General features: G+C 42.3%; 2 protein-coding genes across 5 annotated transcripts; one reads left to right on the top strand and one right to left on the bottom strand.

Annotated features, from left to right (window-relative positions):
- Positions 1–46,321: 46,321 nt before the first annotated feature.
- On the bottom strand, positions 46,322–74,363 carry LOC124140256 (replication factor C subunit 5-like). The gene is made up of 11 exons (XM_046507762.2): positions 74,250–74,363; positions 73,054–73,118; positions 72,464–72,600; positions 70,910–70,989; positions 67,855–67,928; positions 67,452–67,611; positions 57,382–57,463; positions 54,103–54,232; positions 52,216–52,293; positions 50,989–51,043; positions 46,322–46,710 (listed from the first exon to the last, which is right to left on the bottom strand). Exons 1-11 carry the CDS (start codon positions 74,291–74,293, stop codon positions 46,611–46,613), a joined length of 1,005 nt encoding a protein of 334 aa, XP_046363718.2. The 5' UTR covers positions 74,294–74,363; the 3' UTR covers positions 46,322–46,610.
- A 27-nt stretch (positions 74,364–74,390) lies between these two features.
- Positions 74,391–142,543, top strand: LOC124140250 (kinase suppressor of Ras 2-like). 4 transcript variants are annotated; one of them, XM_046507706.2, is made up of 19 exons: positions 74,391–74,700; positions 79,511–79,651; positions 85,578–85,722; positions 86,812–87,241; positions 88,896–88,987; positions 99,847–99,922; positions 107,852–107,932; positions 110,413–110,501; positions 111,675–111,821; positions 114,895–114,964; positions 121,454–121,505; positions 122,286–122,381; positions 126,054–126,145; positions 127,714–127,804; positions 128,790–128,878; positions 131,539–131,635; positions 134,469–134,602; positions 135,810–136,074; positions 138,322–142,543. In XM_046507706.2, exons 1-19 carry the CDS (start codon positions 74,539–74,541, stop codon positions 138,478–138,480), a joined length of 2,508 nt encoding a protein of 835 aa, XP_046363662.1. In that variant the 5' UTR covers positions 74,391–74,538; the 3' UTR covers positions 138,481–142,543. The 4 variants fall into 4 exon arrangements, with proteins under 4 accessions (XP_046363662.1, XP_046363663.1, XP_046363660.1 ...); XM_046507707.2 differs by lacking the exon at positions 107,852–107,932 and adding an exon at positions 104,942–105,022; XM_046507704.2 differs by having other exon boundaries at positions 88,896–89,104.
- The last annotated feature ends 1,636 nt before the right edge of the window (positions 142,544–144,179 follow it).

Raw genomic sequence — 144,179 nt, 5'->3', positions numbered from 1 at the left:
GCTTGGAAAGCCAATCGAAAGTCATGGAATGTGCCTTGTGGATTAAAAACAGCACTGCTTTCGATATGTTGGCCAACTCTGCATGACAATCATCGGGTACTCTCTGTCGAATTCAGCATATTGCACCACAGCAGCATGGGTAGGTGAGTTGACACACAGCCAGACTTGTGTTGGAGCAGGTAATAGGTCGGTATTGACTTGAGCAGCGAGGACGAGTGACCTATCAGAAGGTGAAGAGACTCCAGAAGCTGTCTCGGCGTGGTGCACTGCAATGGACGAATACCTAATCTACCTCGACTTGCTGCACATTAATGTGTTGGATCCTCCACAAACAAACAATTACAGAATAGTTTATGAGTCGCAGTACGACAGCTGACTCTTCCCCAGTGAAATTAGTTGAACATAACCGCCGAGCCAAGTGATGGCCATGGATGCGTTTATTGCAACCCTTGCGGTGTTGATGAAGAAATGTTTTATGAAACGTCGAGTTAATCAATTAGATGTTCGCCATCCCTCAATGTCCACACCGAAGGAACTCTGGCAGTATTCACACCACATAAACCATTCAATGAACATATAATACATAGACGTTGGGAAATTGTCTCTAATCAATATTAAATGGTTGTGGAGTTGTGATCTGTAAACGTAATGGTTCCAGACGGACAAATATGGCGATAAAGGTGGGGTCGTCCTTTCTGAGTTCTGTTTGTCATGTCGTGGCCTGAATGGACGAGCGCATTCAGCAGTTGTTATCATAGTCATTAGCAAAATCCGGCTGACACGTATTGAGTTCTTAAATATTGCTTTTTTGTTCGTCTGTTACACGTGCATATCCGCATAATGTTTTTGCCCTTAAGGAGTTTGGTGCAGGATAGGTCGCGGCGGAAATGAGGATCAAATTGTCAAAGAAATCAATGTGTAAATCTACTTGTAAATCAACTTGTTAATCAACTTGTAAATCAACGTGTAAATTAACGTGTAAATCACCTGCAGACGAACTTGTACTTCTTGTAAATCTACTTGTAAATCTGCATGTCATCAATATGTAAATCTGCTTATGATTGAAATTTTGTATCAGCTTGTACAAGTGAATGAATAAATGTTTTGTATCGACATCGTGGTCTGCACTTTTCACCACACATTCACACATTCACTTAAACCCCATTTACACACTTAAACCCAATTTACACTCTTACAAACCATTTACACACTTAAACCCCATTTTCACACTCATTCCTGCAATCCACTTCAGATGAGATGGCACTGATGGACATAAACGTGGTCATCAGCGAAATAAAAATGTCCCTGAAGTGTTTTATTTAGAAAACGTAAAGTATTGTTTTTCTAATAGCACTCTGTTTTGTAATCTTTCCTTTTCCCCAAACTAAGTTCCGTCTCTAGGTCGGCCTCTAGACTGGTTCTGTGGTTCCACTCCCCTGTCATGGCAAATCAATGTGCAGACCATGGGTGAAACCCGACCCGTCTCACATTGATCATAATAAAGTTCTTCTCCCACAAATCTGCTTGCAGACATAAAACTTTATTTTCGAGCTCTGGGAATAAAAGGCTGGCACGCAGAGTACGTTTTTGTTCTAAAGAAACAAAACACAGCTGAAAAACACACCCATACGGGTCAACATGGAGAAGGTGTATATCACGTGTAAAGCAGGCCCGGGTGATCTGCGAGACACATATATGATGACTCCCGCATCGACTGCTGTAATGGGTGTACGCTTCAGTCTGGCTGCGGAAGGGCATTATCTATCTATCTAATTGATATGTGTGAAGCATATGGATTCAGAGCACGTTTATGTGTTCGATAAAAACTAAACTTGATTCCTTTTAATTCTGTTGTGTCGTCAAATAAACTGCTTCTCCCTGCTCATATCAACAATGATTTCATCGTATTCAAACAACCTCGTCTGGAAATGTGCTGCAAGTCGTAGACTAATTCTCCACACAGTCTTTCCACATGGGGCGGTGAAGTAGCCAAGGAGTTATAGTGTTCGCTCGTCACGCAGTAGAACCTGGTTCGATTACATACAGCCCAATATGTGTGTCCCCAGCATATGACTGGAAATGTTTTAACACCTCACTCACTCACTCACTCACTCACTCACTCACTCCTTTACTCACTCACTCACTACCTCACTTACTCACTCATGCTCAGCGTTTATTTTAACAATTTGATCCTCATTTCCGCCGCGACCTATCCTGCACCAAACCGCCAAAGGGCATAAACATTATGCGGATATGGACGTGTAATAGACGAACAAAAAAACAATATTCAAACACTCAATACTGTCAGTCGGATCTTGCTAATGACTACGACATCAACAGCTGAAGCCGCGTCGTCCATTCAGGCCACGACATGATAAACAGAACACACAAAGGACGACCCCACCTTCATCGGCATGTGTGTCTGTCTAGAGGCAGTACGTTTATAGATTACAGAGTCAATATTACGTTAAGCATTCAGTCGGAAACCATGTATTGGTCTTAGCTGCACCAAACATGTTGATAGCAAATGTAACACATCACAGTATAGCTTTGCTACATCACTGTATATCATCGTAACATCCCAGTATATCATTTCTACATCACAGTATATCTTTTCTACATCACAGTATATCATCATAACATCCCAGTATATCATTGGTACATCACAGTATATCATCGTAACATCACAGTGTATCATTGGTACATCACAGTATATCATCATAACATCCCAGTATATCATTGGTACATCACAGTATATCTTTTCTACATCACAGTATACAATCGTTACATCACAGTATATCATTTCTACATCACAGAATATTATCGTTACATCACAGTATATCATCGTTACATCACAGTGTATCATTGGTACATCACAGTATATCATCGTAACATCACAGTATATCATTGGTACATCACAGTATATCATCGTTACATCACAGTATATGATCGTAACATCACAGTATATCATCGTTACATCACAGTATATCATCGTAACATCACAGTATATCATTTCTACATCACAGTATATCATCGTTACATCACAGTATATCATATCTACATCACAGTATATCATTGCTACATCACAGTACATCATTGAATTTAGCTATCTCGTTCGGTTTTTGTCCCAAGTGTGTAGCATCATCTGACGTCATTTGGGTCACAAGACCTATATCTGTTCCCTTAATATTGTCGGGACATTCTACAACGAATCAACAAAACACTCGTTTTGATGTGATGATCTGGAAATGTTTATCTAGCACAAGAAGTTGTTTACTTTACGTCTCTAGTATAACAAAATAAACATCGAATGTTGCTTCCAAGTCATGCTTAAATCGTTGTGTAAACACCGCTTGGATCTGACTCTCAAACATCGCATAATGATATTATCAATTAAACGATATTTGCACCTTGGCAGAAGTCCACGTTTAGGGACACCGTATTCAGGTAAACCTGGTGCTGGTCGATGATTAAGGCCACATGTTGGCGTATGAGGGAAAGAGGACGACACAGGGACACCTGTGTCAACACGCAGCCACACTGGAGGGTGTGGTGAGTAGCTTAGTGGTGAAAGCGTTCGCTCGTCGCATCGAAGGATCGGGTTCGTTTCCTTACATGGGTTCAACGTGTGAAGCCCATTTCTGTTGTTGCTCGAATATTGCTAAGAGCAATAGGAGAGTCCGAAGTGATGCAGGTCTTCGACGTTTAAAACATTGCTAAAATCATCGAGCACGCGTGTGGAGCTGACAAAAAACAAGAATCATAATCAAGGCGAATTTTGGATTTTAATCACGATTACAGAATCCTGATACGCCTAGGGTACGCAACTCTACACAGCGATTTCGACATCTTGGACACCCTTGTTCCCGTAACACTTATAATTGGGACAAATAGCAGAATGCATGCAACATTCGCAAGTTAATAATTACTATTTAGTACAACTAAAGTTAAATACTAGATGCTATTTTGAGAATTTTAATACAACTAGATTTCAACCTGCATTAAGTTTACTGGTTCGTGCAACAGTAACGAGCATGAACATCTAGATGAGGTGGGTTCGCTGGTGTTCTATTTTGGGGCGACTTGGAGGTGAGGTGAAATGGGGTTTAACGTCGCGTCCAAAATTATTGCACTTATATAGCGACGTGCATGCGTGTATGTGTGTGTGTGGCTGCTTGTACTAGTCCGGACTGATGCCGATTTATAGTGCTAGCACACTGAGAAACCATGCCGCGGTTGAACATGAATACCCCACTCAGACGCAGTATACTGACTCCGAGCCGACCAGTCCTTGTAACAACAAGTACCATCTTTTAACGTCTTTTGGTATGACGCGGCCGGGGATCAAACCCCGGACCTTCCGCTCTCCGGTCGGACGCTTTACCACTAGACCACGGAGGCGGTCCGGGGCGACTTGGACTATACAAAGGGTCTTTCTACGCCCAACACTTCAACTGGTTTTAAACGAGAACAATGAATTTCATGAAGATGTGATGATTAACAAATATGCTTCATGAGTCAGTAAATAATTTAAGACCGCAAGTAAGCACTACATTATTCTGAACAATGAATACTTAGTCCATTCAAAAGGCAGATCAAGTAAATGAGAAAGTTTGTAGTTTAAAACCACTTCACAACATACTATACTATACTATACTATACTATACTATACTATACTGTACTGTACTGTACTGTACTGTACTGTACTGTACTGTACTGTACTGTACTGTACTATACTTGTCACAGTGACATTCCACTGTCGACTGTTTTTTGTTGTTTGTTGTTTAACGCCACATTCAGCAATATTCAAACTATATGACGGCGGTCTTTAAAAATCGAGTCTGTTCCAGACAATCTAGTGACTGATATCATGAGCATAGATCTACGCAACTGAGATACGATGACATGCATCAACCAAGTCAGCGAGCCTGACCAACCGATCCCGTCAGTCGCCTCTTACGACAAGCATAGTCGCCTTTTACGGCAAACATGGGTTGCTGAAGACCTATTCTACCCCGGATCTTCACGGGTCTCACAACATATGAATGTACTGGTCTTCTAAATTACATCACAATTGTCCGATTCAGACAAAGTCAGTACGTGCCCGCTTAATTGAACCATAAAAGATGTCAGGGCCCCAAGGTGTATCCAGAAAGAATATGTTCTCTTTTTTAAGATTTGCGCTTCTTAAATTCAGCCTGATGTGATTGTGGCCTAGGCATTCAATTGAATAATATTTAACCGTCTCGGGAGTATCTTCATTGCAGTGATTGTATATCTCTTTTCAATAACACTTCGATACACGTTTAAACCACAGTGTCCAAGAAGAAGTCTTGTAATTATGACTTCCTCACGTTTCATTTGTCAACGAATTACATTTTTAGATTTAACAGAAGGAAAACCTGAGAACGAATGTCGACAGGACGATCCACGTCCAATCACTGAGGCCATCTTGTGGTTAAAGAATTTGTCAGAATAAATTCAAGTTTGGTTTTTTGGGGGTCTGAATTCGAATATTGTTCCTTGATGATTTGGCAATTCTGATTTGACAAGTTGATCTGCAATTTCATTTCCGTGTTGTCCAACATGAGCTGGAATCCACACAATATCCCATGTAATATATTTTGAGTTCAGATATATGTCCAGCTTCAATATTCCGTTAGCAATGTCGCTTCTTGATCTATGGACCCCGTACAAGATTCTGCTGCTTTAACAGCTGGCAATGAATCAGTAAATAGAGCTGCCTCATGGCCATATTCACTTCCCCACTTCGACCGCCTCCGTGGTCTAGTGGTAGAGCGTCCGCCCGGAGAGCGAAAGGTCAGGGGTTCGATCCCCGACCGCGTCATACCAAAAGACGTTAAAAGATGGTAGTTGTTGTTACCCTGTCTGGGTAAGGGGCTAAAACAAAGAATGGTCGGCTCGGGGTCAGTATACTGTGTCTGAGTTGGGTATTCATTTTAAACTGTGCCATGGTATCTCAGTGAGCTAGCACTATAAATCGGCATCAGTCCGGACTAGTACAAGCAGCCACACAAACACACACACACACACGTACATGCACGTCGCTATTTAAGTGCAACAAGTTTGGACGCGACGTTAAACCCCTTTTCACCTCACCTCACTTCCCCACTTCAAAGGTTGCCGAATGGCAATACGTTCAGCTGCATATACTGAGATGTAGTCATTAAGCCTGAACACATATGAGATAGAAAACTCTGAAATCCGATATTCCCCAGCAGTACTGACCATGGCCCAATCCCCGGGGACTTGAGTGAAACTATGCGAGTGAAGATGTCACAACGCTCAGAATCGTGAGAAACAACTTTTATGATATTTGGACTCAAGATTAGAAAAAGTCCAGGTTTCAGAAGTCAAGGAGCATACCTGAAGAAGTATCAAGTGGGTTGGTCTTTGCAACTCCCTGCTGTGAAGCAAGTTCCTAATCACCTCGACTAAAATGGACTTGCCATGAGACGAATCACAAAGAGCGCATTCAACACAATCATTGAATGAGTGAGTGGGTATTGTTTTATAGCCGCTTTTAGCAATATTCAAGCAATATTGGAAAACCAGAAATGGGCTCCAAACATTGTATCCATAGGGGGAATCGAACCCGGATCTACTTTGTGACGAGCGAACACATTAACCACTAGGCTACCCCACCGCCCCTAACACAATCATTAACATCAATAGCTGAACTACGTTTGCTTTTTAGCTTTCATTTTGAAATAATTTTTGAGAGATATGTTCATGGTTTAGATTCAGAGGCATTTCTGAATATTCAACTTGGAGAACAGGAACTGAGGTAGTTACACAGCCATCCGTCCATTTTCGCTGACTTGTCCCACTAGCTTGAAGGTAATGGCCTCAGTGTTCTATGATACCAAGGGTGTCCCCATGGTGGACTTTTTGCAAAAGGCTAGACAAAAAACGGAGAATATTATGCTACACTTTTTAGTCAAATACGGGATACATTTAACACTAAGAGACTTGGAAGCAAAGAAAATGTGTGCTCTTCCACCACGACAATGCGCCAGATCATAAACAGTCATTGTCATGGCTACAATACAACAGCGTGGCTTTGAACTCATTCAGCACCCACCATACTCTCCTGGTCGGGCTCTGTCAGAGTGAGTGAGTGAGTTGGGTTTAACGCCGCTTTTAACAGTATTCCAGCTATATCACGGCGTGTCAGCTTAATGTGGGAGGAAAGCCCGATGTGATGCAGGTCTCGGACGTTTCCCACTTCGGTGAAACCCACGAGCACGGGTATGGTGCTGACAAACCTGGAAACATAATCGGGGCGAACCGGGATTCGAACCCACAATCATAGCTTTCTGGCGTGTCCAAGGGACGCAACTCTGCACAGCGAATAGCGCGGCCTTAGACGACTGGGCCACCCGTGCCCCAGGCTCTGTCGACTTCATGAAGAAAGCTCTACCCGAAACCCATGTCGGGTCTGACGATAGCGCCATAGCAGCTGTGGAGACATTTTGGAACAGCCAGGGGAAGGACGCACAAAAATTGGGAATAAATCCCTCCAGCATCGTTGGCAAAAGCGTGCCAATGTTGAATAAGTATGTTGATAAAAACATCGTTTTAGTATCTTTAGCTCTAGTCTTTCTATGTGAGCCTTCAAACTTATCAATCAACCCTCGTTAATCAATACAACAGAAGCACCCCTAAAGCAACAAGGCTGATCTATCTGGAAGTAATTAATCCATTGAGGTTGAGCAATTCCAAGTACCGGTAACTAATATTATTTTATATACGAGGGGTGTTCATTAAAGATTTCCACTAAACCACTTAGGGTTATCATATTTGGTTGACATTTCACATGTGTAATGATACATGTATCTATGGGTTATGTCTGAATTTGCAGCACGGAACTATTAATCTTACCACTTTTACAGGTGTTATGATCGAGTAGGGTGTGACAATGGAGCCAGTAGAATACCGAGCAGTGATTAGGTTCTTATATTTGAAAGGTCGCACACCAAAAGAAACTTTCGATGAAATGAAAGCAACTTATGGGGAAGATGCCCCATCATATGACGTTGTTAAACAGCTGGCATTCCTGGTCGCCCCCATTCAGCCATTGATGAGGACACTATCCATCAAGTGGAGACCGCCATTTTGGCAGACCGACGTATAACTGTTCGCCAGTTAAGCACAAGATGTCAAGATCAGTGTAGGGTCTGTGGAAAAAATCAGCCATGACAATTTGAACATGCATAAGGTGTCTGCACGATGGATTTCAAGGTTGCTCACACCTTTCCAAAAGCAGGAACGAGTCAATTGCTCAAAGGATCTTTTGGACATGTGCAAAAAAAAACAGGCAAACTTTTTTGACAGACTTATCACACGGGATGAAACATGGGGCCATCACTATGATCCTGAGACTAAAGTTCAGTCGATGCAATGGAAGCATGTGGAGCCACCACCCCCAAAGAAGGCACGTGTCCAACCCTCTGCCGGCAAGGTCATGCTCACGGTGTTTGGGACCAGCACGGAGTAGTGATGATGGATTTCTTGGCATAGGGTACCACAATTACAGGAGCTTATTATGCTTGACTGCTGCGGAAATTGCATAAGAGGCGTGGCATGCTGACCAAGGGTGTCCGTCTCCTGCAAGACACTGCTCCAGTACACAACTCTCATGTTGCCCAGACAGAATGGCGGTCCTGTGGCTATGAAATCCTTCCACATCCTCCTTAATCTCCTGACCTTGCACCATCTGACTTCCGCCTCTTTCCAACCATGAAGTCATTTTTGAAGGGAAACGTTTCTAAGATGATGAAACACTGATTTCTGAAGTCAAGGTCTGGTTTGAGACGCAAAATGAGGGCTTTTACAAGCGAGGTCTCCATAGTTGCATAAAACGATGGGAGAAGTGTGTAACTCTTGGTCGTTCCTGTGTGGAGAAAGACTAATACCTATGCCAAGTTTCATTCCACTAGGTCCATCGGGAGTGGGTCAGGGGAAATATTTAATGAACACCCCTCGTACCAACCCTCTACCTCAACGTGTTAGTGGTGGGAATGAAAAACTGTCAAATCTACTTTAAACCGTCCTCAAGTTGTTCAACCCTCTGTTGCCTCTGGAAGGGGGAAATTAAATTAAACGATCTCGGACTGGTGTCGAATTTTGACGATCATCTCAAGGGGCCGATGGAGAAGCAAAAAGGGGAAATTGAATTCCAAAAAAGAGCCCCGCGACTCCCACAACCTAGTTGAGTATGAGTTAGAACAAGAAACGAGTCATTCCATCTCCTAATATTAACCTCACTACCCAGATGAGAGGACTCGAATTGATCTCCAAGGGCACAGCTTACGTCGGTTTTATTGTCCGGCGATGTTTTAGTGCTTCAAGCGTGATTATGTTTAATATAAGCCTGCACCATCTTCATTGAAGCGGCGATATCAGATAGTCGTATTTCCAGTGGCTTGATTACAAGTTTAATCAAGATCGATGGATGGACAAACCACTGAGGTTATGATGAAGGTTAGATAATGCAGTGGATGAAGACGGAATTATTCATGAATAGCGTTTTATTTACCAACATAAAAGGTAGCTACAATACACTGTTAATTGAAGCGAAAGCATTCACTGAGAGTACATTACATTTCAGCTATGCTTACCGTATCCAATAAATTATTCTGTAAAAGATGAAAACGTTTTTGGAAAAAAGCGATGGTGATGTTTGGCTGAAATATATTAGAAGCCACTGTTTCTCGTGACTTTATGTAGAGTGAGACAGATCAAAATAGGGTTGAGTTGTTTTCCACTTTAAGACCTGTGATCTACATGCTCTCCTAACACGAGTGCCCCTTGGGTATCCCTGGCCACGTCAGACCCTCCATGCAATCGTCGTTAGGGTCGACTAAATGGGGGTGCGCTGTTACTGCTGATGCTGATTGTATATAATGAGTGTATGGGGTTCACCTTCCAATGTGATGGAGTGGGCTATTTGTGTTTGACAACGCAGTCGGGCTGGCGTCAGAACTATCATACTAGGCTATAAGCGAGTGAATATGTTTTTACGCCGCTTTTATAAATATTTCCAGCAACATCACGGAAGGGGCACCTGAAATTGGTGAGTGAGTATGGTTTTCCACCGCTTTTAGAAATATTCCGGTAATATCACGTCGAGGGACGTATCGGCGTCACAAAGAAACCTTTAACCACTTGGCTTGTCCGACCCTACTGGGCTATGAAATGAAATAGTCTGGACAAACCATTGTAGATTGTGTGAGGAGATCAGGATACCTTAACGTACAATCAATCAGGACACAGGTTCACGAAGCGATCGTAACGCTAAGATTGCCGTAAGCCTATGTTAAAGTATTAGACTAAAGTCAGTCTAAGCGTTAAGAATATTTTGACCATCTGATTTTCTTTTTGGTAGTCTGTTGGGTACCTTAATTGATCATCTTTCTGTGAGGTTATAATATGGGATAACCCGGGTTTCGAACCCAAGGTCAAAATCAACTTGTGTGGAGGTGAGGTGAGATTAAATGGGGTTTAACGTTGCGTCCAAGATAATTGCACTTATACAGCGACGTGCATGCACTTATGTGTGTGCGTGTGTGTGTGTGACTAGTCGGGACTAATGCCGATTTTATAGTGCTAGCCCACTGAGTTACCATGCCGCAGTTTAACATGAATACCCCACTCAGACACAGTATACTGTCTCCGAGCCGACCAGTCCTTGTTTTATTTTTAGACCCTTAATGCCGAGCGCCTGGCAGGGTAACAGCAAGTACCATCTTTTAATGTCTTTGGTATGACACGGCCGGGCTTCGAATCCCGGGCCTTTCGCTCTTCGGGCGGATGCTCTATCACTAGACCACGGAGGTGGTCAGCTTGATTGGAGACCATCCAGATATGATTGTCTGTCCTGGTAATTAGACTGGACTGCTTTTGTCTGAAATAGATGTATCCATAGATGTACTGCTGCCCACCTCATAGCTGAATTCTCAATCACTGGTCCTTTGTAATTCCACGCAGTCCGATTTTAAGGCGAGGTGAAATGGGGTTTAACGTCCTGTTCAAGATAGTAAATCCAGCATGTCGCAGTTTAACATATGCGTTATCGGTTTGATTATTGACAGGTTAAACATAATGGAACGTGGTCTGTTAGTTGTAATATTCCCTTATGTTTTCGATTCTTAATGTGGTATGTAACGTGATAATTTCTTTTGTAAAACTTTGTCCATTTTCCCCATGTTAATATTACCAAGAGTATCTTGTTGTACCAGCATGTTGTAGCTTTCTTCGGTTAATTGTGCTCAGGCATTATTATTATTTTACACTAATATTTCAAACAACGAGTCTCCCGCATTCTCCATGGACCATATTACTACGTGCTGACATACCAACATTCAAAAACATTTTACAAGCGAGGAAATTAACCTTTTCAATCATATAAAACTCTTTAAAACAACATATCTCAAACCCATATCGTAAAATAGGTTGTATTTGAGAATCAAATAATTTTTGGGTGAAATAACTGCAAGCTTTGGGATAACAGAGAAGAGTTGTAGTAGAGCTTTCTTTGTTCTGGTGTAGTGAGATTAGTCACAGACGTATTCAGATTCAGTGTGTGAGTTGAAATGGGTTCCGGTTAGAGTTTTTTATGTTTGGGAACAGATGAAAGTCCGACGGTCTCAGATCAGGAGAATAAGGTGGGTACTGAAGGAGTTCAAAGTCACACTCGTGGAATGTAGCCTTGGCAATGACTGATTTGTGCAAAGGCGTATTGTCCTCAGTACACCCTTCCTCGGCTTACCACGTCTCCTAGTCCTAATGTCATCCCGTAATTGCCTTAAACGTGCAGCATATATATGCTCCGTTTATTTTTTGTCCATTTGAAAGATGGTCCACCATGATGACACCCCCGGCATCCCAGGACACGGAGGCCATAACCTTTCCAGCTGATAGAACAATCTTCACCTTCTTTGGTGGGGATGATGTCCAATGCTTCCACTGTTTTGCTCGTTGTTAAGACTTGAAGAGGTTAACCCATGTTTCATCCATTCGTACAAAGCGTTGCAAGAACGTTTCTGGATCAGCTTCAAACAGAGCTAGATTATCACGAGACATGTGATGCCTGGTGCGTTTTTTATCAGATGTCAGAAACTTTCCTTGCCAAAGATTCTGTAACAATGGAATGTACTCTCTCCTACGAAATACCTACTGAACTAGAAATATGACACTCAGTCATTTGCCAGTCGGTCATTACTACATCGTGAATCATTTCCGGTGTTGTTGACGTCACAGGCCTTCCGGGAAGGGGGTCGTTTCAAAGCTCTCCCTGCCACCTTTAACTCTCCTGCGCATCCCTTAACGGTGTCATGGGAAGAGGCTGTTGTGTTGTACTCAAATGTTGATGACTGACTTTTGCTGTAATTCCTTTTTCTGCAACGACGTTCCCTAAATTTGTCCATCCATTTTCCAAAGGTCACAGATCCCTGGTTATTTACTGACTTGTCACAGCAAATCAGTTTGCTCAGTTGACTCAGTGCCATCATGTAAAGTCCACTACAAAAGGTTTCACAATTACGCAATTCCTTCCATGCGAGAACTCATCAGTCAACCGTCGTATAACGTTCCTCCCTGAATGTCAGACTTGATAAGTCGACTGATGCGCTAGTACGTCAGCTAAATCGTAAAGCGCTCATCTCCTCGTTGACTTCACCTGATGATTAAGCTATTTGGGTATGATTCCTCTGTCAGGGATATGGTTCAAATCGGCGATTCGAATAAGGAAAAACAAATAGATTTCTGCTGAAAAAAAAAGTAATTGCTTTGGAAATAAAGAACATTAAAAGCGACATTTTCGGACACGAAATCTGGCCATTTATATGTAATGCATACTCTCATGCCAACCGTGTTTTATGTCAAGTTTCTTTTAGGAACTTTCTTCATTGATCACTTTCAGAGGCAAGGATCACAAGCTCATTGGGTGCCGCGCGTCTTGATTATGCGAAAATTGTTTCAGTCTCCTCCAATTAGACCGTCAGTGAGTGAGTGAGTTTGGTTAACACCGCTTTGAACATTATTTCAGTTATATCGTGGGAGGAAAGCATGAAGTGATGCAGGTCTCAGACTATTACCACTTTGGTAAATCCCACAAGCACCGGCTTGGTGTTGACAAACCTAGAAACATAACCAGGAAGAACCAGGATCCGAATTCAAGATCATAGGTTTCTGGCACACACAAGTGACGTATCCCTGCACAGTTAATTGAGGCTCCTTTGACATCTGGTGTAATGATTTATTATTATGATTATTATTTACCTTCCCGACTTAACCATGTAAATAAATGCAAACCACAAAACAACCCATGTTTATCAATGCCGTTTTTGTCAACCGAAGAACCTTTAACATTGTACTTTTGTTGAATTATTGACAGCGTGTGGCATACAGGCGCTGTTTCAATCCTATAGATTTATCGAACAGAGAACCCACCATAATTAATAGGCTGTGACATCAAAATATACCAATGTCATTACGTAAGGTAGTTAGAGTCTCGCACATCATCAATAGCAGTTATATTCTCCACACAACTAATCACTGAAGGAAGGGAAGCATTACACCCTCAAACGTACTCAAAATAGCAGAGTAAAGATGCGGAGTGTTTTCAAGGAGCGGCTCTGTCAACAATTAAAGGCCTGATTTCTCCGACACTCGTTCGAAAAGAGAAGTTCTTGCCAAGAAATTGACAAATTAAGCTGACATTGATAAACTGTGTTTTTCGATCCGGATCCTCATTCCGGGCACAAAAAGTCTCTTACATGGGCAATAAAAGACAAATTTACCTTGAGTGGGGGTAATCATCTTGTGTTGACTGTCGATCTGACGGGGGACGCTGAGGAAACAGGCTATCAACTGGAGTTCCTACGTCGGTTCCTACGGGGAAAACTTCAAAAAGTATTTTTTTCTTTTTAAATTACCGAATGTGTGCAGCGCGTGATTGCGAGTTATCTCCCTTTGAAAAATGTTGTCATCTGCCCAAAATAACAACTGCCAAATTTACAAAAAGTTAAGCCAACTATACAACTGTGACTTGTCAGTGTGACATTCCACTATCGACTGGTTTAGGGTGTTGTAGTGTTGAGTGTGACATTCCACTGTCTACTGGTTTGTGTTTGTGTTTTGGTTTGTTTGTTTGTTTGTTTGTTTGTTTGTTTGTTTGTTTGTGTGTTGTTGTTGTTGCTGTTGTTGTTGTTGTTGTGTGTGGTGTTTGTGTCGTTGTTGTTGTTTGTGTGGTGTTGTTTTTTGGGGGGGGGTTTACGCCACACTCAGCAATATTCCAGCTCTATGGCGGCGGTCTGTAAACAATCGAATGTGCACCAGACATTCCAGTGATTGACATCATGAGCATCGATCTAGGCATCATCCAGGACAGCCAACCTGACCCCGTTAGTCGCCTCTAACGACAACCATGGATTGCTGAAGACCAATTCTAACTCGGAATCTTCACGAGTCTGTCGACTGGTTTAGGGTGTGTTGTTGTGTTGTGTATGCGACATTTCACTGTCGACTGGTATAGGTTGTATTGGGTATGAAACATTCGTCATTAGATAGTTTGTAGTGTCGTGTGCGACATTCGACTGGCAGTCGTCCAGCCCTGTAAGCACCTGCCGTTCGAGAAAACATATGCCTGTTCTATTAAACAAGTCTTGTGTTACAATTAAGAACGAAAGTCCGTAATGCGTGGTCCCTCCAGCTGGTGCCCTCAGTTGTCCCGAGACGCTGTGGGGAGCTTCTGCTCGAAAGAGTCAATTGAGCGCTGCATATTGCCTTTGTGACGGACCTCCCCGTGGTGGAACGGACCCAAAAGCCGACCTGAGACCATCCTGCGTCAGGGCGATATAGTCAGAAAGGATGATTGCGCCATCTCGCGCGGGGACCATCCCTAAAGAAACCGAGATAATTATTGGCGTGTGGCTCTTGATTGAAGGATTGAGTGAATACGATGGATTATCACGTAATGAATAGCAAAGAAAAAATATATTGGTATTTAGATTTCAAGTGGTTTCTTTTTTTTGCAAGTAATAGTGGTAAAATATATGTTGCATTGTTCGTTTTGCCATTTATTTGGAAACGCCCCCCTCGGCGAATGAACTCGACAGCCGCTCGTAACGAGTTAATTGTCCTGTATTTACAGTAAATTGACGCCCTCTTGACTTTTAAATTCTAGACAAAGCAAATACCCCCAGAGGAGATGTTTCGTGATGGAGAAAGTCCCCATAGGTCTGGCACCGTTAGGCCGGCTGACAACAGCTCCAAGACAGAGACGGTCTTTTAGTGTTCTGCATTATCCGTGGAGATTCCAGGACAAAACGTTCAAGGTCGGTAGGTTTGTGTGCGCTGCGGCCATTACGGCGTTTTGTTGGCAATTCTGGAACGGACATGTTAATAGTGCGTGTATGACCGTGTGTGTGTGTGTGTGTGTGTGTGTGTGTGTGTGTGTGTGTGTGTGTGTGTGTACAAAAAGGTTCAATTTCAAGTTACAAATTGACATGGGTGTGTCGTCGCTTTTCAGTTAAAATGACAGCGTTCCTTCTGCGCCTCAAAGTCCAAAGACGAGTTTAACGCCGTATTTTAAAAGTATTCCAATTATATCACGGCTGTCAGCTTGATGTGGGAGGAAGGCCAGAAGTGATATAGTTCTCAGACCTTTACCACTTTAGTGAAACCCACGAGCATGGGCGTCGTGCTGACAAACCTAGAAACATAATTGGCGCGAACCGGGATTCGAAGCCATAATAATAGGTTTCTTGTGAGCCCAAGAGACGTAACTCTGCACAGCGAATTGCGGCGCCACTGACGACAGGGACACTTCATCGTCAATATTTCCTCCATCACCCGAAGTTGATTTACGCAAATTGTTGACACCGGTTTTACCTTTATGCTTCGTCAAACGAAAACAATTATCAAAATAAATTCTTATCAATAAATAATCTTATACGACTGTAGGGACTTTGAAAATGTATAGGTAGTAATTGTCAGTGGCAGCAAGTGATTGAAGTGCTCGTAAAATGTTTAGTGGGATTTAGAGGTTTAGCCCTTTGATGTTTGCAAACAGGGCAAACTTGTTGGTTCGGGAAGTTTCGAGGACGAGTGACCTATATCAGAAGGTGAAGAGACCCCGGAGGCTGTCTCGGCGCGGTGCACTGCAATGGACGGATACCTAATTTACCTCGACGTGCTGCACATTAATGTGTTGGACGCAGATTTACAAGTTGATTTACAATGGGTCAACAATTACAGAAAAGGTCATGTGTCGCAGTACGACAGCTGAATCCTCCCCAGTGAAATTAGTTGAACATAACCGCCGAGCCAAGTGATGGCCATGGATGAGTTTATTGTTGCTGCAACCCTTGCGATGTTGATGAAGAAATGTTCTATGAAACATCGAGTTAATCAATTAGATGCTCGCCATCCCCCAATGTCCACACCGAAGACACTCTGGCAGTATTCACACCGCAGACACCATTCCACGAACATATCATACATAGACCATGGGAATATATCTCTGATCAATATTAAATGGTTTTGGAGTTGTGATCTGTAAACGTAATGGTTCCAGACAGACAAATGTGTTTTTGTTTGTCTATTACGCGTGCATATCCGCATAATGTTTATGCCCTTTGGGAGTTTGGTAATGATAGGAAAATGAGGATCAAATTGTCAAAAAAGTAAATATGTAAATATACTTGTAAATCGACTTGTAAATCAGCGTGTACATCTACCCGCAGACAAATTTGTAAATCTAGTTGTAAATCAGCGTATAAATCGACTTGTAAATCAATCCACTTGTAAATCAACTTGTAAATCTGCGTGTAAATATGCGTGTAATAAATGGGTAAATCTACCTGTAACTCTACTTGTAGATCAACTTGTAAATCTTCTAGTAAATCCACTTGTAAATCTGCGTGTAATCAATATGTAAATCTACTTATGATTGAAATTATGTATCAGCTTGTACACAAAGTGAAAGAATATGTTGGTTTGTTTTTATTTTTTTGGGGGGGGAACGTAATGTACTGTTTTTATAAAAGCACTCTGTTTTGTGATCTTTCCTTTGTCGCCATCATAGTCAGCACTTTTCACCACACAGCAACCATTTATGCATTTAAACCCCATTTACACTCTTACATTCCATTTACACACTTCAACACACACACTTCACACACCACACACTTTTGTTCTAAAGAAACAAAACACAGCTGAAAAACACACCGATATGGGTCAACATGGAGTAGGTGTATGTCACGTGTAAAGCAGGCCCGGGGGATCTGTGAGACACATATCTGATGACTCCCGCATCGACTGCTGTAATGGGTGTACGCTTCAGTCTGGTCTCGGAAGGGCATTATCTATCTGTCTAATTGATATGTGTGAAGCATATAGATACCTGCATAGCCCAGTAGTTATAGTGTTCGCTCGTCACGCAGTAGAACCGGGTTCGATTACATACAGCCCAATATGTGTGTCCCCGGCATATGGCTGGAAATGTTTAAACACCTCACTCGCTCGCTCACTCACTGACTCACTCACTCACTCACTCACTCACTCACTCACTCACTCACTCACTCACTCACTCACAGCGGTCTTTTACCAATTTGGTGAAACCCACGAGCACGGCAAACCTGACAAACATAGAAACATAACTGGCGCGAACCGGGATTCGAAGCAATAATCATAGGTGTTTGGTGGTCCAAACGACGGAACTCTGCACAGCGAATTGTGGCTCCACTGACGACTGCGACACTTCAATATTTCGGAAGTTGATTTACGGAAATTGTGCACTCTGGTTTTACGTTTATACCTCTTTAAACGAAAAAAATTATTAAAATCAATTCTTATCAATGAATAATCTTATGTGGATGTAGGGACTTTGTAAAGTTATTTGTAGTAATTGTCAGTGGCAGCAAGTGATTGAAGTACTCATAAAATGTCGAATGGGATTAAGAGGTTTAACCCCTGGTTGTTTGCAAACAGGGCAGGTTTGTTCGTTCGGGAAGTTTCGGGATGGGTCAATTTTCTACAAGGATGGCTGTACCTAAGATGGACAATAGGGCGATTCGAGGCCTTTTCGACTTGACTCCTCTTGTTTACTTGCCATGTGCGGATTGGATACCGGTCCTTAAACACCGAATTCCTGCAAGCTTCCAATTCTATTTTCAAGAACAGAGACAGGACTGTTTCTAAACATTCGCGATTGTACTTGTAAACATTAATACTAGGGCTTGTTGCTTTTTGCTGCTGCCACGTATTGGGCCCATTGTATTGTCTTTTTTATTGTAAACCTGAGTCTATCTATTGATCTCGTGTGGTCATTTACTGATTTCACAATCTATTTCTCTATGTATCGATTTCTTTGTTAATCTTTGCGTTTCAATAACTTAACAATAATACCTTCATAAAAATAGACATCGAAACGAATTTTTTGTCAACGTTCAACACGACACTCAATAATGTTACTGTTGTATGACGTCGGCATGCAAATATTCGAGTCTGGATCAGACAATCCTGTGATCGATATTATGAGCAGCGATCCACACCGTCGCGGTACAAAGACACCCTATTAATCAAGTCACTGAGCCAGACCACCCGTTACATTTGCCCGCCTCCTCTCACGATCAGTACAGTGTGCTGGGGACTTTAACCGGAATCCCCGCTGGGGCGGTGAAATAGTAAATGAAACATATAGACATCAATCAGTCCAGTAACTAACGATAGCAGTCCTTTAGTCAGCCTGGCCTATGACTTAAGGTTAACGGAACAACGACGAAAAAACCCTTGCTTGGTAAGCCAATCGAAAGTCATGGAATGTGCCTTGTGGATTCAACAATGCACTGCTTTTGATATGTTGGCCCACTCGGAATGACAATCATCAGGTACTCTCTGTCGAATTCAGCATATTGCACCACAGCAGCATGGGTAGGTGAGTTGACACACAGCCAGGCTTGTGTTGGAGCAGGTAATAGGTCGGTATTGACATGAGCAGCGAGGACGAGTGACCTATCAGAAGGTGAAGAGACTCCAGAGGCTGTCTCGGCGCGGTGCACTGCAATGGACGGATACCTAATCTACCTCGACTTGCTGCACATTAATGTGTTGGATCCTCCACAAACAAACAATTCCAGAATAGGTTATGAGTCGCAGTACGACAGCTGACTCTTCCCCAGTGAAATTAGTTGAACATAACCGCCGAGCCAAGTGATGGCCATGGATGCGTTTATTGCAACCCTTGCGGTGTTGATGAAGAAATGTTTTATGAAACGTCGAGTTAATCAATTAGATGCTCGACATCCCTCAATGTTCACACCGAAGGAACTCTGGCAGTATTCACACCACATAAACCATTCAATGAACATATCATACATAGACGTTGGGAAAATATCTCTGATCAATATTAAATGGTTTTGGAGTTGTGATCTGTAAACGTAATGGTTCCAGACAGACAAATATGGCGATAAAGGTGGGGTCGTCCTTTCTGAGTTCTGTTTGTCGTGTCGTGGCCTGAATGGACGAGCGCATTCAGCTGTTGTTATCATAGTCATTAGCAAAATCCGGCTGACACGTATTGAGTTCTTAAATATTGCTTTTTTGTTCGTCTGTTACACGTGCATATCCGCATAATGTTTATGCCCTTTGGGAGTTTGGTGCAGGATAGGTCGCGGCGGAAATGCGGATCAAATTGTCAAAAAAAATCAACATGTCAATCTACTTGTAAATCAACTTGTAAATATACTTGTAAATTAATTTGTAAATCTACCTGTAACTCTACGTGTTACTCTTCTTGTAAATCTATTTGTAATTTTCTACTTACAAAAATAAACTTTAAATCTACTTATGATGCGTGTAATTAATGTGTAAATCTACCTCAAAATCAACTCGTAAATCAACTTGTAAATGAACATTTAAATCAACGTGTAAATTAACGTGTAAATCACCTGCAGACCAACTTGTAAATCTGCTTGTAAATCTGCATGTAATCAATATGTAAATCTACTTGTGATTGAAATTATGTATCAGCTTGTACAACAAGTGAATAAATATATGTTTTTTATCGCCATCGTTGTCTGCACTTTTCACCACATATCCACCATTTACACACTTAAACCCCATTTACACACTTAAACCCCATTTACACTCTTACAAACCATTTACACACTTAAACCCCATTTTCACACTCATTCCTGCAATGCATTCTAGATAAAGATGGCACTGATGGACATAAACGTGGTCATCAGCGAAATAAAAATGTCCCTGAAGTGTTTTATTTGGAAAACGTAAAGTACTGTTTTTCTAAAAGCACTCTGTTTTGTAATCTTTCCTTATCCCCAAACTAAGTTCCGGCTCTAGGTCAGCTTTAGACTGGTTCTGTGGTTCCACTCCCCTGACGTCGCAAATCAATGTTCAGACCATGGGTGAAACCTGACCCGTCTCACATTGATCATAATGAAGTTCCTCTCCCACAAATCTGCTTGCAGACATCAAACTTTATTTTCGAGCTCTGGGAATGAAAGGCTGGCACGCAGAGTACGTTTTTGTTGTAAAGAAACAAAACACAACTGAAAAACACACCCATTCGGGTCAACATGGAGTAGGTTTATATCACGTGTAAAGCAGGCTCGGGTGATCTGTGAGACACATATATGATGACTCCCGCATCGACTGCTGTAATGGGTTTTCGCTTCAGTCTGGCTGCGGAAGAGCATTATCTTTCTATCTAATTGATATGTGTGAAGCATATGGATTCAGAGCACGTTTATGTGTTCGATAAAAACTAAACTTGATTCCTTTTAATTCTGTTGTGTCGTCAAATAAACTGCTTCTCGCTGCTTATATCAACATTAATTTCATCCTATTCAAACAACCTGGTCTGGGAATAAAACAGTGCTGCAAATGGTAGACTAATTCTCCACACAGTCTTTCAACATGGGGCGGTGAAGTAGCCCAGTAGTTATAGTGTTCGCTCGTCACGCAGTAGAACCCGGATCGATTACATACAGCCCAATATGGGTGTCCCCGGCATATGACTGGAAATGTTTTAGCACCTCACTCACTCACTCACTCACTCACTCACTCACTCACTCACTCACTCACTCACTCACTCACTTACTACCTCACTCAGTCACTCATGCTCAGCGTTTATTTTAACAATTTGATCCTCATTTCCGCCGCGACCTATCCTGCACCAAACCACCAAAGGGCATAAACATTATGCGGATATGGACGTGTAATAGACGAACAAAAAAACAATATTCAAACACTCAATACTGTCAGTCGGATCTTGTTAATGACTACGACATCAACAGCTGAAGCCGCGTCGTCCATTCAGGCCACGACATGATAAACAGAACACACAAGGGACGACCCCACCTTCATCGGCATATGTGTCTGTCTAGAGGCAGTACGTTTATAGATTACAGAGTCAATATTACGTTAAGCATTCAGTCGGAAACCATGTATTGGTCTTAGCTGCACCAAACATGTTGATAGCAAATGTAACACATCACAGTATAGCTTTGCTACATCACAGTATATCATTTCTACACCACAGTATATCATCGTTACATCACAGTATATCATCGTAACGTCACAGTGTATCATTGGTACATCACAGTATATCATCGTAACATCACAGTATATCATTTCTACATCACAGTATATCATCGTAACATCCCAGTATATCATTGGTACATCACAGTATATCTTTTCTACATCACAGCATATCATCGTAACATCCCAGTATATCATTGGTACATCACAGTATATCTTTTCTACATCACAGTATATCATCGTAACATAACAGTATATCATTGGTACATCACAGTATATCATCGTAACATCACAGTATATCATCGTAACATCACAGTATATCATCGTAACATCACAGTTCATCATCGTTACATCACAGTATATCATTGCTACATCACAGTATATCATTGCTACATCGAAGTATATCATTGAATTTAGCTATCTCGTTCGGTTTTTGTCCAAAGTGTGTAGCATCATCTGACGTCATTTGGGTCACATGACATATATCTGTTCCCTTAATATTGTCGGGACATTCTACAACGAATCAACAAAACACTCGTTTTGATGGGATGATCTGGAAATGTTTATCTAGCACAAGAAGTTGTTTACTTTACGTCTCTTGTATAAGAGCTGGATAACAAAATAAACATCGAATGTTGCTTCCAAGTCTTGCTTTAATCGTTGTGCAAACACCGCTTGGATCTGACTCTCAAACATCGCATAATGATATTATCAATTAAACGATATTTGCACCTTGGCAGAAGTCCACGATTAGGGACACTGTATTCAGGTATACCTGGTGCTGGTCGATGATTAAGGCCACATGTTGGCGTATGAGGGAAAGAGGACGACACAGGGACACCTGTATCAACACGCTGCCACACTGGAGGGTGTGGTGAGTAGCTTAGTGGTGAAAGCGTTCGCTCGTCACATCGAAGGATCGGGTTCGTTTCCTTACATGGGTACAACGTGTGAAGCCCATTTCTCTTGTTGCTCGAATATTGCTAAGGGCAATAGGAGAGTCCTAAGTGATGCAGGTCTTCGACGTTTAACACATTGCTGAAATCATCGAGCACGCGTGTGGAGCTGACAAAAAACAAGAATCATAATCAAGGCGAATTTTGGATTTGAATCACGATTACAGAATCCTGATACGCCTAGGAGACGCAACTCTACACAGCGATTTCGACATCTTGGACACCCTTGCTCCCGTAACACCTATAATTGGGACAAATAGCGGAATGCATGCAACATTCGCAAGTAAATAATCAATATTAAGTACAACTAATGTTAAATACTAGATGCTATTTTGAGAGTGTTAATAATCTAGATTTCAACCTGCATTAAGTTTACTGGTTCGTGCAACAGTAACGAGCGTGAACATCTAGATGAGGTAGGTTCGCTGGTGTTCTATTTTGGGGCGACTTGGAGGTGAGGTGAGATGGGGTTTAACGTCGCGTCCAAGATTATTGCACTTCATGCGCGCGTGTGTGTGTGTGGGTGTGCGGGCGGACGCTCTACCACTAGACCACGGAGGCGGTCCGGGGCAACTTGGACCATACAAAGGGTCTTTCTACGCCCAACACATCAACTGGTTGTAAACGAGAACAATGAATTTCATGAAGATGTGATGATTAACAAATCTGCTTCATGAGTCAGTAAATAATTTAAGACCGCAAGTAAGCACTACATTATTCTGAACAGTGAATACTCAGGCCATTCAAAAGGCAGATCAGGTAAAAGAGAAAGTTTTAAGTTTAAAATCACTTCACAACATACTGTACTATACTGTACTGTACTGTACTGTACTATACTATACTATACTTGTCACAGTGACATTCCACTGTCGACTGGTTTTTGTTGTTTGTTTGTTCTTTAACGCCGCACTCAGCAATATTCCAACTATATGACGGCGGTCTTTAAATAATCGAGTCTGTTCCAGACAATCCAGTGACTGATATCATGAGCATAGATCTACGCAACTTGGAAACGATGACATGCATCAACCAAGTCAGCGATCCTGACCAACCGATCCCGTTAGTCGCCTCTTACGACAAGCATAGTCGCCTTTTACGGCAAACATTGGTTGCTGAAGACCTATTCTACCCCGGATCTTCACGGGTCTCACAACATATGAATGTACTGGTCTTCTAAATTACATCACATTTGTCCGATTCAGACAAATTCATTACGTGCCCGCTTAATTGAACCATAAAAGATGTCAGGGCCCAAAGGTGTATCCAGAAAGAACATGTTCTCTTTCTTAAGAATTGCACTTCTTAAAATCAGCCTGATGTGATTGTGGCCTAGGCATTCAATTAATTAATATTTAACCGTCTCGGGAGTATCTTTATTGCAGTGATTGTATATCTCTTTCAATAACACTGCGATGCACGTTTAAACCACAGTGTCCAAGAAGAAGTCTTGTAATTATGACTTCCTCACGTTTCATTTGTCAACGAATTACATTTTTAGATTTAACTGAAGGAAAACCTGAGAACGAATGTCGACAGGACGATCCACGTCCAATCACTGAGGCCATCTTGTGGTTAAAGAATTTGTCAGAATAAATTCAAGTTTGTTTTTGTTTGGGTCTGAATTCGAATATTGTTCCTTGAGGATTTGGCAATTCTGATTTGACAAGTTGATCTGCAATTTCATTTCCGTGTTGTCCAACAAGAGCTGGAATCCACACAGTATCCCATGATATATAGTTTGAGTTCAGAGATATGTCCAGCTTCAGTATTCCGTTAGCAATGTCGCTTCTTGATCCATGGGTACCAGATTCTGTTGTTTTAACAGCTGGCATTGAATCAGTAAATAGTACTGCCTCATGGCCATATTCACTTCCGCACTTCGACGCCTCCGTGGTCTAGTGGTAGAGAGTCCGCCTGGAGAGCGGAAGGTCCGGGGTTCGATCCCCAAACGCGTCATACCAAAAGACGTTAAAAGATGATACTCGTTGTTACCTGTCTCGATCGGCATTAAGGAGCTAAAACAAGGACTGGTCGGCTCGGAGTCAGTATACTGTGTCTGAGTGGGGCATTCATGTTAAACTGCGCTATGGTATCTCAGTGAGCTAGCACTATAAATCGGCATCAGTCCGGACTAGTACAAGCAGCCACACAAACACACACACGTTTATGCACGTCGCTATATAACTGCAATAATCTTGGACGCGACGTTAAACCTCATTTCACCTCACCTCACCTCACCTCACCTCACCTCACCTCACCTCACCTCACCTCACCTCACCTTAACGTATAAATGGTAGGAATGAAAAAACTGTCAAATCTACTTTAAACCGCTCTCATGTTGTTCAACCCTCTGTTACCTCTGGAAGGGGAAAATTAAATTAAACGATCTCGGACTGGTGTCGAATTTTTACGATCATCTCGAGGGGCCGATGGAGAAGCAAAAAGGGGAAATTGAATTCCAAAAAAAGAGCCCCGCGACTCCCACAACCTAGTTGAGTATGAGTTAGAACAAGAAACGAGTCATTCCATCTCCTAATATTAACCTCACTACGCAGATGAGAGGACTCGAATTGATCTCCAAGGGCACAGCTTACGTCGGTTTTATTGTCCGGCGATGTTTTAGTGCTTCAAGCATGATTATGTTTAATATAGGCCTGCAAAATCTCCATTGAAGCGGCGATATCAGATAGTCGTATTTCCAGTAGCTTGATTACGAGTTTAATCAAGATGGATGGATGGACAAACCACTAATGTTATGATGAAGGTTAGATAATTCAGTGGATGAAGACGGAATTATTCATGAATAGCGTTTTATTTACCAACATAAAGGGTAGCTACAATACACTGTTAATTGAAGCGAAAGCATGCACTGAGAGTACATTACACTTCAGCTATGCTTACCGTATCCAATAAAATATTCTGTAAAAGATAAAAACGTTTTTGGAAAAAAGCGATGGTGATGTTTGGCTGAAATATATTAGAAGCCACTGTTTCTCGTGACTTTATGTAGAGTGAGACAGATCTATATAGAGTTGAGTTGTTTTCCACTTTAAGACCTTTGATCGTCATGCTCTCCTAACACGAGTGCCCCTTGGGTATCCCTGGCCACGTCAGGCCCTCCATGCAATCGTCGTTAGGGTCGACTAAATGGGGGTGCGCTGTTACTGCTGATGCTGATTGTATATAATGAGTGTATGGGGTTCACCTCCCAATGTGATGGAGTGGGCTATTTGTGTTTGACAACGCAGTCGGGCTGGCGTCAGAACTATCATACTGGGCTATTAACGAGTGAATGTGGTTTAACGCCGCGTTAAGCAATATTCCAGCAACATCACGGAAGGGGCATTGAAATGGGTGAGTGACTATGGTTTTCCGCCGCTTTTAGAAATATTCCGGTATTATCACGACGAGGGGCGCATTCGGTGCCACAGAGAACGTTTTAACCACTTGGCTACTCCGAACCTACTGGGCTATCAAATGAAATAGCCAGGACAAACCATTGTCGATTGTGTGAGGAGATCGGGCTAAGTTAACGGGCGATCAATCAGGACCCAGGTTCAAGAAGTGATCGTCACGCTAATATAGCCGTAAGCCTATGTTAAAGTATCGATCCATCTCAACCCAGATATGTTCTTTTGAGTGGACTAAAGACTAAAGTCAGTCTAAGCGTTAAAAATATTTTGACCATCTGATTTTCTTATTCGTAGTCTGTTGGGCACCTTAACTGAATACCCCACTCAGGCTGTTGTGTTGTACTCGACTGACTTTTGCTTTAATTCCTTTTTCTGCAACGACTTGGTCACTGCACGTTCCCTAAATTTGTCCATCCATTTTCCAAAGGTCACAGATCCCTGGTTATTTACTGACTTGTCACAGCAAATCAGTTTGCTCAGTTGACTCAGTGGCATCATGTAATGTCCACTACAAAAGGTTTCACTATTACGCAATTCCTTCCATGCGAGAAGTCATCAGTCAACCGTCGTATAACGTTCCTCCGTGAATGTCAGACTTAATAAGTCGACTGATGCGCTCATACGTCAGCTAAATCGTAAAGAGCTCATCTCCTCGTTGACTTCACCTGATGATTAAGCTATTTGGGTATGATTCCTCTGTCAGGGATATGGTTCAAATCGGCGATTCGATTAATGGAAAAACAAATAGATTTCTGCTGAAAGAAAATGTAAAGGCTTTGGAAATAAAGAACATTAAAAGCGACATTTTCGGACACGAAATCTGGCAATTTATATGTAATGCATACTCTAATGCCAACCGTATTTTATGTAAAGTTTCATTTAGGAACTTTCTTCATTTATCACTTTCAGAGGCAAGGATCACAAGCTCATTGGGTGCCGCGCGTCTTGATTATGCGAAAATTGTTTCAGTCTCCTCCAATTAGACCGTCAGTGAGTGAGTGAGTTTGGTTAACGCCACTTTGAACATTATTTCATTTATATCGTGGGAGGAAAGCACGAAGTGATGCAGGTCTCAGGCGTTTACCACCTTGGTGAATCCCACAAGCACCGGTTTGGTGCTGACAAACCTAGAAACATAACCAGGAAGAACCAGGATCCGAACCCTCGACTATAAGTTCCTGGCACACACAAGTGACGTATCCCTGCACAGTTAATTGAGGCGCCTTTGACGACTTGACCACCCGTGCCCCCGATATGCAATAATTTTAAATAGCGTTATTGTGCATTCATTATTTAATTTAACATGAGGTAACACAACTGGTGTAATGATTTATTATTATGATTATTATTTTCCTTCCCGACTTTACCATGTAAATAAATGCAAACCACAAAACAACCCATTAATGCCATTAATGTCAACCAAAGAACCTTCAACAGTGTACTTGAACTGTTGAATTATTGACAGCGTGTGGCATGCAGGCCCTGTTTCAATCCTATAGCTTTATCGAACAGAGAACCGACCATAATTAATAGGCTGTGACATCAAAATATACCAATGTCATTACGTAAGGTAGTTAGAGTCTCGCACATCATCAATAGCAGTTATATTCTCCACACAACTAATCACTGAAGGAAGGGAAGCATTACACACTCGAACGTACTCAAAATAGCAGAGTAAAGATGCGGAGTGTTTTCAAGGAGCGGCTCTGTCAACAATTAAAGGCCTGATTTCTCCGACACTCGTTCGAAAAGAGGAGTTCTTGCCAAGAAATTGACAAATTAAGCTGACATTGATAAACTGTGTTTTTCGACCCGGATCTTCATTCCGGGCACAAAAGGTCTCTTACATGGGCAATAAAAGACAAATTTGCCTTGAGTGGGGGTAATCATCTTGTGTTGACTGTCGATCTGACGGGGGACGCTGAGGAAACAGGCTATCAACTGGAGCTCCTACGTCGGTTCCTACGGGGAAAACTTCAAAAAGTGTTTTTTTTCTTTTTAAATTACCGAATGTGTGCAGCGCGTGATTGCGAGTTATCTCCCTTTGACAAATGTTGTCATCTGTCCAAAATAACAACTGCCAAAATTACAAAAAGTTGGGCCAACTATTCTAACTGTGACTTGTCAGTGTGACATTCCACTATCGACTGGTTTAGGGTGTTGTAGTGTTGAGTGTGACATTCCACTGTCGACTGGTTTGTGTTTTGTTTTTTTGTTTGTTTTTTAACGCCACACTCAGCAATATTCCAGCTCTATGGCGGCGGTCTGTAAACAATCGAATCTGTACCAGACATTCCAGTGATTGACATCATGAGCATCGATCTAGGCATCATCCAGGACAGCCAACCTGACCCCATTAGTCGCCTCTAACGACAAACATGGATTCCTGAAGACCAATTCTAACTCGGAATCTTCTCGGGACTGTCGACTGGTTTAGGGTGTGTTGTTGTGTTGTGTATGTGACATTTCACTGTCGACTGGTATAGGTTGTATTGGGTATGAAACATTCGTCATTAGATAGTTTGTAGTGTCGTGCGCGCCATTCGACTGGCAGTCTTCCATCCCTGTAAGCACCTGCCATTCGAGAAAAAATATGCCTGTTCTATCAAACCAGTCTAGTGTTACAATTAAGAACGAAAGTCCGTAATGCGTGGTCCCTCCAGCTGGTGCGCTCAGTTGTCCCGAGACGCTGTGGGGAGCTTCTGCTCGAAAGAGTCAATTTAGCGCTGCCTATTGCCCTTGCGAAGGACCTCCCCGTGATGGAGCGGACTCAAAAGCCGACCTGAGACCTTCCTGCGTCAGGGCGATATAGTCAGAAAGGATGATAGCGCCATCTCGCGCGGGGACCATCCCGAAAGAAACCCAGATAATTATTGGTGTGTGGCTCTTGATTGAAGGATTGAGTGATTACGATGGATTATCACGTAATGAATAGCAGAGAAAAAATATATTGGTATTTAGATTTCAAGTGGTTCCTTTTTTTTTGCAAGTAATAGTGGTAAAATATATGTTGCATTGTTCGTTTTGCCATTTATTTGGAAACGCCCCCCTCGGCGAATGAACTCGACAGCCGCTCGTAACGAGTTAATTGTCCTGTATTTACCGTAAATTGACGCCCTCTTGACTTTTAAATTCTAGACAAAGCAAATACCCCAAGAGGAGATGTTTCGTGAAGGAGAAAGTCCCCATAGATCTGGCACCGTTAGGCCGGCTGACAAAAGCTCCAAGACAGAGACGATCTTTTAGTGTTCTGCATTATCCGTGGAGATTCCAGGACAAAACGTTCAAGGTCGGCAGGTATGTGTGCGCTGTGGCCATTACGCCGTCGTGTTGGCAATTCTGGAACGGACATGTTAATAGTGCCTGTGTGTGTGTGTGTGTGTGTGTGTGTATGTGCGTGTGTGTGTGTGTGTGTGTGTGTGTGTGTGTGTGGCTGCTTGTACTAGACCGGACTTATGCCGATTTATAGTGCTAGCCAACTGAGATACCAGCTAGGATAACAACAAGTACCATCTTTTAACGTCGTTTTGTTCGGGATCGAACCCCGGACCTTCCGCTCTCCGGGCGGCCTCTCTAACACTAGATTACGGAGGCGTCTTATATCCGGTACAAAAAGGTTCAATTTCAAGTTACAAATTGACACGGGTGTGTCGTCACTTTTTCAGCTTAAATGACAGCGTTCCTTCTGCGCCTCAAAGGCCAAAGACGAGTTTAACGCCGTATTTTAACAGTATTCCAGTTATATCACGGCTGTCAGCTTGATGTGGGAAGAAAGCCAGAAGTGATATAGTTCTCAGACGTTTACCACTTTGGTGAAACCCACGAGCACGGGCGTGGTGCTGACAAACCTAGAAACATAATTGGCGCGAACCGGGATTCGAAGCAATATTCATAGGTTTCTGGTGTGCCCAAGAGACGAAACTCTGCACAGCGAATTGCGGCGCTACTGACGACTGCGACACATTATCGCCACTGACGACAGCGACACTTCAATACTTCCTCCATCACCCGTAGTTGATTTACGCAAATTGTGCACACCGGTTTTACTTTTATACCTCTTTAAACGAAAACAGTTATTAAAATCAATTCTTATTAATAAATAATTTTATACGGGTGTAGGGACTTTGTAAATTTATATGTAGTAATTGTCAGTGGCAGCAAGTGATTGAAGTGCTCGTATAATGTCCAGTGGGATTAGAGGTTTAGCCCCTGGTTGTTTGCAAACAGGGCAAGCTTGTTCATTCGGGAAGTTTCGGGATGGGTCAATTTCTACAATGATGGCTGTACCTCAGAGAGACAAGAGGGCGATACGAGGCCTTTTCGACTTGAAGTGTTCTTGTCTACTTGCCAAGTGCGGATTGAATACCGGTCTGAAAACACCGAATTCCTGCCAGCTTCCAATTCTATTTTCAAGAACGGATACAGGGCTGTTTCAAGACATTCGCAATTGTACGTGTAAACATTAATAATAGGGCTTGTTATTTATTGCTCCTGTCACGTATTTGACCCATTGTTTCTCTTTTTGTTATTGAAAACCTGAAACGATGTGTGTAAATATAATTTAATAATAATATTATGAGCTTGTGTGGTCATTTACTGATTTAACAATGTATTTCTGTATATATCGATTTATTTGTTAATCTTTGCCTTTCAATTTGGAAATCACCTCGTAACAATAAGTCAACAATAATACCTTCACGGACTGCCTATTTCATCATTAACACAAAAACTTAGACAACGATACAAAATCATTGCAAACGTTTAACGCCGCACTCTATAATATTCCAGTTCCATGACGGGGCATGTAATGATCGAATCTGGACCAGACAATCCCGTGATCGATATCGTGATCAACGATCCACACCGTCGCTGTACAAAGGCACGCTATTAATCAAGTCACTGGGTCTGACCACCCGTTACATTTGCCCGCCTCCTCTCACGATCAGTACAGTGTGCTGGGGACTTTAACCGGAATCCCCGCTGGGGCGGGGAATTAGTAAATGAAACATATAGACATCAATCAGTCCAGTAACTAACGAGAGCCGTCTTATAGTGAGCGTGGCCTATGTTTAAGGTTCGGGGACAACAACGCAAAAACCTTTGCTTGGAAAGCCAATCAAAAGTCATGGAATGTGCCTTGTGGATTCAACAATGCACTGCTTTCGATATATTGGCCCACTCTGCATGACAATCATCAGGTGCTCTCTGTCGAATTCAGCATATTGCAGCACAGCAGCATGGGTAGGTCAGTTGACAAACAGCCAGACTTGTGTTGGAGCAGGTAATAGGTCGGTATTGACATGAGCAGCGAGGACGAGTGACCTATCAGAAGGTGAAGAGACTCCAGAGGCTGTCTCGGCGCGGTGCACTGCAATGGACGGATACCTAATCTACCTCGACTTGCTGCACATTAATGTGTTGGATCCTCCACAAACAAACAATTACAGAATAGGTTATGAGTCGCAGTACGACAGCTGACTCTTCCCCAGTGAAATTAGTTGAACATAACCGCCGAGCCAAGTGATGGCCATGGATGCGTTTATTGCAACCCTTGCGGTGTTGATGAAGAAATGTTTTATGAAACGTCGAGTTAATCAATTAGATGCTCGCCATCCCTCAATGTTCACACCGAAGGAACTCTGGCAGTATTCACACCACAGACACCATTCAATGAACATATCATACATAGACGTTGGGAAAATATCTCTGATCAATATTAAATGGTTTTGGAGTTGTGATCTGTAAACGTAATGGTTCTAGACAGACAAATATGGCGATAAAGGTGGGGTCGTCCTTTCTGAGTTCTGTTTGTCGTGTCGTGGCCTGAATGGACGAGCGCATTCAGCTGTTGTTATGATAGTCATTAGCAAAATCCGGCTGACACGTATTAAGTTTTTAAATATTGTCCTTTTGTTCGTCTGTTACACGTCCATATCCGCATAATGTTTATGCCCTTTGGGAGTTTGGTGCAGGATAGGTCGCGGCGGAAATGAGGATCAAATTGTCAAAAAAAAGTCAATATGTAAATCTACTTGTAAATCAACTTGTAAATTAACGTGTAACTCTACGTGTTACTCTTCTTGTTAATCTATTTGTAATTTTCTACTTACAAAAATAACCTTTAAATCTACTTATGATGCGTGTAGTCAATGTGTTAATCTACCTGTAAATCAACTCGTAAATCAACTTGTAAATCTGTCAAATTGTCAAAAAGGATCAGTATGTAAATCTACATGTAAATCAACTTGTAAATCAACTTGTAAATCTGCGTGTAATGAATGTGTAAATCTACATGTAAATCAACTCGTAAATCAACCTGTAAATCAACGTGTAAATCACCTGCAGACCAACTTGTAAATCAGCTTGTAAATCTGCATGTAGTCAATATGTAAATCTACTTATGATTGAAATTTTGTATCAGCTTGTACAACAAGTGAATGAATATTTGTTTTGTATCGCCATCGTTGTCTGCACTTTTCACCACTAATTCACACATTCACTTAAACCCCATTTACACACTAATCCCCATTTACATTCTAACAAACCACTTACACACTTAAACACCATCTTCACACTCATTCCTGCAAACCATTCCAGATAAGATGGCACTGATGGACATAAACGTGGTCATCAGCGAAATAAAAATGTCCCAGAAGTGTTTTATTTAGAAAACGTAAAGTACTGTTTTTCTAAAAGCTCTCTGTTTTGTAATCTTTCCTTTTCCCCAAACTAAGTTCCGTCTCTAGGTCGGCCTGTAGACTGGTTCTGTGGTTCCGCTCCCCTGACGTCGCAAATCAATGTGCAGACCATGGGTGAAACCCGACCCGTCTCACATTGATCATAATAAAGTTCTCCCACAAATCTACTTGCAGACATAAAACTTTATTTTCGAGCTCTGGGAATGAAAGGCTGGCACGCAGAGTACGTTTTTGTTCTAAAGAAACAAAACACAGCTGAAAAACACACCCATACGGGTCAACATGGAGTAGGTGTATATCACGTGTAAAGCAGGCTCGGGTGATCTGTGAGACACATATATGATGACTCCCGCATCGACTGCTGTAATGGGTGTACGCTTCAGTCTGGCTGCGGAAGGGCATTATCTATCTATCTAATTGATATGTGAGAAGCATATGGATTCAGAGCACGTTTATGTGTTCGATAAAAACTAAACTTGATTCCTTTTAATTCTGTTGTGTCGTCAAATAAACTGCTTCTCCCTGCTTATATCAACATTAATTTCATCCTATTCAAACAACCACGTCTTGGAATAAAACAGTGCTGCAAATGGTAGACTAATACTCCACACAGTCTTTCCACATGGGGCAGTGAAGTAGCCCAGTAGTTATAGTGTTCGCTCGTCACGCAGTAGAACCTGGTTCGATTACATACAGCCCAATATGGGTGTCCCCGGCATATGACTGGAAGTGTTTTAACACCTCACTCACTCACTACCTCACTCACTACCTCACTCACTACCTCACTCACTTCCTCACGCACTCACACACTACCTCACTCAGTCACTCATGCTCAGCGTTTATTTTAACAATTTGATCCTCATTTCCGCCGCGACCTATCCTGCACCAAACCACCAAAGGGCATAAACATTATGCGGATTTGGACGTGTAATAGACGAACAAAAAAAAAATATTTAAACACTCAATACTGTCAGTCGGACTTTGCTAATGACTACGATACCAACAGCTGAAGCCGCGTCGTCCATTCAGGCCACGACATGATAAACAGAACACACAAAGGACGACCCACCTTCATCGGCATATGTGTCTGTCTAGAGGCAGTACGTTTATAGATTACAGAGTCAATATTACGTTAAGCATTCAGTCGGAAACCATGTATTGGTCTTAGCTGCACCAAACATGTTGATAGCAAATGTAACACATCACAGTATAGCTTTGCTACACCACTGTATATCATTTCTACATCACAGTATATCATTTCTACATCCCAGTATATCATCGTACCATCACAGTATATCATCGTAAAATCCCAGTATATCATTGGTACATCACAGTATATCTTTTCTACATCACAGTATATCAACGTAAAATCCCAGTATATCATTGGTACATCCCAGTATATCTTTTCTACATCACAGTATATCATCGTAACATCCCTGTATATCATTGGTACATCACAGTATATCTTTTCTACATCACAGTATATCATCATAACATCCCAGTATATCATTGGTACATCACAGTATATCATTTCTACACCACAGTATATCATCGTTACATCACAGTATATCATCGTAACATTACAGTGTATCATTCGTACATCACAGTATATCATCGTAACATCACAGTATATCATTTCTACATTACAGTATATCATCGTTACATCACAGTATATCATTGCTACTTCACAGTACATCATTGAATTTAGCTATCTCGTTCGTTTTTTGTCCCAAGTGTGTAGCATCATCTGACGTCATTTGGGTCACATGACCTATATCTGTTCCCTTAATATTGTCGGGACATTCTACAACGAATCAACAAAACACTCGTTTTGCTGTGATGATCTGGAAATGTTGATCTAGCACAAGAAGTTGTTTACTTTACGTCTCTAGTATAACAAAATAAACATCGAATGATGCTTCCAAGTCATGCTTTAATCGTTGTGCAAACACCGCTTGGATCTGACTCTCAAACATCGCATAATGATATTATCAATTAAACGATATTTGCACCTTGGCAGAAGTCCACGTTTAGGGACACATTATTCAGGTATACCTGGTGCTGGTCGATGATTAAGGCCACGTGTTGGCGTATGAGGAAAGAGGACGACACAGTGACACCTGTATCAACACGCTGCCACACTGGAGGGTGTGGTGAGTAGCTTAGTGGTGAAAGCGTTCGCTCGTCACATCGAAGGATCGGGTTCGTTTCCTTACATGGGTACAACGTGTGAAGCCCATTTCTCTTGTTGATCAATATTGCTAAGAGCAATAGGAGAGTTCTAAGTGATGCAGGTCTTCGACGTTTTACACATTGTTGAAATCATCGAGCACGCGTGTGGAGCTGACCAAAAAATTTTGGATTTTAATCACGATTACAGAATCCTGACACGCCTAGGGGACGCAACTCTACACAGCGATTTCGTCATCTTGGACACCCTTGCTCCCGTAACACTTATAATTGGGACAAATAGCGGAATGCATGCAACACTCGCAAGTTAATATTCAATATTTAGTACAACTAATGTTAAATACTAGATGTTATTTTGAGAGTGTTAATACAACTAGATTTCAACCTGCATTAAGTTTACTGGTTCGTACAACAGTAACGAGCATGAACATCTAGATGAGATGGGTTCGCTGGTGTTCTATTTTGGGGCGACTTGGACCATACAAAGGGTCTTTCTACGCCCAACACTTCAACTGCTTTTAAACGAGAACAATGAATTTCATGAAGATGTGATGATTAACAAATCTGCTCCATGAGTCAGTAAATAATTTAAGACCGCAAGTAAGCACTACATTATTCTGAACAGTAAAATACTCAGTCCATTCAAAAGGCAGATCAGGTAAAAGAGAAAAGTTTGAAGTTTAAAATCACTTCACAACATACTGTACTGTACTGTACTTGCCACAGTGACATTCCACTGTCGACTGGTCTTTGTTGTTTGTTTGATATTTAACGCCACATTAAGCAATATTCCAACTATATGAAAGCGGTCTTTAAATAATCGAGTCTGTTCCAGACAATCCAGTGACTGATATCATGAGCATAGATCTACGCAACTTGGATACGATGAATGCATCAACCAAGTCAGCGATCCTGACCAACCGATCCCGTTAGTCGCCTCTTACGACAAGCATAGTCGCCTTTTACGGCAAACATCGGTTGCTGAAGACCTATTCTACCACGATCTTCACGGGTCTCACAACATACTAGTCTTCTAAATTACATCAAATTTATCCGATTCAGACAAAGCCATTGAACCATAATCGATGTCAGGGCCCAAAAGTGTATCCAGAAAGAATATGTTCTCTTTCTTAACATTTGCACTTCTTAAATTCAGCCTGATGTGATTGTGGCCTGGGCATTCAATTAAATAATATTTAACCGTCTCGGGAGTATCTTCATTGCAGTGATTGCTTATCTCTTTTCAATAACACTGCGATACGCGATTTAACCACACTGTCCAAGAAGAAGTCTTGTAATTATGACTTCCTCACGTTTCATTTGTCAACGAATTACATTTTTAGATTTAACAGAAGGAAAACCTGAGAACGAATGTCGACAGGACGATCCACGTCCAATCACTGAGGCCATCTTGTGGTTGAAGAATTTGTCAGAATAAATTCAAGGTTTTTTTTGTTTGGGTCTGAATTCGAATATTGTTCCTTGAGGATTTGGCAATTCTGATTTGACAAGTTGATCTTCAATTTCATTTCCGTGCTTTCCAACATGAGCTGGAATCCACACAATGTCCCATGTGATATAGTTTGAGTTCAGATATATGTCCAGCTTCAGTATTCCGTTAGCAATGTCGCTTCTTGATCTATGGGTACCAGGTTCTATTGCTTTAACAGCTGGCATTGAATCAGTAAATAGTGCTGCCTCATGGCCATTTTCACTTCCCCACTTCGACCGCCTCCGTGGTCTAGTGGTAGAGCGTCCGCCCGGAGAGCGGAAGATCCGGGGTTCGATCCCCGACCGCGTCATACCAAAAGACGTTAAAAGATGATACTCATTGTTACCCTGTCTCGATCGGCATTAAGGAGCTAAAACAAGGACTGGTCGGCTCGGAGTCAGTATACTGTGTCTGAGTGGGGTATTCATGTTAAACTGCGGCATGGTATCTCAGTGAGCTAGCACTATAAATCGGCATCAGTCCGGACTAGTACAAGCAGCCACACAAACACACACACGTATATGCACGTCGCTATATAAGTGCAATAATCTTGGACGCGACGTTAAACCTCATTTCACCTCACCTCACCTCAGCTCAACGTATAAATGGTAGGAATGAAAAAACTGTCAAATCTACTTTAAACCGCTCTCATGTTGTTCAACCCTCTGTTACCTCTGGAAGGGGAAAATTAAATTAAACGATTTCGGACTGGTGTCCAGTTTTTACGATCATCTCGAGGGGCCGATGGAGAAGCAAAAAGGGGAAATTGAATTCCAAAAAAGAGCCCCGCGACTCCCACAACCTAGTTGAGTATGAGTTAGAACAAGAAACGACTCATTCCATCTCCTAATATTAACCTCACTACGCAGATGAGAGGACTCGAATTGATCTCCAAGGGAACAGCTTACGTCGGTTTTATTGTCCGGCGATGTTTTAGTGCTTCAAGCGTGATTATGTTTAATATAGGCCTGCAAAATCTCCATTGAAGCGGCGATATCAGATAGTCGTATTTCCAGTGGCTTGATTACAAGTTTAATCAAGATCGATGGATGGACAAACCACTAAGGTTATGATGAAGGTTAGATAATGCAGTGGGTGAAGACGGAATTATTCATGAATAGCGTTTATTTACCAACATAAAAGGTAGCTACAATACACTGTTAATTGAAGCGAAAGCATGCACTGAGAGTACATTACATTTCAGCTATGCTTACCGTATCCAATAAAATATTCTGTAAAAGATAAAAACGTTTTGGGAAAAAAGCGATGGTATGGAAGGAAGCCTTTTAGGGCCATTTGTTTCTTTTTTAAATAATCGATACTAAGTTGAAATTTCAAGATACAGAAGTTGAAATTTCAAGATACTAAGTTAATATCTTAAGATGTAAAAATACGTGAATAAAAGAATAATCTTGAAATATCAAGATCCTACAGAAACGTTTTAGGGCCATTTGTTTTTTTCTATTTTTTTCGATACTATCTTAAGATTTCAAGATACTAACTTGAAATTTCAAGAAACTATGTTGAAATTTCAAGATAGAATCTTGAAATTTCAACTTAGTGTCTTGAAATTTCAACTTCTATATCTTGAAATTTCAACTTAGTATCTTGAAATTTCAACTCCTACATCTTGAAATTTCAACTTAGTATCTTGAAATTTCAACTTAATATGTAGAAATTTCAAGATATTGTTGAAAAAAACAAAAATAAATGGCCCTAAAAGACTTCCGTACGATGGTGATGTTTGGCTGAATATATTAGAAGTTATTGTTTCTCGTGACTTTATGTAGAGTGAGACAGATCAAAATAGGGTTGAGTTGTTTTCCACTTTAAGACCTTTGATCGTCATGCTCTCCTAACACGAGTGCCCCTTGGGTATCCCTGGCCACGTCAGGCCCTCCATGCAATCGCCGTAAGGGTCGACTAAATGGGGGTGCGCTGTTACTGCTGATGCTGATTGTATATAATGAGTGTATGGGGTTCACCTTCCAATGTGATGGAGTGGGCTATTTGTGTTTGACAACGCAGTCGGGCTGGCGTCAGAACTATCATACTGGGCTATTAACGAGTGAATGTGGTTTAACGCCGCGTTAAGCAATATTCCAGCTAGTGGTGTAACGATACGGCGATACAGTATTGTATCCCGATGCACAGCTCACGATACGATGCATCGATTTGGAAAGCATGTATCGCGATACATACGATATTTTCATGACACAGTTTTACTTAATGAGTTTTGATGTTTTTTCCCCATGGAAAGACATTACCGTGCACGTAACACCGGAAATACCATGTCAACAAATCCATACTGAAGTTCGCAAATTATTCATGTAATTACACTGTCTGGCTAAAAAAGTGTTCTTTGTATATCTGGACTTATGTTTGTAACTTATTTCATTAATATTATTCAAAATTCCTTTAATATTGTTTTTATTAATTTCGGCGAAATCGTGTGTGAAGCGATCGGAAGATCGCACAACTCACCGTTATTAACAGCAACCACGGTCAGATTACCGCTATTGACGCCTTGAAACGAACTTTAGTTGACAGAGAATGGACACATATATCATAAATGCCATACTTTGATTCGTTAAAAGTCATATTTGTTTTTGTTGGACGATTCTATGTCAACACGTAATTCTCGCGATCACGTGCACGGGAGCCTTGACGGGGACTGGTCAGACTGGCTCCATGTAAAAAATAATACCCGGCAATAGCGATCAGCTGCTTCGCTTAGGGTTATTATCATTTTAAATATGTTTAGTAAAAGCTGCACCTAAATTAACAAGATATTGGAATATATTATTCCTGATAAAAAAATAGTTTCAGATACAACTTTTGCCGATCCTTGCATTAAAATCCTGTAAAGTTATATCATTGGGTGTGTCTTGACCGAATCACCGGAAGAGTTCCAAGAAAACGTGTGTACAGCTGATTGCTGTGTCCGGCTTAGTTTACGAGAAAATACACAAGGTAATCTTAATCCCTGGATATAAAACAATGCCTAGCTGAACAAAAAATACAATTTAAACGGTAAATCAACATGTCTGGTGATTTTTAATCTCAAATTTCGAATTTGTACTGACGACGTTTCTCATCACCCGTTCGTTTGCCGGACTTCGCTGAAGGGGTACGGTGTAAATTTTTTCTGCGCATAATATTCAAAAAAAAAATTTTTCCAAAATATTGAACCCGCTAGAGGGGGTGCGCATTATACATAGGTGCGCACTATACTCAAGCAAATACGGTACTTTTAAACATGAAATACGTTTAACAATTTCAAAGCCAGTTTGTTGTTTCAGTAAAACATACTGTATTGCTGACAATTTGCTATAACAGTAAATAAACACCTTATATCTTCTTCAACTGTACTTGTCACATCTTTTAGAGAGCAGAAAGACATCAACTTGGCTTAGCTTGTACCAGTAAACACTGTATCGTGATACGTATCGTATCGCGACCCCTGTATCGCGATACGTATCGTATCGCGACCCTCCCGTATCGTTACACCTCTAATTCCAGCAACATCACGGAAGGGGCATTGAAATGGGTGAGTGACTATGGTTTTCCGCCGCTTTTAGAAATATCCCGGCAATATCACGACGAGGGACGCATTCGGCGTCACAGAGAACGCTTTAACCACTTCGCTACTCCGACCCTACTGGGCTATGAAATGAAATAGCCTAGACAAACCATTGTCGATTGTGAGAGAAGATCGGGCTACCTTAACGTACAATCAATACGGACCCAGGTTCACGAAGCGATCGTAACGCTAAGATTGCCTATGTTACAGTATCGATCCATCTCAACCCAGATATGTTCTTTTGAGTGGAGGTCTAGAGAAACAGCCGTCCATGGCAGTACAGTTATAGTATAGTGCCTAATAAAGGCTGTTGTCCTGCTGCATCGAACCCGTGAAGATTCAGGGGTAGAATAGGTCTTCAGCAACCCATGCTTGCCGTAAAAGGCGACTATGCTTGTCGTAAAAGGCGACTAACGGGATCAGGTGGTCAGGCTCGCTGACTTGGTTGATGCATGTGATCGATCCCAATTACGTGGATCGATGCTCATGATGTCAATCACTTGGTTATCTGGTCCAGACTCGATTATTTACAGACCGCCGTCATATAGCTGGAATATTGCTGAGTGCGGCGTTAAACAACAAACCAGACCAAAACCAACCTGCTGCATCGTGACGTGACGTCCCTGCATTTGTACAATGGGCAGAACATGATCTCGTCCCGGTAGCGTACGCCAATCAAACTGCCATTTACCTTGATGAGTTGTGCTCTACCATGAGTTGTGATGCCACTCCATACCATTACACTAACACTGACGACGTTGAGTAACACAAAAGTCGCTAAAGCCTTCTTCTGGACGCCTGAAGACCCTTGCACGACCATCAGAGCTGTTCAGATGAAAGCTGGACTCACCTGAGAACAGTATACTGCCCAAGTCTTGTCATCTGAATGGGGCACGGATGGCCCAGTCGTCTAAGGCGCCGCGATTCGCTGTGCAGAGTTGCGTCCCCTGGGCACGCCAGAAACCTCTGAGTGTGGGTTCGAATCCCGGTTCGCCCCGATTATGTTTCTAGGTTTGTCAGCACCATACCCGTGCTCGTGGGTTTTACCGAAGTGGTAAACGTCTGAGACCTGCATCACCTCGGGCTTCCCCCCTACATTAAGCTCTTGCGTGAATAGCACTGTCCACTTACTCGAGCATGGTTTCCTCTGTGCTCCATTGATTGGCTGAGTGTGTCACGTGCCAATCAGCCGGTCAACTTTCCGGCCAACTCAGATTAACTAGCTTCGGAGAGAAGCTGTCTATTGTTTGGTAATCGAGGGGTCATCTCAACACGGCAACTCGCAAAAATATCACGTCGCGATATTGTCTTTGGTGTGGTATTCGCAATATTTTAACGGCGCAGAAAAAAGCTGTTAACAGTAACTGGAATACTGTTAAAAGTGGCGTTAAACCAAACTCACTCACTCACTTGTCTTCTGAACGTCAGATGCTGTCCACACCGAGCTAGGCGTGCCTGGGGGTGACGCGGAAGCACAATTAGGCCTATTGTTTTACGTCAGGGCCGGATGTTGTGTTCCCTCAACCGGTTGATTACGGTTCTGCCACAAAGTGGTCTCAACCCAGAATTGTCCAAGCTGTTAATGTGGCTGTCTCGTATGGATTCCGTAGATGCACCAGCCAAATATGGTTGTCTTGTTGACGTTGCAAGTGTTGCTCTGCAGTAGATAACATCTCGAAAGAGATATTGTGTTTCGATGAAAATGTCTGGCAACTTCGTTTTGCACCACTCCTGTTTGCAGCATACCCACGGCGCGTACACGTTGATTTTCAGTATCGGCTTCCCGTAAACGTTTCTTACGGTAAAGGGGGCACGGGTTGCCCAATCGTCTAAGGCGCCGCAATTTACTATGCAGAGTTGCGTCCCTTAGGCACGCAGGGAACCTATGATTGTGGGTTCGAATCCCGGTTCGCCCCGATTATGTTGCTAGGTTTGTCAGCACCATACCCGTGCTCGTGGGTTTCACCGAAGTGGTAAACGTCCGAGACCTGCATCACTTCGGGCTTTCCTCCCACATGAATTAAACTGACACGACGTGACATAACTGAAATACTGTTAAAAGCGGCGTTAACCCCAACTCACTCATAATTTACGGTAAAACAAAAGTGTTTAAAATGAGTACGTGAAAGCCGAACGATCATTGTGTGCTCTTCACATTTAAAAAAACACGTGCGTATCATGTTCCCAACAAACACGCAAACATCCCAATTGTGCGCCGTGCACGAACATGCACGAGCGAATTATGAATCACGACCTTACGCTTGGTTGGTTGGTTGGTTTGTTGTTTTACGCCGCACTTAGCAATATTCCAGCTATATGACGGCGGTCTGTAAATAATCGAGTCTGGACCAGACAATCCAGTGATTGATATCATGAATATCGATCCACGCAATTGGAATCGATGACATGCATCAACCAGGTGAGCGAGCCTGACCACCCGATCCCGTTAGTCGCCTTTTACGACAAGCATAGTCACCTTTTACGGCAAGAATGGGTTGCTGAAGACCTATTCTATCCCGGATCTTCGCGGGTTCTTACGCTCGGTGTCTTAGTTGAATGTGTCTTCGTACCCCGAAGGTGTGGAACCGATTGCCACGTTCAACAAAAAATCAAACCATACATTCACACCATCAATGACCATCACTTTTCGAACATTTACCTCAATTCGAAGTAATCAAAATGCAAGCCAACATTTATTTTAAATAGAACAGAAAACCATTTCACGAACAACCGGTGTCCACTTCATCGCCAGTGATAGTTGTTCCGTGTTCGTGCGTGGTACGAGGGTGGGTGTCCCAGAGGCTCGCGGTTTCCAATCCAGTGAAGACGATGGAGATTTTACAGCAGCTTCTAATACTTCTGGGAATAATGACCTGGGTGTTTGCTATGGGAATGAATGAATGAATGAGTTGGGTTTAACGCCGCTTTAAACAGTATTCCAGTTACATCGCGGCGTGTCAGCTTAATGTGGGAGGAAAGCCCGAAGGGATGCATGTATCAGACGTTTACCACTTCGGTGAAACCCACGAGCACAAGTATGGTGCTGACAAACCTGGAAACATAATTGGGGCGAACCGGGATTCGAACCCACAATCATAGGTTTCTGGCGTGTTCAAAGGACGCAACTCTGCACAGCGAATCGCAGCGCCTTAGACGACTGGGCCACCCGTACCCCCGTTTGCTATCGGACGTTTCCAAGTGTTAGTGTATAAATGGATTATCAATGCGGGGTTTCGTTTGCTTATTTGCTTGCACATTGACTTACTTTTATCTAGAATAGTGGTTTGTTTTGTTTGTTTGTTGTTTAACGCCGCACTCAGCAATATGCCAGCTATATGACGACAGTCTGTAAACACTCGAGTCTGTACCAGACAATCCAGTGATTGATATCATGAACATCGATCTACACAATTTGGATACGATGACATGCATCAACCAAGTCAGCCAGCCTGACCACCCGATCCCGTTAGTCGCCTCTTAAAGCATTATCGCCTTTTACGGTAAGCATGGGTACAAAAGATATATTCTAAACAGAATCTTCACGGGTATGAAATAGTTGTTGTATAATAATTTCATTAAGTTTTTATTGGACATTGCTTTATATTGACTGTGAAAAGTGTGTCTAGGTAACATAATTGAACTACACTCTTCAAACAAGTGATCATGAACTGTTTATACCAATTATTAGGACAAAGATACAAGGGGCGTTCAATACGTTTTGCAACTTCAATATCAGACCAAGTCACAGAATATCTTTTGCACTTTTATTTTTCAATATAATCTCCATTCACCTCAATACGCTTATTCCATTTATCCTTCAAGCTTTTAATACCACTTTTATAGAAATCCGCAGATTGGCCCTCTAACCACGCCTCTGTGGCAGCCTTTATGTCCTCGTCATCCTGTAAGTGTCTTCCACGTAGGGCAGATTTCTTTTGCCGGAACAGGAAATAGTCACTGGGGGCTAAGTCTTGGGTTGTAGGGTGGGTGATTTAACTGTTCGAATCCACATTAACATATGGCGGCCTGTGCAATTCTCGACTTGTGAACCGGAGCGTTGTCATGCAAAAATAGAATACCACGTGTTAACATCCAACGGCGTTTCTGGCGAATAGATTTTCGCAATTCTTTCATTACATTAGCATAATACTGTCTATTGATTGTAGTTTTTGGTGGCATGCAATCAATCAGTAATATGCCTCTTGCATCCCAAAATATGGTGGCCATTACCTTACCAGCCGATGGTTGAGTGCGACACTTCCTCGGAGACGGAGAATTGGGGTGCCTCCATTGCATGGATTCCAATTTAGTTTCTGGGTCCCAGTTTTGGATCCATGTTTCATCACCTGTCACAGGACGAGAAAGAAATCCGGCTTCATCAGCAGTATAGAGATTCAGGAGGTCTGACAACTTTCAGCTCTCTGATGGCGATCTTGAGCTCTGAGGTTTCTAGGTACCCATCTTGCAGATACTTTGGAGATACCAAGATATTCATGAATAATGGGTCCAACAGTTCCAACTGATATTTGGAATTTCCTAGAAAGTTCAGATACTTTCACTCGTCGGTCAGACAAAATTCTTCTTTCTATTGCAGCAATGGTTTCCCGTTGGGTGGCATCTGAAGGCCTGCCCCTTATATACTGTAGAGACCAATGGCAAACTGTGGAATAGTCAGGAGCATCCTTACCCATCACTTTACACATGCGGTCATGGACTTCTTTTGCTCTGTCCTCCTTGGTAAGGAACTTTATTACAGCGCGTTTTTCATGTTTGAGAGAATCCATGATTGTGACCACCCTTAGGTGAATGAAGCCATCACATCTAACTTATTGTTGTGTCTGGAACTTGTTATAACATGTGTCAACTTGATGTTATGACTAGTGTCACACCTGCCACAAGTTGACAATATTTGTGTAAACACAAATGCCCAAGTTACAAACTTATTGAACGCCCTCGTAAGTGTTGAGCCCAAACGTCCAATGCAAGAACGTTAATACCAAAACACATCCTATAGTGTGCACATGCTGCACGCAGTAGCACCACATGTGTGCGTAGGGTGACATTCCTAATTTTGACACTTTCAAGGAAGATCGATTAATCTCTGTGGACCATTATTTCTGTGAATCTTAATGATTCTGCTTATCATACAGGTGTGATTTACTTGATATCATTCATTGTTTGTATATGAACTTGCGATGTGGCGTCTGAAACGTGGAGCGTCTATAGGCTATTGGCGTGCTGGAAACTGTCAGAAGTCAGTGTGCAATGAGCCCAGAACTTTCCCCCTTTGAACATGTCTTTGGGGGAAACATGTGGAGCGTCTATAGGCTATTGGCATGCTGGAAACTGGCAGAAGTCAGTGTGCAATGAGCCCAGAACTTTCCCCCTTTGAACATGTCTTTGGGGGAAACATGTGGAGCGTCTATAGGCTATTGGCATGCTGGAAACTGGCAGAAGTCAGTGTGCAATGAGCCCAGAACTTTCCCCCTTTGAACATGTCTGGGGGGAAACATGTGGAGTGTCTATAGGCTATTGGCATGCTAGAAACTGGCAGAAGTCAGTGTGCAATGAGCCCAGAACTTTCCCCCTTTGAACATGTCTGGGGTATGATAGGGACAATTGTGCCTCGACGTCATACAGCCGCTAACCACGTTGGCTGAATTTGGTCTGGAGCTGCAAGACGGGTGGGACAGACTCCCTCAAATCACCATTGGGAGACTCATACACAGTATGTCTCGTCTAGTGAATGAATGTCTGACAAATTGTGGCCGTATTACTGACTACTGATCCAAAAATGTCAACTTTTAAGTTTCCCATATTACCCCCATATTTCTTCGATCACTGGCAGTCGTTCATTATTACTATACAACTATTACCTGTAACAAACATTTCTTACAATTCTGGAGGGGGGTGGGATAGCCTAGTGGTTAAAGCATTCGCTCATCACACCAAATACCTGGGTTCAATTCCCCTCCCCTCATTGGTACAATGTGTGAAGCCAGTTTCTGGTGTCCCCCGCCATGATATTGCTTGAATATTGGCAAAAAGTGGTGTAAAACTAAACTCTTCCAATTTTGGATTTTGGAAATTTTATTTCCGAGGACCTCTGCCCCCCCCCCCGTTATAAAAGTTATCTGGTGGTCCTTACCTGTCTGTGCCATCCTCCCCCCCCTGTTTTAATAGTTATCTTGTGGTCCTTACCTGTCTGTGCCAACCCCCCCCTACCATTTGGCCCCAGCACAGTGGGCTTAACACATGTTCCCATGTAGGTGTGGTCGAACCTGGGTCTTAAGCATGAAAGGCTCTGCTGTAATCACTCGACTGCCCTACCCCTTCATGTAGGCAGAATAATAATCACCAGTTGTCTTCCCAGATGACTTAATGACAACACGGACACAATGCAAGATGTCTCACTTTCTGATTTATATATACAGTATATACAATGTAGCAATGTGGCTGCAGTCACTTGGTAATACTGCCAAGCACCTGCCATGGAGTGTGAAAGGCAGTGGTGACTTGGCCTTGCTGACCACCTCCCACACTGTGAAAGGCAGTGATCACTTGGTCTCACTGACCACCTCCCAGACTGAAAGGCAGTGGTCACTTGGCCTCGCTGACCACCTCCCACACTGTGAAAGGCTGTGGTTATTTAGCCTCGCTGATCACCTCCGATTGTGTGAAACGCAGTTGTCACTTGGCCTGGCTGACCAGTAGGTCCCGTGCGGTCTGGAAGGCAGCAATCATGGAGCTCAGCTGGATTTTCTCACTGGTCCCAGACGCCAGGCGATACCTGAAATATACCACCATGTCGTGACCTGAAATATACCACCATGTCGTGACCTGAAATATACCACCATGTAGTGACCTGAAATATACCACAATGTCGTGACCTGAAATATACCACCATGTCGGTCGTGACCTGAAATATACCACCATGTCATGACCTGAAAGATACCACCATGTCGTGACCTGAAATATACCTCCATGTTGTGACCTGAAATATACAACCATGTCATGACCTGAAATATACCACCATGTAGTGACCTGAAATATACCACCATGTCGTGACCTGAAATATACCACCCTGGTTTTTTTGTTCCGAATTGAGATGGCAAAGAATTCAAGCCAAACTGTTTTAGAAAACTGATGTCTGATTGGCTCAAGAACACACATACTTCATTTAGATTAGGCAATCCGAGTTTGATGAGAGTTGACCTGATGTGACCTTCTATGGAGATATTACCCAGAGAGGTACTGTATCGGAGCAACAGATTTGACTGACATTGAGCCACCGACATACCAGATGCACTGATACCAGCATGGGAGTGACGTACATCTTGTCAATGACAATTCATCAGTGACATGACTTTTAGGAACCTTCACCACACCTGGAGGGAACATAGTACCAGGGCTCCAGAGAAGTTTTGGAGCCACTGTTTGTTTGTTTGTTTGTAGTGAGAATAATGACCTGGTAGTTTGCTATCGGTCGTTTCCAAGTGTTAGTGTATAAATGGATTACTAATGCAGGGTTTCGTTTGATTATTTGCTAGGACGTTGTCTTACTGTTATCTAAAATAGTAGTTTGTTTCGTTTGTTAGTTGTTTAACAGCGCACTCATCCATATTTCAGTTATATGAGGGTGGTCTGTAAATAATCGGGTCTGGACCAGACAATCCAGTGATTGATCTCATGAGCGATTTGGATAAAGTTTTGGAGCCACTGAGTAGGGCAAGCATGGGTTGCTGAAGACTTATTCTAATGCGTGGAGCCACTGAGTAGGGCAAGCATGGGTTGCCGAAGACATATTCTAATGCATGGAGCCACTGAGTAGGGCAAGCATGGGTTGCTGAAGACTTATTCTAACGCGTGGAGCCACTGAGTGGGGCAAGCATGGGTTGCTGAAGACTTATTCTAATGTGTGGAGCCACTGAGTAGGGCAAGCATGGGTTGCCGAAGACATATTCTAATGCATGGAGCCACTGAGTAGGGCAAGCATGGGTTGCTGAAGACTTATTCTAATGCGTGGAGCCACTGAGTAGGGCAAGCATGGGTTGCTGAAGACATATTCTAATGTGTGGAGCCACTGTGTAGGGCAAGCATGGGTTGCTGAAGACTTATTCTAATGTGTGGAGCCACTGAGTAGGGCAAGCATGGGTTGCTGAAGACATATTCTAATGCGTGGAGCCACTGTGTAGGGCAAGCATGGGTTGCTGAAGACTTATTCTAATGTGTGGAGCCACTGAGTAGGGCAAGCATGGGTTGCTGAAGACATATTCTAATGCGTGGAGCCACTGTGTAGGGCAAGCATGGGTTGCTGAAGACTTATTCTAATGTGTGGAGCCACTGAGTAGGGCAAGCATGGGTTGCTGAAGACTTATTCTAATGCGTGGAGCCACTGAGTAGGGCAAGCATGGTTTGCTGAAGACTTATTCTAATGTGTGGAGCCACTGAGTAGAGCAAGCATGGGTTGCTGAAGACTTATTCTAATCCGTGGAGCCACTGAGTGGGGCAAGTATGGGTTGCTGAAGACTTATTCTAATGTGTGGAGCCACTGAGTAGGGCAAGCATCGGTTGCTGAAGACTTATTCTAATGTGTGGAGCCACTGAGTAGGGCAAGCATGGGTTGCTGAAGACTTATTCTAATGCGTGGAGCCACTGAGTAGAGCAAGCATGGGTTGCTGAAGACTTATTCTAATGCATGGAGCCACTGAGTAGGGCAAGCATGGTTTGCTGAAGACTTATTCTAATGTGTGGAGCCACTGAGTGGGGCAAGCATGGGTTGCTGAAGACTTATTCTAATGTGTGGAGCCACTGAGTAGGGCAAGCATGGGTTGCTGAAGACTTATTCTAATGCGTGGAGCCACTGAGTAGGGCAAGCATGGTTTGCTGAAGACTTATTCTAATGTGTGGAGCCACTGAGTAGGGCAAGCATGGGTTGCTGAAGACTTATTCTAATGTGTGGAGCCACTGAGTAGGGCAAGCATGGGTTGCTGAAGACTTATTCTAATGCGTGGAGCCACTGAGTAGGGCAAGCATGGGTTGCTGAAGACTTATTCTAATGTGTGGAGCCACTGAGTGGGGCAAGCATGGGTTGCTGAAGACTTATTCTAATGTGTGGAGCCACTGAGTAGGGCAAGCATGGGTTGCTGAAGACTTATTCTAATGCGTGGAGCCACTGTGTAGGGCAAGCATGGGTTGCTGAAGACTTATTCTAATGCGTGGAGCCACTGAGTAGGGCAAGCATGGGTTGCTGAAGACTTATTCTAATGCGTGGAGCCACTGAGTAGGGCAAGCATGGGCTGCTGAAGACTTTTTCTAATGCGTGGAGCCACTGTGTAGGGCAAGCATGGGTTGCTGAAGACTTAATCTAATGTGTGGAGCCACTGAGTAGGGCAAGCATGGGTTGCTGAAGACTTAATCTAATGTGTGGAGCCACTGAGTGGGGCAAGCATGGGTTGCTGAAGACTTATTCTAATGCGTGGAGCCACTGTGTAGGGCAAGCATGGGTTGCTGAAGACTTAATCTAATGTGTGGAGCCACTGAGTGGGGCAAGCATGGGTCGCTGAAGACTTATTCTAATGTGTGGAGCCACTGTGTAGGGCAAGCATGGGTTGCTGAAGACTTATTCTAATGCGTGGAGCCACTGAGTAGGGCAAGCATGGGTTGCTGAAGACTTATTCTAATGTGTGGAGCCACTGTGTAGGGCAAGCATGGGTTGCTGAAGACTTATTCTAATGTGTGGAGCCACTGAGTGGGGCAAGCATGGGTTGCTGAAGACTTATTCTAATGTGTGGAGCCACTGAGTGGGGCAAGCATGGGTTGCTGAAGACTTATTCTAATGCGTGGAGCCACTGAGTAGGGCAAGCATGGGTTGCTGAAGACTTATTCTAATGTGTGGAGCCACTGAGTAGGGCAAGCATGGGTTGCTGAAGACATATTCTAATGTGTGGAGCCACTGAGTGGGGCAAGCATGGGTTGCTGAAGACTTAATCTAATGTGTGGAGCCACTGAGTGGGGCAAGCATGGGTTGCTGAAGACTTATTCTAATGTGTGGAGCCACTGAGTAGGGCAAGCATGGGTTGCTGAAGACATATTCTAATGCGTGGAGCCACCGAGTAGGGCAAGCATGGGTTGCTGAAGACTTAATCTAATGTGTGGAGCCACTGTGTAGGGCAAGCATGGGTTGCTGAAGACATATTCTAATGCGTGGAGCCACTGAGTGGGGCAAGCATGGGTTGCTGAAGACTTAATCTAATCCATGGAGCCACTGCGTATTGACAGTTTTCTTTGGGCATTCAAGTCCAAGAACACCCAATTTTGTCACTAAAGTTAATCTGTCATGAACAACTCAGGTGTTCTATAACATCCTGGTACATTATCATATACTTGTCCAAGTAAAAGTAAGCGAGACCTATCACTTTTGTGCCTTATCCACTGCTGTAACGTAAATGTATGGTGATGCCTGCTTCTAATCAGTAAATAAATATCTGTAAACAACTACTGGTACGCACGTTGAAAAGACTACATCGGGTAATACTGTTATACTGGTTATACTGTTGGTTGTTCTAATATTTTAATGTTTCATGCTTATTTGTACACAGCAACTCATATTTAATTGGTCGGTTGGTTTATTGTTTAACGCTGCACTCAGCAATATCCCAGCTATATGACGGTGGTCTGTAAATAATCGAATCTGCACCAGACAATCCAGTGATTAATATTGATCCAAGCAATTGGACATGCATCAACCAAGTCAGCGAGCTTGACCACCCGATTGCGTTAGTCGCCTCTTATTTAATTCAGTTATGGTGATTTATTTTGTGTATTTGAAACCAATATGCACCTAATAAACCTCGAAGTCTACCATGTGACCATGTCTCCCCTTGAGCGAGATGGCTATTCTCATCCAGCTTCACTGATACTTATCAGTTGAAGAGCTATTAGACTGTCAGATGTGTCTCCCTATGAAGAGGCAATGCATGGAAGGTCACAAGTGATTGCTGACAGCAACTCAGCCATAATGATTGTAAAACAGGGAACTACTTATATTATTTGAAGGAGCACTTACTCAATGTCAGCCAGTTTCTCCAGGAGATGCACTCGCACATGGATCGGCAGGTCAACTGTCAACACAGAGAGAAACAATGTTGCAATTGATAATCTGTATGGCCTTAAGTAACTCTGATAATCTTTATGGCCTAAAATAAATTTGATAACCCATATGGACAACAGTAACTTTGATAATCCATATAGACTTTGATCATCCATATAGACTTTGATGATCCTTATAGACTTTGATAAACCCTATAGACTTTCATAATCCATATAAACTTTGATAAACCCTAAAGCCTTTGATAATCCATATAGCTTTTGATAATCCATATTGACTTTAATAATCCTCATAGACTTTGATAATCCCTTTAGCTGTTGATAATCCCTATAGACTTTGATAATCCCTATAGGCTAAAGTAACTTTTATAATCCATGCACTTTGATAATCCATATAGACTTTAATCATCCTTATAGACTTTGATAATCCCTATAGCCTTTGATAATCCCTATAGGCTAAAGTAACTTTGATAATCCATGTACTTTGATTATCAATATAAACTTTAATCATTCATATAGACTTTGATAATCCCTATAGCTTTTGATAATCCATATAGCTTTTGATAATCCACATAGACTTTGATAATCCTTATAGACTTTGATAATCCCTATAGCTTTTGATAATCCATATATACTTTGATAATCCTTGTAGACTTTGATAATCCTTATAGACATTGATAATCCATATAGACTTTGTGAATCCTTAGACTTTGATAATCCCTATAGCCTTTGATAATCCCTATAGACTTTGATAATCCTTATAGACGTGGATAATCCCTATAGCTTTTGATAATCCATATATACTTTGATAATCCTTGTAGACTTTGATAATCCTTATAGACTTTGATAATCCTTATAGACTTTGATAATCCATATAGACTTTGTGAATCCTTATAGACTTTGATAATCCCTATAGCCTTTGATAATCCCTATAGACTTTGATAATCCTTATAGACTTTGATAATCCCTATACCTTTTGATAATCCATATAGCTTTTGATAATCCATATAGACTTTGATAATCCTTGTAGACTTTGATAATCCATATAGCTTTTGATAATCCATATAGACTATGATCATCCAAATAGCCCAAAGTAACTTTGAGAATCCATATGGCAAAAATAACTCTAATAATCTGTATTTCCTAAGTTTGTTTGCAAATCCAGTCTGACAGTCGAGCATCGTACCTAGATGGACGTACTGGTGGACCTCGGTCAGGATGTCCTGGAGGGCCAGGCCTTTAGCCACCTTCAGGTGACTGATGTCTCACAAGGTAAGGGAGATAACTGGAGCGAGGCTGAATGTACATACATTACTATGGTAATTTACCCTGAACTGTTCATAGAAGTATGATGCTATATAATCAATGCTTTGATTACCTCTAAAACGTGCACTTCAGTATCAGGACACTGGATCTCAGAATCATTGCTGTATTTGTTTATTTATTGTTTTACGCCGCACTCAGCAATATTCCAGCTATATGATGGTGGTCTGTAAATAATCGAGTCTGGACCACACAATCCAGTGGTTGACATCATGAGCATTGTTCCACGCAATTGTGATACTATGACATGCATCAACCACATCAATCCCGTTAGTCGCCTCTTTCAACAAGCATAGTCACCTTTTTCAGTAAGCATTGGTTGCTGTAGACCTATTCTAACCCGGATCTTCACGGGCCGCATTGCATGTGAATACCCCTTACGTCAGTGTCAATATGCTGTGTTGTAACATCAAGATAATGCAGGTAACAAGAGAAAGAGGTGTCATGAGACGACTTGAGATGAAACGAGGCTTAATGTCGCGTTTACTGCACTTATATAGCTATAGGCATGCACCCACGACAAACACCAGGCAGGGTAATAACAAGTACCATCTTTAAACATCTTTTGGTCTGAAATGATGTTTACTCCCAACAAGCCAGGCGAGGAGGTGACTCATAAATGTACCTTTTGTTTGTTTGTTGTTTAACGCTGCACCCAGCAATATTCCAGCCATATGACAGCGGTCTGTAAATAATCAAGTCTGGACCAGACAATCCAGTGATTGACATCATGAGCATCAATCCAAACAATTGGGATGCAATGACATGCATCATCCATGTCTGCTAGTCTGACCATCAAATCCCGTTAGTTGCCTCTTACGACAAGCATAGTCGCCTCTTAAAGCATGGGTTGCTAAAGACCTTTCCTCTAGCTGGATCTTAACGTGTTCATAATCTAACTCTCCCATCTTAAAAGTTGCGGCCACATTTGTAAGTACATACCAGAGTAGACGATTATTGTCAGTTTTCTCAGATTTACTTTACTCTGTGCCTTCAACACAGCTTCATAATCCCAAAGGTAGTGATCAGCGTTAGAAATGGGCACTAGTCCTGTAGTCCTTCCCAAACTCCCCAATAGTTTAGGTATCATAAGGACGAGTAGAAATTGGCCATTAAATAAGGGCTTTGCTATACGTACTCATTATAAGGACCAGTAGACTAAAAATGTTAGTTTCTACCCCTGGTGAGTCACATGTCAATCAAAATTGTCAGTGTCAGTCTCAAGAGATTCAGGCAAGAAGGAATAAATTCACCTATTCCGACAGAAATGTCACCAGACATGGGATAGCGAGCAGGCAGCTATTTTGGACACTGTGACTCAGCCAGGGATCGCACCACCAACCTTCCGTTCCCTGGGCAGAGGTACTGTCCACTGGACCAAACCCGTGAAGATTCTGGGGTCGAATAGGTCTTCAGCAACCAATGCTTGCCGTAAAAGGTGACTGTGCTTGTCGTAAAAGGCGACTAACGGGATCGGGTGGTCAGGCTCGCTGACTTGGTTGATACATGTCATCGATCCCAATTGCGTGGATCGATGATCATGATATTGATCACTGGATTGTCTGGTCCAGACTCGATTATTTACAGACCGTCGTCATATAGCTGGAATATTGCTGAATGCGGCGTTAAACAACAAAACAACCAACCACTGGACCATAGAGGTCTTGCTGTATCTTACAGTCCCTGGAGAGTTCTAGTCTACAGCAGTTACGACCAAGTGCAACCATCATTTTAACACACTCAAGGATACTGTTGTATGCCGATGTGAAGTTTTCATTGAGGACCCAGTTGACGATGTTTTCAATGTCCCTCCTCAAGGGATGCCCCACACAGGTGTACACGTTGTCTTCCGTCACTTCCTCGTACGCCATGGACGCACTCTGAAACAAAACAGGACATGTCACTATGACGACCAGAACTGGGGGAAGTGTGCTCAACTGATGTTCCTTGATCAGTCCAGACTCTTTGAGTAAACAGCCTCAAGATTCTACTGGGATTTATGGATTCCAAACTAAGTGCCCTTAACAGGCAAATTGGGAATTATTTTTTACATGTGACCAACCATGAGATAATAGACCTTATGGGTGAAAAATCACATTTTAACTTTTTATTATATTTGAAAACTACAGCATCTTCGGAACACAAAATTACAATTCACAAGCTTCAATTCATATTTATTTCAGAGATACATGACATCACACATGGCGATCTTCACACAAGTAAGTTGACGTCAAACGTTTTTATGATGTCACAGCACCAATAAGCTCCCTTTTCTCCTGGTGGGTCACATATTGTTCAAAAAAGGGAATATTTTAAAGTTTTGATTTTAACACTACATTCAATGTTGTAACTTAAAGCCTCTTCCTCTTTATTGTTCCTGATTCCTGTCATCGCTGACATGCAAGTCCCCTCTACACAAACATAACATCAGTTGTGGATTTATACGATTTATTATCATGAATTGGGAAACTTTAAATTCCAATTTGGGATTTGTAACTGACGTTTGCAGCAGACTTGGGGTCGAGGATCGGACTCAAGATAAAACCCTCTTTTTCATAACATCCGTTGCTTGAAGCATCTAGGATCTCTCCAAACACTTCGTCTATTCAGCTCAGTCCAAAAGTCTTTGTAGCACTGTTTCCAAATTGACGAGTTTCTCCAACTTGGTTGGGCACAATTCCCTAACAACTGTGGCTGACAAAACCAGTGTGAACAGACATCTTCGCCTTCACCTGGCTGACACACCGATCCACTAATCCCAAGAATTGGCACTGAATTTGTCAAAGTTTCTGTTGCACTTGCAAGGGCGGGAAGAGAGGCGCCATCTTGTTGATTCGAGTTGACAGCCAGAAGAGGTCATTTTGAACTGGAACTTTCCCATGAAAAAGTCATCAATGTCATAATCGAAATGACCAAGGCTCCTCTGATCATCTCCCGTCAAATTAAGCGTCACACGAAAATGTTTGTTGCTCATATTGAAGACAAGGGAACTTGCAAAGTGTGCAAACTTGCTCCAGGGCGTCAAAGGAATCTTGTAATGAGGCTGTGTGTATTGCATTGTTGAAATCAATTGACCACAAAAGATTATTGAGATGCTCTTCATGGATGAAGAGAAAAATGCAGCTGAGAGCGACATTGTTGCTTTGAGCTTTGAGGCCAAAAAATGTGTTCATGCCGAAGTAGTTTCAAGAGAGAATGATCCATGGAGCGGGCGACATGTAATGCATGGTTTTTGTAAATTGTATGACAATCTTGATGAAAATAATGTTGACATCCATGTTCACATACATGACAGGAATACCAGTGTGAATGAATATTATCTGAACATCGTTTCGAAGCATGTAAGGCTTTCCGTATTTTCCGTAGTTTTGCATCTCCATTCCGGTGTGCAATAATAAAAATTTGTCCTGCTGCTGTAAGAAACTGTGCACCACTCTGCTAAAAAAATTACCACTAGCTTTGCACAGTCATAAAAAAACAGGTCAACTTTATCTTTCTTCGGCTGTTTATTGAAATTCCTTTCCGAACCTGAGCGACTTGATCTATGTCATAAATTAATATATAGACCGTTACCAAGTGTTTTAAGCTTTAAAGGATCATAAGTTACATAATCATTGAAAGACAGTCTTGTTTTTTTTAAAAACTATTTTATTTCGCCCGCCCACTCTCTTGTTGGAAGCACGGGTGTTCCAGTCATCTAAGTTGCGTCCCTTGGGCATGCCAGAAACCTTTGATTGTGGGTTCGAATCCCCGTTCGGCCCAAATTATGTTTCTAGGTTTGTCAGCACCATCCCCGTGCTCGTGGGTTTCATCGAATTGGTAAACGTCTGAGACCTGCATCACTTCGGGCTTTCCTCCCACATTAAGCTGACATGCCATGATATAACTGTAATACTGTTAAAAGCGGCATTAAACCCAACTCACTCACTCACTCTTGTTGGTTAAGGTTGGAGATGAGAAACACATAAGAAAACATGGATGCCACAAAAGGAATCCACAGGAAATTAAAATCTGGGCCACGGAGACCCGCAAAGTATCATGGTGTGACGAGGCACGAGGAACTTTCGGACAAGTGTACCTCTTTCATCACTTGAAAATATTTTGACAATTATTAGGATTTTCGATCATTGTCATACAGATTCCTGGTGTAGGCAATAAGAACACGTCAAAAACACAGTTGAAATCACGACATCCATGGATGTTTTCAGAAATGTTATTCAAGAACTGCAAATATACCGTACACCACAGGATTACGTTTGGTGCCATCATACACATTATGTTGAATGTTTTAATTAACACTTTATTTATCACAACAAACGTATTTCCTTCTCATAAAGAGAATACAAGACTGGAATTAAAACATAAATCATGGAGATTCCAGTGACATTTTATAAGTGAGTGAGTATGGTTTTACGCCACTTTTAGCAATATTCCAACAATATCACGGCGGAGGACACCAGAACTGGGCTTCACACATTGTACCCTTGTCAGGAATAGAACCCAGGGCCCACTTACACAAAGCGATCTTAGCGCTAAGATGATCGTAACTCCCATACTTTAACATAGGCTTACAATAGTCGTAGCGCTAAGATCGCTTTGTGCAAGTGGGCCCAGGTCTTTGGCATGACGAGCGAACACTTTACCCACTAGGCTACCCGACCGCCCTGTACATATTTATGAAGATGTGAAGGTTTTGAAACCAAAGACCTACTCGTTTGTTGAAAAGTCGTGGAATTGTTTGATGTATATTTATTACCATAAGTGGTGAGTTCCACATTGCACAAACTTATGTCCTTGCTGTCCAAGGACCCACGTGGGTGGGTGTTCACATGTCATGTCATGTCACCTGTTTACGCATTAACCAATGAAATTTGCTTGTTATCATGACGTCATACTGACCTGTCAGATCACTCATATAAGCTCCACCCACTGAGAGTCAAGTAGTTCCTGCAGCAAATGCCGCTATAAGCAGAAAGGGCTGTTGAAGATCTAAGTCTCAAAGTCGTCAGTAGTGTTCTGTTTGACTCACCTGCAGGATGTTGAGGGACTTCCTCATGTCTCCCGTTGCCAGGGTAACCACAGCCTTCATCCCATCTTCTGTCACCTTGATGCTGTGGAGAAACAAATTGTGATAATTATTGGGAAGTAAGTCAATGAGTAATGCATTTCATCACATATCAATTGCGTAGATCAATGTTCATGTCAATCACTGGGTTGTCTGGTCAAGACTCAAATTATTTACAGGCCGACGTCATGTAGCTGGAACAATTTTAAATAAGGTGTTAAACAAACAAACAATAATGAGCCAGATATTCTTAGTTTGTTTTGCATGTGAGAAAGAACTAGCAAGGAAATAGAGCATGCTTTTGACTGACATCCTGAGATACTCTCAACAGTCAAGAGCTGGACAACAACTTGCAGCCATAGCTCCGATCTCTCACATGACAAGTAGTCTCCCCTGGAATGAGGAGCCACACCTGCTGATGTACCCTTGCTGCTGCCTCGTTAGGTGAGAGTAACCCTCACAACTGAGGGCATTAAACAGTCTGTGACGTATTTGAGTCTCAAGACATCCTTTGCCACAACAGGAGTATAAGTTACCTTACTACCGAGACATGCCTTGTACTGCCACCTTACTATTGATGTGCCTTGTACTGCCACCTTACTATTGAGATATGCCTTGTACTGCCACCTTACTATTGAGACATGCCTTGTACTGCCACCTTACTATTGATGTGCCTTGTACTGCCAACTTACTATTGATGTGCCTTGTACTGCCACCTTACTATTGAGACATGCCTTGTACTGCCACCTTACTATTGATGTGCCTTGTACTGCCACCTTACTATTGATGTGCCTTGTACTGCCACCTTATTATTGATGTGCCTCGTACTGCCACCTTACTATTGAGACATGCCTTGTACTGTAACCTTACTATTGAGACATGCCTTGTACTGCCACCTTACTATTGATGTGCCTTGTACTGCCACCTTACTATTGAGACATGCCTTGTACTGCCACCTTACTATTGAGACATGCCTTGTACTGCCACCTTACTATTGAGACATGCCTTGTACTGCCACCTTACTATTGAGACATGCCTTGTACTGCCACCTTACTATTGAGATATGCCTTGTACTGCCACCTTACTATTGAGACATGCCTTGTACTGCCACCTTACTATTGATGTGCCTTGTACTGCCACCTTACTATTGAGACATGCCTTGTACTGCCACCTTACTATTGAGACATGCCTTGTACTGCCACCTTACTATTGATGTGCCTTGTGCTGCCACCTTACTATTGAGACATGCCTTGTACTGCCACCTTACTATTGAGACATGCCTTGTACTGCCACCTTACTATTGAGACATGCCTTGTACTGCCACCTTACTATTGAGACATGCCTTGTACTGCCACCTTACTATTGAGACATGCCTTGTCCTGCCACCTTACTATTGAGACATGCCTTGTACTGCCACCTTACTATTGATGTGCCTTGTGCTGCCACCTTACTATTGATGTGCCTTGTGCTGCCACCTTACTATTGAGACATGCCTTGTACTGCCACCTTACTATTGAGACATGCCTTGTACTGCCACCTTACTATTGAGATATGCCTTGTACTGCCACCTTACTATTGAGACATGCCTTGTACTGCCACCTTACTATTGATGTGCCTTGTACTGCCACCTTACTATTGAGACATGCCTTGTACTGCCACCTTACTATTGAGACATGCCTTGTACTGCCACCTTACTATTGAAGTGCCTTGTGCTGCCACCTTACTATTGAGACATGCCTTGTACCGCCACATTACTATTGATGTGCCTTGTACTGCCACCTTACTATTGAGACATGCCTTGTACTGCCACCTTACTATTGAGACATGCCTTGTACTGCCACCTTACTATTGAGACATGCCTTGTACTGCCACCTTACTATTGAGATATGCCTTGTACCGCCACATTACTATTGAGACATGCCTTGTACTGCCACCTTACTATTGATGTGCCTTGTACTGCCACCTTACTATTGAGACATGCCTTGTACTGCCACCTTACTATTGAGACATGCCTTGTACTGCCACCTTACTATTGAGATATGCCTTGTACTGCCACCTTACTATTGAGACATGCCTTGTACTGCCACCTTACTATTGATGTGCCTTGTACTGCCACCTTACTATTGAGATATGCCTTGTACTGCCACCTTACTATTGATGTGCCTTGTACTGCCACCTTACTATTGAGACATGCCTTGTACTGCCACCTTACTATTGATGTGCCTTGTACTGCCACCTTACTATTGAGACATGCCTTGTACTGCCACCTTACTATTGATGTGCCTTGTACTGCCACCTTACTATTGAGATATGCCTTGTGCTGCCACCTTACTATTGATACATGCCTTGTACTGCCACCTTACTATTGAGACATGCCTTGTACTGCCACCTTACTATTGAGATATGCCTTGTACTGCCACCTTACTATTGATACATGCCTTGTACTGCCACCTTACTATTGAGACATGCCTTGTACTGCCACCTTACTATTGAGACATGCCTTGTACTGCCACCTTACTATTGAGATATGCCTTGTACTGCCACCTTACTATTGATACATGCCTTGTACTGCCACCTTACTATTGAGATATGCCTTGTACTGCCACCTTACTATTGAGATATGCCTTGTACTGCCACCTTACTATTGATACATGCCTTGTACTGCCACCTTACTATTGATACATGCCTTGTACTGCCACCTTACTATTGATGTGCCTTGTGCTGCCACCTTACTATTGATGTGCCTTGTGCTGCCACCTTACTATTGAGACATGCCTTGTACTGCCACCTTACTATTGATGTGCCTTGTACTGCCACCTTACTATTGATGTGCCTTGTGCTGCCACCTTACTATTGAGACATGCCTTGTACTGCCACCTTACTATTGAGACATGCCTTGTACTGCCACCTTACTATTGATGTGCCTTGTGCTGCCACCTTACTATTGAGACATGCCTTGTACCGCCACATTACTATTGAGACATGCCTTGTACTGCCACCTTACTATTGAGACATGCCTTGTACTGCCACCTTACTATTGAGACATGCCTTGTACTGCCACCTTACTATTGAGATATGCCTTGTACCGCCACATTACTATTGATGTGCCTTGTACTGCCACCTTACTATTGAGACACGCCTTGTACTGCCACCTTACTATTGAGATATGCCTTGTACCGCCACATTACTATTGATGTGCCTTGTACTGCCACCTTACTATTGAGACATGCCTTGTACTGCCACCTTACTATTGAGATATGCCTTGTACTGCCACCTTACTATTGATGTGCCTTGTACTGCCACCTTACTATTGAGACATGCCTTGTACTGCCACCTTACTATTGAGATATGCCTTGTACTGCCACCTTACTATTGATGTGCCTTGTGCTGCCACCTTACTATTGATGTGCCTTGTGCTGCCACCTTACTATTGAGACATGCCTTGTGCTGCCACCTTACTATTGAGACATGCCTTGTACTGCCACCTTACTATTGATACATGCCTTGTACTGCCACCTTACTATTGATACATGCCTTGTACTGCCACCTTACTATTGATACATGCCTTGTACTGCCACCTTACTATTGATACATGCCTTGTACTGCCACCTTACTATTGATACATGCCTTGTACTGCCACCTTACTATTGAGACATGCCTTGTACTGCCACCTTACTATTGATACATGCCTTGTACTGCCACCTTACTATTGATACATGCCTTGTACTGCCACCTTACTATTGAGACATGCCTTGTACTGTAACCTTACTATTGAGATATGCCTTGTACTGCCACCTTACTATTGATGTGCCTTGTACTGCCACCTTACTATTGAGACATGCCTTGTACTGCCACCTTACTATTGAGATATGCCTTGTACTGCCACCTTACTATTGATGTGCCTTGTACTGCCACCTTACTATTGAGACATGCCTTGTACTGCCACCTTACTATTGAGACATGCCTTGTACTGCCACCTTACTATTGAGACATGCCTTGTACTGCCACCTTACTATTGAGACATGCCTTGTACTGCCACCTTACTATTGAGACATGCCTTGTACTGCCACCTTACTATTGAGACATGCCTTGTACTGCCACCTTACTATTGATACATGCCTTGTACTGCCACCTTACTATTGAGACATGCCTTGTACTGCCACCTTACTATTGATGTGCCTTGTACTGCCACCTTACTATTGATACATGCCTTGTACTGCCACCTTACTATTGAGACATGCCTTGTGCTGCCACCTTACTATTGAGACATGCCTTGTGCTGCCACCTTACTATTGAGACATGCCTTGTACTGCCACCTTACTATTGAGACATGCCTTGTACTGCCACCTTACTATTGAGACATGCCTTGTACTGCCACCTTACTATTGAGACATGCCTTGTACTGCCACCTTACTATTGAGACATGCCTTGTACTGCCACCTTACTATTGAGACATGCCTTGTACTGCCACCTTACTATTGAGACATGCCTTGTACTGCCACCTTACTATTGAGACATGCCTTGTACTGCCACCTTACTATTGAGACATGCCTTGTACTGCCACCTTACTATTGATACATGCCTTGTACTGCCACCTTACTATTGAGACATGCCTTGTACTGCCACCTTACTATTGAGACATGCCTTGTGCTGCCACCTTACTATTGATGTGCCTTGTGCTGCCACCTTACTATTGATGTGCCTTGTGCTGCCACCTTACTATTGAGACATGCCTTGTGCTGCCACCTTACTATTGATGTGCCTTGTACTGCCACCTTACTATTCAGACATGCCTTGTACTGCCACCTTACTATTGATGTGCCTTGTACTGCCACCTTACTATTGATGTGCCTTGTACTGCCACCTTACTATTGAGATATGCCTTGTACTGCCACCTTACTATTGAGACATGCCTTGTACTGCCACCTTACTATTGAGACATGCCTTGTACTGCCACCTTACTATTGATGTGCCTTGTACTGCCACCTTACTATTGATGTGCCTTGTACTGCCACCTTACTATTGAGATATGCCTTGTACTGCCACCTTACTATTGATGTGCCTTGTACTGCCACCTTACTATTGATGTGCCTTGTACTGCCACCTTACTATTGAGATATGCCTTGTACTGCCACCTTACTATTGAGACATGCCTTGTACTGCCACCTTACTATTGATGTGCCTTGTACTGCCACCTTACTATTGAGACATGCCTTGTACTGCCACCTTACTATTGATGTGCCTTGTACTGCCACCTTACTATTGATGTGCCTTGTACTGCCACCTTACTATTGAGATATGCCTTGTACTGCCACCTTACTATTGAGACATGCCTTGTACTGCCACCTTACTATTGAGACATGCCTTGTACTGCCACCTTACTATTGATGTGCCTTGTGCTGCCACCTTACTATTGAGACATGCCTTGTGCTGCCACCTTACTATTGATGTGCCTTGTACTGCCACCTTACTATTGAGACATGCCTTGTACTGCCACCTTACTATTGATGTGCCTTGTACTGCCACCTTACTATTGATGTGCCTTGTACTGCCACCTTACTATTGAGATATGCCTTGTACTGCCACCTTACTATTGATGTGCCTTGTACTGCCACCTTACTATTGAGACATGCCTTGTACTGCCACCTTACTATTGATGTGCCTTGTGCTGCCACCTTACTATTGAGACATGCCTTGTACTGCCACCTTACTATTGAGACATGCCTTGTACTGCCACCTTACTATTGATGTGCCTTGTGCTGCCACCTTACTATTGAGACATGCCTTGTACTGCCACCTTACTATTGAGACATGCCTTGTACTGCCACCTTACTATTGAGATATGCCTTGTGCTGCCACCTTACTATTGAGACATGCCTTGTGCTGCCACCTTACTATTGAGACATGCCTTGTACTGCCACCTTACTATTGAGACATGCCTTGTACTGCCACCTTACTATTGAGACATGCCTTGTACTGCCACCTTACTATTGATGTGCCTTGTGCTGCCACCTTACTATTGAGACATGCCTTGTACTGCCACCTTACTATTGAGACATGCCTTGTACTGCCACCTTACTATTGAGATATGCCTTGTACTGCCACCTTACTATTGAGACATGCCTTGTGCTGCCACCTTACTATTGATGTGCCTTGTACTGCCACCTTACTATTGAGACATGCCTTGTACTGCCACCTTACTATTGATGTGCCTTGTGCTGCCACCTTACTATTGAGACATGCCTTGTACTGCCACCTTACTATTGAGACATGCCTTGTACTGCCACCTTACTATTGATACATGCCTTGTGCTGCCACCTTACTATTGATGTGCCTTGTACTGCCACCTTACTATTGATATGCCCTGTGCTGCCACCTTACTATTGATATGCCTTGTGCTGCCACCTTACTATTGATGTGCCTTGTGCTGCCACCTTACTATTGATATGCCTTGTGCTGCCACCTTACTATTGAGACATGCCTTGTACTGCCACCTTACTATTGAGACATGCCTTGTGCTGCCACCTTACTATTGAGATATGCCTTGTGCTGCCACCTTACTATTGAGACATGCCTTGTGCTGCCACCTTACTATTGAGATATGCCTTGTACTGCCACCTTACTATTGAGATATGCCTTGTACTGCCACCTTACTATTGGTGTGCCTTGTGCTGCCACCTTACTATTGATGTGCCTTGTCCTGCCACCTTACTATTGATGTGCCTTGTCCTGCCACCTTACTATTGAGATATGCCTTGTACTGCCACCTTACTATTGAGATATGCCTTGTACTGCCACCTTACTATTGGTGTGCCTTGTGCTGCCACCTTACTATTGATGTGCCTTGTGCTGCCACCTTACTATTGATGTGCCTTGTACTGCCACCTTACTATTGATGTGCCTTGTGCTGCCACCTTACTATTGAGACATGCCTTGTGCTGCCACCTTACTATTGAGATATGCCTTGTCCTGCCACCTTACTATTGATGTGCCTTGTGCTGCCACCTTACTATTGAGACATGCCTTGTACTGCCACCTTACTATTGAGATATGCCTTGTCCTGCCACCTTACTATTGATGTGCCTTGTACTGCCACCTTACTATTGATGTGCCTCGTACTGCCACCTTACTATTGAGATATGCCTTGTACTGCCACCTTACTATTGAGATATGCCTTGTCCTGCCACCTTACTATTGATGTGCCTTGTACTGCCACCTTACTATTGAGACATGCCTTGTGCTGCCACCTTACTATTGAGACATGCCTTGTGCTGCCACCTTACTATTGAGATATGCCTTGTACTGCCACCTTACTATTGAGATATGCCTTGTACTGCCACCTTACTATTGGTGTGCCTTGTGCTGCCACCTTACTATTGAGACATGCCTTGTACTGCCACCTTACTATTGAGATATGCCTTGTGCTGCCACCTTACTATTGAGATATGCCTTGTACTGCCACCTTACTATTGAGATATGCCTTGTACTGCCACCTTACTATTGATGTGCCTTGTGCTGCCACCTTACTATTGAGACATGCCTTGTGCTGCCACCTTACTATTGAGATATGCCTTGTCCTGCCACCTTACTATTGATGTGCCTTGTGCTGCCACCTTACTATTGAGACATGCCTTGTACTGCCACCTTACTATTGAGATATGCCTTGTCCTGCCACCTTACTATTGATGTGCCTTGTACTGCCACCTTACTATTGATGTGCCTCGTACTGCCACCTTACTATTGAGACATGCCTTGTACTGCCACCTTACTATTGAGATATGCCTTGTCCTGCCACCTTACTATTGATGTGCCTTGTACTGCCACCTTACTATTGAGACATGCCTTGTGCTGCCACCTTACTATTGAGACATGCCTTGTGCTGCCACCTTACTATTGAGATATGCCTTGTACTGCCACCTTACTATTGAGATATGCCTTGTACTGCCACCTTACTATTGGTGTGCCTTGTGCTGCCACCTTACTATTGAGACATGCCTTGTACTGCCACCTTACTATTGATGTGCCTTGTGCTGCCACCTTACTATTGATGTGCCTTGTGCTGCCACCTTACTATTGATGTGCCTTGTGCTGCCACCTTACTATTGAGACATGCCTTGTACTGCCACCTTACTATTGATGTGCCTTGTGCTGCCACCTTACTATTGAGACATGCCTTGTACTGCCACCTTACTATTGATGTGCCTTGTGCTGCCACCTTACTATTGAGACATGCCTTGTACTGCCACCTTACTATTGGTGTGCCTTGTGCTGCCACCTTACTATTGATGTGCCTTGTGCTGCCACCTTACTATTCAGACATGCCTTGTACTGCCACCTTACTATTGATGTGCCTTGTGCTGCCACCTTACTATTGAGACATGCCTTGTGCTGCCACCTTACTATTGATACATGCCTTGTACTGCCACCTTACTATTGATGTGCCTTGTACTGCCACCTTACTATTGAGACATGCCTTGTACTGCCACCTTACTATTGAGACATGCCTTGTGCTGCCACCTTACTATTGATACATGCCTTGTACTGCCACCTTACTATTGATGTGCCTTGTACTGCCACCTTACTATTGAGACATGCCTTGTACTGCCACCTTACTATTGAGACATGCCTTGTGCTGCCACCTTACTATTGAGACATGCCTTGTACTGCCACCTTACTATTGGTGTGCCTTGTGCTGCCACCTTACTATTGAGACACGCCTTGTCCTGCCACCTTACTATTGATGTGCCTTGTGCTGCCACCTTACTATTGAGACATGCCTTGTGCTGCCACCTTACTATTGATACATGCCTTGTACTGCCACCTTACTATTGATGTGCCTTGTACTGCCACCTTACTATTGAGACATGCCTTGTACTGCCACCTTACTATTGAGACATGCCTTGTGCTGCCACCTTACTATTGGTGTGCCTTGTGCTGCCACCTTACTATTGATGTGCCTTGTGCTGCCACCTTACTATTGATGTGCCTTGTGCTGCCACCTTACTATTGAGACATGCCTTGTACTGCCACCTTACTATTGGTGTGCCTTGTACTGCCACCTTACTATTGATGTGCCTTGTACTGCCACCTTACTATTGATACATGCCTTGTACTGCCACCTTACTATTGAGACATGCCTTGTACTGCCACCTTACTATTGAAGTGCCTTGTACTGCCACCTTACTATTGAGACATGCCTTGTACTGCCACCTTACTATTGAAGTGCCTTGTACTGCCACCTTACTATTCAGACATGCCTTGTACTGCCACATTACTATTGGTGTGCCTTGTACTGCCACCTCACTATTGAGACATGCCTTGTACTGCCACCTCACTATTGAAGTGCCTTGTACTGCCACCTTACTATTCAGACATGCCTTGTACTGCCACCTCACTATTGAGACATGCCTTGTACTGCCACCTTACTATTGAAGTGCCTTGTACTGCCACCTTACTATTGAGACATGCCTTGTACTGCCACATTACTATTGGTGTGCCTTGTACTGCCACCTTACTATTGATGTGCCTTGTCCTGCCACCTTACTATTGATGTGCCTTGTACTGCCACCTTACTATTGATGTGCCTTGTACTGCCACCTTACTATTGAGACATGCCTTGTCCTGCCACCTTACTATTGAGATATGCCTTGTACTGCCACCTTACTATTGATGTGCCTTGTACTGCCACCTTACTATTGATGTGCCTTGTACTGCCACCTTACTATTGAGACATGCCTTGTACTGCCACCTTACTATTGATGTGCCTTGTACTGCCACCTTACTATTCAGACATGCCTTGTACTGCCACCTTACTATTGATGTGCCTTGTACTGCCACCTTACTATTCAGACATGCCTTGTACTGCCACCTTACTATTGATGTGCCTTGTACTGCCACCTTACTATTGGTGTGCCTTGTACTGCCACCTTACTATTCATGTGCCTTGTACTCCTGCCTTACCATTGAGATATATAATGTCCTGCTATTATTGTATTGCTACCTAACTACTAAGTTTTGTAGTGGTACAAGCTCACCCCTCCTGTGCAATAACGTGTTCTAGTCTGGGGACCATCTGGTCTGTGGACAGAGGACCAAAACGGAAGCGGGTACACCGGGACTGCAGGGCAGGAATGATCTTGGACAGATAGTTACAGATGATGCAGAACCGGGTATTCTCCGTGAACTTCTCAATCACTGAAACCAAACAAAACACAAGGTACTGAAGGTCACTTTTTTTTCAAAAATGAGAAAAGCAATCTGTTTTATATTGGTGTTTATTACATCAACAAATAAACGATCAATAACAGGTAACAAGTGAAGACATAGGTTACATTTCAAAGTTTCAGGTCGCACAGGTGCAAGTTTTGAATTATCAAAGCCCTCATCCTTCTTGGAAAATCATCAACACTACTGATCAGAGTTACCATGGTAACCTACCTCTCCTGAGAGCATTTTGAGCATCCCGAGTCATAGCATCAGCTTCATCCAGAATAACGATTTTAAAGCCAGATCTGAAAATTAAAATAAATCATGTTACAAGGGTGACACTACTTTTCAGGGCATTATCAAGGTATGCGTCTGCCATTAACTGCCCAGCAAAGACAGCAAGAAGCGAATTATATATTTTTTGTTCCAGTTATTACTGGTTATAAAACATCACAGTGGCCCGCAAATAATCAAGACCAGACAAACCAGTAACCAATCTGTTCACTTTCACATTGAATGTGTCACATGTCCACATGGCCATGTGCTTTGCTATTTATAGCGCAACCCTAAATAAGCTCCGCCCACTGTGATTGAGGCAGACGCTCAAACATGACCAAAAACCAATTTTGATTTATTTTTTTATAAAACTACAGAAAATTTATTGAATTATATCTGGGTATGGAGCCATTTGTGGTATCCTAGGTTTGTCATTCACGTCGATACGAAGTTTGATGGTCTTTGGTCTTTTCAAAAAGCTTCTCTTGACACTCGGTTGTGTTAAAATTGTGAATGTTCGAAACCGAAATACCACCACCTGGTGGGCTATTTATAGTCAGGGTGGAGCTTAAGCTTTGGCTGTATTCTAAGGGTCAGTCCACTTCATATTTTAACGTGTCATGGCTGCAATTTTTGTTTGAGATGCACATAGAGAATCTCACCATTGTGTCTTTTGATGTCTCAACATGAGTGGATAAAAAAACTCAACTTATGTCAACAAGTGTTGATGTATGTGATATTAAAAGACACGGAGGCAGTTTCTACTTATCCCAAAATGGCGTCCACAGAAGACATCCCTTAAGTGGGATCAAGAGATACTGTAAATCGGGAAATTAATGCGGCTCCAAAAGAATGCGACCACTGGACCCTAGCCAAAAATGCAACTCAATAAGAATGCGACACCCCCTCCTCTCAAGCATCAATGGATTTCTATCTAAAGAAAATGTCCTCAGTCATGTTTAGAATCCTCACCTTAATCTAACCTTACATTAATCCAATCACACACCAAATAGCACTGCTTATTAGCGCTGAGTAAAGTACTTCGCAAAAACAATACATGCGCGCTGGCTTGTGTCGACCTTTGAACCAGTCGCAAAGAACAAAGGGTGGCGTCTGTCTGGACTTGCAGGTGTGATAAGTGATGACATAAGTGAGTAGAACTCTTGTCTTGACCCCAGTAGTGACAATTGACATGATGTAATTAGTGTTTGAATGACATTGTTTAAATACTTTATATACAAGCGCTGCTCAATAAACAGTGGTGTGGAATACATCAGCGTGTGTCTAAGTTGGTATTTTTGCTATCCAAAATGTCTTATTGTTGATATAAATGTGATGTTTAAAAATGCGAGCAAAGACCACTCGCATTTTTCGCATTTAATTCATGTTCGCGTTAATATCAAGATTTACAGTATCTCCTATTAAATACTGCTACAATAAAACTGCTCCACCATGCAGACATTGATGTGATTGAACCTGCTAGCCAATCAGATTTTGTTTGTTTGCTGTTTAACGCCGCACTCAGCAATATTGCAGCTATATGACGGCAGTCTGTAAATAATCGAGTCTGGACCAGAAAATCCAGTGATTAATATCATGAGCATCCATCCACGCAATTGGGATCAATGACAAGCATCAACCAAGTCAGCGAGCCTGACCTCCCGATCCCGTTAGTCGCCTTTTACGACAAGCAGAGTCACTTTTTACGGCAAGCATGGGTTGCTGAAGACCTATTCTACCCCGAAATCTTCACGGGTGGCTAGCCAATCAGATGATTATTCATTACTGTTCGGAGTTGTGAGCGCGATCTATCTATGATCCATTTTTCACAATTGAGATTTCCACATTTAAATTCATTATCGTCTGTAAACTTTGGTTTGTTTCTTTTATTTCTGTGATGTACTGATATTAGCAGAAAAAGCATTGCGTGGAAAACATGCATGTGCAAAATATCTTGTGCATGTTTTATTGATGTTAATGCGTGAAACAGTCACTCAAACGAGAATTACAAGTGTGTCGTCATGCAATCTCATAAAAATCAAATCTTGTACTCCGATAATTAGCAAAAGACACCAGTTGACAACCTGGTGTTTTTTTTGTGCAAAGTTTCATGAAAGAATACCCATTAGTTTTAGAGATACCCAATAGGGCTGCAATGAATACACTATGAGGCGAATACGATTTGTATCACGAATATAGGGTAACGAATACGAATATTAATTCACGAATACAATTACAAGTCAGGAGTTGATGTATTATTTCTTATATTCAGTGAAACAATAATATGATAAATTATTTGACATGGTTTGTTAATTATAAAGATAAAAACACTCTTATACTACACTTATCTAGGTAATAGTATCTGCTCAATGACGACAATGACCAGTGACCACAATACTGACAAATTAAATATTATAAGAGTGTTCTTTTTTAAGAAATCAATGCTTATAATATGTTTTTATGGATATTTTTATGTACAGGGTATGTAAATGCACATGATTGCATATTCATAAATATTCGATTCTAGAGGCTACAAATAACGAATTCAATTCATGAATGAATACAGTTTGATTCACCGAATACACAAGTGAATTGTAAAAGCCCTACTATCCAGACAATCTTGTGGTCTGACCAGAGTCAACCTCAAAACTGGTTGACATTAAAAATGAAAAAAAAAAATAATAATAAAAAAATCCCTAAATAGCAAAAGACCACTTAACAACCTGTTTTTGTGTGCAAAGTTTCATGAAAGAATATCTATCAGTTTTAGATATAATAATAAACACACAACTGTGAACGGAGCGAAAGTCAAACTTGACCGGGGGGATTAAAAAATATGAAGCCTCAATGCTGACTGGCCGATTAGAAAGAAAGTTCACCCGGCATGACCTTGGTTGTCAGACCTTCACACAGAGAGGTATCGTAATTCGTAACAGAGTAAAAAATGTGATTTAAATGAGATTGCAGTCATGTAGCATAATAGTTGGTTGTCTAGTAGAGAGATATTTACTTGAAGATAGTCCTCGTACTAGCAAAGCTGAGAATCTGGTTCCTGACGATGCCAATACCTCTGTCATCTGAAGCATTCAGCTGAAACACAACATCACACACACATGCTTAGGCCTGTCTAAATAGAGATAGCTATCAACATCTCAATAAAGATATGATTATTGTCACTAGTACTTGACTTGACCTTTACGGGGCGTCTCAGATACATGTGGATCATCTTGAAGGCGAACTCCAGCTACATATTGGTATAGTCTTCTGACTGATTAAAATATAGATAGGGCTCGCTCAGACAATGATCCAGGCCATCGGGACACACAATCCACCAAGGAGTCCGATTCATCATCATCTCTCATGATGATTATGTTCCTGGAGACAAATTCTAACCTGAAATCTCCATGGGGACAAGGGAAGGGGGCTTTTTAACATATTTTATAAGAACAAAAGTAAGAGGGGGAGTCTCAACTGAAATCGAACAAGGAAATTTAGGTAAGCTTCTTTTTGCCATATTTGTGCCTTTGTGGTGTCTGTCTACCATCGATTCTTCTCTGGTTAGGGGGGCGGTCGGGTAGCCTAGTGGTTAAAGCGTTCGCTCGTCACGCCGAAGACCTGGGTTCGATTCCCGACATGGGTACAATGTGTGAAGCCCATTTCTGGTGTCCCCCGCCGTGATATTGCTGGAATAATGCTAAAAGCGGCGTAAAATCAAACTCACTCACTCACTCTCTGGTTAGGAGTACAATGGGTTGTATTCGCTTTCAGTAACTCGTTAAACAGACTCAATACAACGAACAGATAACAGAAACACATGAAAGTGATTTTGGTTTAATGTCACTTTGAACAGTATTTCAGTTATATCCCGGTGTTTTAGCTTGATGTGGGAGGAAAATCTGAAGTGATACAGTCTTCAACATTTATCACTTTTGTGAATCCCATAAGTTCGTTTGTTTGCTGTTTAAAGCAGAACTCTTCAATATTCTAGTTATATGATGGTGGTCTGTAAATAATCGCATCTGGACCAGACAATCCAGTGATTTACATCATGAGTATCGATCTATGCAATTCGGATGCGATGACATGCATCAACCAAGTCAGTAAGCCTGGCTATCCGATCCTGTTTGTCGCTTCTTACAACAAGCATAGTTGCCTTTTATGGCAAGCATGGGTTGCTGAAGACCTATTCTACCCTGGATCTTCACGGGTCAAAACCAGGATTCTAACCGCCCATGAAAGTTTTCTGGCACACCAGAGGGTCAACTCTGTAAAGTGCATTGCTGCATCTAGATGACTGTGGGGGTGGTCGGGTTGCCTTGTGGTTAAAGCGTTTGCTCGCCACGCCGAAGACCCGGGTTTGATTCCCTACATGGGTTCAATGTGTGAAGCCCATTTCTGGTGTTCCCCACCAGTATATTGCTGGAATATTGCTAAAAGCTGCATAAAACCAAACTCACTCACTCACTCACTCAGATGACTGTGCAACCCTCGCCCCTCAACATGGCTGGATGCAGATTACAAATATATGTGTTGATGGCTGAGAACCATCCCATGCCACACTTACCTCTAGCACCATTGAGTTGAACTCTTTGGGTGAGTAGATCTGTTTTGCCACGGCCAGGATGGTGCTGGTTTTGCCGGTTCCTGGAGGTCCGTAAAACAACAGGTGGGGCAGTCTCTCCTCCGCCACAAACCTCTCAACTACAACAAATAACACAACCTTAATGAAAACATACAACAGGTGAGGTGACATGGTGTTTGACATCATGTCCAAGATTATTGCACTTATATAGCGATGTGCATGCATGTGTGTGGCTGCTTGTACCATGTTGTACTAGTCTGGACTGATGCCGATTTATAGTGCTAGTCCACTGAGATACCATGCCGCAGCTTAACATGGATACCCCACTCAGACACAGTATGCTGACTCCAAACTGACCAGTCAATCCAGTGATTAACATCATGAGCATCTATCCATGCCCTTTGGTTTGCTGAAGACCTATTCTATCCCGGATCTTCACGGGTTGCATTTGAGCAGTCAAAAATGGTAAAGTGCACTATACAACATATACACCTTCATAATATAATAAAATTTAATATAACACTTTATATGTCATAACAAGTCCAAAACAATCATTTGTAATTATATCTTACTTGTGTTAATTATGTCAACATGTGATATTAGATCTTCGAGCTTCTTTGGACGATATTTTTCCACCCTGAAAGAGAGAGTATAGGAGTTAAACATGTTAAACAAAAACTTGTGTAAGGGCCCAAAATAACTTTTTTGAGCATTCGAACCCACAATACATGTAATAGGTTTCTGGCATGCCCAAGGGATGCAACTCTGCACAGCAAATCGTGGCGCCTAAGACAACTGGGCCACCCATACCCCCCTGGCCACGAAGAACACTGGGTAGGAGAGTGTTCTGCAACATGATCAGAATGTGATTGGCTTCATATGCCTGAGGCATTTATATTGTTATCTTGACTCTGGTAAACACTGGCTTCTAATCCAATCAAGCTGGCAATAAGTAATTTGTAACACATCCATAAGAAAAACACACAAGCTCTCTCTACAATTTGCCTCTAGTAAAAACTTGATCGAAGACAGTCATTCTGCACAGCTCTTGGGTTGTCAGCTTTGCTGTACAGAGCTCTGTTGTTTTGGTTTGATAACTGAATCATGTATGAACTAAAAGTGTGACGTCAACTCGGATATTTGTTTAGTTATCTACATTAGACTATTGCTAATACCCTTACTGTGTCACCCTCCACCACAGCTGACTGCATTACATTAGAACAATACATGAGGGCACAGTGAGGTCATGCCGTAGCCGTATTTGGTTGGTCATCAAACTAAGGCAAGACTGTGGCTCACAGATCTTGCTTGCCTCTAACAACAATGGGGTTGGTCATGACGAGTTGAATCCATTTTTCCCATCAAGTACCCCTTTACAACCACTACTGATAGGTACCCGGTACCCATTTAACACGTCCTTACCATACCTAGATTAGGAACCCATTCCTTGGATCCAGACCAACCAACGTTTCCCACGCTTAAAATATATACAGCGAAAACGACCCATTTTAACTAATAAGATATAATAAAACAGTGTGTATGTGTGAGAGAGGCGTACGGTTATCTTTCCCCAAAAATATACATTATAATGTATGAACTATCACTGCGGTGTCCGCTCTGGACAAAAACATCACATTTCAGTGTTGAACGAAAATAGGACTCCATACAGAACAACACTGTTTTGTTGAAACGTTACAGTAACAGTAAGTGTAACGGTTCTTTGCAGCGAACAATTAAAGCTACGATTAATTTCAAATTCATTGGTTACCATGGTAAATTCGGATTGTCCTTCGAATCAGTTTTGTCCAACATCTTAATGTATCAACGTGCACCTGTCACTGAAATTTCGCGGCAAACAATTCGATATCTCGTTGGTGATCACGTGAACACGAGAGTTAATCGTCAATATGGCCGCTGTTTTCCTTGGTACGAGGCTGTCAAATTGCGGCATAAATATTCACCAAGGATGGTCTTCTTCAAGCACTGATTACATTTTGGATTGATAATTAAGAAGAAAATATGTTTGAGGAACTACCTGCATCTTAGTCGTGGTGAAAATGTCGTGTGATTTTGATATGCAGGATCCTGTGGAGCAGGCAATCAACGCATGCAAGATGGTTCAGTTTATGATTGACTTTACTGCGAAACAGCTCGTGGGACTGAGGACACAATGTGCTACGACCGAGCAAATTACCCAGAAAGAAATAAGAGATACAGAGGTGACAGATTCAGTTTATTCCATAATGGTAGAATAGCAGCCTGTGTCGCCTTGATTATATGTCGATCAGTCACTTCCCTGTACACGAACGGCTGCAGTGTATCTTTGACATTTGTACCCGATCAAATAGTCGTCAGCAGAAGCAAGGTGCTGAGTGCAGTACCAGCAATCTTACGGCCAGTTATATCTATTACTAGGATTAACGAGCGTTGATAACAAGCCACTTTCTTTGATATTTATATGAATTGGTTAATTATATGAGACATTACCTAAATGTACGATGTAAGCTAGGTGACATTCCTGTACAGTGCAATGAGACTGAGTGTCAGATTAATATTAATGTGTGATATCCATTGACATTGACTAATTGTTTTAGATCCTGAATATATTTTAAAACATTGGTGTTATATGTTGGTAGGAAATTCTATCCCTCGTGCCTTTTCACACCTTAATTAAACAATGAGAAGGCAAAAATATTACGACATAATTTCATAATGTTAGGAAACTTATTTTCTATTTCAGGCTATTTGTTTCGGACTGATAATGATTGATATGGCTTATTAGTTTAGTAAGTTTAAGGTATGCCTTCATTCTTCATCAATCAGTTATCACGGAGCCTTATTATGAATCACTGGTGTGAAATCTGTTGTGGTTTTATGAATATATGGTTGTTGATTAATGCTGCATGCAGCAATATTCAAGCTATATGACAGCAGTCTGTAAGTAATCAGTGTCTGGACCAGACAGTCCAGTGATTGACATCATGAACATCAATTTACACAATTGAGATACAATGACATGCTTCAACCAAGTCAGCGAACCTGAGTCGGCTTTTACGACAGGCATGGATTACTGAAGACCCATTCTAACTCAGATTTTCATGGGAGTTATGAATATATGATTCCCCACTCATGGCCCTTTGTCACAGATGTGAGGTGTAACTATACAATTGGCTGTTTGTCAGTCCTTTTCATACAGTCAAATGCAGTTAGCTGTATGATATAGTGTTGGGAAATGGTTAAGATTTCAAGACTGATCTTTTTTTATCTTTTTACTGAAAAAGCAACAGATGATGTTTTATTGAACAATAATAATGGAGAACAGAATTCTTAAATTTTCTAGAAATTCTTGCTCAGAATATTTTATGTGAATTAACAATATAAAAAAAGAGTAAAATATATTTTGCTGTACCTTGCAACACATACAGAGTAGGGCTGGGACGGGTCCAAATTTACTACCCGAGTACCCACCACCTTATTACCTGACCCTACCCGGGTACCCACTTTAGATATTTAGAGATAGGTACAAACTGTCCGATTTGGAAAAGTTTGACCTTAGCCCTGGCAAAATGTATTTAGATACACATGTAAAATGATCTGGTCATGTATAAACTGAAGTTTTATCTTTATTCAACCATATAAAAGTCAGAAAGAATGGGTGCATTGTCCGAAAGAAATGGGAACATTAGTGACTCATACCGTAACCATTGAGTTTTTGTCATTAAAGAATATATCATGTGACTAACCACTGGTCCGGGTAGTCCTGTGGGTACCCGGGTCCTACTCAGGACCCACACGACCCGAGTAACCAGTCCCAGCCTTAACACTGAGCTACCACCAGTAGGAAAGCTTGCCATAGAAACGCCTTAAGACCTTGTAGGTTTTCAGTTTTGGTGAAACTCTTGTTTTCATTCAACATGTACAGATGTAAAGTAATGTACAAGTTAATGTAATTTCTTGTACCAAACAACACGAACAAATGATATAACTGATTACAGATTGATTCCTTGGTTTGAAACTGAAACCAATCAATCCTCGATGCAATCAATTAATTAGAACAGCACTACTGCAAGGGTGAAAGGGAAGCTATCAATAGGAGAACATGTAATTATGGTAAGAAATATGCATCAAGTAAATATGTCGCTTTGACAAAATTTGTGTTTATTTATTTTCAATCTGGACCTGATCGCTATTAAATGAAATATTACAAATATTGCAATGAACCTTTGAAGGAGTTCCTTCTGGTGAAAATGCACATTGACTATGGGCATTGATGGAAACTTGATTTACACGTACTTCACAGAGTAATGCCCCATGTTTTTGTTAGCAGCAGTCTTCATCACTCAGTTTCCAGTTTCATGTGATAAGCTCGCAGGCATCGATTACTCAAGTATCTATATTTAGAAAATAAAAATCACCTTAACATACTATATAAAACTCATAAAAATAATATTGGTAGGTAGGTTTGAGGATTAAATTGGTATACCGTATTCGACGTAATAAGCGCCCACGACGACATTTGCTAAGATATTGTCTAGTAAACAATCCCAATAAGCACCCCTTCCGATTGATCAATGTCCACAAGACTTATTCGCGTATAATACGCACTCGTGTGTTATATGCGCCCTTAATTATGGCCATTTAATTCTGGAAAAATATATCTGTCGTACATAAACATTTCAGGCTGTCAGCATTAACCGCAAAATTTATCTTTCAACTCTGTTTTTTTCACCAAAATAACATTCTAAGAAGAGCCCCCTATTTCTAATTTTGAGAGCGTCCTGGGCGCTTATTACGTCGAATACGGTAAGCATGTTTACCTTGTATAGTATTTCAATTTACATGAATTTTATTTGAGACCGCCGTATTGAAAAGGCTATCACTTAGTATTACTCTTCAATGTTCCATTTTTTTTGGTGATATTTTTAGTTTTGACCCTGTTTACTAATTGATGAATTGAAATAAGATAATGCATACTATGGCATGTGTAGCATTTCCTTGGATTCGTGATGCCAATTACATGTATTATAAAACAAAAAGAACAATTTGGATTAAGCCTGTTGAGCCTACATGATAATGTTATGGTATTTAAGACAGAGGTGACTTGTATTTCAGTGATAACAGGACCATTAAGAGGAAGGGATATTATGTTTCAATACACTAATGCATTGAAGGCAGTGCTTAACTTTGTAAAAAACCTTGAAATTTAAGAAAATGTGAACTAAATAGTATAAAGAAATACCCAATTTTAAACAAAATAACAACAACAAAAATCACAATTTGCCTGCCAACATGATCAAGGCAACATGTATTTGTAGACAAATCCGTGGACAATTTGAATATTGATCATGTTATTTTTTGTTTGTAATGTTTGTTAAATCTAACTTGCATGCTACAACTGAACTGGTTTCAATAATTCAATCTGTCATTGCATCCCGTGGGACTTGTAGTGCATATATTTGCATCCATTTACAATTTTGATGCTAAATATGGTATCTCACATGACACAGTGAAGAAGGTTGGGTAATTTAGGGACAAACTGCTTAGAAATAATAACAAATGTCATGGACATCCTTGTGATATTTTTAAAACTAATCCTTTGCCTAATGTTCCTTTGGTCTGAAGTTGCATGCAAAAATATTGGTATAGGGTTTTAGTCCTAGTTATAGAATGCGTTCATGTTTGGACCCTGCTCTTAATTCTAAGTTCTATGTTAAAAAACCTTCCTGTGGTTTGAAACATTGTTTTGAAAATGCAGTGAACAGTCGCAGACGTAACATGTACGCGAGATGTCTCTATCGTCTCCTGTACGCGAGATGGGCGAGGTCCGCGGTACTCAATGAAGCGCTTAATACAAATTAATTCAATCACCATGGTTGTGCTATCACCCACGACCTCTGCGAAAGTAATTAAAGTGCTATGTAAAGTCACCCACTGATGAAAAGTGTATGTGTATATGGCGTTCTTAGTAGTTCATTGTAATGGGGCTCAACATATGTTCACATTTTAGTGAAATCATAAATTTTGGCATTCAGACTTTTGCACTTTGACCTTGCTCTTTTGCTATTTCTGAGAGTTTCGAATCTGGTTTTTATTATGGCCACCAAGGCGGCCATATTGGATTGCATGGTTAGAACTAAACTCAAAAGCTTGGGTAAAGACAAAATGCCCATGTAATGTGAAAGCAATGGGGAAATCTGTACTCGCTCACAGGTATTTGTAGCTAGTGGGCTACTGTTAAGGTCTAACACTGGATTATATTGGAAAACCTTTTTAAGGCAGAATATTATTTTCAGAAATACGTCTCCAAGTTTTGACATTTTGTTTTAGAGTGCCTTTAATTTGTAATTGCACAGCTAGAATAAGTTCCTGGTGTCTGAAAGGCATGTTTAATACATTTAGTTTTTTTGACAAAAATATTCATGACATGGAGTCTGTGGTGTACTTCCGTACAAGTAAACTGGACGCACACATGGGAAAAGAACATATTGATATGACTTATGGATAGTACGATTCACAAAAGTAACTCAGGTAATTCAGAAACTGAATTACCTGTGAAGATGCAGGTAAGAATAGGTCTTCAGCAACCCATGCTTGCTGCAGAAGGCCACTATGATTGTTGTAAGAGGCGACAAATGGGATCGGGTGGTCAGCCTCACTGACTTGGCTGATGCATGTGGATGTCAATCAATGGATTGTCTGGTCCAGACTTGATTATTTGCAGACCGCCATCATATATCTGAGATATTGCTGAGTGCAGCATTAAACAGCAAACACATAAACAGAAACTTAAAAGGGTATTGTCACAAGGGTATTGTCTAGCTCATGGTGAAATGACACTCACTGAGATTGAAGTTGGATATTGTTCTCTTTTTTTCGTTCCAATGGGCACTTTCAAACAAATTTTGAGTGCACTGTGGCACACTTGAAAGAAAATATGTTTCTTTCCCTGTTAATAGTGTTATAAATATCACATGCCAATTAGCCATCTAGATTGTCAACATTCAAAGACTGATTTGTGTTGTATTTCAGAGCAAGCTAGTGAAGTTATTCAGTGACCAGCTTGTTGCCAAGGCACGCCTGGCAACCGATGTGGTGCCAGAACAGCTTGGGGAGTATCCCAAGACTGACCAATGGCTGAAGGTGGTGGGCGTGGCAAAGGATGCAGTAGAGGTCAGCTTTTAACATTTCATCTTTAGCATCTTCATTGTTATGGTGGTATCCATGTTTGAATAACCCCCAAGTGCCTAATGCTTTTAGAGAACTTCGACCACCTACATGATAGGGCTATTCTGTGTTACAGGTACTTTGGGAAACCATGATACAAGCCCTCCACAATAAATATTGCTGTGTGAACTAATGGCTGGGATGTTAAAAAATATGTAATTAAGTGTATTTGTTTGGGTTTTATGAATACTGAATGAATTAAAATCGTCCTACAGGGTTAGAAATTAACACTAGCCCGTGGCCCGAGGCTAGTACAAATTCATTCGGGCTAGTACAAATTTCCAAATTTCCCCATTGTATTAACATTACAAACTCATTTTATCTTTACCGGGGCTAGTGAATCTTTTGAGTTGAGTTCTAACCCTGTGACCTAGTTCTGCTAATATGAGACATAATATTTCTTGTAAACACTGCTATAATATTTGTCAATGTGTTACCCCCTCTAGTGGTGCGCGGTATTACTGGTATATCTGTAAACTGTTGTTCACTCTTTCCATGATACGTATCAAAATATCATTTTTTAATGCACGATATATTGTGTGATTTCAAATTGCAATTTTTATCATGTGTTTAATGTTATACATTTGCCTAATACCTTCAAAATGTTTCTGTAATTCCAAAATGCAAGTTTGGTTCTGCAACACCAAAATGCTAAGATAGCGGTTACTTCTCAATTACCTCCCTTTACAGCATTAGAAATTGGCACTAGTCTTGTAGTCCTTACCAAACTGGCCAATAGTTAAGGTATCACAAGGACTAGTAGACATTTGCCATTTTAAAGGGTTTTGCTTTATGTTATCATTATAACGACTAGTGGACTAAATATGTTAGTTTCTGCCACTTCTTTAGTGCATTCACATTTAAACATTTCCATCAACATCTGGGGCCCCAGATGGCATTGTGGCCAGTAGTGGCAAATGTGATAGGCATAGCCGAAGTGTGAAAGCACTTCGGTCTAAAACATGGCAAAATTGATGAACTAAATATTGCAGTCTTGCAAATAGGCTTCTGAATTTAAAATTTAGAATTATACAAAATATTGTGATATGTTTCGCAATATGGCCTTGTGCATGGCAAAATATTGTAATATACTTTAAATCTCTGATACCTAGTTACCTCGGGGCGGTCGGGTAGCCCAGTGGTTAAAGCGTTCGCTCGTCACGCCGAAGACCCGTGTTCAAATCCCGACATGGGTACAATGTGTGAAGCCGATTTCTGGTGTCCCCCACCGTGATATTGCTAAAAGCGGCGTAAAAACCAAACTCACTCACTCACTCCTAGTTACCTCCCTTGGTTAGACTTTACTATGGTTAACAAACAACTATGTATTCCACATCACTGTTTATTGAGCAGCACTTGTAACAAGTATATAAACAATGTCATTCAAACCCTAATTACATCCTGTGAATTGTCACTGCTTGGGTCAAGACAAGAGTTCTACTCACTTATGTCATCACTGATCACACCTGCAAGTCCATACAGACGCCACCCACCCAACACGGTGTCTTTGCATTTAGCAACTGCGCCAAAGGCCAACACGAGCCAGCGCGCATGAATTGTTTTAGCGGAAGTACTCTACTCAGAGCTAATAAGCAGTGTTATTTGGTGTGTGAATGGATTAATGCAAGGTTGGATTAAAGTGAGGATTCTACTGTAAATCAGACAGAGGACGTTTTCTTTAGATATAAATCCATTGATGCTTGAGAGGAGGGGGTGTCACATTCATATTGAGTCGCATTTTTGGCTAGGGACCAGCAGTCACATTCTTTTGGAAACGCATTGATTTCTCGATTTACAGTACAGTAAACTACGGTTATAACAAACACGCTTATAACGAACTGACGGATATAACGAACTTACTTTTTTGGTCCCGACTATTTGTTGGAGTTATGCTGTATTAATGCTTATACCGAACTACGGTTATAACGAACTAAAATTAGTAGTCCCTTTAAGTTCGTTATAACCGTAGTTTCCTGTATTCCTCTTTTACTGAGGACCAAACTAGTGATTAGTCAAAGGTGTGGTACTCAGCAAATGTTGTGTAGTGTTTTAAAATGTCAATGATAATATATTGCAATACCTATCCTGATACAGACCTGAGTAATGCAGTAAGATTCAGCACAACTCAAGGCAATATTATCATGATCATAATTCATGAAACTAGTTTCCTCCCTGACTATCCACACTGGAGATAACAGGAGCAAGGCTCAGGGCCGTATAGTCTGGGAGGTAATTTAGTGGTGTGGTGTTTGTACAAATTAGTCTCAAGTACTGTTCATACAACACTCTTCACACTTGCCTTGGGTCAAAGAAATACATGTAGATATAATTTTCTAATTGTGGTTATAGTGTGAAAATTCTGTCCATATTAAGGCTGTCTATTTTCAGTCGCTTTCATGTTATCTCTGTTAAAATGCGACGTGTAACAGCGTCCTTGATTATGTTACATGCAGTGTCTGAAATAACTGCCTGCCCGTGTCTGGTAACTTTTCTGTCAGGCTGCATGAAATTTTCCTCCACCTGCCCAACTGTCTGGCGAATGATTTTAAGACTACTTACGTGTTAAGTTTTCTTCAGATATATTATAGTCATCATCTGGTCTGTTTCTCCGTCCTTATTTCGCATAACTTGAAAACTGTGAAATCTTTTTCTTCCAAACTTGGTCCATGTATTTACCAGGGGCTGGAGTGGTGCCTTTTGCTGGGGGGATTTGTCATCTTGTTATTCTCAGGTAGTCCTTTGCATTAATTCAAACATATTTTTTTGGAGATTTTTTAATATTTATGTCTGAATGCAGAAAGGAAACTTTGAAGATGGGCAGGCAACACTTATGGATCTCCTGCCCTACTGTCTTGTTGGGTTTTTAAATTATTTCAAACACTGGTCACATAACTTTCAACCATGTGAAATATTTACATTTATTGTTCACACACATGCATACACAGAAGAGAATGTTTGAAGGATGCAGGAGATATGCATCACATGCACTGACCTAGGTTGCTGTTACAAGTCATGGTTTGTTTGGTCCTGATACTGACCAGCTGGAATATCGCTGAGTGGGACATGTAACAAACAAAACAACATTATCCAGGACAGATATAGTTTCTCTTGCTTTGGTAGCCAAGGGTTGATATAGAAGACTTGTATTCTTTTCCTACATGGGTGCCGAGTTGTGTCCCTTGAGCACACCAGAAACCTATGGTCGTGGCTTCGAATCCTGGTTTGCCCGATTATGTGTCTAGGCTTTGCAGCACCATACCCATGCTCGGGTAACATCAAAGTGGCAAACATCTGAAACCTGCATCACCTTGGGCTCTAGTCACAGGGATGTTTAACCCCACACACTCCACCTTGGTACAACACATGAAGTCCAGTCTGCCCAATATATTGCCCCTGTATATTCAGTGTTCCCGTTTACCGGTAATTACCAGTTTTTTACCAGTAAAATTAGACTTGGACCGGTTGTTCATGTGTCTGCCAGTCCCTGTGGACAGGCAAATAAAGAACCTATCAAAACAAAACATTGGTGATATTCATAAAAGTATATTTTTCAAACAAAGTCAGCTTGTCTGTTACCATCAGGCTTTCCCCTTGTCTATTTTTAGTGCAAGGGAATAATATTTTGCTTTGCTTCTAGGTTAAATATTTATTTGAAGCGACTTTGTGTCAAAATATTAAAAAAAGAAGAGAAAATTGTGATTGAACAAGTTACTTCAGAGGTGAACTGAACAAAGTGTTGAAAGAATTAAAAGCAGGTCATTTTTATGTGTTTTTCTATTTGTTTAAAGTTGGGACCGACAAAAACTAGGGGAGACTGGTAATTTTTAGAGTTCAAAAGCCATCGGGAACACTGATATTAATTACTAAGGTCATCCTGTTGCTTAAGCCAGTATCAGTCGCTCACACATCGTTTAGGCCTGTCACTACTGACACAGCTTCGGGTTATAGGTTTGGGAGATAACTGCCCTTCAGTTAGATAGAATCATGTCCACCGTTAGGAAGCCCATACTGTATGCAACATTTCCTTGTGATGATAGCAATCAGGAAGTAGCAACACCTTCATACATGAGGCCAGGAAGGGCTGTTGAATGCTGTTACTCGACCACCGTACACCTGCTGTCACTTCCTGGTCTGTGGTGATAGTAGTGTGCAGTGTGTTTGAAAAGGGGGTCTGGGATCCTTAAGATCTTCTGCTATGCTATTTAATTCTAGGGACCTTTATCTTTGTATTAATTTTTATTATTAGGGATATGGGCAAATTAATATTTATGCTAAATTTATGGATGCCAAGTAGGTATGGCAGGTAGAATAGGTCCAGGGCGATGTACCCTTCTGTGTGTACTCTGTAGGTATGGCGGGTAGAATAGGTTCAGGGCGATGTACCCTTCTGTGTGTACCCTGTAGGTATGGCGGGTAGAATAGGTCCAGAAGGATGTACCCTTCTGTGTGTACCCTGTAGGTATGGCGGGTAGAATAGGTCCAGGGCGATGTACCCTTCTGTGTGTACCCTGTAGGTAATGCAGGTAGAATAGGTCCAGGGCGATGTACCATTCTGTGTGTACCCTGTAGGTATGGCGGGTAGAATAGGTTCAGGGCGATGTACCCTTCTGTGTGTACCCTGTAGGTATGGTGGGTAGAATAGGTCCAGGGCGATGTACCCTTCAGTGTGTACCCTGTAGGTATGGCGGGTAGAATAGGTCCAGGGCGATGTATCCTTCTGTGTGTACTCTGTAGGTATGGCGGGTAGAATAGGTCCAGGGAGATGCACCCTTCTGTGTGTACCCTGTAGGTATGGCAGATAAAATAGGTCCAGGGCGATGTACCCTTCTGTGTGTACCCTGTAGGTATGGCAGATAAAATAGATCCAGGGCGATGTACCCTTTTGTGTGTGTACCCTGTAGGTATGGCAGGTAGAATAGGTCCATGCCGATGTATCATTCTGTGTGTACCCTGTAGGTATGGCAGGTAGAATAGGTCCAGGCCGATGTACCCTTCTGTGTGTACCCTGTAGGTATGGCGGGTAGAATAGGTCCAGGGCGATGTACCCTTCTGTGTGTACCCTGTAGGTAATGTGGGTAGAATAGGTCCAGGGGAAGATGTTTCAGAAATATTTCAAATGTCAAACAAAAAGTAAAGTTGAGTACTGCAGCATTAGAAACTGGCACTAGTCCTATAGTCCTTGCCAAACTCCCCAATAGTTAAGGTATCATAAGGACTAGTAGAAATTTGCCCTTTTTATTGGTTTTGCTATATGTTAGCATTATAAGGACTAGAGGACTAAAACTGTTAGTTTCTAACAGTGAGTACTGGTTATATAAATGCTTGTTTGATAATGAAATTATGAAAGAAAAATGAAGGTTGATTTTGATGTATCTCATCAATTATGGTGTTGATGTGTCCAGGATAGATGTCACAGAGTGGAGATACATGTATGATAATTGAGGATGATCGATCTTACAATAAAGCAATTAAATTGATAATGTACCCCATTTGCTTTGAATACAAAAGCCAAAAACATTTAACGATACCTCTTTATGCCCCTTAGTTTGTAACACTGCAGTGTTCACATGGGAGTGGCATCATTGACTTGTGTCTTGTCTCTGGGGACCCCATAACTGCCCAACATTGAACATTTTGATATGAGGATAATGACAAGGGCCCCTGGGACCCGTTCCACAAAGCGATCTTAGCGCTACGACTGTCGTAAGCCTATGTTAAAGTATGGGAGTTACGATCATCTTACCGTTAAGATCGCTTTGTGGAACAGGGCCCTGGACTGTAAAGATTTATTTCAAAAACTGCATTAGATCAGGAAAAGACTAAATATCCAACAAGCGTTCACTGAACGACACTGTTTTTTGTTCCTTTACAGGGCATCAGGGAAAGGGGGATAACTCTGGATAGCCTTCTGGAGATGTCGGAGGCTGATGTGGCGTCTCTCCTGGCTCGCTATCAGGCAGATAGCGACGAGACTCGCCGACTCAACCTGGCTCTCAAGAATCTCAAGAATTGCACAGGTGAGGAGGAGTACAGTGCTGGGAATTTGCTTTGTTTCAGAAGTAGCAAAACTTTCAACTGGCCCCGTGGGGATTCCAGGTTAGAATTGGCCCCCAGCAACCTGGTCGTGAGGAGCCTTGGTTGATAATGTGTCATCATACCCCAACAGCATTATTAGGTGCTCACAATATCAATCACTGGACCTTCTGGTCGAGAATCAATTACTTACAGGCCATCATCCTATAGCTAGAATATTGCTGAGTGTGGCATTAAGCAGTGGACAGACAACTGGTGGCCCAGTCGTCGAGTTGCGTCCCTTGGGCAGGCCAGAAACCTATGATTGTGGGTTCGAATCCGAGTTCGCCCTGATTATGTTTTTAGCTTTGTCAGCACCATACCCATGCTCGTGGGTTTCACCAAAGTGGTAAACGTCTGATACCTGCATCACTTCAGGCTTTCTTCCCACATTATGCTGACACGCCGCAATATAACTGGAATACTGTTAAAAGCGGCGTTAAACCCAACTCACTCACTCACTCACTTATTCATGAGGAAGGCATATCATGACCATGATGACACCCCTAGTGTTGTTGCTAAGGGGAAAAACTCAATGTCTGTGTGTCAGCACCCACTTCTGTTTTGTTTGTTTTGTTTTGTTTGTTTGAAGTTTGTTGTTTAACGCCGCACTCAGCAATATTCCAGCTATATGATGGCGGTCTGTAAAATAATCGAGTCTGAACCAGACAATCCAGTGATTGACATCATGAGCATCAATCCATGCAACTGGGATCGATGACATGTATCAACCAAGTCAGCAAGCCTTTTACCGCACCACCTGCACCCACTTCTATACAGCTATGTTATTGCATATCAGATAAAAGAAGATACAAAGTATTGTGTAAACGTTTGGGCTGAGTACAGGAAGGATGCTTATAAAGAAAAGTCTAGACGTTGATCACTGGGCTCTTATTGGAACAGAAAGCTTAATACAGCAAATGTGGTGATATTTTTTTGAGATTTTCAACTTTTTTAATCAACAAAAACCACACAAGGTTATATGGTTGGTGATCAGTTACCTGTTTGATTGACCACTGTTTATGTATTTCCAGAAATGCAGTTACAAGGGCAGGAGGATACCTATGGAGATTGGCATTTTACCGACTTGCTAGGCTTGACATCCAGCAAGTCAGCATCCAACAGTCCGTGTAACGGAAACTCTCCCAAGTTCCACCAGAGACCCTCAACAACCTCCCTCCCATCAGAGGGACTCGTCGGGTCCCCTCAACCTGTAGAAATACCCACCCCTCCCCAGAGCACCCCTTCCTCCCCACTCCCCACCATGCACATCAAGGAAAAGTACACGCCCCCTCCGACTCCACCCCCAGGGGGCAGACATGGGGGGAGGGGCATGGCAAAGGTTAGAGGTACCCCTCCTCCTGCTCGCAGTTTGAAGTTGTTCCCAGATATTGTGACCATCACGAAGAGCAAGTCGCACGAGTCCCAGCTTGCCAACAGAGTCATTGAGATAGATCCGATCAAGTAAGTCATTGTGGAAGTCTTCTAATATACATTCCTGTTGGGATTCCGGGTAAGAATATAGCTGCTCCCAACTACCTATCCTTGTTGTAAGAGGTGACTAAATGGCTCAGTGACTTGTTTGATTGCATGTCATCACATCCCAAATGCATGGTTTGATGTTCATGATGTCAATCACTGGATCTTCTAGTCCAGACATCATTATTTACAGACCGCTGTCACGTGGCTGGAATACTGCAGAATTCGGTGTTAAAAAAACAAATATCAGTTCTAATATACGCACAGGAAATAGTTAGACAATGCCTGATAATTATGTTTTGTATCAATTCCTTTTTTACTTGATATGGAAGTTCGGGATGTATGAAAGTATAGAAGTGATGCTAATCTTTTTTCCAGATGTATACTTAAGTTTTGATAATGAAGTGTACTTGTAACTGTTACTTGTGCCTTTAATAGACATTTATAATATCCATTTGTATTATCCTAAAAAACAGTGTTTGAAATTAAGGGTCCTAAATATCTTCTACTGTATTTGAATCTTGAGACCCATTTAAATATTAACTCTTTGCATTAGGGTTTGGACAAGGGCCCTTGAATTCCATTCTTAATTTCAAGGGGCGGTAGGGTAGCCTAGTGGTTACAGTGTTCGCTCGTCACGCCAAAGACCTGAGTTCGATTCCCGACATGGGTACAATGTGGGAAGCCCTTTTCTGGTTCCCCCGCTGTGATATTGCTGGAATAAAAAGCCTTGTAAAACCAACTCACTCACTCACTCATTCTTAATTTCAAACACTGAAAAGAATACTCTCATACTTTGTACTGTTTCTCTTGAGAAATTTGATGCTCACCTTCATGTACATGTAGACGTTTGGATTTTGTTCTAATCTCGACTTTTCAACTAAGGTCACATTTTTTTAGAACAATTTTATACTTGTGCTTTATGGCATTATATGACTGACGCACTGCTGACTAATGAGAGAAATGGGTTGTCAAGTTGTCTAAGCCTCTGCAATTTACTGAGCAGAGTTGCATCCTTAGACGTACATGAAACCTACGATCATGGGTTTGAATCCCAGATTTGCCCTGATTATATTTCCTGGTTTGTCACCGTGGTCACCACAGTGACTGTTCAAAGTGGTTAGTCTGAGACCTGCATCCCTCCCGGCTTTCCTGCCCCATTAAGCTGACATGCCATGGTGTAACTCAAATACAGTTCAAAGTGGTTTTGGAGCAATCTGTTGTCTAGTGGAAAGAACCTTCAGAGCGCAGAAGGTCGATGGTTTGATACCCGGCCATACAATACCAAAAGATGTTAAAAGATGGTACTTGTTCTTTCCCTGCCTGGCGCTCAGCATTTAGGGGATATAACAAGAACTGATATTCGTTTGAGTGGAGTATCCATGTTAAACTGTGGCGTGGTATCTCAGAGTGCTTGCACTATAAAATCAGCATTAGTTTTGACTAGTACAAATACACACACACATGCATGCTTGTCAATCTTTAAGTGCAATAATCTTGAACACGACGTTGAACCCCATTTCACCTCACCTTTAAACCAAACTCACTCATTCACTCCTACTGATAAGTACTTTTAATTGATCATTGTGACGTGGCAAAGCACCCCCTCCCCCCTCACTCACCAGTCTTGTACTTGTAGATCCAACAAGAAGAAGCCGCAGAACTCCCTTGGAGGGAGCCACGAGGCGCTGTACCGACGCCGTCTATCAACAGAAGGGGGATCTGATTCAGGTGCCACCAGCCGCGGGCAGTCGGGGCACACGTCACCCGTTGTGTCCTCTCCTATCCGCTCTCCTCCGTACAAGCATGAACAGATACTGCCTGATGATTATGCTAATAAATATTCCAGTAAGAATGCTGTTCTGCTTGAAGCTTACTATACTCTGCCAGTACCAGAATCCACACAAACAGTCATTGAAACAGTTCTTACTTCACTTCATGCAACATACTATTTCTTAGTTTATATAGTGCTCTTCAGTTACATTTCACACCAAGTGCAAAAGCAGCATTGCTTGAAGCACTTGTAAAATCTCACATTTTTTTTTTAATGAACTGTGCAAACAGAGGCTGCTTGTTTTATTTTTATTTTGGTACAAATTAAAGTAATTTATCATTTTGATTATTTTACAAATTTCGACTCTCACATGATTGTGTTTCTATGGGTTCTTGTGCCAGAACAGATCTCCTCCAAACTGAAGTATGAGTCTCACAATGGGAAAATGTCTCCAAATGTTCAAACTGTTTTACCACGGAAACATCTGTGACTATCTGCATGGACACTAATGCTGCAATGCTGGTCATCAGTTGACATTTGTATTCATTAACTTGCTTCTTTTCTCAAATTGGATGACATGCATGCCACTTCTAGCTAGTGCATGGAATCTCAGCATACTTTAAGTTGGAGGACATTTGTGATGTTCATTTGCTAAGCTCTTGCTCGACTGGACTAACGACTAGGAATCATGGTTAGATTTATGTGTGCATCTCTGTAAATAGAGATGATTATTATCTTAGTATCTTGCAAAGCTCTTGTAACGAATGTGTTGTAGAACAGGGTTCGCACAGGGTTGAAAAGTTTTTGGAAGTTTTTGTTTAAAAATGGATAATGTGCCTTGAAAAGCCTTGGATTTCTTACCCCATCCCCGTCAAAAGTAAATTACCTAATAAATAATATATCTTCAAGGCAATGGTGAATACTGTGAATGTATTCTTTTCCTGTTCAGTGACCATGGAGTTATCTCCCTTCTTTCAGTGACCATGGAGTTATCTCCCTTCTTTCAGTGACCATGAAGTTATCTCCCTTCTTCTGAGGGGCTGATTTTGTTAAAGTTGATTATGCCTGGCTTGATCAGAAACAAATTGATGTCCAGGTGTGCGACTCTTCAAATGGTAACTGTAATAAGGGTAATGAAATATCAAAATGCCTGTCCTTGAAATTTGGGGAGGTCTTTGAAAGAAACTAGAAAGGCCTTGAATTTTGTTTTTGAAATTTTGTACGAACCCTGTGAAAACTGAAACTAACAATACTGTCTCAGACAGGATCTAGAGGTGTTGACATTATAACTGTGTGCGTGTAACACCTTGTCACGGGTGACGGCCCTTGATATTTGCATGGCTGCCAGCTGGAACTATCTCAGTATTGTGTCTTACATAGTGGAAACTAAGTCTTCAACATTGTGAATATGTGATGAGAGTTCTGAAATTGCTGATTGTGACTTTGTTGATTTTTATGAAAGCCAGTTAGGAGAAATAATGATTTATCTTCATAATGACAAGGTGGGTTTAGTTCTGTATTTCCTGTTAATTAAGAACATTATCTTGAACTAAAGTGCTAAGTAGATGATCTTTTTGCTTGCAGTCTAGTTGGCTTGATCAGGGATAGTACTTGGACTAATACTCTGCTAGGTTGTGGTTTGCGTATTGATTAGACCAACAACTATTTAGCAACCTGTTAACATGATTGATCATTAAGTTTTAGACCTATGACGTATATGAATTCATGTGTGGCCAAGTTTTTATAGATGAGATTGGGTGGCTCAGTATTTAATGTGTTCACTTGATCCGAAATTCTGTGTCCTGGGGAAACCACTGATGCTACAATTTGCTGCAGAGTTGTGTCCCTTACCTGTTCTCGTTGGTTTCATCAAGGTGGTGAACATGCATCCCTTCTAGGTTCTCCAACTACATGGTGACATGCCATGATGTGACTGTTGTAGATGAGGTCATGGTATAACAGTGAATGGTATGCTGTAGATGAGGTCAAGGTATAACAGTGAATGGTATGCTGTAGATGAGGTCATGGTATAACAGTGAATGGTATGCTGTAGATGAGGTCATGGTATAACAGTGAATGGTATGCAGTAGATGAGGTCAAGGATTACAATGTATATTCTGCTGTAGATGACGTCATGGTATTACACTGTATGTTATTCTATAGATGAGGTCAAGATATTACAGTGTATGTTATGCTGTAGATGAGGTCAGTGTGTGTGTGTGTGCATGTGGAGGTATAAAGGCCAGTGTTGCATGGGTATTGTGTTACTGATGTGACATGGTTAGTTCTTGGTGTGGTATTGTGCTCTCTAGCAGTATATAGACTTCCAGTCAGTCTGTGTCAAGTACTCTTTCACAGTAGTGCTGAGATGTAGACTGTGTTTTCTGATTAACAATATCAGTAACTGTACAAGGTCGTTATGGATTTTGATTCTCGTGATGTAACATGTTTAGACCACAGTCAGAAAATAGGTTCATGGATCCCTGGGACTTTAGCCTCTGGATTGACCTACCAACATTATGTTGACATCCCAAAGATCCAAGTTCTTTTGGTCCATATCGCTTTGTCATAAGGTCCTCAAGGTCCACATGTCCACGGGTGGCTCTGTCGTCTAAGGCGCCCGATTCACTGTGCAGAGTTGCGCCTATTGGACACGCCTGAAACCTATGGTTGTGGGTTCGAATCCCACTTCGCCCCGATTATGTTTCTAGGTTTGTCAGCACCATACCCGTGCTCATGGGTTTCACAGAAGTGGTAAACGTCTGAGACCTGCATCACTTCGGGCTTTCCTCCCACATTAAGCTGATACGCCGTGATATGACTGGAATAATGTTAAAAGCGGCGTTAAACCCAACTCACTCACTCACTCACCTAGTCATAAGGTCCACATTATGGTGTCATAAGGTCTTATTGCCATGTCTTTAAGTTCCAAAACACCCAAGTCATAAGGTCCACATTGTCAAGTTCTTAGGACAACATCACCATGAGCTAAGTGTCCATACTCCATATCCAAATACTCAATAAGGTCCAGATACCAAGTCATTCAAATCCTAAGTCACGCAAATCACAGCCCTGATATTTTCATTTCAAGACCTTGTTCAACTGACCAACAGAAAACAACATTCATGGTCCCGTTCCACAAAGCTACCTTAGCGCTACGACAGTCCTAAGTCCATGTTAAAGTATTGGAGTTACGATCGTCTCAGCGGTATGATTGCTTTGTAGAAGGGAAACTTTTGAAAGATCCTCACGCTCAATGTAAGCAGCAGCTATGTGTCAGAGTGGAAGACTTAGATGAGACGCTCCTGAAATATTGACACTTATTCTTCTGTAATGAATAACCCCAGTGACTTAGATTGTCCTTTTATCCCCTCTCCAAGCACCTGCCCGTTAATCAACTGTGAGAAATCTTTGGGGAACCATAGCATACTTTCCATGACATTGTCCAATTAGAGGAAGAGGTGGTCCTGGCCCCGGGGTCTAAAATACTGAAGCTTGCTGTGCCCTGCATCCGATAGCTGTTGGTTCTAGGGGGTGCAGTCAGGTAGCCTAGTGGTTAAGGCGTTGGCTCATCACACCGAAGACTCTGGTTCGATTCCCGACATGGGTACAATGTGTGAAGCCCATTTCTGGTGTCCACAGCCATGATATTGCTGGAATGTTGCTAGAAGTGTCATAAAACAACTCACTCACTCACTCACTCACTCACTCACTCACTCACTCACTCACTCACTCACTTCTAGGCATCATCAATATGTCACAGGTATGTATGCACTACATTCCCCCGTCATCTGTGAATACATACAGATGCTAGGCAGAGTAGTAGTGACATCTTTTTAGTCAGGGATTGAAATGAGGCTGTGCATGTCAAATGAACTTCATGCAAACCATGCCGTTACCTGACATTGAGGCAATGTGTACAGTAGAGGCGACAAGTCTTTGGCACATGTTTCACAAGAAATACTGCCGCTGTCAACAGTATGAGCACTCAATGGTGTCAGCACTTGTTTTGTTATTTGGTTTTTGTCTTTTTGTTTAACGCCGCACTCGGCAATCGGGATAAGATGACAAGCATCAACCAAGTCAGCAAGTCTGACCACACAATCCCGTTTGTCATCTCTTATGACAAGTATGGGTTGCTGAAGACCTACCCCTACCTAGTCTTCAAGGGTCTGCTCTCATTGGTGTCAGCACTCAATGGCCTGAGCACTCCATAGTGTCAGCACTCAATGGCCTGAGCAGTCCGTGGTTTCAGCACTCAATGGCCTGAGCAGTCCGTGGTGTCACCACTCAATGGCCCAAGCAGTCTGTGGTGTCAGCACTCAATGGCCTGAGCACTCCGTGGTGTCAGCACTCAATGACCTCAGCACTCCATGATTTCAGCACTCAATGGCCTGAGCAGTCCGTGGTGTCAGCACTCAATGGCCTGAGCAGTCCGTGGTGTCAGCACTCAATGGCCTGAGCACTCCGTGGTGTCAGCACTCAATGACCTCAGCACTCCATGGTTTCAGCACTCAATGGCCTGAGCAGTCCGTGGTGTCAGCACTCAATGGCCTGAGCAGTCCGTGGTGTCAGCACTCAATGGCTTGAGCAGTCCTTGGTTTCAGCACTCAATGGCCTGAGCAGTCCGCAGTGTCAGCACTCAATGGCCTGAGCACTCCATGGTGTCAGCACTCAATGGCCTGAGCAGTCCGTGGTGTCAGCACTCAATGGCCTGAGCAGTCCCTAGTGTCAGCACTCAATGGCTTGAGCAGTCCTTAGTTTCAGCACTCAATGGCCTGAGCAGTCCGCAGTGTCAGCACTCAATGGCCTGAGCACTCCATGGTGTCAGCACTCAATGGCCTGAGCAGTCCGTGGTGTCAGCACTCAATGGCCTGAGCAGTCCCTAGTGTCAGCACTCAATGGCCTGAGCAGTACGTGGTGTCAGCACTCAATGGCCTGAGCAGTCCGTGGTGTCAGCACTCAATGGCCTGAGCACTCCATGGTTTCAGCACTCAATGGCCTGAGCAGTACGTGGTGTCACCACTCAATGGCCTGAGCAGTCTGTAGTGTCAGCACTCAATGGCCTGAGCAGTACGTGGTGTCAGCACTCAATGGCCTGAGCAGTACGTGGTGTCAGCACTCAATGGCCTGAGCAGTCCGTGGTGTCAGCACTCAATGGCCTGAGCAGTCCGTGGTGTCAGCACTCAATGGCTTGAGCACTCCATGGTGTCAGCACTCAATGGCCTGAGCAGTCCGCAGTGTCAGCACTCAATGGCCTGAGCACTCCATGGTGTCAGCACTCAATGGCCTGAGCACTCCGTGGTGTCAGCACTCAATGGCCTGAGCAGTCCCTAGTGTCAGCACTCAATGGCCTGAGCAGTCTGTAGTGTCAGCACTCAATGGCCTGAGCAGTCCGTGGTGTCAGCACTCAATGGCCTGAGCACTCCGTGGTGTCAGCACTCAATGACCTCAGCACTCCATGGTTTCAGCACTCAATGGCCTGAGCAGTCCGTGGTGTCAGCACTCAATGGCCTGAGCAGTCCGCGGTGTCAGCACTCAATGGCCTGAGCACTCCTTGGTGTCAGCACTCAATGGCCTGAGCAGTCCGCGGTGTCAGCACTCAATGACCTCAGCACTCCATGGTTTCAGCACTCAATGGCCTGAGCAGTCCGTGGTGTCAGCACTCAATGGCCTGAGCACTCCGTGGTGTCAGCACTCAATGGCCTGAGCAGTCTGTGGTGTCAGCACTCAATGGCCTGAGCAGTCTGTGGTGTCAGCACTCAATGGCCTGAGCAGTCCGCAGTGTCAGCACTCAATGGCCTGAGCACTCCCTAGTGTCAGCACTCAATGGCCTGAGCAGTCCGTGGTGTCAGCACTCAATGACCTCAGCACTCCATGGTTTCAGCACTCAATGGCCTGAGCAGTCCGTGGTGTCAGCACTCAATGGCCTGAGCACTCCGTGGTGTCAGCACTCAATGGCCTGAGCAGTCTGCGGTGTCACCACTCAATGGCCTGAGCAGTCCGTGGTGTCAGCACTCAATGGCTTGAGCAGTCCTTGGTTTCAGCACTCAATGGCCTGAGCAGTCCGTGGTGTCAGCACTCAATGGCCTGAGCACTCCATGGTGTCAGCACTCAATGGCCTGAGCAGTCCGTGGTGTCAGCACTCAATGGCCTGAGCAGTCCCTAGTGTCAGCACTCAATGGCTTGAGCAGTCCTTAGTTTCAGCACTCAATGGCCTGAGCAGTCCGCAGTGTCAGCACTCAATGGCCTGAGCACTCCATGGTGTCAGCACTCAATGGCCTGAGCAGTCCGTGGTGTCAGCACTCAATGGCCTGAGCAGTCCCTAGTGTCAGCACTCAATGGCCTGAGCAGTACGTGGTGTCAGCACTCAATGGCCTGAGCAGTCCGTGGTGTCAGCACTCAATGGCCTGAGCACTCCATGGTTTCAGCACTCAATGGCCTGAGCAGTACGTGGTGTCACCACTCAATGGCCTGAGCAGTCTGTAGTGTCAGCACTCAATGGCCTGAGCAGTACGTGGTGTCAGCACTCAATGGCCTGAGCAGTACGTGGTGTCAGCACTCAATGGCCTGAGCAGTCCGTGGTGTCAGCACTCAATGGCCTGAGCAGTCCGTGGTGTCAGCACTCAATGGCTTGAGCACTCCATGGTGTCAGCACTCAATGGCCTGAGCAGTCCGCAGTGTCAGCACTCAATGGCCTGAGCACTCCATGGTGTCAGCACTCAATGGCCTGAGCAGTCCGTGGTGTCAGCACTCAATGGCCTGAGCAGTCCCTAGTGTCAGCACTCAATGGCCTGAGCAGTCCCTAGTGTCAGCACTCAATGGCCTGAGCACTCCGTGGTGTCAGCACTCAATGGCCTGAGCAGTCCGTGGTGTCAGCACTCAATGGCCTGAGCAGTCCGTGGTGTCAGCACTCAATGGCCTGAGCACTCCATGGTGTCAGCACTCAATGGCCTGAGCAGTCCGTGGTGTCAGCACTCAATGGCCTGAGCAGTCCCTAGTGTCAGCACTCAATGGCCTGAGCAGTCCCTAGTGTCAGCACTCAATGGCCTGAGCAGTCCGTGGTGTCAGCACTCAATGGCCTGAGCAGTCCGTGGTGTCAGCACTCAATGGCCTGAGCAGTACGTGGTGTCAGCACTCAATGGCCTGAGCAGTCTGTAGTGTCAGCACTCAATGGCCAGAGCAGTCCATGGTGTCAGCACTCAATGGCCTGAGCAGTCTGTAGTGTCAGCACTCAATGGCCTGAGCAGTCCCTAGTGTCAGCACTCAATGGCCTGAGCACTCCATGGTGTCAGCACTCACTGACCTGAGCAGTCTGTGGTGTCAGCACTCAATGGCCTGAGCAGTCCCTAGTGTCAGCACTCAATGGCTTGAGCAGTCCTTGGTTTCAGCACTCAATGGCCTGAGCAGTCCGCAGTGTCAGCACTCAATGGCCTGAGCACTCCATGGTGTCAGCACTCAATGGCCTGAGCAGTCCGTGGTGTCAGCACTCAATGGCCTGAGCAGTCCCTAGTGTCAGCACTCAATGGCCTGAGCAGTACGTGGTGTCAGCACTCAATGGCCTGAGCAGTCCGTGGTTTCAGCACTCAATGACCTGAGCAGTCCGTGGTGTCAGCACTCAATGGCCTGAGCAGTCCCTAGTGTCAGCACTCAATGGCCTGAGCAGTACGTGGTGTCAGCACTCAATGGCCTGAGCAGTCCGTGGTTTCAGCACTCAATGGCCTGAGCAGTCCGTGGTGTCAGCACTCAATGGCCTGAGCACTCCGTGGTTTCAGCACTCAATGACCTCAGCACACCATGGTTTCAGCTCTCAATGGCCTGAGCAAGAGCATTCTTGTTAGAGTCAATCTGAAGCTTGATTCTTTGTTTCAACATTATGTACTTACCCTAAGGCAGCTGTATGTATTCATGGTCAGTGGAGTAATGTGTATACAAACCTATAAGGTATTGACAATGAGTTCTGTGTAAAAGTTCAGGTTTCAACCCAGTTATGTTTATGGCACTATACTCATGGATTTCCCCTATCTCATGGTTACCCAATTAACGTTTTCAGAGCAATTCCCTTTAGCTCAAGATCTTATGATCTCAAACTTGGTAGCTGTACATGGATCTCAAGCTATCGGCTGAACAGCTAGTGTGTGTGTACGCCTCTGCTTTCTACCTATGCCTATGCACTGTGGACAAATATTGCTGTCTTCAAGCCTGGTCGCTAAGTTCAGTTCTTACACAGATTGACATATATCCTGTACAGTCTAGACTCAGAGATTACATGTTCTACTTTCAGACTTAAGTTATATTGAAGTGTTCGAAATGAGGAGCGGGAAGTACTGGAGTCCTTGTCGTACCCTTATGTAAAATGTTCAGAATTTAGGGCTTCCCTAGAATCAAACTCCATGGTAGAAAACCTCTAGGAACCGAGTCTCCCCCTTAATTACTAAATGCAGAAAAGTCCAGGAACACTTAAAGTGCTATCAAGAGGCCTGGCGCAGCAAACCTCATTACAGTAAGAACTTTTTTTCTGATATGTTAAAGGGGCGGTCGGGTAGCCTAGTGGCTCATCATGCCGAAAACTCAGGTTCGATTCCCAACATGGGTACAATGTGTGAAGCCCATTTCTGGTGTCCCCCGCCGTGATATTGCTGGAATATTGCTAAAAGCGGCGTAAAACCATACTCACTCACTCACTCACTCACTCATGCCTCTTTGTGTGAAGGTATGACAAATCATCAGAGGTCGTGTCAGGTGAACCCTGAGCAAACGAGATGAACCAGTCAAAATGAAGTATCCATGTGTTCTTCAACCAATCGGATAGCAGCTTCTTAAATGATCTAGCTTCATTTATGGCAGAACACAAATATATCCTTGATAGTAAACCATGTTGGTTGAAAAAGCCATAATGGTCCGAAACGCCAGGCGTACAAATATCCACAACAAGTTTATAGTGCTGCCTTTTATCTTCCATGTGGAACTGCCCATTTTTTAAATACCATTTAGAAACCTTGATGCTTAATGGAAAAGCATGTGGTGACACAAGCTATTGAAGAAATGTATTGTATCACAGTAAAAAATATGATTTAATGAAATTGTGGCATTACCATATTTGACGTGTTCAGCATCCCCATCCTCTCTCCGACCCATGAAGATCCGGGTTAGAAAATGTCTTCAGCAACCCATGCTTGCTCTAAACATTACAATGCTTGTCGTAAGTGGTGACTAGCGGGATCGGGTGGTCAGGCTCGCTGACTTGATGCATGTTATTGTATCCCAGCTGTGCAGATCACTAGACTGTCTACTCCAGACTTGAATATTTACAGACCGCTGTCATATAGCTGGAATATTGCTGAGTGCAACGTTAAACAACAAACAAACAAACTCTACATCCCTTGCATCATTTCAACGTCCACTGTCTGCTGTTACAATACCAGTTAGACAGGACTGGATTGTCGATATATAGCTGGAAAATTGCAGATGCAACATAAAATAATTACTCACTTCCAACAAATAGATTTTATTGTATGCTGGTAAATTTTATGTTTTTGTCCCTTTATGTTAAACGTTAAAGGATAAGGGGTCCCTAGATTCAGCTGCTATAGGAGTTAACCTCATGGACTCCAGGACCCCTCTTAGTTTCGAACACTGATGTATGGTACAACTGGATCATACAATTGGATCATAACTTTGTATTTGTTTGACACAATGACACAGTTGTGTGGTACAATTGGATCATATTGTTGTTGTGGGATCCTGCAGGTGTATTGTACCGTGGGATCCTGCAAGTGTATTGTACAGTGGGATCCTGCAGGTGTATTGTACAGTGGGATCCTGAAGGTGTATTGTACAGTGGGATCCTGCATGTGTATTGTACAATGGGATCCTGCAGGTGTATTGTACAGTGGGATCCTGCAGGTGTATTGTACAGTGGGATCCTGCAGGTGTATTGTACAGTGGGATCCTGCAGGTGTATTGTACAGTGGGATCCTGCAAGTGTATTGTACAGTGGGATCCTGCAGGTGTATTGTACAGTGGGATCCTGAAGGTGTATTGTACAGTGGGATCCTGCATGTGTATTGTACAATGGGATCCTGCAGGTGTATTGTACAGTGGGATCCTGCAGGTGTATGTACAGTGGGATCCTGCATATGTATTGTACAGTGGAATCCTGCAGGTGTATTGTACAGTGGGATCCTGAAGGTGTATTGTACAGTGGGATCCTGCAGGTGTATGTACAGTGAGATCCTGCAGGTGTATTGTACAGTGGGATCCTGCAGGTGTATTGTACAGTGGGATCCTGCAGGTGTATGTACAGTGGGATCCTGCAGGTGTATTGTACAATGGGATCCTGCAGGTGTATTGTACAGTGGGATCCTGCAGGTGTATGTACAGTGGGATCCTGCAGGTGTATTGTACAGTGGGATCTTGCAGATGTATAGTACAGTGGGAACCCGCAGGGGTATGTACAGTGGGATCCTGCAGGTGTATGTACAGTGGGATCCTGCAGGTGTATGTACAGTGGGATCCTGCAGGTGTATGTACAGTGGGATCCTGCAGGTGTATTGTACAGTGGGATCCTGCAGGTGCATGTACAGTGGGATCCTGCAGGTGTATTGTACAGTGAGATCCTGCAGGTGTATGTACAATGGTATCCTGCAGGTGTATGTACAGTGGGATCCTGCAGGTGTATTGTACAGTGAGATCCTGCAGGTGCATGTACAGTGGGATCCTGCAGGTGTATTGTACAGTGGGATCCTGCAGGTGTATGTACAGTGGTTCTTGCTTGTATGGCACATGGTGTGAGACCGATGTGTGTGTGTTGCAGACACTCTGACAGTGCCCAAGTCTCCCAAGACTCCACTCAACCTGGGGCCCAAGATGAAGCACCAGATCAACCATAGGTAAGTGGGACACACCTGTCTACCTACTTAACAGTGGACTAGGCAGTCAACACCAAGCCAGGGATTTATCTAGCACACCAAATTGGCAGGCAAATTCAGAAAACAATTTATTATGGGGCTAAAAAAATAATAGTCTTGGTTCTCAGGCACCGCCCACAACCTATGAAAATCTTTTCATGTTTTTAATCAAGGTGCTCACATGATTTGATACTTTTCGCGATGTAAGACCCATTTTATCACAACATAGATCTTGATTATCGATCAGATCATCTTGACTGGGCGTCGCCATTTTGTTGGAGCCCAGGAATTCCAGCCTCGTTTGGCAAGGGTTGAAACTGGACTTTTAAAGTCAGTTAACTCACTTGCTTCGGGAAGATGGATCTATGTAACATCATGGTATCATCTTTTGCAAAAAATAATTAGCATACCACGTTTATCTGCTATTTATGTAACTAGTAATTCACTGTTTACAAAAGTATTTAGTATTGTTTGCATGGTGTTGACTGCTTAACATTACAAATTTGATAGGTATTTGCAACATATATTTGTATTCAATAATTCATTGTGAAATTGTAACGTAAAATGTTTGTAATTTTTTTAGACAAATATTTTCCCTAATAATGGTTAAGAGCGATGTTAACAATTATCCAATTTCTCAAACTTTCTACAAAACTAAAGCTGTATCACAAATTTAACTGTTTTCTCAGAAAAGATATTTGAATACTGTCTGTTACCATGGTAACACATGATTGTTGATGTTTCTTTGCTCTACTCATACATTGTATTTCAGAGAGGTTGTGAGCTCATTTCGATTTTATCTTGCAACATACCAAATTTGATCTTTCCAAGTGTCTTGCAAGCAAATAATGCTATTGACAAAATTAGATTCCACATTCACTATTAGAAACCTCATAAAGTATTCCTGATTAGAGTAAATCAAAATGTGCTCACTTCTTGTTTCAAAGTGCCTATGTCCTTCTTCGACTTTATTACGAGTTTTAGAATCCTTGACAAAGCAATAAATTGGAGTCCATGTCGTGAAGGGCAATGCTATCTTTGATAGCTAGATAGCTGATAACATGCACTAAGTATGTCTAGCCTAATATGATTAGTCTAATAATACTGGAATATTTTAAGGATGTTTCATTATGCCAAGTACTCCTTATTCATGTTCAACAGAAAACAAATAGTTCTTCATTTGGATATAGGCACTTTACTTTCCCTGCATTCCTTTCATGAATTATCAATGGACAAATCTGATTATCACAAACTCGGAAAGAAACCTGCTTCTTCTACAATCCTAGTATGGATTTCAGAATAATGGTACTTAAATTGAACTTAAGATTATCTGCAAAAAGCAGCAACAGCTGACATTTGGTGGACACGTTTATCATCTTGTTCTGGAAGCCCACCGAGGATATGATGCAAACTGCTGCACTTCAGCCTGTATCCTCTGCCAGTATCTACACTCAAACAACATACTGCTACACTGAAGCCTCCCTCTGTAGCCCCTGCCTGCATCTACACACTCACACAACATGCTGCTACACTTCAGCCTCCCTCTGTAGCCCCTGCCTGCATCTACACACTCACACAACATGCTGCTACACTGAAGCCTCCCTCTGTAGCCCCTGCCTGCATCTACACTGACACAACATGCTGCTACACTGAAGCCTCCCTCTGTAGCCCATGCCTGCATCTACACACTCACACAACATGCTGCTACACTGAAGCCTCCCCCTACAGCCCCTGCCTGCATCTACACACTCACACAACATACTGCTACACTGAAGCCTTCCCCCTACAGCCTCTGCCTGCATCTACACACTCACATAACATGCTGCTACACTGAAGCCTCCCCCAGTAGCCCCCGCCTGCATCTACACACTCACACAACATGCTGCTACACTGAAGCCTCCCCCAGTAGTCCCCGCCTGCATCTACACACTCACACAACATACTGCTACACTGAAGCCTTCCCTTGTAGCCCCTGCCAGTATCTACACACTCACACAACATACTGCTACACTGAAGCCTTCCCCAGTAGCCCCTGGCTGCATCTACACTCACACAACATACTGCTACACTGAAGCCACCCCCTGCAGCCTCTGCCTGCATCTACACACTCACACAACATGCTGCTACACTGAAGCCTCCCTCTGTAGCCCCTGCCTGCATCTACACACTCACACAACATACTGCTACACTGAAGCCTCCCCCCTACAGCCTCTGCCAGTATCTACACTCATACAACATACTGCTACACTGAAGCCTCCCCCAGTAGCCCCTGCCTGCCTCTACACTCACACAACATACTGCTACACTGAAGCCTCCACCAGTAGCCCCTGCCTGCATCTACACTCACACAACATACTGCTACACTGAAGCCTCCACTGGTAGCCCCTGCCAACACGTACACACTCACACAACATACTGCTACACTGAAGCCTCCCCTGGTAGCCCCTGCCTGCATCTACACACTCACACACCATTCTGCTGCACTGAAGCCTCCCCTGGTAGCCACTGCCAACACTTACACCCCCACACAACATACTGCTACACTGAAGCCTCCCCTGGTAGCCCCTGCCTGCATCTACACACTCACACACCATTCTGCTGCACTGAAGCCTCCCCTGGTAGCCACTGCCAACACTTACACCCCCACACAACATACTGCTACACTGAAGCCTCCCTCTGTAGCCCCTGCCTGCATCTACACACTCACACAACATGCTGCTACACTGAAGCCTCCCTCTGTAGCCCCTGCCTGCATCTACACACTCACACGCTGCTACACTGAAGCCTCCCTCTGTAGCCCCTGCCTGCATCTACACTGACACAACATGCTGCTACACTGAAGCCTCCCTCTGTAGCCCATGCCTGCATCTACACACTCACACAACATGCTGCTACACTGAAGCCTCCCCCTACAGCCCCTGCCTGCATCTACACACTCACACAACATACTGCTACACTGAAGCCTTCCCCCTACAGCCTCTGCCTGCATCTACACACTCACATAACATGCTGCTACACTGAAGCCTCCCCCAGTAGCCCCGCCTGCATCTACACACTCACACAACATGCTGCTACACTGAAGCCTCCCCCAGTAGTCCCCGCCTGCATCTACACACTCACACAACATACTGCTACACTGAAGCCTTCCCTTGTAGCCCCTGCCAGTATCTACACACTCACACAACATACTGCTACACTGAAGCCTTCCCCAGTAGCCCCTGGCTGCATCTACACTCACACAACATACTGCTACACTGAAGCCACCCCCTGCAGCCTCTGCCTGCATCTACACACTCACACAACATGCTGCTACACTGAAGCCTCCCTCTGTAGCCCCTGCCTGCATCTACACACTCACACAACATACTGCTACACTGAAGCCTCCCCCCTACAGCCTCTGCCAGTATCTACACTCATACAACATACTGCTACACTGAAGCCTCCCCCAGTAGCCCCTGCCTGCCTCTACACTCACACAACATACTGCTACACTGAAGCCTCCACTGGTAGCCCCTGCCAACACGTACACACTCACACAACATACTGCTACACTGAAGCCTCCCCTGGTAGCCCCTGCCTGCATCTACACACTCACACACCATTCTGCTGCACTGAAGCCTCCCCTGGTAGCCACTGCCAACACTTACACCCCCACACAACATACTGCTACACTGAAGCCTCCCCAGTAGCCCTGCGAGCATCTACACACTCACACTAGATGCTATGGCAGCTTTTACGGTATCAGATTTGTCCGTTTCATTTTCAAAATGTTCTGGTAAAAACTTTATCTTAACATTTTCTTGTCTTTACTCGACAGATTTTCTCACTACTTTCAGTCATGAATAAACATAAGTATGAAGCATCTCAAAAATGAACCACTGACAGACTAAGACACATGATTTCAAGAAATTCTGATTCAAAACCTCGAAACCTGTAGCCAGAGTCAGAGTTGTAGAACAATCTGATCATCTAGGACAGAATCAGAAGCTATTCCTCAATGATTCAAGATATTCAAGCCAGATGAATAAAATTCAGCAAAATCGTTACAAATCGAAAAGAAAGACAGGGCTATACTCACAGGCAAGCCTTCTTGAAAAGGAAAAGTGTAAAAAAATATTTAATACATGACCAATTTTACAACTAACAAAGCAAATCCCCCTGGAACATTAAGCAACGATTCACTGTTACAGACAAACTCTCTTGTATACCATTTATTTACCACTAGTTGTCTTCTTGCAGTGAAATAGATCAGACTGTTGTGGAGTCAATTCTTTTATTTGGTACCACATTTGTGTAGGGGTGGTCAGGTAGCCTGGTGGTTAAAGCGGTCGCTCGCCACGCCGAAGACCCGGGTTCGAATCCTGACATGGGTACAATGTGTGAAGCCCATTTCTGATGTCCCCCGCCATGATATTGCTGGAATATTGCTAAAAGCGGCGTAAGACCAAAACTCACTCACTCACTCACATTTGTGTAATTTAGTATTGGTGGATCCGTAAAACTAATAAATTATTTTTAAAAATCATTACAAGTAAACCCTTATCCTCTATTTAGATTAACAGTAAATTTTACTTTTGAATCGTGCATTATCCAGTGAATTTGGGTAGATATTTATTACAAAAAAAATACTTAAGCCTATCTTGATGAAAAATCTTGATGGCAATATTATTATTTTATTTCTGACACTATGTTAGCCCTTTGTCATGTTTACTATACTCTGACTTCTGGCTACTGGCTCATACTTTTGCGTTATAGTGACAATACCACCGTATTCAAGTATGCAATGTGTAAGATGAATTCCGTGTTTATAAATTCAAAATGGATGACTTATTCTTGGTGACAAGAGATTGTTTCCACTAATCAAGTCTCTCCCTTGACGTGGTCAAGTGGTCAGCACTTGGTCAACGGCCACCAGAAGTTTTGAGGATGTAATCTGCAACTGGTAAACCAGCAGGAATGACAGGCATTGCAACAGTTATCTCCCCTTGTTTTTTTCCCAAGGTTTACTAACACCTTTAAGATCACGACCTGTGACGTATGTCATAAGCAGATGTTTCTCGGCTATAAGTGTAAAGACTGCAAGTAAGACAATGAAGTCACCGGTATCACTAGAGATCATTATCGTCATAGCGTACTCACTCCCTCACTCACTCTAGTAGCCAAGCTCCGCCTCAAGCTAGCCTCACTGCCCGGATCACTCTGCACACAAAGGGAGTTAACTCTTGTGGATGTTGACTAGCCTTATCGAATACTTTTCTTTGTTTCTTTGTCATATATGTATATCATAACAAATCTTGCAAAAACAGTCATGCTGAACAAGTTATGTTGATAATGACAGCCATGTTTTAGACTAGTCTGACATGAATCAATTTATTACCAGAATTTATTAATTATCTCCTAGACGTTGAGGCAATCAAAAAGGAATTTGAGGAGTGGTTTGTTAAAGGGACAATATTTCTTGCGAGTGTCCGTGGCGGAGTCTGGTTTGTGGACGGAGTCTGGTTCGTGGGCGTTGGTAACTGACTCTGTACAGTGCTGTACTCTCCATTAGCCTCAGCTAGCTACCAGTCAGCCCTTTCACTGACCTGCAGGAGCAGATTCAAGCACGTTCTCTTAGTGTTTCCATCGTAGGGTGGGCAGACTTTCAAACAGGCACAGTTTTGTTGAAAATTGAAACATTTTTTATTTGCTGTAACAAATATTTTTTGAGAAGCTGATGTTCATGTTTATGATTGGTGTATTAATGTCCTTGCTTTGACTGATGTGAAGGAAGAAATTACTTGTTTTTTCTTGAACATTGTCAGTAATATCCATGTATCAGATCTCCAGTTAACTATGACAAATACTCGGCATCCATTCACCACCGTTGTCTGAGTCTGGTTTGAAAGGAACAACACTTAACATATACACCACAATGTTTCACTGCTCTGTCATGATTGGAACAAGAAAGCATATCACCAGAACTAAACTTTTGCTTGTCATCGCAAATCGAGAGAGCAACCAATCCAGGATTAAACGTAACATATATATTATCACTTTTTCACCAGTCCGTATTTTACATAATACGTAATTGTACTCCTAGGAGGAAAAGGGTCTGTTGTTTTGAGAGCTAATATTTCATTGCATTTAATCCCGAATTGGTTGTTTTCCCGAGAATACATATATCATTTTGAAACACGAGAATACATACATCATTTTGAAACCCGAAAATGTTTCAATACGTTTTAATAATGGAAAGCATATAAATAGAATGGAGATATTATACACTGGATGATATAATCAATAGGCTATAATTCCTTGTATCAACACATGTTGATGGGAAATACCCAGGGCATCTCTGTAAGAGGGGTCAAAATACACCACTCGGTTATTAACTTCAGAACTTGATGGGTCTGTCTGGTTTACTAAAAAGTGCTTCTGTTGAGGTCTGTTACCCTGTGCAATCAATGAAACTGTTTATGTAACTGCACAGTGCATGAGTCAGTCACGGGACTGAAGTGTGGTAGCTAGCTGGGACTGAACTTGGTGACCCAGTCACCCAACGTTGTCGTCACCGGCTTCTTGTGACAAGTGGATCCGAACCAGACATCCATGGAACAACTCACCATTGTGGTCTTGATGGACACCTAGAGGGTTATTGGTATAAGAATAATATGACTGTGAATACAGTGATAGAAACTAATAGTTTTAGTCCACTAGTCCTTTTAATAACAAAAGCAAAACCTTTAGAAAGGCACATTTTCTACTAGTCTTCATGATACCTTAACTTTTGGGCAGTTTTGCAAAGACTACAGGACAAGTGCTAATTTCTAATGCTGGAATAGGAAATTTATACCTGCACCAGCCTTGCTAAGGGTGATGCAAGTATTTCGGATGTTGCTATGTAATGCCACAAGGATGAGAAGCCGGTGACCCCCCTCCCACTCCTTACCCTGGCCTCCAGGACTAACATTAGACTAGGCGGGGTCCTCCCTCCCCCTCTTCCTTCTAGACATTGCCTGACTGTGGTCTATGCTGTCTGATCGTCTGTCCGTCAGTCTGCCTGTCAGTCTGTCCTTCACATTTCAGCCTGTAGATATAGCTTAGACATGCAGTTCACATTGACAGTCAGCAATGGTACATGTGCTTTGGTTCTGGCCCTTTCTGACATTTTAATTTTGAGTTTTTCTTTGTCATTGAAGAAATTATGTGAAAGACACTGTATTATACACAATGGAAGACACTGTGTACATGCAGTGTATACAACATTATACAAACATGTACTGTAGGCCAGATGGATAAGATCCAGCACCCTACTATGACTGCCTCTGTTGACTGTTTGACTCATCCACTAACAACGACTCTTCAGCTGTCACTGCTTCCCTCATAATGCTCAGTTGACTGCTCTCAACTAAAGCTCAGGTGACTGCTCTCAACTAGAGCTCTGTTGACTGCTCTCAACTAGAGCTCTGCTGACTGCTCTCAAGTAGAGCTCTGTTGACTGCTTTCAACTAGAGCTCTGCTGACTGCTTTCAACTAGAGCTCTGTTGACTGCTCGCAACTAGAGCTCTGCTGACTGCTCTCAAGTAGAGCTCAGTTGACTGCTCCCAACTCTGGCTCTGGTGACTGCTCTCAACTAAAGCCCAGTTGACTGCTCTCAAATACCTCCCTCCCCAGCCTCTTACCATTAGCTTGCCATGAGACATGCGGACAGACTCCTTTCAAACTAGCATCTACCAGATTGTCATCCGTCCGTCCGTCCAGCAAACGTGTCCGCTAGCGAGGTGTCTAGTCTCTGTTGGTTGATCAGTAAGCAGGGTTAGAAACTAACCTGGACCTCAGCCCACCTTAACACAGGGCAAGAGGCTGAGGCTAGCAGGCTGGGCGTAACTTCTACCCCTGGTAAGGTGTATGCTTTGTTTCTTTCTTTAGATTTAACTCCAGCTTTGTGTTTGCTCCCTGTGATATTTGCGCTACCATAATCCTAAGGGGAAAAGTTTGTAAATATTGCAAGTAAGTATTATCAGTGGTCAGGCCAGTACCTATCTTGCTGGATAGTCACCAGTTTTGCTGATAGGATCACTCTCGATCGGTTTACCATGGAAATATACCCTGGGTACAAAACGATATATCGAGTTGTACCAAGATTTTATTTGCAGTATTTTAAATATTGAAATGGCTCAACAAACTGCCACACAATATCAACCCAGAACCTTGTTCTTTAAACTGATAAAATACTGACTGTGCCTAGTTTTGGATATAAATTGCATTATAAAACATTTCTTTTTTTTTCAAGTCTAAGTCACATATAAGTATTTCAATTGCACGCATTGAAAGTCTGTCTCTACTAAACCTCAATTCATTTCCCAATTCCCCAAATGTGGATACAGTTACAAAATCGGGATACACTATGGGCTGGGTACAATATGATACGGCAACAAGAACCTGGGTACAACTTGATCTATTGTTTTGTACCCACGGTACATTTCGATGGTAAACCGATTGACAGTGACCCTATAAGTTTTGTCAAGTTCGCTTGGGGTTGATCCCAGTTGAGCTAAGTTTTTGTTTGGTTGAATTTGTCCCGATTCCGTTTTGTTTCGTTTTTGAGTTCTTTAACCCCAATTTATTACTCTGAGGTTCAGTTGAGTTCACTACTTCATGATTTGAACAGACATTGGATAGATTGGATTGGACTCACCAGGGCTCACTTGCACAAAGCGATCTTAGCGCTAAGATGCTCGTAACTCCCATACTTTAACATAGGCTTACGATAGTCTTAGCGCTAAGATCGCTTTGTGCAAGTGAGCCCAGTTATCTCATCCTAACTTTGGTTGCATTCTATACCTTGGGTTTCATCCTAGACTAACATTCAGTACTGACAAATGTACCTTGATATTATTACCATGCATGCTCGACCATATATTCCCACTTCGTTTCTAACTTGATTTTTATTTTCGTTTATTTCTTTTCTTTATGTATGTAAAAAGTAAACAAATTAAATTTGATTAAATATAAATACTTGAAGTTGTATTTTCAAACAACATGATGATAATGTTATGACTATACTTTACATATTGGAAAGTACAAAAAGGCATTGGAATGGAATGTTGTGATGAATCCATATTAAAGGTACATGAAACTGGAATGTGTGAATGTGTGACAACTTGTGCAACTTAAGGTCCCGTCCTCAGTCCTGTCCTCAGTCCTCAGGCCCGTCCTCTGTCCCCATCCCTTGTAAGCTATGCATGGTATAGTACTTGTGTGTCCCACATCTGTAGTCAAGTGGAGACAACTCTGGTTGGTCTCCGGCGTGTTGTGCTGTGTGTGTCTATGGTTGACTGGTTCCCCTGTAGACGTGTGTAGATGTTTATATTTCACATAGATATATGTAAGTATTTCAACTACAATTAGATGTTTGTCTGGATATTTTAGTGTGCAGTAATAAAACTATCATCATTTGGATATTTGACCGGTAAATGCAACTTAATATTTAATTTATTTGCAATTTTTGAAAATATAATTTCCATATCATGTTCAAATGTGTTATTTTCATATGCATTAATTTAAATATCCTGATTGTAATTTTTGTTTGGTTTATTTATTAACTTTTATTATGTAGTTACGGTGATATAGAAAGTGTATACATTTGGTGAAGATAGTATTGACCCAAAGGACCCCGGGTTGAAATTGGACCCCTATGCTTGTCTTAAGAGGCGATGGGGCGGTCAGGTAGCCTAGTGGTTAAAGCGTTCGCTTGTCACGCCGAAGAACCAAGTTTGATTCCCAACATGGGTACAATGTGTGAAGCCCATTTCTGGTATTCCCTGCCGTGATATTGCTGGAATATTTCTTAAGACGGCCTAAAACCATACTCACTCACTCACTCACCGTGAGAGGTGACTTAATGGTCAGCATGATGACTAAGTTGTTTGCGTGTCATTGTAACAGACAGTGTGGATAATGGCTGACAGAGTGTCATTACGCTTCGACGTCGTGAATCGTTACTAATGCTTTTACTCACTGGATTGTCTCGTCCAGATAGGATTATTGACTGGCTGGTGTGACATAGCTGAAATACTGCTGTCTTTCATGCCTGGCATAACATACATTCACTCATTTTGTAGAAAGCAAAATGTTTTACTCAGTTTTCCGATTGTGAAAGCTTTAGTCCACTCAGCCATAGTTATGTAGGTATTATGTAGGTATAAGGAATCCTGAAGTTTGATGTAGGTGTGTTTTTCCCAGCGGTGAGGTTGAAATATATGTTTAGTTTAGTTTGTTCTAATAATTTTCAAATTTAATTTAATTATAAAAATTAATCTCATTTAAAATTTTGATAAATTTCGATAGATATTTGCTTGATAAGTCAATTTATGAAGCTTGTCCTCACAATGAAGAATCATCTCCAGTTAAAAAGCTGTATGATGTGTTTGTTTGCCTAATACTTATTTGTCACCTCTGTATGTTCTAATGGACATTTCTTTTACTAGGAAAAAATTCCATCGTGACTGTGCTAGTAAAGCCAGGCCGACATGTGGTCTGACAGACGACTATGTTGATGCAATCATAGGATTAACAGGTAGGCCTGGATGCATCTTTCATTCACTTGATTTTGACCACAACTGGGATAGTGGAGCCGACTAGTGTGCCCTTGTGCTCCGTACTTGTTCTCTCTCAAGGAGAGCCGATCAGAACAGAGGCCCAGTGCCCCATGCTTGTCTGTCTTTCTGTCCGAGACCAACTCTGTGTTAACTCCCACCGGTGTTCCAGATCAGCATATACATACAGCTCAGTGTTTGCGAGAAGCTTCACTTCAAAACAAACAGAGCGTAGAGCGTTTGCCTGGAGAGTGGAAGGTCCTGGGTTTGATCCCGGCCGCGTCATACTGAAAGACGATAAAAGATAGTACTTGTTGTTACCCTGCCTGGCGCTCGGCATTAAGGGGCTCAGAGTCTGTATGCTGTGTCTGAGTTGGGTATACATGTTAAACTGCGGCATGGTATCTCAGTGGGCAAGCAATATAAAATCGGTATTAGTCCGGGCACACACACCCGTGCATGCAGGTCGCTATATATTAGCATGCAGGTCGCTATATATTAGCATGCAGGTCGCTAATCTTGGCTGGACGTTTAAGTCCCATTTCACTCGCCTCTTCTCAACTTTCTGTCCAGATAGTGAGGTATTGTTGTCCCATGATGGCCGATGCTTGGCAGAATCACCCCCTAGTACCTCGTGCTTGTCTTTCCATGGGTTTTGTGGGATCCTCCAATATCACATGCTTGTCTCAATCGACCCCCCGTACCCCATGCTTGTCCCCCCAATTGTTAAAGTGGGACAGAATAGCAAGGCAGAATATGATATGATCGTGGGTTTGATTCCCAATTCACATGATTATGTTTCTAGGTTTGTCAGCTCCATGCCCCGTGGTCGTGGGTTTCAGCAAAGTGGGAAAAGTCTGAGACCTACTTCACTTCAGGCTTTCCACCCACATTAAGCTGATATACCATTATAAAACCGAAATACTGTTGGCCTTTAAACCATTCACTAACGGTACACACGCATTCTCATTCATACATGTACCCTGAAAAATCTCTTATTATGTGATGATCTGACACTGAAGGTCACTTTTTTTTTGTTTATTATTGTACCCATATTTCCTAAACCTCATCCAAATGATCTTTTGGACTTGACCTCTCCTTGGGTCAAGGTCAGGAGAGGTGTTCCCGGAGTACCACACTGCTGCTTGTTTCAGGTACTGACCATATGCCGGACTCCAGCTCCAACACATCGTCCTGCAACTCTTCAACTCCATCATCCCCTGCTCTCATCTCATCCGGCACAGTCACATCACCATCCCCAGCGCCATCCCCCAACATCTCAATACAGTTCCAGTTCCCAGGTGAGTCTCTTCCCCTCCCACCCAACATCTCAATAAAGTTCAAGTTCCCAGGTGAGTCTGTCCCCAAACATCTTAATACAACTCCAGTTCCCAGGTGAGTCTCTCCCCCCCAACATCTCAATACAGCTCCAGTTCCCAGGTGAGTCTCTCCCCCCCAACATCTCAATACAGCTCCAGTTCCCAGGTGAGTCTGTCCCCCAACATCTCAATACAACTCCAGTTCCCAGGTAAGTCTCTCCCCCCCAACATCTCAATACAGCTCCAGTTCCCAGGTGAGTCTGTCCCCCAACATCTCAATACAGCTCCAGTTCCCAGGTGAGTCTGTCCCCAAACATCTTAATACAACTCCAGTTCCCAGGTGAGTCTCTCCCCCCCAACATCTCAATACAGCTCCAGTTCCCAGGTGAGTCTGTCCCCCAACATCTCAATACAACTCCAGTTCCCAGGTAAGTCTCTCCCCCCCCAACATCTCAATACAGCTCCAGTTCCCAGGTGAGTCTGTCCCCCAACATCTCAATACAACTCCAGTTCCCAGGTAAGTCTCTCCCCCCCAACATCTCAATACAGCTCCAGTTCCCAGGTGAGTCTCTCCCCCAACATCTCAATACAGCTCCAGATCCCAGGTGAGTCTCTCCCCTCAACATCTCAATACAGCCCCAGTTCCCAGGTGAGTCTGTCCTCCAACATCTCAATACAGCTCCAGTTCCCAGGTGAGTCTGTCCCCCAACATCTCAATACAGCTCCAGTTCCCAGGTGAGTCTGTCGCCCAACTTCTCAATACAGTTCCAGTTCCCAGGTAAGTCTGTCCTCCAACATCTCAATACAGCTCCAGTTCCCAGGTGAATTCATCCCCCAACATCTCAATACAGCTCCAGATCCCAGGTAAGTCCAACCCCCAACATCTCAATACAGCTCCAGATCCCAGGTAAGTCCATCCCCCAACATCTCAATACAGCTTCAGATCCCAGGTAAGTCCATCCCCAAACATCTCAATACAACATCTCAATACAGCTCCAGATCCCAGGTGAGTCTCCCCCCTCTCCCATCCCCCAACATTTCAATACAGCTCCAGATCCCAGGTAAGTCTCTACCCCAACATCTCAATACAGTTCCAGATCCCAGGTGAGTCTCCCCCATCTCCCATCCCCCAACATTTCAATACAGCTCCAGTTCCCAGGTGAGTCTCTTCCCCTCCCACCCAACATCTCAATACAGCTCCAGTTCCCAGGTGAGTCTCCCCCCTCTCCCATCCCCCAACATCTCAATACAGCTCCAGATCCCAGGTGAGTCTCCCCCCTCTCCCATCCCCCAACATCTCAATACAGTTCCAGATCCCAGGTGAGTCTCTACCCCAACATCTCAATACAGTTCCAGATCCCAGGTGAGTCTCCCCCCTCTCCCATCCCCCAACATCTCAATACAGTTCCAGATCCCAGGTGAGTCTCCCCCCTCTCCCATCCCCCAACATCTCAATACAGCTCCAGATCCCAGGTGAGTCTCTTCCCCTCCCACCCAACATCTCAATACAGCTCCAGTTCCCAGGTGAGTCTCTACCCCAACATCTCAATACAGTTCCAGATCCCAGGTGAGTCTCCCCCCTCTCCCATCCCCCAACATCTCAATACAGCTCCAGATCCCAGGTGAGTCTCCCCCCTCTCCCATCCCCCAACATCTCAATACAGCTCCAGATCCCAGGTGAGTCTCTTCCCCTCCCACCCAACATCTCAATACAGCTCCAGTTCCCAGGTGAGTCTCTACCCCAACATCTCAATACAGTTCCAGATCCCAGGTGAGTCTCCCCCCTCTCCCATCCCCCAACATCTCAATACAGTTCCAGTTCCCAGGTGAGTCTCTTCCCCTCCCACCCAACATCTCAATAAAGTTCAAGTTCCCAGGTGAGTCTGTCCCCAAACATCTTAATACAACTCCAGTTCCCAGGTGAGTCTCTCCCCCCCAACATCTCAATACAGCTCCAGTTCCCAGGTGAGTCTGTCCCCCAACATCTCAATACAACTCCAGTTCCCAGGTGAGTCTCTCCCCCAACATCTCAATACAACTCCAGTTCCCAGGTAAGTCTCTCCCCCCAACATCTCAATACAGCTCCAGTTCCCAGGTGCGTCTGTCCCCCAACATCTCAATACAGCTCCAGATCCCAGGTGAGTCTCTCCCCCCAACATCTCAATACAGCTCCAGTTCCCAGGTGAGTCTGTCCCCCAACATCTCAATACAGCTCCAGTTCCCAGGTGAGTCTGTCGCCCAACTTCTCAATACAGTTCCAGTTCCCAGGTAAGTCTGTCCTCCAACATCTCAATACAGCTCCAGTTCCCAGGTGAATTCATCCCCAAACATCTCAATACAGCTCCAGATCCCAGGTAAGTCCAACCCCCAACATCTCAATACAGCTCCAGATCCCAGGTAAGTCCATCCCCCAACATCTCAATACAGCTTCAGATCCCAGGTAAGTCCATCCCCAAACATCTCAATACAACATCTCAATACAGTTCCAGATCCCAGGTGAGTCTCCCCCCTCTCCCATCCCCCAACATTTCAATACAGCTCCAGATCCCAGGTAAGTCTCTACCCCAACATCTCAATACAGCTCCAGTTCCCAGGTGAGTCTCCCCCTCTCCCATCCCCCAACATCTCAATACAGTTCCAGATCCCAGGTGAGTCTCCCCCCTCTCCCATCCCCCAACATCTCAATACAGTTCCAGTTCCCAGGTGAGTCTCTTCCCCTCCCACCCAACATCTCAATACAGTTCCAGTTCCCAGGTGAGTCTCTTCCCCTCCCACCCAACATCTCAATACAGTTCCAGATCCCAGGTGAGTCTCCCCCCTCTCCCATCCCCCAACATTTCAATACAGCTCCAGTTCCCAGGTGAGTCTCTCCCCCAGAATCGCGACCTTTAGGCTTGTCTGACTTATATGAGGAATCTGATTGTTTGATTTGTATTACCAAGATGAATGATGAGGTTATTCTGTTTTTGTGAGGATCATATCGAGTCAACTTGTGTTACAGAATTGCCTTATCTTGTGCTACTGAGGATCATGATTGTGTTATCTTGTGTTACAGAGGTGCCTGATAGTATCACTGCCAGTCTCCCGATGGACTATACCATGAGCGGTGACCACAGGGCATATGAGTAAGTAATCCTTGAAAAATTCAACTCTGTTTCCACCTCTGACCCTTCGAGTCATTTTGCACTTATTGTGAAACATTGAAGGACTCTCTGTAAACCAGTGGTGTCATGGACTGAATGTCTAATAATATTGTTAAGATGAGTTAGTTTTTGATGCAAGAAATGAAACAACTAGTTTCACTATTTATTATACCCCGCCATGAAGTAGAAAGGGGATATGGGTCATTCTCAAAAAAAGTGAGTTTTTTAGTCCGAGTTGAATAACAATTAAAATATTTATTTTAGATATGTTTAAACACAAGTGTTTTTCGTAGAACATACCATGGTGTCTGAAAGTTAAGTTTCAGTATTTCTTATTAGGTATTTTATTTTAATTAAAACTGCTTAATTGCGGTTAAATTGAGCTGAAGGGTGTGTCCGTAACCCTATGTTTGCACATCAACATTGTTTAATGTTGCTAAAAATAAAAAATATTATGTAAATAATGTTTATATATTGTACATTACCTTTCTAACTCATGATATAAACTTATCTTTTGAAGATACACTCTTTTATTTATATTGGTTTTTGGTAAGAAACACTTGTACATAAAAAAGTGTCTGTCCTGTTACCAGGATGGATCAAAACTGAAAAATAAATAATCCTTCAAGATTCCCATAATTCAAAATAACAGAAATACAGCTTACTTCCTGTACTATCATGGCAGCAGTGTCCTTCAAGTGAGAGAAGACTTTGGATAATTCTGCTTGACAGGGAAGTTTAGTGCTATCATGAATACTCTTTTCTTATGTCTGTGCTGTTACTGCTCATTTTTGCCAAAACAAATATTTTTTTCTAAAACCATTTTTTCAGAATATTAGAAAATATGAACTGTTCACAATGCCATGTGGTCTCAACATTTCAAGGGAGGTCTCATTAAAAAAAACTGTTATTAATGTCAATTTGTCTATGCTGTTACTGTCTGTGCTGTTACCTTCAAACATGTAAACAGGACAGACATTCCGTGGTAACAGCACAGACTTATCATCATCTTAAACTGTCTTTCCTTGTTTAACCAATCAATAATATAATTACCATAATAACTCAAATAATTCCTTTTGAAATAACACAGACATTCAAGAGGCTATAGTTGTACAAATCTTCCAAGCTGAATAAAAACAAGTTGCTCAAGACTTAAAAGTAACAGCAGAGACAAATATTGGTAACAGCACAGACATTTGGTCAGCTTTATCTAACTATTCTTGTCCAATCACTCAATATTCAAATTTTATGAAACATTAAGACATATGTTTTCAAATTTATCACAGTTTAGAAGAAAACATATATACATAAAAAATAGACTACTTTGTTGAAGATAGTTATCTGATGAAAAAGTAACAGCACAGACATTCCGTGGTAACAGCACAGACTTATCATCACCTTAAACTGTCTTTCCTAGTATAACCAATCAATAATATAATTACCATATTAACACAAATAATTCTTTTGTAATAACACAGGCATTCAAGAGGCTATGGCTGAACAAATCTTCCAAGCTAAATAAAAAAAATTGGTTAAGACTTAAAAGTAACAGCACAGACATTTGGTCATCTTTATCTAACGTTTCTTATCCAATCACTAAATATTCTAATTTTATGAAACATTAAGAGATATGTTTTCAAATTTATCACAGTTTAGAAGAAAACATATATACATAAAAAAATAGACTACTTTGTTGAAGATAGTTATCTGATGAAAAAACAACAGAAGGGTGGAGAAGACAGGTGGTGTGGTGGAAAAGGGTGAGGTTGTGAAAAGTGTGGAGAGGACAGGTGGTGTGGTGGAGAAGGGTGAGGTTGAGAAAAAGGTGGAGAGGACAGGTGGTGTGGTGGAGAAGGGTGAGGTTGAGAAAAGTGTGGAGAGGACAGGTGGTGTGGTGGAGAAGGGTGAGGTTGAGAAAAGTGTGGAGAGGACAGGTGGTGTGGTGGAGAAGGGTGAGGTTGAGAAAAGTGAGAGTGTCATTTTACTATCCGTTCCAGATGATACAGAAGAGTGTCTTGGAAAATGTGTGGTTGTGTTATATGATGGTTTTCCATATCCTGGATACATAGATGTTTCTACCTATGATATATATGTCGAATGCATGCACAAGCCTGGCAAAAAATGAGATCAAAAATGATTCTTTTGGCCAAGACTCCTGCTGGACAAATGCTGGTACAAGCACGAGGACATTATTACCATCATTCCTGAACGAAAGAAGATTGAAGGCACTGCTTCCCACTTCAGTGTTGAAAACATTTACTGGGAAGCTATTACAGATATGATAAAACAGAAACAATAAACAACCTGTGGTTTCTGGGTGAATGAAAGGCACCATTTAATTCTGGCACTAATCAAATAAACATAGATACAAGTGAATTGTACTTTTAAGGAAACTATAATTCACCTTTTCAGACCGTTTATTTGAGTATTTGCGAATACAATTGCAAAAGAATACAGCTTCAACAGGAAATCTTCTGACAAGTTTTTTTTCTCCAGATTACGTTGATGTTTGACATGGATAAAGTTGGTTATTGTGTTGTTGCTTCATGACAAAAACTGTCACATGACTATTTAGTGTAAGTTTAAATCAATTTAAATTCTTTGTAATTCTAGGGATTAACCCAAAATGCAAAAGTTATTGTCTTTGGCGTTACTTCCGTCTGTGCTGTTACCTACCAGTATCCTACATTCAGATTACATAGAAGAACATTCAGTTAATAACATCCATATGATCAGATACTGTTAATTAAGCAAAACATTTTCTTATTTGTCAGAGTTCAAAACTTTGAACTTCTGAACAGGATAGTTGACTGCAAACATAAGTTTGTCCGTCCTGTTACTTTCAATTGTCCGTCCTGTTACCGCCCGGTTTATATAGTTCAGATTACATACAAGAATATTCAGTTAATTACACCTTATATGTTCAGGTGTAATCAATTGCACATACTTTTTTCGTATTTGTCAGATATTTCAAAATCTTGAAACTCCTGAACGTTATAGTTATCTGCAATCAAAGCCGATTGTCCGTCCTGTTACTTTCAATTGTCCGTCCTGTTACTACGTTGTCTGTCCTGTTACCAGCACTTAAAATAGAAATATACTGATTATTTATTTTTATTTTTCAGAAGAACATATTTGAATTCAAACATATATCATCTAATGAAGCATATGTGTCAAATATATGATGCAATAATCAGGGTATGTTTGTCATATTGGATTTGAATGAATTCAAATGTTTTCATTTGACTCAAATGCTGGACAAATCTGTCCATAAAATAATGTATCCAATCTCTTTTTAATTGTACTCATTGAAATATTAAACAATACATTTAAAAACAAGAACTGACATGATTTGTGTTGAACTTTGAAAAATATTGTTACAGAAAATATAATTGTTAACATGGTAACAGGACAGACATATTTTTCCTATTCAGTGTTAATTAATTATCATAATTAGGACATCATTGATTATTAAGGTGTCATTTTGCTTAACATTATTATTCAGAAGTTACTTTGTGTACTGAGTCAATAAAAAAGGAATTTTACAAAAGACAATTTTGATGTTTTTGCTTAGTTGAAATTCTGACATTTTTTGAGAATGACCCATATAGGAATGGGGGCCATTCCGTCGCGTTTCGTTTCCGGAGCAGAACTAAAAAAGCATGAGATATATCTTATTCTTAACTAAACTTAGCACATAGATAGGTCTAGTGGTGGCACAGATTTTGAAAACCGTGCAATATTTCTTCACCAAACTTGGCATATAAATAGGTCTAGTGGTAAACTGGTGCCTTTTGATACTATGAGAATTTCTAAAAAACATATATTTTTTAGTTTCCCTGACAACGACTTTGACTTAGACTGAAAATCACCAACTCTCCAACTCACTGTCTTGGTACTTCATTGGACTTCTTGTTTACTGATCATGCCAGTGCTGTAGCATTCCAGACTCCAATCTACTGCTCATATCATCCAATGATTGGTGCTGTACTTCTCAGTACACCTCATGATCACCCCTGCTCCCAATGATCTCTAAGTAAAGTAAGAATTCCCTTACTTCTCTGATTATTGTTTAAGTTATAACACAACTCATTACAAATACAGTTATGTTTTCTATCATAAACTGCAGATGGTAAAACAACAACAGTAATAACTTTTTTAGTGCTTGCAATCAGGCCACTTACAAAAAGGTCCATTAAACATATACACAGTAAAAAAAGTGTTGCACCCCCTATACTTTTTCATGGAGGGGTGTTTTGAAAGGGTGTAAAGATAACCGAATTAATATTATAACCAGGATTTCGTGTATACCAACAAACCAGTGTATTGTCTATACAATGAACTTAAATGGGGTATTCCATGACCTTATGGCATGTAATAATCTCATGCTGAACTTTTACGAAAAATGAACAAACAACGAAGACGCATTAAGTATGGTGACATCTCAATAATTTTTAGTGACCAAATTCATCCAATAGGGTAAGAATGTCATATGGAGATTTGACGAACACAGTAAGTCAATATCGAGAACTTCCACCAAGCACTTGGATCACAGCTTGAAGTCTTCGTCTCATACTCCTCACCAGACGTTGGAATCGCTCCATGGGCAGCTGCTGCCACTCCTCGTGTAATGCTGCTTCCAATTCACGCAAGTTCTGTGGAGGAGGGTCCCGACGATAAATCAGGCGTCCCAAAATGTCCCATACATGTTCCAGAGGATTCAGATCTGGACTCATTGCTGGCCATGGAATCTGCGTCAGAGCATTGTTGTGGATAACCTGGGTCACAGCTCGTGAACGATGTGGTCTGGCATTGTCATCCATGAATATCGGTCTGGTGGCCAGTGGATGATTGTCAAAATGGGGCACCACAACTGGATTCAGCACCTCTTGGATGTAGCGCTCCCCTGTCAAGTTGCCTCGTATGGTCACTAAATCAAGCTTACAATCAAATGAGAAGCATCCCCAGACCATAACAGATCCACCTCCATATGGTACAGTTGGCATGATGTTTCTTGCAGTATAAGCTGTTCCAGGACGCCTCCATACTCTCACTCTGCCATCCACAACATGCAGAAGAGACCTGCTTTCGTCCGACCAGTGGACTCTTCTCCAGGACCTCAAGTTCCAGTTCTGTCTCAGTCTACACCAGGCTAGACGTAGTCGTTTGTGGTTGTCTGTGAGTTTAGGTCGCTTGATAACCCTTCTGGACTTCAACCCTGCAGCTTTAAGACGATTTCTCACGGTCTGGGTACTGAACTGTTGACGAGGAAGCCAAAGACGTTTCAAGGTTGTGCTTGTAGCAAATGGATGACGCCTTACCACCCTCAACAACGCTCTGTCATCTCTAACTGTGGTCTTACGTGGTCTGCCAGAGGGTCTGCCATTCCTTACATCATTAGTTTGTGCGTGTTTTCTGACCAAACGGCTTATTGTTGAGTAGTGATGTCCGGTTCTTCTGCCAATCTCCTTGAACGAAAGACCTGCTCCATGAAGGCCAATAATCTGCCACTTGACTGCTTCTGACAATCGTCTACCCGGCATTGTGGGTTACAATAAACTGGGCTGTCAGAGAACATCTTTTATAGGCGATGTTGAGCTTAAGAAGATACTGCAATCTGCAAATGTCATGCACCATGCAATTCACGTGCTGATTGCTACGTTTTGGTGATCATCTTCCCTCCGAAAACATTACACATTTAACATCAGATCCCCAAGGAATACCTACCATTAAAACCAGAGTCGGGCGTTTTAAATGTTGTGATGTATCAAACGTATTAATGTGGGGGTGCAACACTTTTTTTACTGTGTATAGTTCAAAGGAGCTTATGGCTTGCACACAACCGGACATGTAATATTGGCGGGAGATATGAGTATTTCATGCTTGTATTTATCTGAATTGCTCAGTGTAATAATTACATTGAGAGTAGGTAACATCATGCTGACTGTGTTCATAATGTCTGTTTTAAAATCCAACAAGACAGTCGGGCAGGTGACCCATAAATGTTGCTTGCCCATCTTCAAAAAGAAGTGACATCACCTGTTTCATCTCCTTATCAGTCACCGAGCACACAGTTTCTCTGGATCGTGAGCTTGGTATTAAGAATCAGTGCCTCTTCTGAACCCGAGTTCAGCACAGATCTACTTTCAAAGTTGCAGCCTTGAATCAGAAGAATGTCATGGAAGAATTATTAGCTGGAAAAGATGATTTCAAAAGAAGGCGGGAGCGGAAGACATTCCTAGCTGTATTTGAGAGGGTGAACAAGACTACTGGTGACACACCTGCTTGTCGCGATCACAAAACAAGTGTAAATTGATTGGACATTTGTTCTTGGTGTCATGTCATTCTTAACGAAGCTTAGGTCGTGAGTGGATCAAGGGAATAATGTGGAAACTTTAAGCACTGGATAAATCGATGATGCTTTTAACTATTTCATGTAAGGATATTGATGACTGTCTTTTGCCTTCACAGAGATTTCATCAACACAAACACGTCCAACGATAGTGACAGGACTCTTGTAGATGTAAGTATCTAGCCAAGTTGTCAGATTAATATTTTGTGAGACTTCAATGTTGTGACTTTATTGAAATGGATGATGGATGTGTGGGTGGTTCTGGGCTGGAGTAAAACAGGTGACTAAATGAATCAGGGGCGGTGGGGTAGCCTTGTGGTAAAAGTGTTGGCTCGTAACGTCGAAGACCCGGGTTCGATTCCCCACATGGGTACAATGTGTGAAGCCCATTTTCCAGTGTCCCTGGCCATGATATTGCTGGAATATTGCTAGAAGCGGCGTAAAACACTACTCATTCACTAAATGAATCGGGTGGTCATACTCAGTGTCTTGTGTCATTGTACCCCAATGGCCTGGATCAAGGATGGCATAATCATTGCTCATTATATCAATCACTGGATTATCTGGTCCAGACTTGATTGTGTGCAAGCCGCTGTCATATAGTTGGAATATTGCTGAGCATGTAGTTCAACAACAGTCAACCAAACATGGATGTGTGTTATGTGGAGACAGAAAGATACAACTACATGCTTCACTATCAGGTCAGTGCAAGATAGTGTTGAAGTGACATAATGCCGTCTAGAAGACCCCAGGCAGCGATAAAAGCTGTTTTAGTTCACTAGTCCTTATAATGATAACATATAGCAAAACACTTAATAATGGCAAAATTTCTACTGGGGCTTAAGATACCTAAACTATTGGGCTGTTTGGCAAGGACTGTCAGGGCAATATTCCAGGAGGATCTTCTGTCTGCATATTCCTTCTGTGATTGTGATTGATGACTTATTGCAGAGTACCGGTAACCCCATTGACAGGACACTGCTAGATAGGGTGGACTCTATGGACAGTCAGGATGATCTCGGACATGCTTGGAACAGGCAGAATAGTGTAAGTAGACTTGACACACTAAACAAGAAGTAGAATGGTTGGACTGTGTGGAAAGTGGATGATCTGGAACCTGCACATCAATTAATCAAAGTCTTCATCTTGTTTTCATGTTGTTGCTGGTAAATCATCTTTGAAAGTACAAAAATGATTTGAAGAATTTTTGTGAAAAGACATTTGATTGAAATTTGATTGAGTTAAATGTAGGGTTGTAGCAATGTCACAATACAATAGACATCTCAATAGTCCGTCCACAGTACAGTGTAAAGACGATGGATTCTATCAACAATGGCAGTGACTCAAAAACTATTTTGATTGCTTATAAATGTTATCATCCAAAACTGGCTCCCAAAGGAGATATCTCTTGGGTGAGATCAAGCGATATCTACATTGTACATATCTCTGCAATGAAATTGCATCACAATGCTTTGCAGACCATTGTGACGTCATTGGTTACCATGATGTCACAATCAAATGACATCACTAATGGCTCTGTTACTGAAGCTGTAAGCAGTACTTTTTACACTTAAGACACTGCTTATTACTGTCTACAAACTGAAAAAGTTGGAAGAATGATGTTGGATGATAAATAAAATCTCACCTTTGTGTCTTTTGATATATCAACACTTAAGAATTGACTTTCACTTTGTGTGAGTTCATTGGAGTATGAACCTTCATAGAGTGAGGACCTAACTGTATGAACATCGCAGCTTGCGATGATGTTCATACAATGTTTGGCCCTCAGAAACATGCTTCAGAAACAAGCGCAACACATGTATTCAAATAATATCACCATAAGATGAGAAAGGTATGTTAAGAACTAGAGCTGGTGATTTAGATCGATAATCGTAATTATCATCGATGGAAGAAGGTTGTGACGATTATCGATATGAATATAATGCTATCGATAATGACATGTATTTTTTCGACAAATAAAAGTTTTTACTGCAACACATTTGACTTATTTGTTTTGCTGTCCTTGTAATTATCGCTAGATATAAACAGATTCACCCTAACATACAGTTTCCTCCCCTTCGCTTTATGTTTAGTCGCAAATAATAATCAAATGTTTCAAAAAGTAAAAAGTTCTGCTTTGAATCAAACGACGACGCCATTACGTGTTGTTACTTGGTAATTACAAATGTAGTCACTGGCATCTAAATGCGGAGTCAGGATTTTAGAAAATATGTATATTTTCGAAATAGTATGAAGTATCATGATTAAAATAGGTTTCATAATACTTTAATTCTTAAAAAGAATTCTTCCCATTCTATTTCATAAAATTTCAAATTTTATGTCTATTTGGTAACTACGTATTCCAGTCTGTTTCGATTTTTTCAATGATCATAGTTTTCGTTTTTCCCGGTATTCTCAACTCACAGCCTACGTGAGGTCCACGTGGGGTTTGACATTTTTACGATATGGCAGCAAAGATTCCTAATTTCCCCGTTATAATCGCACGATGTTTGTTTAATATCAGTCTGCCACCCAATCTATTACGTATCACACCTGTGAACCTAGTACAACCTACTACGTAGCACACACCTGTACACACCGGACATTCACAATGGCGGAATATTTGATGATTTTTTATCTGAATAGTTTCGTGAATACTGTACATAAATGACAAACGACTATATCAGGTGAAATTACATTTAATTTCTCAATTACCGTATTTTCTTGAGTACAGTGCGCACCCATGTATAATGCGCACCCCCCTCTAGCGGGTTCAATATTTTGGAAAAAAAGAAATTTGAATATTATGCGCAGAAAAAATTTCACCGTACCCTTTCAGCGAAGTCCGGCACACGAACGGGTGATGAGAAACTTCGTCAGTACAAATTCGAAATTTGAGATAAAAAAATCACCAGACATGTTTATTTACCGTTTAAATAGTATTTATTGTTCTGCTAGGCATTGTTTTATATCCAGGGATTAAGATTACCTTGTGTATTTTCTCGTAAACTAAGCCGGAAACAGCAATCAGCTGTACACACGTTTTCTTGGAATCGACCGGTGATTCGGTCAAGACACCCAATGATATAACTTAATAGGATTTTTAATGCAAGGATCGGCAAAAATTGTATATGAAACTATTTTTTTTATCAAGAATAATATATTCCATTATTTTCTTAATTATATGCAGCCTTTACTAAACATATTTAAAATAGATAATAACCCTAAGCGAAGCAGCTGATCGCTATTCCCGGGTATTATTTTTTACATGGACCCAGTCTGACCAGTCACCGTCAAGGCTCACGCGCACGTGATCGCGTGATCGCGAGAATTTCATGTTGACATAGAATCTTCAAACAAAAACAAATATGACTTTTAACGAGTCAAAGTATGTCATTTATGATATATGTATCCATTCTCTGTCAACTAAAGTTCGTTTCAAGACGTCAATAGCGGTATTCTGACCGTGGTTGCTGTTAATAACGGTGAGTTGTGCGATCTTCCGATCGCTTCACACACGATTTCGCCGAAATTAATAAAAACAATATTAAAAGGAATACTCAAGAAAATACGGTATTCTCACTTTATACAAATAATAATTGTCTTTGACGACATGAATCGTAAACTCAGATTGTTCATCGCTAAAAATGCGATGTAACGTGCGCATTGTTGAAACACTGAGTCTCCGGAGAAGTGAATTGCCATTTTTCTGTAATGTCATTTTACCAAAATAGAATTCTTTGATATTTATCGATTATTGATCGATATGTGACTACCGATAATCGATCTGAGTAATCCATATCGATAACCAGCCCTATTAAGAACTACCTCAGTAAGTCAGTCACAATGACAGCACGTCGGAATACATTTACATCAAGTACAAGATGGCCGACACAATAAACGTGACGGGAGAGATTTCGGGAGTTGCTAATGAACCCATGGCGGTTACGTGTTTTAGTCATCATTGATCATTGCCGACCATTGAAAGGTGATTAAAGATGCGTCAAATAGACCCTAAGGTAAACTCATAGATTGCTGTAGACAGTCACTGCCAGCCTACACACGAGTCGATACTACCATAGTGCATTTCTTCATTTTGTTCACTAGGATGGGTCGTAGCCAGGATATTCATGAATGATTATGCAGTCAATCTCTGATGTTTCTCAATGTATACTAAAACGCTGAGTTCAAGATTAAAGGAACAAAATGATCAGAAAGAACGCTTCTGTACATATTCGTGTTAGGGAATTCCCAGGGGTTTCGAAAGGAATGTGGAAATTAGTCCGTCAGTGACGTCATTTCAAGAACATGGTTTCACTTCAAATTGTGTCGTTCATACACTTACGAACGTCAATTTCACAGTCAGGTAACCAGCCTCTCGTCCTATATAAAAGCTGAATATTGTGTAAACTTGAAATTAAAAAATAATTCGTTGATAAAAGTGGCAAACCTTGGAGTTTTTCCACTTTTATCAACTCGTGTTGATATATTTCATATCAAAAGACACTCGGGTGAGATTCTCTATGCCCTATTGGTGCAGCCCTTTGACAATGTTGATGAACTCCCCTACTGTATTTATATTGTTAAGATACAAGACGTCACTGTCTGTTGTGGCGTGTAAAAAAGATTCTCTATGCTCTATTGGTACAGCCCTTTGACAATGTTGATGAACTCCCTACTGTATTGTGTTGTTAAGATGATGGTGGTTGGGTGTTGCAGTTGTCGGTTGCCATGAAGGAGTGGGACATCCCGTATGAAGAGCTACAGTTCACCGAGTCCATAGGGAGGGGACGACTAGGCACAGTGTTCAAGTAGGTGTATTACCCGGAGTCTCACCACTGTAGGTAGCCTTGTGGTTAAAGCCTTCACTCGTAGTGCCGAAGACCAAGGTTCAATTTCCCACATGGGTACAATGTGTGAAGTCCATTTCTGGTGTCCCCTGCCATGATATTGCTGGAATATTGCTAAAAGCAGCTTAAAGCCATACTCACTCATGCAGTGTAGGCCATGTTTATGCCCATGTGGTGTACGCCTACATACAGGTTCTATACAGGCTCTTTCAGCATGACGTCACAGTCTGTGGTGGCGTGTAAACACGTCACTTTGAGTTCAAATCTCATACAGAAAACCTCAACAGTCTACACAACTGATAGACAATTCATGGTTCTCTTCGTTCAAACCTCATTTAGGAATCACAGACATTACGATTACCTACTCATGGGTTTGACCAAAGTGGTAAATGTCTTAGACCGTCATCACTTGACCCACAAGCTCTGAAAACGGAAATTCTGTTGAAAGTGCTGTTAAACCAAGAGCACTCTCTTACTCAAACTGCATTAAATTTACAAGGTAGACACAATTTTAAGGATAACAACTTCTTTAATCTTTAATACTGTAAAAAGTGACGTTTTGGTATAGATCCTTATACCGTTGTCAAGCAAAACTGAATGAGGGACATAGTACAGAATATATATAGTAGCTGGAGGATTAATAGTAACAACAATTGCATACATGAGTGGGATAACATGAGTAAGGAATAACAACAGAAGGATAATACTGTCACAGCATGATGGACAGAGAACACATAGGTGGAGGCCAATAGGGACATGAAGCCAATAAACAGGATAAGTGATTATTGCTTGATGAGTTCATAGTAGGCAGATGGGATGAACTAGCCTTGATCTCTGTTGATTGATGGCTTGTGGCGGTGAATGTGGATTGCTTCTGTTAGTTTTCTTTTAGTGAAATCATGGAGGTTGTTGGCGAGGATTTGGACGTTGTCCCAGTTGATGTTGTGATCTGGACAGTTGTTGATATGGTCCGAGATGGCTGATTTACTGTCGGATTTAATGGTGGAGGTTTTGTGCTCTTTCATTCTGGTTTTGATTGGGCGGGATGTTTCACCTACGTAAGATTGTCCACAGTTGCAGTCAATTTTGTTAACTACATCTTTAGGCCTTTATAAGGATCTATACCGAAACATCGCTTTTTACAGTACTAAAGTGTTAAAAGCGGCGTTAAACCCAACTCACCCAAGTACAGTACTAAAGAAGTTGTTATCCATAAAATTGTGTCTACCTTGTCATCCGTCAACTTCTAAGTAATGCCTATCAAACAATGCATTAAATTTAACTCACTCACTCATCACTCTACCTGGGGCGGCCGGGTAACTTAGTGGTTAAAGCGTTCGGTCGTCACGCCGAAGACCAGGGTTCGATTCCCAACATGGGTACAATGTGTGAAGCCCATTTCTGGTGTCCCCCGTCATGATATTGCTGGAATATTGCTAAAAGCGGCGTAAAACCATACTCACTCACTCACTCATCACTCTACCTACTTATTGCTGTTCACTATTTCTGATGACGTGTCTTCATTGCAGGGGTCAGTGGCACGGAGACGTGGCCATCAAGTTATTAGACATGGGTAACGAGGCGGACAATCAGGCACAGCTAGCGGCGTTTAAATTAGAGGTGAGATAGACGCAGCACAGAGATGCAAACCATTACGGTTGCGGTGGAAATATTACCCTATTTTGTAGGGCTGGCTTAAAAGATCTATAATCGGAATTATCGTCGATGGGAAGAAATATTAATGATTATGGATATGAACATTGTCATTGATAATATCTTACATAAATTATTGTGAAATAAAGTTTCAATTTACCGAAGCAGACTTGTTTTGGTCCATTGACGAAGATGGAAAACAACTGATTTTGTTATTTCTTAAATCTTCACAAAGTAATTCATGCATATATGTGTCCCCACTCACGAGGACATGAGATATGTTCTTTGTCTCTGAGCCTTTTGCATACTTGCTCAAAAATACTTCTCCGATATTTATCGATAATTCATCGATATTTGGTGAACGATTATGGATCTCTAAGAGCTATATTGATAGTCAACATATATATTGCAAGTTCACCAATTCGAACCACGTCAAACTGAATGCTATTCACTCACTCATGAAATTGTTTCAAATAAAACATTTTGACAGTCGTCTTTACTTTCAATCCTTGTCAAATGTTACTGTATAAGGTGTTATATAGTTTGGTAAACTGAATTTAGAATCTTTAATCTGATACATCAGCTTAATATCCAGTGCTCCCCAACATACATGGGAGAATGCTATTATCAATCTTGTTTCCATTTTTCTGTTTCAAATTCAAACACATTTTTTTCACAAAACATACATGAAAAGTAAGTATTATTATGTTTTATTAAAGGTTTATAACATTTTTTTCAGTACACATAAAACATTGTATATGCAGGCAACAGACTTAAATATTCAGTGGCAGATTTCTATCAGTACTGGCTGTAGATGGGTGTACCTGCAAAATACTTTCAAGGACGTTGGTTTAGGGTATTATCTGATCGTGTTGTTTTTATTCCTCATTAGATGCAGTTTCTATTAAATTGTTTCAAATTATGATTCAGGGTGTTTTTCTTCTATTTACAGATCGCATTATTAAGGAAAACACGTCATGAAAATTTAGTTTTATTTATGGGAGCTTGTATGAAGCCTCCAAGACTAGCCATAGTAACTAGGTGAGTTGTTACACTGATTGACGTTTCTGTGATGTGTTGCCTTGTTTATATGCTGGAGTCGATGCAGGGGTGAGTGCTGGGGTCGATTCAGGGGTGAGTGCTGGGGTCAATGCAGGGGTGAGTGCTGGGATCAATGCAGGGGTCAGTGCTGGGATCAATGCAGGGGTCAGTGCTGGGATCAATGCAGGGGTCAGTGCTGGGATCAATGCAGGAGTCAGTGCTTGGATCAATGCAGGGGTCAGTGCTTGGATCAATGCAGGGGTCAGTGCTGGGATCAATGCAGGGGTCAATGCAGGGGTCAGTGCTGGGATCAATGCAGGGGTCAGTGCTGGGATCAATGCAGGGGTCAGTGCTGGGGTCAATGCAGGGGTCAGTGCAGGGGTCAGTGCTTGGATCAATGCTGGAATCAATGCAGGGGTCAGTGCTGGGATCAATGCAGGGGTCAGTGCTGGGGTCAATGCAGGGGTCAGTGCTGGGATCAATGCAGGGGTCAGTGCTGGGATCAATGCAGGGGTCAGTGCTTGGATCAATGCTGGAATCAATGCAGGGGTCAGTGCTGGGATCAATGCAGGGGTCAGTGCTGGGGTCAATGCAGGGGTCAGTGCTGGGATCAGTGCAGGGGTGAGTGCTGGGATCAATGCATGGGTGAGTGCTGGGATCAATGCAGGGGTCAGTGCTGGGATCAATGCAGGGGTCAGTGCTGGGATCAATGCAGGGGTCAGTGCTGGGATCAATGCAGGGGTCAGTGCTTGGATCAATGCAGGGGTCAGTGCTGGGATCAATGCAGGGGTCAGTGCTGGGATCAATGCAGGGGTCAGTGCTTGGATCAATGCAGGGGTCAGTGCTGGGATCAGTTCTGGGGTCAATGCTGGCGGATATTGCCCAAAGACATTGTGTGATAACGTCACACTTATGGCCCATGGGACATGTATTCAGTGTTTGAAATAATGTTAAAACCCAACAAGACAGTCGGGCAGGTGACCCATGTGTTGCCTGCCCATCTTCAAAGTTACCTGCCTGCATTCCGACATTATAAATATTGAAAAATTGCCACAAAAAATAAGATGCTAATCGTGTCTTGATTCAGTTAAAATAATGGCAAAAATTACTTGAGAATCTACAATGAGTTAATATTAAACTGAATACGTGAGTAGTCTTAAAATTATATGCCAGACAGTCGGGCAATGGAGGAAAATTTCAGAAAAGTTACCAGCCACGGGCAGTTGGGCAGGTAGTTGTATCAGACACTGTATGTATTATGTAAGAAATGAAGGAAACCTGTTCCAATCATTATGAAAGTTATCAGATATGTGGGCGGTCGGCTAGCCTAGTGGTTAAAGCGTTCGCTCGTCACGCCCGAGACCAAGGTTCGATTCCCGACATGGGTACAATGTGTGAAGCCCCTTTTCTGGTGACCCCCGCCGTGATATTGCTGGAATATTGCTAAAAGCGGCGTAAAACCATACTCACTCACTCACTCACTATCAGATATGTACCTATGAATGAGAATTAGATCCTTATTTATTTTATCCCTTGCATGTTCAAGACTTATGACGACACATTGCATTGTTGAGGCTACAGTGTCTGAAAAAGGCTGATCTTAGAAGTTTTCAGGAAGCGTTTTGCTTATATTTTTATGTGAGCAAGTCTTTGACCCAAGCTGATTTTCCTATTAGATGTAACTAACTATGAAACAAACTTCGGGTTGAAAATTCATCTTGGGTCTCATTGAGTTTCCTCCCTTAGCCATGTCAGGATACACAGGTCCTCAGTTCCAATTGATCACACATTGCCAGAGGTAGACACCAGGGATACCCTGTGAAGATCCAGGTTAGAATTGATCTTCAGCAACCAGTGCTAGTTTTAGGAGGTCACTAACAAGATCGGGTGGTCAGGCTCGGTGACTTGGTTGATGCATGTCATTGTATCACAATTGTGTAGATAGATGCTCATGATGTCAATCACTGGATTGTCTGGTCCAGACACAGTTATTTACATACCGCTGCCATATAGCTGGAATATTGCTGAGTGTGGCATTAAACAATAAACAAGTAAACTCCACAGAAAGACACCAGGGAACCATTTTGCCAAAAGCTCATAATGCTAAGACTAACTCCTATACATTTACATAGACCTACGACAGTTGTAGTGTTACGATTTCTTTGTGAAATGTGGTCCTATCCAACTTGTCCTCAGCTCATTTCTTACAAGTAGGTTATGTAAAATGTGTAGAAATGCTCTCTAGATTTTCACTCATTTTGGACTAATGGACTAATGTCTGTCTATCTGAGAGCGATGATGGATTGGTAAACTTTGTAATACCACCTAATAGCAAGAAAGAACGAGTTCCAAAATTATCAGTACACTGCCTGTTTGAGCCTAGCCTTTGATGCCTTGAATGATTGGCTGTTTACAATAGCAGTTTGTGCAGGGTATGTGTTGAGTTGAACAATAGAAAAAAATAAACATTATCCTAGCAGATTAAATGATTCTTTGAAGAGATTTAAAACAGGGTTTACTTCGTGCTTGCTTAAGAAATGCAGTCGATATGAATTCTGGATTTCCCTGTTTATATCCAAAGAACAGATATTCAACTAGACAATGAAACCTACTTCATTTTATTTGCATTCATTGTCTATTTTTATCTATTTCTATTTCAGCTTTTGTAAGGGAGAGACCCTGTACAGTATTATCCATACCAAGAAAGAGGTCTATAAACTGAATAAAGCGATGATCGCTGCTTCTCAAGTAGCTCAGGTCAGTAGCCAACGGAAGGAAGCAATCACAGTAGCTTCTCAAATAGCTCAGGTCAGTAGCCCACTGAACATATCCATGATTGTTGCATCATGTTTAGTAGCTCAGGCCAGTAGCCCACTGAACATATCCTTCATTGTTGCAACATGTGCAAATAGCTCAGGTCAGTAGCCCACTGAACAAATCCTTCATTGTTGCAACATGTATAGTAGCTCAGGTCAGTCGCCCACTGAACAAATTCTTGATTGTTGCAACATGTTTAGTAGTTCAGGTCAGTCGCCAACTGAACAATTTTATGAGTGTTGCATCATGTGCAAATTGCTCGGGTCAGTAGCCCACTGAACAAGTCCTTGATTGTTGCAACATGTATAGTAGCTCAGGTCAGTCGCCCACTGAACAAATCCTTGATTGTTGCAACATGTATAGTAGTTCAGGTCAGTAGCCCACTGAACAAATCCTTGATTGTTGCAACATCTATAGTAGCTCAGGTCAGTCGCCCACTGAACAAATCCTTGATTGTTGCAACCTGTATAGTAGCTCAGGTCAGTCGCCCACTGAACAAATCCTTGATTGTTGCAACATGTATAGTAGCTCAGGTCAGTAGCCCACTGAATAAGTCCTTGATTGTTGCAACATGTATAGTAGCTCAGGTCAGTAGCCCACTGAACATATCCTTCATTGTAGCTTTTACCTGTAGCTTAGGCCAGTAGCCCTCCGATCTCATTAAAATCAGATCTAAGTTCTCGCTCCCGCTAATCAAAGATCTGAGGACATCCCATTACGGGTCATGACAGAACCACCTTTGACCGACCACTGAAAGGACTAACAAGAAGTCGACATCAGCCAATTAGAAAGCAGCTTTCTCAAGCTTTACGGCATTCATTTCAACCCGGTGACTTCAATTTCAGACTACACTTGAAAAATATGTTGACACAGTTCTCGATTAAAATTTTGAAAACTGAATTAACGAACATTCCGGAATGTCAAATATATGGTTGAGATTGTATGGCAGTGCTTCCCACGTTCTGTGCAAGGTCTCCTCCATTCAAATGTTTATCCCACGGGAGCGAGAGATAAACAATAATATTATACGTAATCAGTCGTACGGGCTGTAACTGTCGTTCAGAATACCCCGTGTTAACGTTTTCGAGGTTGCATGATTAGAAAACACATTCCGACTGTCACTTTTATGATCTGGTAAGCGGCGCTTTGATTGGTAGGATGAAAGGTCGTTCTGACATGACCCATAATGGGATGTCCTCAGATCTTTGTTTAGCGATAGCGAGAACTAAGATCTGATTTTAATGAGATTGGTAGCCCATTAAACAAATCCTTCATAGTATCATTTACCAGTAGCTGAGGCGAGTAGCCCTTTAAACAAATCCTTCATAGTACCATTTACCAGTAGCTCTGGCCAGTAGCCCTCTAAGTCTAAATCCCGGGAAATGTGTTTGTGTTTGAGGTGAAGATGTTCCTCTGCTGCTTCAACTAAAGTGTAGAAATCCCAGATATTGAGTGATCAGTTGCCAATTCTCGGTTTGTGGATGTATAGTGCATTATATTTTATAATGATATTAATTTTTTGCCATGTTAATCTTAAACGTTCACATTTATAAATGCCACATCAAGTGTCTGCTTGCAGGCCACAAGATATTAGGGTGTACACGTATCTACAAGGTGACCGTTCATATAGAACATGGGGCCATGGGGTAGCCTAGTGGTTAAAACGTTCACTCGTCACACTGATGACCCGGGTTCGATTCCCACATGGGTGCAATGTGTGAAGCCCATTTCTAGTGTCCCCTGTGGTGATATTGCTGGAATATTGCTACACACGATGTGAACCCATACCCACTCATATACCGACTCGTCCATCTTATGACACAAGCAGAACCCCACACGCTGGTGCAATGTGAAGTAGGAACAGTGGGAATCATGCCATTTACAATCTCATTAAAGTCAGATCTTAGAGCTCGCTACCGCTACACAACGATCTGAGGACATCCCATTGCACGGCATGTCAGAAGGACCTTTTGCTAACTTGACCAACCAATGAAATGACTAAGAAGAAGTCAACATAAGCCAATTGGATCGCAGCTTTCTCAAGCTTTACAGCACTAGTTTCAAACTGGTGACTTTAATACAGAACTATGCTTTGACAACTATCGATTCCAAATTTGAAAACTAAACACAAGAAAATTCTGGAATGTTTGAGGGATGGTCAAGATTATATGACTACTTCACACAGGCTAAGGAAAGTTTCTTCTGTTGAAAATGGTCATTCCTTTGAAGCGAGAGATAGGCACTGTCTAGCATACTGAATCATTCATACAGCCCGTAACTGTTGTTCGGAATACCCTGTTAACCTTATTGAGTTTGCATGATCAGAAAACACATTACACCTGTCACTTTCCTACTCTGGTAAGTGACGCTCGCTCTAAGTGGTCGGATGAAAGGTAATTCTGACATGACCTGTAATGGGATGTCCTCAGTTCTTTGTTTAGCGGTAGCTGGAACCAAGATCTGAATTTATTGAATCTGAATCTGTGCCATTTAAGAACTGACTGTTTAATATCAGGGCAGGGGCCGGCATTGTATTTAGGATGGAGACAAACTATGTTTTCAATCAGCTAGTCAATATGTACTATATATTTCTTGGAAAGAAGGAACCCAAAAAATCAAAACAATCCCAGGCCCTACCTGCCCACAATATCGAATGGTAGATCGTTTTGACCAGAGCAATGTTAGAAATTCAGTTGTGTTCACTGTTCAATTACTTCCCTGACCACATTGTCATGTTATTTCTAGTTTTTTCACAGATGTGATTTTGTTTCAGGGCATGGGGTATCTTCACGCTAAAGGCATTGTCCACAAAGATCTGCGATCAAAAAATATTTTCTTGGACAATGGTAGAGTGGTCATCACTGACTTTGGGCTGTTTAATGTAACCAAAATCTGTAGAGGCAACAGGTGAGAACTAATTTCTTGTGCCTTGAGAATATGTGCCTATGCATGGTTCAGAGTGTTTTGAATGTGATACTGTATGACACTTAATGTGTGACTATAGCGAGATGATGAACAGTTTGAAGACATATTTTGGGAGTGAGTGAGTTGGGTTTAACGCCGCTTTTAAAAGTTTTCCAGTTATATCACGGCGTGTCAGCTTAATTTGGGAGGGAAAGGCCCAGGTAATGCAAGTCTCAGAAATTATGGAGTCTGGACCACACAACCTATGATCATAGGTTTCTGACGTGCCCAAGGGACACAACTCCGCTGGTCATAAGAGGCAGTGTGTATTGGACTAGGTGGTCAGGCCTGGTGACGGTTGATTGCGTTTCATTTTCTACAGCATAGGATTGTTAACTCATAGAGCTGGAATATTGCTGATTAGGATGTTTAACAACTAACAAGGAAGCAATTATTAACATTTCACAGTTGATGTAGATGACTTTCCAGTCTATTGAGCACCCGTGAAGATATGAGTTAGAATGGGTCTTCAGCAACTCATACTTGTTTTAAGAGATGACTAACAGGATCAGGTGGTCAGGCTCGCTGACTTCGTTGATGCATGTCATTGTATCCAATTGCGTGGATTGGTGCTCATGATGTCAACCACTGGATTGTGTGGTCCAGACACGATTATGTACAGACCGCCATCAGTAAGCTGGAATATTGCTGAGTGTGGTGTTCAGACATCAAACAAACAAACAAATCCAGTCTATTAAGAGATGCAGTGTTAGAACATTGAGCAATAACTATCAGTGAGTGAATCAGTCAGGTTTAACACCTGTTGGTAGTTGAAACTGACGAATGCCAGACTGGTGTATTTCTTAGTTTTAAGATGTGAAAACCTTGGTCAGTAGGTGGAAAATCATTTCAGATTATTTGTTTTGTTAAAAAATTATCTTTGTATTTTTGCCAAAAGTGCAGTGTTAGGTAAGCTTGTCTCATTGTTAGCATCGCAATGTATATTGTTGCAGTTAAACCCATTGTATGCAGGTTTGTGGAGTAGTATTGTGCTTTTTGTTTCTTTTGCGTCAGAATCAGTAAAATAACTCTTCGATTTTATTGGCCTATTGTGACTTTGATAAACTTGACACACTTCACGGTAAGACCCCCCCCCCTTTGTTCGTGCTAGCACTGACTGACTCCCTGACTTGTTCCTGTGATGTTGTAGGAAGGAGGAATGGCTGAGAGTTCCTCCAGGATGGCTGTGTTACCTGGCCCCGGAAATAATCCGGGAACTTCATGCCAGGCAGAACCCTAATACCGAACTGCCGTTTACTGTGAGGTCGGATATATATGCATTCGGAACTGTGTGGTACGAACTGCTGTGTGGGGAGTGGCCGTTCAGAAACCACCCCGCGGAGACCATCATCTGGCAGGTGGGGAGGGGGATGAAGCAGTCGCTCAGCAGCATCAACGCCCCCAGGGAAGTCAAGGTAAATATGAAGCATCAATGCTGGATAGTAACCAGTCTTGATCGTCTGGGGGCGGTTGGGTAGCCTAGTGGTTAAAGCATCGCTCGTCACGTCGAAGACCCGGGTTCGATTCCCGACATGGGTACAATGTGTGAAGCCCATTTCTGGTGTCCCCCGCCGTGATATTGCTGGAATATTGCTAAAAGCGGCGTAAAACCATACTCACTCACTCACTCACTTGATCGTCTGATGATGAAACAGATCCCACTGGGTGTAAAAGGCAAAATAGTGGTAAAAATGATATGAATGCATCACTGGAAATGAGTGATGACACCAGGGCCCAATTGCACAAAGTGATCTTAGCGCTAAGATGATCGTAACTCCCATGCTTTAACATAGGCTTACAATAGTTGTAGCGCTAAGATCGCTTTGTGCAAGTGGGCCCAGGTGTTCAAGAAAAGACATCTGTACACAGCAGCTTAACCATGAAAGACTACCATGGATCTTGAAAATCTACTGATTATGTTTTGACATTTGGTTGAAGGACATGTGAAGATCCGGGGTAGAATAGGTCTTCAGCAACCCATGCTTGCCGTAAAAGGCGACTATGCTTGTCGTCAGAGGCAACTATCGACATCGGGTGGTTAGACTCGCCGACTTGGTTGATCCATGTCTTCATATCCCAATTGCATGGATCGATGCTCATGATGTCAGTCACTGGATTGTCTGTCCAGACTCGGTTATTTACAGACCGCCGTCATATAGCTGGAATATTGCTGAGTGCGGCATTAAACAACAAACAAACAAACATTTGGTTGAAGAATATGAAAAGGCATCAGGAATTTCAATGTTTAAAAAACACACTACAGTTTGAAAAAAAGATGATAGCACAATTATTAGATTTGTCTAAAAGGAAAATAAGATTTATATTTTATTGACCTCATTTGAAGACTCGGGGTCAGTGTTCTCACTATTGACCTCTAGCTTGTTGCAGTGTACCTTGTGTAGATTCCTCCTGTGTCTCACTATTGACCTCTACCTTGGGCAAGTGGGCCTCTGTAATATCCTCCCGTGCCTCACTATTGACCTCTAGCTTGTTGCAGTGTACCTTGTGTAGAGTCCTCCTGTGTCTCACTATTGACCTCTAGCTTGTTGCACTGTACCTTGTGTAGATTCCTCCTGTGTCTCGCTATTGACCTCTAGCTTGTTGCACTGTACCTTGTGTAGAGTCTTCCTGTGTCTCACTATTGACCTCTAGCTTGTTGCAGTGTACCTTGTGTAGATTCCTCCTGTGTCTAGCTATTGACCTCTAGCTTGTTGCAGTGTACCTTGTGTAGAGTCTTCCTGTGTCTCACTATTGACCTCTAGCTTGTTGCTCTGTACCTTGTGTAGATTCCTCCTGTGTCTCGCTATTGACCTCTAGCTTGTTGCAGTGTACCTTGTGTAGATTCCTCCTGTGTCTCGCTATTGACCTCTAGCTTGGGCCAGTGGGCCTCTGTAGAGTCCTCCTGTGTCTCGCTATTGACCTCTAGCTTGGGCCAGTGGGCCTCTGTAGAGTCCTCCTGTGTCTCACTATTGACCTCTAGCTTGTTGCACTGTACCTTGTGTAGATTCTTCCTGTGTCTCGCTATTGACCTCTAGCTTGGGCCAGTGGGCCTCTGTAGAGTCCTCCTGTGTCTCACTATTGACCTCTAGCTTGGGCCAGTGGGCCTCTGTAGAGTCCTCCTGTGTCACACTATTGACCTCTAGCTTGTTGCACTGTACCTTGTGTAGAGTCCTCCTGTGTCTCGCTATTGACCTCTGGCTTGGGCCAGTGGGCCTCTGTAGAGTCCTCCTGTGTCTCACTATTGACCTCTAGCTTGGGCCATTGGGCCTCTGTAGAGTCCTCCTGTGTCTCACTATTGACCTCTAGCTTGGGCCATTGGGCCTCTGTAGAGTCCTCCTGTGTCTCACTATTGACCTCTAGCTTGTTGCACTGTACCTTGTGTAGATTCCTCCTGTGTCTCGCTATTGACCTCTAGCTTGGGCCAGTGGGCCTCTGTAGAGTCCTCCTGTGTCTCACTATTGACCTCTAGCTTGTTGCACTGTACCTTGTGTAGATTCCTCCTGTGTCTCGCTATTGACCTCGAGCTTGGGCCAGTGGGCCTCTGTAGAGTCCTCCTGTGTCTCACTATTGACCTCTAGCTTGGGCCAGTGGGCCTCTGTAGAGTCCTCCTGTCACAGTAGTTTGGCTGGTTGTAAATGACATGCTAAATTGTTGTGTTGCAGGACATCTTGATGTCCTGTTGGCAGTTCAAATTCCCCGAGCGTCCCGACTTCAGCCAGGTGGCCAAGGCACTGGATAGAATACCAAAGAACCGCCTAATTAGGAGTCCTTCACACCCGATACAGTTCTCCCGGAGTACAGAGGGAATCTTCAGTGCTTGAGCAAGTGTGTAGGATGTTGCACTGATGCAACCAGCCAGGCGGCAGCCAAGACAATATCGGGATGACCCTTCTGTGATCCGTAACCCAGGGACCTGACTGTTGATCCAATATTTCATTGTGTGAGCAGTGCTGACCATGTACAGTGGGTCATGTGATCGTTGTACAGTGAGTCATGTGATCGTTGTACAGTGAGTCATGTGATCATTATCAGGCTTGATCGTGTGATCATTGCACAGTGAGTCATGTGATCATTATCAGGCTTGATCATGTGATCATTGCACAGTGAGTCATGTGATCGTTGTACAGTGAGTCATGTGATCATTATCAGGCTTGACCATGTGATCATTGCACAGTGAGTCATGTGATCATTATCAGGCTCGATCATGTGATCATTGCACAGTGAGTCATGTGATCATTATCAGACCTGATCACGTGATCATTGTAGAGTGTGGTAATGTGATTGCTCTACTGTGTGGTCACGTGATCCTTGTACAAAATGGTCATGTGACAATGTATGGTTTGGTCATGTGACAGTGTATGGTTTGGTCATGTGACAGTTTATGGTTTGGTCATGTGACGGTGTAGGGCTTGGTCATGTGATCAGCGTCACGTGATCAGCTGCAGGCAGACCCCGGCAGAACAGGTGCTCTATCTCAATGCAGTCACTCCATGGCACAGAGAGTGTTGTTTGTGTGGTGGACGTGATCAGTCCCGCCAACAAGCCAGATGACCGCTGACCAGAACAGTCAGCTTACGTAGACTTTCTTCACACTGAGTCCTATGATTCATCCACACATGTTCATCATTCAGGAGTGTATCACATCACCCCGAGTCATGCAAGGTCAGCGAGATGTATGGTGTGTTCTATAAGAGAGTGCCTCAGGCTAGAATGAGTGAAAAGTGTGATGTCATTTTGGATAACGAGAATGTTTGATGTAGGAATGTTTAGTGTTGTGTGTGTGTGAGCATGTCCATCATGAATGTGGGAGGTGTCCATTGTGCTACATTGACCCCGTCGTCACATCTCCTCTTCCTCATCAGTGTCATTGTTACCATTATTGTTATCATCATCATGATCATCATCAACATTATTATCATTGTTGTCATGTTTTATGCCATGCATTTTTCAGCATTGACATTTTGAGTGTGATATTTTTTATGCTTAAAAATCATGAAAATTTTATTGATGCATAAATTTTTAGGCATATTATATGTAAGCCTTTTACCTACCAATCTTTTATGTGATTACATCATTGCCTAGGCAGATTAGAACACTGTGAACCAATCTCATTAATATCAGATCTTTTACTCCGATCGATATTTCTCTGTTTGAACAAGTAACAACCCCTCCATGGAAAGTGGCATCATATGAACCCTTTTCAAACTTTGACAACCAAATCAAAATAACACTTTGGCTGCCTTTCTTTACTACCTTGGTTCAATTTCAGCCACAGAAAACTCACACACAACACAAAGTGTTTGATGGAAAGACTTTTGGGTGTAGGTGTCATGTCACTCATAAAAAGGTGTATGAAATATCCTCAATAGAATTGTGGAGCCTTTATTATTTACATTCCGAACTGTCCGTTCTTTTTCAAGATTAAAAAATCAGACTGAATGCTCCTCTCACTCATACCAAATAATTACAGGCCTCAGCACTGATTAACCAGACATGACTTCCAATGGAGGGGTTGTCAGACGTTCGCACAGAGAGGTGTCGCCTGGGAGTAGAAGATCTGATTTTAATGTGGTTGACTGTGAACATGACTGTTGAGCTCCACCCATAGTTTACGACTAGTACATTTTATACATCGCAGTGTCAGTCATGAAGGAGTGTGCTTGTGCCTCTCCCAATCTGACAGCATCTCTGACATTTGGTCATTTTTTAGCAGAACAAATTTGTATTATAAATTCATTTATCCTGAAATACACGAACAACACATAGACAAACCTTTAGTGCTAACTATTAGCTGAGATAGACAATGGTTAATTTGGTGCTGAGCATCGGAACAAATATCTGATCAAGATGTTGTGATCTTGCTAAACGATAACCTTTATTTTTATTTCCATTCAAAAGCGAGATGGAACAAAGATTCAGTTGATGATGAAGTCAGCTGTTGGATGCTGGAGTCCTCTGTGATTGGTTGGAAGTAGGTGCAGTATCAGACTATCATGTGATATATTCCCTGTGTGGTGCTGCCAGGTGACACTCCGACACTCCCCCAGCCAGTGGGATACAGGCACTCTCACATACTGTCCTACGTAAATATACCTCAGTGTTGACTAAGGATGTGGTTACTGTATATCTTAATGTTACCATGGTAACAAGGGATGTTGTTACAATCACAGTGTTTGAAATAATTTTAAAACCCAACAAACCCGACAGTTGGGCAGGTGACCCATAACTGTAGCCTGCCCGTCTTCAAAGTCACCTGCCTGCATTCAGACATTATTGTATTGAAAAATTGCAAAAAATGAGAGACTGATTGCATCATGATTCAGCTGAATATTTCTAACAATTACTTGAATCTACAAGGAGTTATGATAAAATGAGTATCTAAGTTGGCTTAAAATTATCTGCATTGTCGAAGAATGCAGGTAGAAGAAACTTTCGTGCAGCCCGACAGAAAAGTTACCAGCCACTGGCAGGCGGGCAAGCAGTTATTTTGGACACTGGTTACGATGTATCTTAAAGAAACCTTGTGACAAAGGATGTGGTTTACAATGTATCTCAATGTTACCTTGGTGATGAGACATAGTTTTCAATGTATCTCAATGTTACCTTGGTGTTGAGACATTGTTTTCAATGTATCTCAATGTTACCTTGGTGTTGAGACATTGTTTTCAATGTATCTCAATGTTACCTTGGTGTTGAGACATAGTTTTCAATGTATCTCAATGTTACCTTGGTGTTGAGACATTGTTTTCAATGTATCTCAATGTTACCTTGGTGTTGAGACATTGTTTTCAATGTATCTCAATGTTACCTTGGTGTTGAGACATAGTTTTCAATGTATCTCAATGTTACCTTGGTGTTGAGACATTGTTTTCAATGTATCTCAATGTTACCTTGGTATTGAGACATAGTTTTCAATGTATCTCAATGTTACCTTGGTGTTGAGACATTGTTTTCAATGTTTCTCAATGTTACCTTGGTGATGAGACATAGTTTTCAATGTATCTCAATGTTACCTTGGTGTTGAGACATAGTTTTCAATGTATCTCAATGTTACCTTGGTGTTGAGACATAGTTTTCAATGTATCTCAATGTTACCTTGGTGTTGAGACATTGTTTTCAATGTATCTCAATGTTACCTTGGTGATGAGACATAGTTTTCAATGTATCTCAATGTTACCTTGGTGTTGAGACATTGTTTTCAATGTATCTCAATGTTACCTTGGTGACGAGACATAGTTTTCAATGTGTCTCAGTGTAAACCTGGTGACGAGATATGATTTACATTGTATATCAATACAACCCATTCAACAGATTATGTTGTCATTCTGGTAATAATCTGGTACTAATTAACATGGCCACCATTGAATCAAATGTACTGTTAAATATTTCATCCGGGTAAGGTCACATAACCCTGTGACATGTTGAGCGTGTGAGCGCTGTCTGTATCCTACTGCTGGAGCTGACGAGAAGCAGAGTCCCCAGTCAGATGAACACGTCTCCCTTAAGCTGTGATATTAGAATGGTAACAGTCACAAATGGGCTAGCAGCATCTTTGCTATATTTGTATCAGCTGATGTAAAACAAATAATTCAATGTAAAGCAGAATTTGATGACCATTCTAAATGCATCAAGTTTTGCAAGCTTTGGTGTGACATGGTGCCGGATGGCTGTATAATACTAAGTCTGTATATGTTGATTCTGAATTATGATTGTTTCTGTATGTGAGTGTGTGATCATCCAGCCAGCGGTCAGTCCCGCCCACCACAGGCTACTACAAGGTTAACTAAGGGGGTTACGATTCACTGATGCATCACCATATCTCTAAAATATCTCAGGCCTAAAAATTGTAACTAAAACAGTTGCAAATGCGACCTAAATTTCAATGTGTCTACTGAAGTAAGACGAGTTCTATGGATGAACAACTTCTTTATTACAATTAGTGCGACGTTTCGGTGTAGATCCTAACACCTTTATCAAGCAAGTGATCACTCCAACTTCTAAATGCCACTCAAAGAAGTAATGTGTCTACTGTCTAAAATTCAGAGGTAGCCAAATGACTGTCTTGAAAAATATCTTGTGGCGACTAAATTCTATTGCTACACATTTGTAGACACACACAAAAATAAACGTGTCTGCTACTAATTCCTCTTAAAGTCAATGAACCGAAATGCATAAATATTACTGTAATTAGTATTTTATTTTAGTTGATAGTTTATTGGATAAGCAAGGATATACCTATATAATCTAGTAACATAAATTGCATCATTGTTCGAGTCACAAATAACAAAACTCAAGTACGGTTTCTACTAATATACGATTCCAATACTAATTCTGTGACTTGTACTTATAATAGTTATTTGATAAAAGATCATTTCAAATGCTTTTGACTACCTACACAAGTGGCTTGACTTCTTAATTTTACCACTGGCTACCTGGAAAAAAATACACAGATGCATCAACATCTTCTCACAGATGCATCACCTGGGCTAGCATTAACCAGCAGTGTCATAATCATTCCACTATTTTGTCAAGCCTTAATTAACCAAACAAATGTAACACAACTGATGTATGGCTACAAATTCTAGTCAGCCAAGCTTTATGGTACATGGACAATTTCACACAAAAATGGCACCAATTAACTAACTATCGCGATACATATCGGGGCTCAAATATAATGGCATGTGTCTATGCATGAGGTTATGTTTCTAGGTTTGTCAGCACCATACCCGTGCTCGTGGGTTTCACTGAAGTGGTTAACGTCTGAGACCTGCATCACCTCGGGCTTTCCTCCCACATTAAGCTGACACGCCGTGATATGACTGGAATACTGTTAAAAGCGGCGTTAAACTCGACTCACTCACTCACTCACTATGCATGAGGTAAGCACATCCTGACACCACCAGTACAAACAAACACATCAGAGGAATGGACAATTGCCCACAATGTTCCATAATAGAAACTCTCCATATTCTCTCCTTTATACAAGACTCTAATCAAGGTGATGTATTTTGTGAGAAACTGGTCTGACTGTGTGTAATGACACAATGATAGATCTACTCTTTGACATGATAGATGCTAAGCAAGCAGTATGTTCCTTCAGTAACACAATGTTTTAAGTTGTATTAATCTGTCTAGTGGTTGACAGTTACCACGGTTATGGTAGTAGCGCCTGTGGTGGCGGGATGGACATTGGCCGGGGCATATCGTGGGGGTATGCATGTATGCAGGTATGTCCTTACTTTGAGCTTTCCTCAACACATCCGTTTCTACAGGGATATCAAAACATGTTGGACGATTCCACGTAGCAACAAATTTAGATTATTCTGATAATCTCCAACTTGGCTCCGAATGTGAAACATTGTTTTCAATACAGGTAAACAGTGGGTAACACTGCTTTTGTTACAGGTTCAAAAAAAAAAAAGAAAAATGGGATTGTTTTAATCTCAGCGAAGTAGCTGCTTTTGGATATGACGCTTGTAATAGAAAGTGTCATGTCAGTTATTTTTCTCCGTTTTGATTT

The sequence above is a fragment of the Haliotis rufescens genome, unplaced genomic scaffold (assembly GCF_023055435.1).
Source record: "Haliotis rufescens isolate VD_foot unplaced genomic scaffold, xgHalRufe1.0.p SCAF_15, whole genome shotgun sequence".
NCBI lineage: Eukaryota > Metazoa > Mollusca > Gastropoda > Lepetellida > Haliotidae > Haliotis > Haliotis rufescens.
The sequence above is the reverse complement of the archived record's forward strand: the minus strand, read 5'-3'. Positions and strand labels throughout refer to the sequence as shown.

Coding starts and splice junctions, on each gene's coding strand:
- LOC124140256 (XM_046507762.2), bottom strand. CDS start 74,293: ATGTTGGACAAAACTGATTCGAAGGACAATCCGAATTTACCATG. Junction 57,464..67,451: donor CACGTTATTGCACAGGAGGG/GTGAGCTTGTAC, acceptor GTTTCTCCACAG/CATCAAGGTGACAGAAGATG. Junction 54,233..57,381: donor AGTCCCTCAACATCCTGCAG/GTGAGTCAAACA, acceptor GTTTTGTTTCAG/AGTGCGTCCATGGCGTACGA.
- LOC124140250 (XM_046507704.2), top strand. CDS start 74,539: ATGTCGTGTGATTTTGATATGCAGGATCCTGTGGAGCAGGCAATCAAC. Junction 87,242..88,895: donor ATTGAGATAGATCCGATCAA/GTAAGTCATTGT, acceptor TTGTACTTGTAG/ATCCAACAAGAAGAAGCCGC. Junction 136,075..138,321: donor ACGCCCCCAGGGAAGTCAAG/GTAAATATGAAG, acceptor GTTGTGTTGCAG/GACATCTTGATGTCCTGTTG.